The 126,751-nt window shown below is 33.6% G+C and overlaps 12 protein-coding genes across 13 annotated transcripts; 6 read left to right on the forward strand and 6 right to left on the reverse strand.

Annotated features, from left to right (window-relative positions):
• The first annotated feature begins 5,653 nt into the window (after nt 1-5,653).
• LOC106716107 lies at nt 5,654-9,687 on the forward strand. The gene is made up of 7 exons (XM_045680259.1): nt 5,654-5,843; nt 5,916-6,710; nt 7,686-7,803; nt 8,223-8,388; nt 8,683-8,742; nt 9,205-9,311; nt 9,620-9,687. Exons 1-7 carry the CDS (start codon nt 5,663-5,665, stop codon nt 9,678-9,680), a joined length of 1,488 nt encoding a protein of 495 aa, XP_045536215.1. The 5' UTR covers nt 5,654-5,662; the 3' UTR covers nt 9,681-9,687.
• A 3,386-nt stretch (nt 9,688-13,073) lies between these two features.
• LOC106716087 (1-phosphatidylinositol 3-phosphate 5-kinase) lies at nt 13,074-30,363 on the reverse strand. Its single transcript, XM_045680399.1, has 33 exons — nt 29,980-30,363; nt 29,696-29,864; nt 29,286-29,419; nt 28,957-29,114; nt 28,687-28,770; nt 28,056-28,207; nt 27,839-27,943; nt 27,715-27,771; nt 27,230-27,388; nt 26,496-26,616; nt 25,969-26,077; nt 25,156-25,408; nt 24,335-24,962; nt 23,866-24,031; nt 22,885-23,002; nt 22,216-22,408; nt 21,507-21,638; nt 20,991-21,081; nt 20,230-20,432; nt 19,771-19,889; nt 19,384-19,518; nt 18,297-18,419; nt 17,745-17,801; nt 17,625-17,663; nt 17,244-17,332; nt 16,171-16,295; nt 15,660-15,777; nt 15,255-15,408; nt 14,942-15,049; nt 14,744-14,863; nt 14,281-14,487; nt 13,858-14,013; nt 13,074-13,648 (listed from the first exon to the last, which is right to left on the reverse strand). The coding sequence occupies exons 1-33, from the start codon at nt 30,286-30,288 to the stop codon at nt 13,461-13,463; spliced, it is 5,079 nt and encodes a 1,692-aa protein (XP_045536355.1). The 5' UTR covers nt 30,289-30,363; the 3' UTR covers nt 13,074-13,460.
• Nucleotides 30,364-30,679: 316 nt separating this feature from the next.
• On the forward strand, nt 30,680-31,749 carry LOC106716109 (ER membrane protein complex subunit 8/9 homolog). Its single transcript, XM_014509547.2, has 4 exons — nt 30,680-31,004; nt 31,093-31,242; nt 31,323-31,428; nt 31,504-31,749. Exons 1-4 carry the CDS (start codon nt 30,792-30,794, stop codon nt 31,710-31,712), a joined length of 678 nt encoding a protein of 225 aa, XP_014365033.2. The 5' UTR covers nt 30,680-30,791; the 3' UTR covers nt 31,713-31,749.
• A 1,546-nt stretch (nt 31,750-33,295) lies between these two features.
• Nucleotides 33,296-37,332, reverse strand: LOC106716110 (alanyl-tRNA editing protein Aarsd1). The gene is made up of 8 exons (XM_045680240.1): nt 37,045-37,332; nt 36,717-36,845; nt 35,874-36,033; nt 35,083-35,297; nt 34,768-34,874; nt 34,255-34,395; nt 33,846-34,160; nt 33,296-33,453 (listed from the first exon to the last, which is right to left on the reverse strand). Exons 1-8 carry the CDS (start codon nt 37,081-37,083, stop codon nt 33,327-33,329), a joined length of 1,233 nt encoding a protein of 410 aa, XP_045536196.1. The 5' UTR covers nt 37,084-37,332; the 3' UTR covers nt 33,296-33,326.
• A 386-nt stretch (nt 37,333-37,718) lies between these two features.
• On the reverse strand, nt 37,719-41,960 carry LOC106716108 (alanine--glyoxylate aminotransferase 2, mitochondrial). The gene is made up of 10 exons (XM_014509545.2): nt 41,897-41,960; nt 41,664-41,749; nt 41,376-41,560; nt 40,644-40,767; nt 39,634-39,822; nt 39,057-39,185; nt 38,772-38,924; nt 38,463-38,684; nt 38,151-38,390; nt 37,719-38,069 (listed from the first exon to the last, which is right to left on the reverse strand). Exons 1-10 carry the CDS (start codon nt 41,907-41,909, stop codon nt 37,974-37,976), a joined length of 1,437 nt encoding a protein of 478 aa, XP_014365031.2. The 5' UTR covers nt 41,910-41,960; the 3' UTR covers nt 37,719-37,973.
• Nucleotides 41,961-43,177: 1,217 nt separating this feature from the next.
• On the reverse strand, nt 43,178-47,655 carry LOC106716088 (alanine--glyoxylate aminotransferase 2, mitochondrial). The gene is made up of 10 exons (XM_045680239.1): nt 47,599-47,655; nt 47,289-47,374; nt 46,848-47,032; nt 46,516-46,639; nt 46,239-46,427; nt 45,622-45,750; nt 44,900-45,052; nt 44,311-44,532; nt 43,696-43,941; nt 43,178-43,274 (listed from the first exon to the last, which is right to left on the reverse strand). The coding sequence occupies exons 1-10, from the start codon at nt 47,609-47,611 to the stop codon at nt 43,179-43,181; spliced, it is 1,443 nt and encodes a 480-aa protein (XP_045536195.1). The 5' UTR covers nt 47,612-47,655; the 3' UTR covers nt 43,178.
• A 2,640-nt stretch (nt 47,656-50,295) lies between these two features.
• Nucleotides 50,296-53,195, forward strand: LOC106716095 (translocon-associated protein subunit alpha). Its single transcript, XM_014509531.2, has 5 exons — nt 50,296-50,489; nt 51,190-51,381; nt 52,060-52,337; nt 52,467-52,707; nt 53,014-53,195. Exons 1-5 carry the CDS (start codon nt 50,429-50,431, stop codon nt 53,082-53,084), a joined length of 843 nt encoding a protein of 280 aa, XP_014365017.2. The 5' UTR covers nt 50,296-50,428; the 3' UTR covers nt 53,085-53,195.
• Nucleotides 53,196-54,003: 808 nt separating this feature from the next.
• On the forward strand, nt 54,004-54,713 carry LOC106716103 (40S ribosomal protein S28). Its single transcript, XM_014509539.2, has 2 exons — nt 54,004-54,300; nt 54,658-54,713. Exon 1 carries the CDS (start codon nt 54,100-54,102, stop codon nt 54,295-54,297), a length of 198 nt encoding a protein of 65 aa, XP_014365025.1. The 5' UTR covers nt 54,004-54,099; the 3' UTR covers nt 54,298-54,300; nt 54,658-54,713.
• A 1,471-nt stretch (nt 54,714-56,184) lies between these two features.
• On the reverse strand, nt 56,185-56,954 carry LOC106716104 (bladder cancer-associated protein). The gene has a single exon (XM_014509541.2). It carries the CDS (start codon nt 56,751-56,753, stop codon nt 56,514-56,516), a length of 240 nt encoding a protein of 79 aa, XP_014365027.1. The 5' UTR covers nt 56,754-56,954; the 3' UTR covers nt 56,185-56,513.
• A 2,889-nt stretch (nt 56,955-59,843) lies between these two features.
• On the forward strand, nt 59,844-70,326 carry LOC106716105 (sodium-dependent neutral amino acid transporter B(0)AT3). Its single transcript, XM_045680303.1, has 5 exons — nt 59,844-60,530; nt 67,999-68,670; nt 68,814-69,175; nt 69,577-69,840; nt 70,103-70,326. The coding sequence occupies exons 1-5, from the start codon at nt 59,844-59,846 to the stop codon at nt 70,287-70,289; spliced, it is 2,172 nt and encodes a 723-aa protein (XP_045536259.1). The 3' UTR covers nt 70,290-70,326.
• Nucleotides 70,327-76,080: 5,754 nt separating this feature from the next.
• On the reverse strand, nt 76,081-77,918 carry LOC106716097 (sperm-associated antigen 7 homolog). The gene is made up of 3 exons (XM_014509533.2): nt 77,681-77,918; nt 77,492-77,602; nt 76,081-77,200 (listed from the first exon to the last, which is right to left on the reverse strand). The coding sequence occupies exon 3, from the start codon at nt 76,863-76,865 to the stop codon at nt 76,155-76,157; it is 711 nt and encodes a 236-aa protein (XP_014365019.2). The 5' UTR covers nt 76,866-77,200; nt 77,492-77,602; nt 77,681-77,918; the 3' UTR covers nt 76,081-76,154.
• Nucleotides 77,919-78,234: 316 nt separating this feature from the next.
• On the forward strand, nt 78,235-107,249 carry LOC106716089 (lysophosphatidylcholine acyltransferase). Of its 2 annotated transcripts, none has more exons than XM_045680214.1 (11): nt 78,235-78,529; nt 85,350-85,495; nt 88,343-88,569; nt 101,331-101,443; nt 103,616-103,770; nt 104,053-104,190; nt 104,402-104,527; nt 105,365-105,497; nt 105,579-105,680; nt 106,253-106,394; nt 106,841-107,249. In XM_045680214.1, exons 1-11 carry the CDS (start codon nt 78,335-78,337, stop codon nt 106,924-106,926), a joined length of 1,563 nt encoding a protein of 520 aa, XP_045536170.1. In that variant the 5' UTR covers nt 78,235-78,334; the 3' UTR covers nt 106,927-107,249. The 2 variants fall into 2 exon arrangements, with proteins under 2 accessions (XP_045536170.1, XP_045536171.1); XM_045680215.1 differs by lacking the exon at nt 88,343-88,569 and adding an exon at nt 94,826-95,037.
• The last annotated feature ends 19,502 nt before the right edge of the window (nt 107,250-126,751 follow it).

Below are 126,751 nucleotides of genomic sequence, written 5' to 3' on the forward strand. Positions count from 1 at the left end.
CATTATTCTTGAGTTCATTTTCGCCGATAACACTATATAACAGTCGACTTTACAATATCAAAGTTTGGTATTTGACATAACTTTCACATGAAGGTGTCATTATATTTTACACGAGTACACAGTGAAATAAAAAAATTCTGTTTTCATTTTCTAGGTATTTCATAAAATGCTAAGGTAATCTTAGTTCTTACTAATATTATAAATGCGAATGTTTAGATGGATGGATGGATGAATGTTTGTTTGAAGGTATCTCCGAAACGGCTCAACAGATCTTGAAGATATTTAACATATGTGTAGAAAATAGTCTTGAAGAACACATAGGCTACTTATTACGTTTTTTTTTAGGCGACAACTAGTATAGAGTAATCCACAGATAACTTAGATATTGATAGTTACATTGCAACGTGAATATACATTTTAGGTAGGGGAAAAAATCCCCTTTCTGTGCGTCCCCTCCTCCGTCGATTAAATGTAGGCAACGGTCTGTAGGTAGGTGCGGTCGCTTGATTATTGTGACGAATTCCGCTTACCCATTTGCCAATTTATGATATAAAATAAAACATGTTTGTTATTCAAACTCGGGACTTTGATATATATTTAATCAGTGAGCTATCGTGCCTGTAACGAAAATAAACAACGTCGATGTTGACGCTTCGATGTTTATCCCGAAATATGTAAAAACATTTTATGAGCCGTACGCGAAATACCTTGGACACTATCCAAAGAGAATTTGAAATCAAAACACACAGGAAAAAAAAATATTCGGCCCGGGAATAAATGTGACGAATATCCGACACGCTTGTTGCCAAAGGAATTTTGTTGATCCAATGTTTACAATTACAAATTGTAAACATTTAAATATAAATTCAAGTAAAATAGTTTGCGATTTAAATTTATAACTTCAATTTGTTTTTAATATTAAAGACAAAAATGTCATGTGATGTCAGAAATTCTGCACAGATAATAAAGAAATTGCTTCTCTAAAAAAAGGTCTTAATTTCTAAAAATCTATAAATTCGAACTGACAAGGTGATGATGATGATGATCGACTTGATAAGTTCTTCATCCTTTAATCACCAATAATTTTAAATATTCAATTTCGTTTGTTTTATACATTGAATAGCTGTCGCCCTCGAATCCGTCCGCGCGCAGTTAAAAAAAAGAAAACTTAATTGGGGGGGGGGGGTTATGAAAAATAGATGTTGGCCGATTCTCAGACCTACTGAATATGTTCACAAAATTTCATGAGAATCGGTCAAGCCGTTTCGGAGGAGTTCAAGTTCGAACCCCGTGACACGAGAATTTTATATATAAGATTTATGCCCACATATAGGTAGAATAATAAACTTCGTATAACAAATTCTTTTGCAACAGTAAAATTACCCACGCGATATAAACACGACAATTTTCTACTTAACAATTCAATTGCGTTAGCGTCCATGTCACCGATAAATTGTGTACAACGCCCGTTTGTGATTTGTCTAGCAGAATCGTAACATGAACGAATTCATTCAAAGTGTTATGATATTTTTAAAGTTGAGATTACATTGGTAATTGTAATCTCATACAATGTATTTTCGATTACCCGTAAAATTACATCTAATGAAAAGACATCTTTATAATGTTAGTTAAGCTAATGTTAGCTTCCGGGATAAATTAGAAACTGGCGACATACAATTTTTGCGGTGACACACAATCTAAATAGAGATGGATCGTTGATAAGCTTTTTATATGAAAAACGTTTTGATACCAATTCGGCTGTTATTGTGTTATCGGCCTATAGAAGGTAAATTGCTAGATAATCTGTACTGCGATACATTAAGCTTGTACTCATCTTTACCTGTTAATATTTATGTTATATATATTAAGATCTTACGGTGGTATGTATTATAAATATATAATAGTATTTAATTTAGCCAAAGGATAATTATATTAATCTTTCAACAGACCAGATATTGTAATTTTCAGATATAAGATTTAATAATGTTTTATAATCTATGGTCATAGATAAAATGGCGCGATTTATTTTATTTTTTGATGTGTCACGTGTACGCTATAATCGATTTGTAAATGTTCCTATTTGGTTTATTATTTGGAATTTGAATAAAAAAAAGAAGGAAAAAGTTTTTCGTATAATTCTCTTTTGTCAATATGCTTTGTTTAATGTCAATATTTTGTGTAGTACTTAGTATTAAAAAAAAAGAAATTGGCATTTCATCATATGACGTGGAGACTAAATTACTGTTGCGATGTTGTATTTTATTTATGCGTAATTATTAACTTAATCGTAATGAAAATGTTTTTTTTTTCATTTGGCATAGTTAATTTTAAATCTTGTTTGGTGATTTTAATGATTATTAAAAGGTCAAATTGATTGACATTGTCAATAATAAGAGAAAAGTAAATTCTGTCTTGTTATAAAAACATAGACAAAGTTTTGCGGAAAAAATATCTCTCAGGAATTTAGTTAATTAAAAATTTTATTTTATTTATATGTATATTATACATTTTATTTTTCACTCACATTAAATTGTTACTTCGTTTCAATTGAAATAAAATCAATAAAATTTTAAATTTGCATTTTTGGATAAAAAATGACAAGTCAGTTTAGATTATTTCTGGCGCGTTTTTTCATTAAGTGATAACGAAATCAAGGTCGACTATTTCGGCGCTTATCGCTGAGTTTATGACGTATTAATTCTTGTATGTTCTTTATCTATGTTTTTATAATCTGTCACAATCATAGATTTTGACTGTAATGACATATACATACATATTGTTTTTTTTTTAAATTCATTAAGGCATTGGATCGGTGTCCTTTAGCCTGTCTTGACATTACTAATGTATACATATTGTTGTCTCTGTTTTGTCAAAGAGTATAAAAGGGGTGGCAATAAGCAAAAAATATGTATAGAAGCTTGGTGAAATATGAGTGTGATGCCGAAGGTCTAATTTTAGTCCTCTTCCCCTTCCCACCCTTTTCTTATAAGGGAAAGGATGGGAGTTGGATGGGGATTTGTTGGAGAAGGGTTCGCAAAGTAAGGGGAAATATTCTAGTTCTGTTCGTCTTGTCCTCCGTCAATTAAAGGTAGGTTAACGTATCTGTAATTGCGGATGTCTATGGGTAACGGTCGCTTGGCTATTTCAGCGAATTAGGTCGGTTGATTGTTTGCCACCTTAAGATATAAAAAAATCTATTGTTGTCCCCTATTTCTCTTTGAATTAAATAAAGATAAAAATATGTTTTTGAAGTGTTTTAGCAGATATTTATGGTTTTTATTATTATACATATGCAGTGGCTCTATAATTGACTATTATTAATTTGTAATTTTCTTTTTGTATTTTTGGTGCAATAATTTAACAAATTTATATTAGGATTACATGTATTAGAAAGTAAGATGTATGAATGAGTTAATTTGATAACTTTACTGTCTATTGTTGTCAAAAATTATAATTATTGCTAATGGTAGGTTATGGTTTTCAAAATTATTATAAAAAGTAATCCTAGTCCATAAAAATTCTATTTCATCTTGTAATTATTTTGTCTGCCTTGTTCTTCCTTTAACATCCAAAGACTGATTTTCTATTATTTTAATTTTTTTTTCATCTGTCAAATTTATAATTTTTAATCTTTATTTTGTGATTACTCAAAAAAAAATGGCCCAAATATAAATTTGTAAAGTAGACCTTTACCTATATATTCTAAATGAAATCGTAGCTATCTCTTACTATATTTAAATATTTTCGGATGCATATTGTAAATTGGTCCCCTCTTAGATTTAATAATAATTATTAATCGTTTTGACTCTGTGTACCGCTTAATGTAACCATAGAATTCCATTGCAGTGACATTTGTAATTAGTCGAACCTGGATAAACTAGAGTCCAAGGGATTGCGATATTTTCCTCGATTTCTGACGTTTCTCGTCAGGACCGAACAATGACTCGCTTATCCAAGTACGACTGTACTTATTGTCTTTGAATTGTCAAAGAGTATTAAAGATATGACGGTATGTATTGTATACAACGGCCGTGGAATTCTACTGTATAATATTATATTAGTAATTCATTGGATATAGCTCAATTTATTTATAGCAAAACTTGTATGTAGATATAATAAAAAAATATTTTTTGATTGATAGCTGTCATTATTGAAACAACGATCTGTGCCATATTCGTTGATATTTATTATCTGTTTTGTTTTGAAAAAAATCATTTTTTTTTCTATGATATCCAAAATAAAATCCGGGTTAATTTTACGAAAACTTCAACATGTACAGTTTACCCTTTTTGTTAAAACAATAAGCTATAAAGACAAAAAAAAAATAAAATCTGCAATGATTTTAAATGTAACTGTATTTTTTTATAAATTACAACCTTAAATCAGTGCCAAATTAAAAAAAAATACGGTGCATCGAATTTTGGTACTATTCTGAAAATTAACTATAACCACAGAAATAGAAATTGGATGATTAATGTTGCAAAATCTAAAATATACACATCACATCTAAAATAGTTAAAACAGTGTTGCTCTGTATCACTCTTACAGAATTTATGTTTTTTTAACATAATCTTATTTTAATTTTAATATAGACTTTATTAATAACATTCAATATTTAATCATCTAAATGTAAAGTTTTGCATTCTATTAATTTAATTCACATATTACTCAAAAGATAAAACTCAATAATGTAATTTAAGTGATTGATTTTTTTTTTCCATTTTAAAACAAATTGTGTGACGCTTAGTGCTCTTATGCGTATAATACTATTTTTGTATAAATCCTTAACTAGATTAAATTAAAATAATGCATTTATTGTTAACGAATTTATTTTGTGTTACTTATTAAAAAAAATCCTCTATTATTACTGTATTGGACAGTTATTATTCAAAAGATATGTACTATGTATAATACAGTAAAATATATTTAAAAAAAATTGTTATCTTTTATTTTACCAGCTTTCTTTTATTAATAGAATAAAGTGCAAAGCTTTTCTCATTGTTGAGCGATCATCTAAATTTGACTGATTGAAATAATTGCTTACAGTTGATGCCATTTCATGAATTGAGCCACCAATTTATTAAAAAATATTACAATTAGTAGGTGATCTACCAAGTCGATCCCTCTTCAAGTCTGCACGACTTCAAGTTAGCCAGACTCGTATACAATTCTAGCCTGCCTGGCATTAATAATAGTGTTACGAAGAGATTTATCGAACAGTTACTCTGAAACAAACCAAAAGTTAAGACGAAGTCGCGTTTTATTGTCATATCCATTAATCTCATGGCTCAGGGTCTAAATTATTACTTTTGTTAGCTTAGATGAGATACCGTAGACCTCAATCCTTAACTACACCCTGTTATTATATCTTAAAAAGGAGAACAAAACAACTTTAAGTTAGTTAATTTAAGAGAAAAGTAAATTAGCAACAATCTAAGAAAACGAATGAATTCTATTTTATTTTGATTTTGGTTTTCGTCACCAATATAGTTCTTGAATTTTTTTAATCTAAAGTAATAAAATAATTTAGCGACTTAATAATAAGCATAAAAATATATCACAACACTATTTTTTATTTTACTTTTACTTTACTAAATATTTTTAGTAAAGCTTAGTAGTTATTTCCGAACTTACTTTAGTATCAACTGTCATTCTCATTATCATGGCGGAGGACGAAGACGGTGTTTCAAATAAAAATTCACCACAAAATTCAAACGATGCAGACTCTAATCAGGAAAACGAACAAAATGCTGTAAAACCAGACTTAGGAATTGAAGAAGCAAAGTATAATAGTCAAGAAAATGGCCACGCGTCGCCCACAAAGCCCAAAAGTTCCTCAACTAGTAAGTACTATAGAGATTTGTTTTTTGCTTCGCCAAATGTATGACATATTTAAATATATGTTATTCTTTTAGAGTCTACCGGAGCTGTGCGTAAGGAAGAGAATCCCTTTTCGTTTCGGCACTTCCTCAAGAGAGATCTTTCGTTGCCGGGCAACTCGACTTATGAGAACACTGGTGCCAGGCCTAAGGCTTACTCGAGCACAGTGCAACACTCGCCTACTAAAGTAGATATTCACACAGAATCTAGACGTGAGAAAAATCGTCAGCATGATAATCAAACCAAAGATAAAGCAAGCGAGGGTGCAAGCCATCGCATCAATGATAATGTACCTTCGACTAGTTCTATGGACGTACCGTTTAGGGTAGTAGAGAGCTTGAATTGTGAGGATAACTTTTATTCGGAAAATGCTGATGTATCATTTTATCGCAAACCAAATTTAGCATCTGAGCCTATGGGGATGCCATCCCTACCTGATTTTGTGCAAGACCATATTTTAGTGGAACAAGCTTACTTACATTCAAACGGACCGATGTCATTGGACTTGGACAATCTACCAGATTTTACTTTTAATACTAACTTTAATGCTGGTTCATCTTCATCCTTGGGAAGGAGAAATGACAACAATTATGTTGGTAATAGAGGCTATGATTATGACCCATACATGGGTGCATCAACATCGTCTGATTCAGGACCATCAAACAGGAATATCCCACTGGACCTGCCGGCAGGGGCCGAAGCGGCCGGCCCTGTCCCACTCGACCACCCCATGCATCTCAGTCTAGATCTCACTGAATCTGTAAATCCTTCAGATAGAAGGAATATGTCACCTAGAAACCAATTTCCATTAGACCTGCCTCCAAATGCAGGTAAACAATTATTTTATCTTACTAATATTATAAATGTGGATATTTAGATGGATGTTTGTTTAAAGGTATCTCCGGAGTGATTGAATTTGACTCAGATGTGTAACATAATCTGGGAACCCATAGGCTACTTACAATGTTTTTTTTTTAATCTGCATGGACAGATTCACGGACGACAGCTAGTATTTTATTAAGTATTAGAAGCACATTCAACGGCCATAATCTTCATTGATTATTGTTACTATAAATTATCATACAATAGATGTGAAGTTTTGATTTCCTCATAGAATAGATTCAGCCTAATTGTAGATAGATATCCTAACAACTTACTATAAGTGCAGTATCACATACTGGAAATATATAATTGACATTTAACATATCTTAAAAACCAATTACTTTTTATATCTTTTAAAGTCTGAGAATAATTCATAGCATATAATATTAAGTTGTATACAAATACTAACTTATCTTGATGTTGTCTTTTCATGTTTCCTTTGTATTATTGTTGGTTTTTTTATTGCTGAAATACTCTGTTAAAAATTTATCAAATCATTTTTTATATTAAACTAGCTTTTACCCGCGACTCCGTCCGCGCGGAATGAAAAATAGAAAATGGGGTGAAAATTATCCTATGTCCGTTTTCTGGTTCTAAGCTACCTGCCCACCAATTTTCAGTCAAATCGATTCAGCCGTTCTTGAGTTATAAATAGTGTAACTAACAAAACTTTCTTTTATATATATAAGATAGATACAGATATTTATTTTAATTATAATTATATGGAAAATATTAAATGAAAAATTTTGGATGGATGTATTTTACCAGTAAGCTGAAAACAGCTGATTCATATCTAATCAAGTTTGGAACAGAGGTAGATTATGGTCTGGAATTGACACATAGGCTTTAATTCAGTTTTTTTTTATTTCTACACAGACTAGATGCAGATAACAGCTAGTATAAAAATTATGGTCATGTCATAGGTGCTGAATCTAAACGTCTGCCGGATTTCCTGCCTGTACACCCTGGCAGAACCTCCCCAGAACCGGAGCACCAGGACGAGCAGCTGCAGCAGATCATGAGCGAGCTGGAGAGAACCAGGTATTGTCTTAAACATATTCCTATTAGACATGTAACTTTAATGCCACATTCAAAAGCAATATGACATATAAAATTATTATTTTTTAATTTCACTTCCAAATTGAAACAGCTAATAATATTCATCAAGTTAATATAAATATTGCGAAAATGTTGAAACTGTGGGTTAAGATTATTTACATAGGGATCATTGCATATTATGTTTGTTTCTTTTGTCTGTTTGGTTTTATTATAGTCTCATATCTTAAGAGACTATGAGAGTAGGAAGAGATTGTTTGAGTGTTTAAGAAGTTGATATTAGTGTGGCGTGTTGAAGGTCAAGGTCTGACTTTAGTGATTCTAACGACTATTGGGGAAATGTGCTAGTGTTGAGGTTGAACAAAACCAAGCACCAACAAAACATCAACTAAGTATACATTTAGGTCGGAGTTATTCACGGAGCGCAGCCGGCGATGTCGTGCTGAGCAGGAGATGGCGAACGTACGCTACCGTTTGAACGAACGTGAGCGCGCATTTCGCGAACATGTGTGCAGGCCTGTTGTTACCCCACCGACTGAAACTAGTCCAGCCCCGGAGCCTCCCACTGAGGTCAGTAGTATACTATGAGGTTGTTGCTGTGACCCACGACTCTGTCCTCGCTGAATTAAGAAAAGATAATAAGTAGCCTATGTATTCTTTCAGATTATGTTCTACATCTGTGCCAAATTTCATCAAGATCTGTTGAGCCGTTCCGGAGATACGTTCAAACAAACATCCATCTAAACATTCGCATTTATATTAGCAAGATTAGGAATTGTTGGCAGATATTTAAATTTAATTTTATTCAATAATATCTTTACATGTTGTTTTATGAAATACAATACGTATGTGTTTTAATTTCAGGTTAGAAATGCAGATCCCGAAGTTGTGTCAAAATTGAAAAATGAAATAAAAAAATTAAAAGTAAGTATTTCAGGATTAATATATCCATTAAAATCGTATAGAAGAGCCTAAAGCTATAGGTTTAAGTGAATCTGCAAATACTTATTTTGAAGATTTTATGCTAAAATTGTGCAAATGCACAGGTAAATCTTTTGTCGGTGGTTCAGAGGTTAAGTACTTGACTTGTAATCTGCAGGTCCTGGGTTTGAATCCCGACATGTACCAATGTGTTTTTCGATTTACATATGTACATTTATCCGACGTCCTTACGGTGAAGGAAAACATTGTGATGTTGCACATATCTGAGAAGAAATTCAATGATATGTGTGAAGTCAACCCACACTCGGCTGTGGTTGACTATGACAAAGTCACCCCTAACTTAGGGTAGGCTCCGAGCTCCAAAATGGGGTTTTATAGTGAGCTGATGATGATGATGAAATCTTGTGTAAGAACAAAATATTGACATTAGTGTTTGTGTGTCAGGAGCAGCTGCGGGTGTCGCAGGAGGAGGTGAGGGTGCTCCGCGGGGCGCAGGCGGGAGCCGCCGCAGACCTGCGCCGCGCCTCCAGGCTCGCTGAGACATCTCTCAGGTACACATGCTTTTACTAAATAAGTTAATTCAAAATAGTCATACTAAAATAATATGCGGTTAAAAATCAGATTTATTGATAGACTAGGTGTCTAAATAAAAAAAACTTAACCCTATGTGTTCTTCCAGACTATGTTCTACATCTGTACCAAATTTCATCAAGATCCGTTGAACCATTCCGGAGATACCTTCAAACAAACATCCATCCATCTCTTAAACATTTGCATTTATAATATTAGTAAGATATAATAAAATTTAGAAATATTTAAATCCATTTAAATTGTATGTATGTATTGTGTATGTATGCAGAGAGCTGCTGGCGGGTCTGGAGCAGCTGAACACGCTGAGCTCGCGGCTGGACCCAACATGATGGGATACAAAGAGACAGCGATAAATAATCCCCAAACAATCGACTTCTCCCCGAACTATATCACACATAACACCGCACCCCGCAAACGTACGCCATTTCCCGCCTCAGATGACGTTTGCTGTCAAAGTGACGTTTTCTCTTAGCCTCGTCTGACGTTTGCTGTCAAAGTGACAGCGCGGTGACAGTTGACAGCTCTGGAACATTCCATTTGGTGAGTTTACGTTCCGTTTCATTATGGCTTTGTGTTTGACTTTGTTAGTGTATATTTAAAAAAAAATAACGTTTGTCAATAATGGCTTTACCCTTTCACACTCAAGGGAAATTATTTCTCCCTTCTACAAAAATCGTTATCGATTGTTCAATTATTATTTAATCGATTTTTTTTTATTGAATGTTGGAATAAAACGTATAATCCAAAGCAGCAAATGTGTTTCTGAACGAATAAAAAAAAGGAATGTACTAAGCTATTGTAGATAAAACACAAAAAAAAAATACAGTCGAATTGATAACCTCTTTTTGAATTCGGCTAATAACATATTGTGTTTTAGTCTTGGAAATCTTTTTTTCTTAATCTGGGCAATGTATTTATAATATTTTTTTATTTTATTCAAGCCATGACTTATACCACCTTGTATAGAAATTATAAAGCCAAAATTGTGAGTATTTTTTTATTTACACAAATATCAGAAGACTTTAAAAAAATATAGCTTTTTAAGGAATATTTCAGGGCTGTCAAAACTAACCTGAAAAACTGTAATATTGTAAAATATTGCAGTTTTTTTTTTGTAAATTACATTTTAATATGCTTGAGTATGTCGATGTATGATAATTATTTAATAACTTAAGTTAGCGGAATTACGTTTATTATAACTTAAGAGTTCCTGCAATTCTTTATAAAATTTTGTTGTCATCACAAGTTATTTATTACAATGTATTAAAAATTATTATGTGACTTTTTTTTAATTCTTTTTTTGTTCATTTTGTAATTTGAATGTAAAACTTGGTGTTTGTTTTAAATGTGGTGCTGATTTGGTTTATTACAATTTTGTCAGAGCAAAGTTTATTATAACGACAGGTCTGCAAAAAAAAAACTGCTTTAAGTAATTTTTGGATAAATGTGAATATTTTTTACTGCCGTGAATATATTTGTTTCTGTAGTTTTTTAGCACGGCTAGATGTCTTTTGGTGATTTTAAAAAAAAATCTTATTTTTCGTTTTTTTTTTTTTAGTTTTCCGAGTGTTATTTTTTATGTACATTATAAAATGTATATAAATTAAAGGAATAGTTACTTTTCGCAGTTTTGTATTCTCAAAAATGTTACGAGATAGCAAAATATTTTTTTTCTACCGAGTTTTTCTTTTTTTTTTTCGAGTACAAATTTTCTCATGTTCTTACACTTTAAGTGTATCTTCAAACAAATAAGACTGTTTTAATTAAACTATAATTATTAAAATCTACGCCTTTTTTTTTTTGGTTTCTAGTATATTTCTGTTTTAGGTACAATCTTAAATTATTAAGAATCTTAAAGAAGTGAATTTTTGCAGATCAATTTAATTATAAATACGTTCTCATGTTGTTTAAATACAATACAATAAAGATCTGTATTAGTTATGTGAAAAAAAAATTTTACATGAAAATATATAGTTTGGTGCGAACGCGTTTTTATCAAGTATAAAGTATTTTTTTTTTTGCGTGTATATTAATATAACAGTGGTATTTCATTGCCTAAAAATATTTAACAAATTATTTTCTTCAATCTTTGAATAAATTACATTATATAGGTTTGAAATAGTTTTTGGTAATGTAAAAAAGTTGACTAAGATTTTTTATGAAAAAAAAAATATATATTCACAAAGTTTTTTTAATTTATTATATAAACATAAATTCGTTATTTTTGTTTGCGCAAACCGAAATTGTGATTTTTTTTCCTGAAATGAAATGTAAAAAAAAATCGTTTTAAAAGTTATTTTTTAAGGAAAAATTGGTGTTTGTTGCTTTCAATATCAATTTCTGTGTGCTTTTGTATAATATAATTATTTATAACACGTACCAATAATAATGTAAGTTTTTTTTTTATATCGATGGCTCCTATAAATAAAGACCATTGTACAGATTGACTTAAAGTTTCAACCATATAGGAAAATAGACCACATAGGTCCTTTTATTTTAGCAAAAAATACACATTTACACATGTTAATGTGTATTTTGTGTTTAATGCATGTTATTAATTAAACTAAGAGTAGCTTTTAACGTAAAAAAAAGTAAAAACCATCAATTTGTTGCTTTGGCCCTTATATATAGGATACATCGATATTTTGCGTTCACAATAACATGAGACCACCGTCTGATGACGTCACATGTGGTTGTAAACCGTTGATTAGAATTAAATTATTATTAATTAAATTATTCAAATTGTTTTTTTTTTTCTTTTTAGTTCAGTGTATTATTTTAAGATAAAAATGTAATAAGAAAAAAAAGGCGTCAAAAAATTAATTTTAAATTATATTTTTAATACCTGTTTTAAATTAATTTTTTTTGGGAAAAAAAATAAAATTATTACTTTGCAAATGTTTCTTTGCGAAATATTTTTTTGTCTATTTTTCATATATTGAAAAAAAAAATCTTTTTAATCTGTAAAAAAGTGACGGATAGTAAAATGGTGTCCAAAGTGAAAAAATTTGATTGTATATTATTTAGTTATTGTCAAAATAAGATGTATTTGTAGTGTATAAATATTTAAATATACGTAAAAATAAATCTCGTATGTATTTTTGTTTTATTCCACTTCAATATATTATTTTTTTCCGCATTTTTTTTCGACGACAATTTTTTAACTTGGTTTCGTATAAAAAGTCTTTTTGGAAGGAATTAAATTGTAAAATAAAATATTTCAAATAAAACAACAATTTAATTAATTAATAATTATAATAATTTAGGAATTTACCTAATTCAGATCAAAATATAAACTAATTAAATATACAAATAAAGAAATGGTTCTTTCCATTATTTAAAATATTAACTTCAATATATAACTAGCTGTCGCCTGCGACTCCATTCACGCTGATTTGAAAAAAAAAACGTAATAAGTTGTCTATGTGTTATTCCAGACTATGTTCTACATCTGTGCCAAATATCATCAAGATCCGTTGATCCCATCCGAAGATACATTCAAACATACATCCATACATTCGTATTTATAATATTAGTAAGATTTATAACACTTTTTGCTTACCCATATTTTATTACGATTCAACCTCGTTTTTTAAAACATGGTATAAATGGTAACAATGGTAATGACACTCAATTTAGGGAAGTTATTTTTTACAAATTAGTCACAATTTATTAAAAAAAAAACTACCCTAAATGTTGCCCACAATCTGTTTGTGGTAGATTTATATATGGTCCTCTCTGTGTGTAGACTTATATCAGAAGTCAATACAGGTCGGCTTCAGTTACAAAAGACCTCTAGAGAACAAGTTCAGCGACCAGACTTTCCTAGTGACCAGGTTCCCCTAGCTACCAGGTTCCCCTAGCTACCAGGTTCCCCTAGCTACCAGGTTCCCCTAGCTACCAGGTTTCCCTAGCTACCAGGTTCCCATAGCTACCAGGTTCCCCTAGTTACCAGGTTCCCCTAGCTACCAGGTTCCCCTAGCTACCAGGTTCCCCTAGCTACCAGGTTCCCCTAGCTACCAGACTCCCCTAGCGATCAGTTTCCCCTAGCGACCAGGTACCCCTAGCGACCAGGCTCCCTTAGTGATGAATTAGGACTCTGACTGCAGTTAAGCGGAGTCCGTGTTGTCGTACAGATGGTCCCAGTGCTCGGGGCACTGCAGGAAGTACTTGCGACAAGCTGCACAGAACCTGCGCCGGTATTCCTCCGGAGAGACAACCGTCGGCTGACCAGAGCCCAGGTTCTTCTTCACCAGGTGCTCCAGTTTCTTGTCCCATGTGAAGGTGCGGATGTAATCTGATAAATTAAAATGAGAATCTATGAAACATGTATCTAAATGTACTCAGAGTTAAGAGATCTTCCCTTAGTATAGATTTTTCATATTAAACCTACAGGAAGAGAAAATATCTTCTTTTTATGTGTCTATAGGTATCTCGTTTGCCATCTTTTAATATAAGAGATTAGAACAGTGACCAGGAGGTAGTGGGGGAAGGGATATAACCTACCTATGACGCCGAGCACGAGGGTGTGATCTTGAAGTCCGAGCAGCAGAGAGTAGTCCATGACTCCGCTGGAGGCCAGGAAGGCTGTGTCTCGTCCCAGCGCCCCCCACAGCGCACCGCACAACTGCGCCGGTACATACAGCTGCCGCTCCCAACGTACTTCAAACACAAAAATCCGACTCGAAAGACCATTTCCGAAGGATACGTAAGAGAAATGGTCAGCGTGAGACGCGACCGCGAAGTCCTCAAAAACACTCGCCTTGAAGATGGACCTCAGACGGGTCCGAAACTAGTCGGTGCCGTCACCACATCACATATGAGTTAAGCAAGGAAGGAATTCATATTAAAAATGTATAAACATTCTAAAAATTAAAAAATAATGAGTTTTTAGTTTATTATCAGACTTAGTATAAACAAGGTACTCACAATGTAGCAGGTTGAGGTCAACGAGCACTGTTTGTGCATTGTGTGATGTGTGGGGTGTGGCAGTGGGGGTGGTGCTGGTGGGGGGGAGGCGGGGCCGCGCTGTACCCTTCAGGTCGAAGCGCAGACCACTCGCACCATACCATACGTTCTCCATCACCAGCACACCGCTGCCACTCCCCCCCACACTGAACACGCCCAGGATACGCGCTACACACAAGACATGACACCTTGAGAGTGGTATCAGAACATAATTCCTATCTTTTATCTTTTCCACACTTTTCTTATAAAGGATGGAGAATAGAAGAGAATTAGGTGCAGAATGAAACAAACAACACAAAGAGTATTTTATTAAAAGTACTTAAAGCATAGACAACTCCTAACTCCTTGTCTATGAGCTGTTCTCACTTCGCTATTTTAGCGACACCAAATGGCAGTTACCTCGATTGCCATTCTAAATCTTTACCTAACAGACTGGGCTGCTTATTTAAGCGACAGGAGTTGACGTAGGAGAAGTAGTGCGGCGCGAACTCCAGAAACTGCTGCCACTCCGGCTTCGTCATCTCCTTCAGCACATAGCGGTCGTCTGCAACATGGATACATTCCTCAAGATCAGATGATCTTTGTAGTGACCTTCAGCATACCAGGGGTTGCAATTACTGACCCTCAGTCTTGCAGAAGGTGGAGCCGGACTTGCCGCCGCGCGCCGCCCAGGGCACACACTGCGCCAGCGACCTGATGAAGCCCTCCTCCACCTCGCACACGGTCTTACCTGAACAGAGTTACATGTATCACAAATTTTGTCATCTCTTATACTGTCTTCGAGAAAACAGAGACGACAAAAGTGTTCTAGAGCAATGGTTCCCAAACTTAATTGGGCTGAGCTACCTCTTCATCTACTTATCTAATACTTCAAGGCCCACTCTATATCAGCTCGATCCTGAGAAAACTCCTACTCTAGGGTTAGAAATAGTTACCATCCTTCTCCTTGGTGTGACAGGAGCATGTGTGCGGGGGCGCGGGTGCTCCGGGTGCGGGTGCTCCAGGCGCGGGTGCTCCGGGCGCGGCCAGCACCGCGTGTCTCAGCCCGTGGAACTGCAGCGCGAAGTACACGCGGCACGCCAGACCGTCCTAATACAATAAACTACCTTCACTACATCTGTATCGGACTAAAAAACTACGAAACAGGTACTACTGTCTGTGAACTAAAAAATAAAGTAGTTGGAAAGTTAAAAAAAACTACAGAACGTATGCTATTTTTGATGAACTAAAATACTACTCGGACAGATTACTATTTGTCGTGTAGTTTCTTGAAGTAGTCTATTAGACTAAAAAACTACACGACAAAAAATTATCTAGGTTAAATAACAGACGTAACAAACCTTCAGGAGCACTTCTATATGTTCATTGGACTTTGCGGCGCTGGATTTAGTTTTGTCTCCGTCGTTCTTCTCCTTTCCAGATACATTACTTTCACCATCTTCTTGTTCATTTTGAGTACTAAAATAAGCATATTTACACATTGATTTAGGGCTATTTCTGATAATAAATGGCTAGATGGAAAAGTAGTTGGAAAGTTAAAAAAAACTAGAAGGTTTTCCAAAGGCTAGAAGTCTATAAGTCTTGGAAAACTAGGTATTCTGGTAGTCAAAGTTTTACTGCACTCGATTTTGGCTATAGAGTGTGTTTTAGTAAATCAAATCTGATATAACCTCGATTTTCTCCAAAAGGCTTTCTTAGAAGATCTTTCCCACCTTAAAAAAAAGATGAGTGTTTTGTTTCCTAAACAATAGGATATCTTTTTAAGATTCCTCAAAAGATAAGGTATTGATCATCCCCCCCTCAGATACTATGATATCACAAAAAAGGCGAGTATTCAGCTTCAGGTGTCACCTGTACCGCTGCGCGCGCAACGTCTTCTGGTATGTGAGGGAGGCGAGTGTGGCTGCGATCACAGAACCCACGTCTCCAGCTCTCACCACAACTGGCACCACACCACTTGACAATATTATACCATTCTGTACCACAAGGAAACAAATCTACTAGAGTACAAATAAACAGTCTTATAAAATACTAGCTTTTACCCGCGACTCCGTCCGCGCGGAATAAAAAATAGAAAACGGGATAAAAATTATCCTATGTCCTTTTCCTGGTTCTAAGCTACCTGCCCACCAATTTTCAGTCAAATCGATTCAGCCGTTCTTGAGTTATAAATGGTGTAACTAACACAACTTTCTTTTATATATATAGATAACTAGATGTTGTCCGCGACTTCATTCACACAGAATTAAAAAAACGTACGAAATTTAATATAGCTTATAGCACCAGGGGATAGTGTAACTTCTCAACAGTGAAAGAAGTTTCGTAGCCTATTCAATACAAACAAACAAACGATCAAATCTTTCCCAACTTTAAACTTTAGACGAGTCTCTGTGACCCTTAAGGAAAAAAACATTCGAAGAAATTGAAAGACACTTTACTCGTCAAAAACTCAGTAGTTAAATTAACAATAATCTTCTATCTATATATATAAAAGAAAGTCGTGTTAGTTACACTATTTATAATTCAAGAACGACTGAATCGATTTGACTGAAAATTGGTGGGCAGGTAGCTTAGAACCAGGAAACTGACATAGGATAATTTTTACCCCGTTTTCTATTTTTTATTCCGCGCGGACGGAGTCGCGGGTAAAAGCTAGTAATTAAATAAATAAAAATACATATAGACCGACAAAATTATCTGAACCGGTGACTATTAAATCAAATTAATTTATAACAGCTCAATAGCGCCCCTTTCGACTTCAAAATCACAAGATCTTTATACTGTAGTTATCACGTCTTTTTTGTCATTTATGTCTAAATAGGTTTTATATATTCTGAGAGAATAAATTACGATAGCAGCGCCTCTCACTAGTTCAGATTACGACTATACTTTATTGTGCTGAATAAAGTAAAATTATTTATTACCTGATTAGCTTGTTGATTACTTGATAAAAGTTGTGACAGTATTTGTTTCACAGTTTTCTTATCACCTTTTTCCTCATCCTCTTCAGTACCTAAATAAATATTAGAACAATACTCTAAAATGTCTAGACCAGTGATTGTCAAACTTATTTTCTTTCACCGCCCCCTTTGAAAATCAATTATATTTCATAGCCCCCTAATTTTTATTCAGCCTTAAAACTTAAAGACCACAATTTCATTACTTTAATTAATTTCAATGCCCCCCATTTTTTGGGCCCCTTATCGCCCCTTCCTAGGTTTCAAACGCCCCCAAGGGGGCGTTATCGCCCACTTTGGGAAACACTGGTCTACAGTGAATAGTAAAAAAAAACACAAATTAATTACCTATATTATATTCTTTGTCTATATCTTTTGAAATGATCTCTGAAAAAATTGAAAAAGCAACAAATTACAGTGAATGCGGAAATAAGAAAAATAAAAATTTCGGAGGAAAAATATTTTTACCTGAACTATCGTTGGCAGCAGTTTCAAAACTAGATTCATCAACTTCTTTGTCTTCTTCTATAAAAAAAATTTATAATAATAATATTTGTGGGTTCACTTTTATAAAAAGTGTCTTTTTTTCAATCAAAATTCAATTGAATTCGCTGAAATAGCGAAGTGACCGTTGCCCATAGACAACCGCAAATGTGTTGCCTACCTTTAATCAATGGAGGAGACGCACAGAAAAATAATATTTCCCCTTCCTAAATAGCGAAGTGACCGTTGCCCATAGACAACCGCAAATGTGTTGCCTACCTTTAATCAATGGAGGAGACGCACAGAAAAATAATATTTCCCCTTCCTATGCATCCCCTACTTCGTTAATACCACTTCCCTTTCCCATCCTTTCCTAATAAAAAAGGCCAATTCGTGCAACAATATATATATTTGTAAATATATGTACAAGAAAACATAGTGCATAAAAATTATAAATTATTGCAAAAAAAAAATTTTTTTCATAGAGATATGTATCATCGTAGAAATGTAATTTGAACCCTAACGCGAAATACTTACGGTTGAGTTCAGTTTGCAGTTTGTTCTTAGTAAGTGGACTGGACCATTTGTCTTGAGCATCACGCAGCATTCGCTCTCCAGTTACAATATTATCTGATACATTCCATAGATTACGAACTACGCCTAGAATTAAAAAAAAATCAAGACATTAAGAAAAATTATTCAAAGAACTAAAAATCTTACTTATAATATAAATGCGAATGTTTAGATGGATGGATGGATGGATGTTTGTTACAAGATATTACCGAAACGGCTCAATAGATCTTGATGAAATTTGGTACAGATGTAGAACATAGTCTGGAAGAAGACAGAAGCTACTACGTTTTTTTTTTTAATTCCACGCGGACGGAATTGCGGGCGACAGCTAGTAAACTAATAAAATTAAAAGTTGATTGTTTAAGACAGAGATTTTTAATAAATCTCCTAGAATTCCAACATTTTACCAGAGTGCTTCTCAAGTTATGACCCCTAAACTTTATTTCCAAGCATCGAACACCAGATCTTCTGTGGACTCTAGGGGGTTCTAGACTCACTAGTTTAGAGGTCTCTGTCTTCAGGAATGAGGAAATCAGCCACACAATTACTCAAAGTTAAAGAGACAAAGAGATATGTTTGCTGTCACTGGTGAAGAAGACAGAGATTTGCGTGAGCTCTTAACCTTTGTTTCAATCCACAGGCGAATTTAATTAAACAGTGGCTTCACATTTGACCTTTAAAGTTATACTAGCTTTTGCCCGCGACACTTAATAGCCTATATGTTCTATCAGAATATGTTCTACATCTGTGCCAAATTTCATCAATGTCCATTGAACAATTCCGGAGATACCTTCAAACATCCATCTAAACCAGGGTTCCCAAAGTGGTCGATATCGAACTTAAAGCATTGCTAATTCTCACTCTGTCTTCTATTGACTTAAGTCAGAATGAATAATAATAATAATTGATCCTAAAATTAGGTAATTTGGCCATGGGTTTTCTGTTCATTTTGTAAAAGGGGGTCACTTGTCCAAAATAGTTTGGGAATCCCTGACCAATTTTTAAAATATTTTTGAGTTAAAATGTGGTATTTGTGTAATGTTATACTAACTGGCGAGGGTGACGTGTTCATGCAGACTGGCGGAGGTGAGGGCGAGGTGTATGAGGTCCATGTGATGGCGGAATGCTGCGTACTCGCGCTCCTTCTCATCTCCCTCTCCCGCAGCCACACTGAACGTCTCGTGTCCTAACACAACACCTCATACTTACGTCCAACATAACATGAACACAAGACAAATTTCTCTAAACAAGTTTACAGTTAAAACTTATGGTCCTTCGAGTCGGATTACAAGGTTAAATCTCTGCATTTGTCACTTTATTAATCATTCACTCAAAGATTATTTTAAAGGACTAATATTTAAATAGAAATGGCTAATGTCAACTCAAAAAATATTGCTATTTAGAATGAATTTATTAATATGTAAGACTATTAAAAGACCTTTGAGGACGAGTTCATTGAGATGTGCAATGAGGTTGTCGCGCATGCGCTTGGTGTCGTAGTTGATGGAGATGACATCAGGCGGCAGCTGGATGTCATACATCGAAATCTTGTCGTACCTATATCAAACAACTGGCACTCATTTCAACTGGCTAAGATGTCATTTAACGACATTAGTAAGGAAAAGGGCGTGTTTGTGTTTCTGTAGGGTAGAGAGTTAAGAAATTGTTCACTTCTTATTCATGGTTCAGTTTTTTTTTTTAGAAGAAAGTTAATTGGGTTATACCTAATCTTTTTTTTGGTGTAAAATAAATATTCAAAGGATCCAATATTGTGTTATTTCAGATTATAAATGATAAAAACCTAAGTGCCACACATTAAGTCAATAACTGATCTTTCTTGGTATGACAGATCTAAATTAAGTGTCTCTTAGTTCTTACCAACTAAAGGTATACTAACCTGAAGCAGGCTGTGGTGAGTCGTGCGACGAATGCGTGCGCGTGCGCATGTAGCGGGTGTGGGCAGAGCGCGCGACGCACGTAGCGAGTCGCGCTCAGTCGCAGTCGCATGTACTGTGCTAGCGAGAGGGAGAGAGCCGCGCGAGACAGGCGACGTCCGCGAGATGTCGCCCCGCACTTCTCACACCGCGTCCATACACGCACCTCGATCATACAATGCCATACAACTTTTTGGCCAGACAAAGGAGTACGGGGTGTGAAAGGTGACATGATTAAGAAGGGGGTGATGACGGAGATAGATTGATTTGGAGGATGAAAACCTGGTGCCCATTCTACGTATGGGATAAGGTCAGGGAGATGATGACAAAAGGGATTCAGGAGGTATTGTTGTCACTTTTTATTGAATGTTACAAATGAAAATCGACTTTAAGCCATGGAAATAAGGCATAAAATATTTATAGCGTACACGTATGTAAGTTAAGATGTTAAGGATACACACCATTCTCTTGTTAATAAAGACATTACTGAAACGACGTCCGTTCACTTGCACAGTCAAATAACGACTGACAACAAAATAAGGCAATCAAACTATTACCTTCTTTTAGTGACTCCACTTTCACTAGTTCGAAATCTACCCTCTTTTTTGTAAATTAATATTTTTGTTAGTTTTTTTTTATTTCCGTTCATATAAAATATCAACTATGTCTATATTGATTTGTTTCTATTTGATTAAAAAAAAGCTTTATCTATCTTAATCTGTACCTCTCTGGAATGATCTTCTTTAGTCTTGTCAACGTTACTGTGACCTATTGTGTTGCAAGTTATTGTGATACAAGCCTCGCCGTGCACGAACCTACAGACATTTTGTTTATGTGAAATATAGAAATACGTATTTAACATCATCACTAAGGGCTCGGAGCGTACTCTAAGTTAGAGGTGACTAAGTCATTTTTGACTATGTTGGCCAAGTGTAGGTTGACTTCACACATATCTTTGAATCTCACGATGTTTTCCTTCATCTTAAGAGAGTCGGATAAATGTACATATACATAACTCACGCCTGTAACCCAGAAGGGTAGACTGAGATCACGGACCTCCATTTGGACCTCAGCAATCAACTTTTCGTCATTTCAAATGTACATATGTAAATCGAAAAAACACATTTTTACGTGATTCGAACCCAGTACGTATAGATTGGAAGTAAAGTGCCAAACACCTGATCCATCGAAGCTGTCAAGAAATACGTATTAAATGATATATGTAGAACAGAAAACGGACCTCCTGAGATGTCGGTTCATGGGGACCTGACAGTTTGCGGAGGGACAGCGATGGTCGCCGTCGAAGCAATGCCGCTCGAGGAACGCACCCAAAGAAATGTCGTGTCGTCCGTACATCTCCATTGTCACTATCCTAATAACATTTTTATTTATATCTTACTAATATTATAAACTATCTGAAATAAAAAAAAAATAATTAGTAGCCTATGTGTTCTTCCAGACTATGTTTTATATCTGAGCCAAATTTCATCAAGATCTATTGAGCCGTTCCGGAGATACCTCAAACAAATATCTATCCATCCATCTAAACAGTCGCATTTATAATATTAGTAAGATGTGAATGTTTGGATGTATGGGTGGATATAAGTTTGAAGGTATCTCCGAAACGGCTGAACAGATCTTGATGTAATTTGGCACACGTGTAGAACATAGTCAGGAAGTATACATAGACTGCTGTTTAAGTTTTTTTTTTAAATCACATGTAGACGGAGTCGCAGACGACTGCTAGTCTAATAATTTTTTATCTTACACTATCATTCACAATAAGTTACTAGAATGGTACACGACAGTTGTTTGGGATTCGAATCCAAGGACCACTAGATCGGTATTCCATTCCTTTAACAATTTTTATGTATTTGACATTTTTTTTACATTAATTGATAGGTCTTCTTTTTTTAATTTAAACAAATTGTTACAACTATTTCTCTTACCATGGATTGACACAGAAGTCTGGAACATTGGCAGACTTGTCGCTGCAGCTGTACAGCAGCAAACTGAGTCGCTGATGCTGCTCCGGTGCGAGGGGGTCTGTCGCCCCCGACCCACCCTTAGCTTCACCTTCACCCTCATCCACCTCAATCTCGGGGGGTTTGAGTATTGATGGTTTGTATTGGGGACATTCCGCTGGAGAGATAATAATTTTATCTCATTTATAAAATAACTAGCTGTCGCCCGCGACTCCGTCCGCGCGCAGTTAAAAAATGGGGGGGGGGGTTATGAAAAATAGATGTTGGCTGATTCTCAGACCTACTGAATATGCTCACAAAATTTCATGAGAATCGGTCAAGCCGTTTCGGAGGAGTACGGGAACGATAACTGTGACACGAGATTTTTATATATAAGATCTGCTGTTTTCAGATCTAGATGTTAACACAAAAGGGGATAATAGGGGGGTCTGTAAATAGATTTAGAGTTTTGAAATATTAATCTTAATAAATGCGAATGTTTGAATGGATGGATGTTTGTTTGAAGATATCTTCAGAACGGCTCAATGGATTCTGATGATATTTGGCACAGATGTAGAACATAGTCTGGAAGAACACACAGGTTACTTATTAAGACATAGTCGCGGGCGAGAGCTAGATAACAGTAAAACTGACGTTTATGTGTTGTATTGGCGAGTCGTGCGCCAGTCGCGCGGTAGTTAGCGAGTGCTGCGCGGAGACGAGGGTCCTCAGCAGGGCTGCTGATTGCCATCTTTATAAATGGATGAGGTTCCTACAATATTCAAATATATTCTCTAATATCATTAATATTAAGTGTTGTTTGATTGTTAGTGTATTTTAATAAAAAAAATTGTAGACATAACGAAATTTATACAATCCAGTAAATTTGTAAATTGATTTGCAGTTTTTTTTATTGGAAATAGATAAATGTAACGATATACATTAGTACTAAAACATAGTCCTAGACTTATTAAATACTAGCTTTAACCCGCGACTCCGTCCGCGCGGAATAAAAAATAGAAAACGGGGTAAAAATTATTCTATGTCCGTTTCCTGGTTCTAAGCTACCTGCCCACCAATTTTCAGCTAAATCAGTTCGACCGATCTTGAGTTATAAATAGTGTAACTAACACGACTTTCTTTTACATATATAGATAGATGCGAATGTTTAGATGGATGGATGGATATAGCTGTTTGTTTAAGTGTATACAAATTCATAACAAATGATCTGAAGATGTTGAATGCAAGACAATTTAAACGGGGATTGTATAATTTATTTCTTGGAAGTGATGTCTATTGTGTAGAGGAATTTTTGTTTAGTTGACATATGATATATCTATGTGTTTCTGAATTGTATATATTTATGTGAAAATTATATAATTTTTGTAAAAATATATCTAGTCTATCTATATATATAAAAGAAAGTCGTGTTAGTTACACTATTTATAACTCAAGTACGGTCGAACTGATTTAGCTGAAAATGGGGAGGTAGCTTAGAACTAGGAGACGGACATAGGAACTTTTTTATCTTGTGTGCATTTTTTTTTATTCCGCGCGGACGAAGTCGCGGGTAAAAGCTAGTTATAAATAAAATTGAATATGAAAATGGGGTAAGAAATAGAGATAAGAGTGTACCTTGAGTAGTACATGTGTGTGTTGTGGACGTGGTGGGGGGCGACGCTTGGGGCGCGGGGTGTGGGGGGTCTGGGGGGTGTTGGGGGTCGGCACAAGCAGTGGTAGTCGCGGCGCCGGGATCACGATGTTAGGCGACATCGAGAGTACAGCATCATCCGTACACCATCTGTACCGAAAACATTAGTTCTATGGGTTTCCATAACTTTCACAGAATAAGTAAAAAAGTCGAATCAATATGGCCGCCATGAATTTGACATGTTTCAGTATACTTTAGGCTTTTATACAGACCCCATATGTATGTATATACCAACGATCAATTACGACAGACTATCAGAAGTATATCTCATCTCCATACATACTGATATATAAAAAAAAGAAATATCAAATTTGGCGGCCATTAACATATTTTTTTATTATTATCAATTTTTTGTCTATGGATTGGAACAAGATATAATATAGTAAATTCTACCTTTCGCTATGGGAATCAGCTTTTAATTCAGCCTCTTCTTTGGGCAAGAACACCTCATCATCCATAGACAATGTCGCACGTAATGGATCACTGAAATCTCTTATCGGTACTCCGCAACTCAAGTTCTTATCACCACCAGTGGTTTTAGTCACTTCTTCGTTAGAATCCTGGTCTTCTTTAATATGTTTTACTTCTTTATCATGAAGTATCTCACTGGTAATAGATTTTGTATCATTTTTATTGCTAGTAAATAGTTCTATGTTTGAATCTTCCATATCATCGATAACGTTGGTCATATCTTCACTTTTTATATCTATTGGTTTCTCTTCTTCTTTTGGTTCATTAAAGAGACTCTCTTTCTCTTGTCTCTCGTATTCTCTTTTTGTATCCGTTTCACTCGCACACTCAGCTTCCTCATCACCGAAAGACATTCCAGGTTCAGGTAACACCGCTTCTATGTCGGCTAGAAATGCCTTCTCGAATTTCCAATTATAGAAAGCCAGCAACATAAACTTGACCACCCTCTTGACCCTCACCAGCTCGGCCAGGGAGCCACCTCGTAATAGAATGCAACAGCCGAGGTGTGGCTCCGCGCAGCCTTCTAGTACCATTAGAGTTTTTCCTGAGACTGAAATATGTTAAAAATTGCTGAATCACAACTGTAAAAAGAAATTTACTCTCCCTAATTATTTTTTTAAGCTATGTATATTTCATTGTTAGTACTGTAAATATGGCTTCTTGCGTTTTTTTTAAGTTACAATAGTACAGATCAACGAAGTAACTAAAAGATCGAGTATCAGTTTAAATATTAATTAACTAACAATTCTTAACATAAAACTCCTTAGCGGTACCCAGGCGAGGTGTGGCTATCCTCGCATCAACACTGGCGACTAGATCTGCGCGTGCGCAGCGTGCGGCGCGGCGCAGTGCGCGGTGGCGCACCCCGGCCGCGAGCGCCACGCCCGCCGCACGCAGCGCGTCCTGCACCCCGCGCGCCGCACCGCCCCGCACCAACACCACCCGCGGCCGCAGTGCGGTGATGCGCGCCGCACAACGCACTAGGTATTCCTGTTCCTATGTAACACCCAGATCTATATCCACCTAGGCTCTTATACTTACGAATGACAACTTTAACAATGGTAGACATCAGCAATAGTCAACATACAGAAGACAGGCCTCAAGTAGAAGCAATTCCGCCTACAGTCTGATGAGTGTGGTGCTGAAAGCCTAATTTGAGTCCTCTTCCACTTCCCACCTATTATTATAAAGTATAGGAAGGAAATAGAATTGGAGTTGGAGGATGGGACGCATATTAAGGAGAAATATTCTCTTCTCCGTCGAATTAAAAGGAGACAATGTATCTGCAATTGCGGATGTTTATGGGTAGGGTTATTTCAACAAATCATGTGTCTCTTGCCACCTTATGATATAAAAAATGACCCCATCGAAGAAATTCAATCTACCCTACATTAGGAAAAATAATTTCAAATATAACAAAACAAAGTAAGAGAAAGTTCATATTTGTTACTAGTAATTTTTGTATTTGTCTGTTAATATGTTTATTATTAATATTGTTTGATCAATACATTTTGTATAAAGTAAAGTGGATGTATGAATTTTGTGATTGTATGTACCTGCATGAGGAGTGGCTCCAGCGAGGTGAGCTTTCCCTCAACGCGCTGGTACGCGATGGAGCAATCCAGTAAAAGTACTGTCGGGTTGGAGATCTGCTGCGGCATACCTCTGTATATAAAACTACTTAGCACAGTGGTCCTTCGAGCTGGATACTTCAAAGTTAACATATTTACGCAAGATAACTAATAAGTCTATCATTTTAAATGAAGATTAATCTCTAATTAATACTGGATTAATACTGAATAACTAAGACTGGAGTGTTAAAGTTAAAATTACACAATTATCGTTAATTTTTTTGGTCCAAAACCTCTATTTAAAACATACTCTGTTTTGTCAAAGGTAGTGAGAGAGATAGCGTTATATTTTATAACGAGATTTTGGTCTCGGAAACTGACGATTAGTGTTTCAGAAACAAATCGTTAGATATGAGAAATGAAAGAAGATAACCTCACATCTATCAGATAAGAACAGTGATAATAGCTAACATGATAGAGAGAAAGAGAGTAGGGGAAGGCAGGGTAGAGACCTGTGTGCGACGTTCTTGGTGAGCACGACACCCTGCAGGAGGCAGCTGTCCTGTGCGCTGCCGCCGGGTACTTTTTTCACTTGCACGTAGTTACGTACGTCGATGTCATTTCCGTACATATCTAAACAACATTCAACTGAATTTTTAATTTCCACTTGCCGAAAAAAATACAAAAATATATTTACTCTATTTTTTTTAATTCAGCAAAATTTTGTGAAATATATTAATGTTCAGTAATTTTGTTAAAAGGAATTTTGTAGCAAGCTGTGGTTAATGTAGGTACGGCTGGAGTATACTCCATATAGTTTAGTTGCTGCCTCCAAGTGTCGAGGGTCACCAGTGAGTAAAATATTCCTAAATTCCTCTGAAAGTCACCCATGTTGTAATTCTAAACAATTGATTTACAACGAACGACCTGAATTCTCGTAGTATTTCCTTACTATTGAAATTGAAATATCCAAACACATTAGCAAATTAACCTACATGTCAAAACTTGCGCGATATTTTTATTAAATTTCGAAATTACGAAAATGGCAACATTAAACATCTGCGATTCCTCTGGTATTGCAGATGTCCAGGGGCGTCGTTGAACACCTTTGTGTTTCCGCTGCTCGTTAAAATATTATGCTGTCAAGTTGACATTGTTAGTTCACATATTTTCCGACTGCCACAAGCTTGTAAAAATATATTTTGGACTTTCTCTCCTCCCCTGATTTGTGAATATTGAGGAGTACCCGGCAGTATGATGTCCGCAGCCTGCTGACAGAGCGGGTAGAGGACGTGCAGCCAGGAGGGCGCTAGGGAGGCCCGCGCCAGGCACTGCCGCAGCAGCAGCGCCAGGTGCTCCGCCCCCGACTGCTCCACCGACCGGCACAGCGTCGCAGCCTCACCACCTACATTCAAATTTCACAGATTTCACTAGTTTCCGTAACCCTACTGGTACATTTGTTCTTCAACTTGTGAAGCTTTAATTTTCACCTATTTATACCCCCAATTTGTCTTATATACACTTCATGGACCTCCTGGACTGACCTTGTGCAATCACGAAGCCCACCCAACAAACAAGAGACCAAACCACACCTAAAGACATCTGGGCAAAATCAAAAAGGACCGCCATTATAAAAGAAGAAGAAGCTCCTGGACTAGTTTGAAAATCACTGACCTACAAAACTCACATAGTTCAAGTAAATAATTAAATGAATGTAACAAATAAACAAACCTTCACTTTGATCCAATATCGGATGATCTTCTTCACTTGAAGGAGACGATTTGCTCTCTGAAAGAAAAAAACAATCAAGTAAGTAAGAAGACAACAAAGTTGGTTACAAAGTAAAGAGTCAAACCTGTCGTCTTGGTCGCTTTGGTGAGTCTGGCGGAGCTGTCTCCGAGGTTCAGGTCCAAGCAGTACGAGGATACACTCTCCACCAATCGTCCACACTCCTCACCGTCTACAGAATTATTTACAATATTAAAAATGACATGACAGTTACAGTACAAACAGTTGATAGGGTCGCTAGTGAGCCCACAAGTTCAAATAGCCTTGTTAATCTGTACACTAACTGTCATTGTTGTTGTCAGCTTGTTGTGTGTCACGTTGTGTGACGTGTTGTGCGGGACGGTACAGAGCGTAGTCCGCGAATTGCGGGGGCTCCGTCACGCTCTCCAAGTGTCCCGCAGACAGCAGCGCCTGACACACCGCGCCCGCCTGAGCCCTACACATATTGCTAGCCCTCACTTTCTCATTGAAAAACCAGAGACAACTGTATGTTTTGTAATGTTTATGGAAATTCACGGTTAGAGATATCAATAATAGAATTGTATAATACTTTACAAGGCATAATTAAACGTGAATCGAATATAAAATTTCATACGTCACATTAACGACAATTTCGTTACATGACAGAGAAAAAAGATAAATACTTATGAGACAAAATAATTCTATTTCTTTCTGATGATAGCCTTTTTTAATAAGTTTGATAGCATATAATTACGCTATAGTACTTATTTTATCTATACAAATATAAAAAGAAAAAATTTGATCATTTGTCTGTTTGTTTGCATTGAATAAGCTCCGAAACCACAGAACCAATTTGAAAAATTCTTTCAGTGTTGTGAAGCTACACTATCTCCGTGTGACATAGACTATATTTGATAATTATTTATTATTCGCATATAAATGAAGTAAATAAACCTTGTTTTATTGCTGGTGTTATCCACGACCCACTGCATGACGTCACAACCGCGCCACACGCTGTTGTATCTCACCAGGCGAAATCTAAAAGGCAACGTAATACGTTTTTAATAACTTAACTCCGCAGTCGGAGTCGCGGGCGACAGCTAGTTCATAAGACCTACGGGTGTAAATTAAGGTGAAGTAAAAAATAGCAGAATTATCATCAAAACAAGTAAAATCTTGAAACTAGAAATTTAGGTCTATGTCAAAAAAGTTTAGGAATCTAACCTGTGCTGCTGCATTGGTAAGGAGAACGCAAGCTGTCGTATCAGATCGTGCAGGGACTCTGTGGTGTCTGCGCGGGGCTCCGGGCGCTCCTCTTGCTGCCTCGCAAACATGAAGTTGTCACCACCCTTGTCTGCAGCCTTGTTGTCTGGGAACTTCACCTGGAGAAGTATTTAATTGGATGCAGTGGGCCAATGTGGTTTAGTAAGCCTGGTCACCCCTGACTTAGTAGGCACATGGCTATAGTTATACGAGCAGAAGGCGATGTTTACTTCCTAATCTTCATATCAGATAACAGCTTTTATAGCAGTTATCGAGGATGTATAATATACCTGTAAGTTCTCCTGTAATGTGCGTAAGTCAGGAGAGATGTCACCAGCTGCATCATTCTCACGTAAGTAACTGAGTACAACATTACAACAGTATGTACATACTCTAAGACCACCAGCACAACCAAATATTTGACCTGTAAAAATGTTTTTAATTCATAAGTAGTTTGTTATGAGAGATTACTAACAAAAAAGGTTTGATTTTATTATAAAATTGCTGGCACATATATAAAATAATAGAATATTAAAGATTCATTTTCTTTGTAAAAAAAACCTATTTAGTTATAGAGGAATTTTTACAGAACTAGTGCTTTTAAACTAGATCTACGTATGAAGCTAAATCACATTGGTATAGACTAGAAGTTGTTGTAGAATAAATAAGACTGGAAATCTCAGCTTTATACATAAAGTACCTGGCACTCGTTGACTACAGCATCGTGAGCAGAATATCTGACCACAGACACGGCAATGATGTCGGCGGCGTAAGGCTCCAAAGCGTGCCGCGCACTCGTAGCACTCACGTGAGATGTCATCCGGCATCCAGTAGCGAGCCAGCTCCGTATCCGCGTATCTTGTACCACCCTGACATTCATATTAAACCTTAAATTAGTATGTGTAACTATAATCCTATAAACATATCTTTTAGGAGATAAAAAGCCGCTTTCGAGTTTATTAAGTTAAACCATCTTGCACTCACCCCAGAACCCAAGGCTATCAGACTGCTTATTCTCTGTAAAACATTGGGCAGACTTCGCCCTTCAAATTCAACTGCATAACTACCAGATTCTGTCTTCGTATCATCAAAGCTCTGTTTGTTAGAATTATCGGCTTGAGAATCCGATTGTTTCCTCTCAACCGATGCTTTTTCCGTTTCCTCAGCTGTTTCATTGGGTGAAAAAAGGGGCAATTTCCAAAGTTTATTAAAAAATGTAGTCACACCGCTCTGATTTGGTTCTGTCTCGAATCGTGGGAACTCTGTTAGTTGAGATATATCGTATTTTTCCATTGTAAAATTTTAAACGAAATAAATTACACCATCAGTATTCCTCCTTCAGATTTGTTTAGTTCTATTTTTTTTTTCTTGTTCCTGTCAATACAAAATCTGTAATTGTCAAAATCATCTGTGTTGGGTGTGACCAGAAGAAGACTTCCTTATTTTACCGAAGATAATAAACGTTTGATGAATACGAGGAATCTATTACAAATTACTAGTATCGATTGTTTTATTTGTTTACAGTTGAGAATACATTATTCTTATTTAGTTGGTTAAAATTTCAACGTATGATTGTTTTGAAAATACTTCAAAGTGGTGCTCCTTATATTTTATACTTTTTTAATGTGTTTATATAATCTACATTTGTCAAAATCAATTGGCATTTGTCATTGTCAAGTTATGATTGTAAAATTATCATTAATTACCATACTAGAATTCGATTTCATCAAATATTTAACAATTTTATATATTTCCAATACATTCCACTTAACATAAAAAAATTGACTTAAATTACAATGGGTGAGGTAACACTAGAAACAATTGCATACGCAAAATTAATGTTACATGCAGCCAAATATCCATCCTGCGCTGTGACTGGAATTCTTTTAGCTGATGGGACGAACATTAGAGATGGTGCTAAAAACCAGGACTTAAATATTGTTGATGCCATACCTTTATTCCATCATAGCCATTATTTGTCACCTATGGCAGAAATAGCACTGACGCAGGTTTTGTATTTTGAGAGTATATGAAAAAAGTCGTATTTTCATGTATTTCTCTGAGGTGTAACATTAATTAAATGCGTTTATTTAACAGATAGATACAATGGCTCAAGCAGATAACCGCATCATAGCGGGATATTATGCGGCTTGTGAAAACTTCAGGGACAATACAGTTGAAAAGTGTCCTGGCCAGAAGATAGCCGAGAAGATTGCAGAGCTTTTTCCATCTGCTGTGTTTATTGTGGTGAGACAGTTATACCAATTGTTGACTTATAGCACATTTATATTGATTTAAAACATAGTAATTTCTTATTAAACTTGTAGATTGATAATAAAAAAGTGATGAAACATCTGGATTCCCCAGCAATTAAAGTACACAGTTATAATGAAGGAAAATGGAAACCCAAAGAAACAAGTACCATTCTATACCGTAAGTGCAAGAATATTTTTATTTTGATGTCAATCGACTTGACAATTAATTAAAGTACATTTTCATATTTTCCAGAACAATCATATGTATTAGAGACTGTTTCATATTTGTTGCAAGCTCTTGTGTACAAAGATTTGGTTGATTTTGACAATTATTTGGATGATCTAACACTGGACTGGACGAACCTTGGTATTGAAAAGGTAATCGCAAGTATCAATGCTTCAAATAGCATTGAAAGAGAATATATTGAAGAAAGAGTCAGTGACAAGGAAAATGATTATTAACTAAACTATTTATTGTTATTAAAATAAAGTCAAACTTGGATAATATATGATATTTAATATTGGATAATATTTTCTTGCTTATATCACCTCTTTATAAGAACAACATGATATTTTTAACACCACAACTTAACAGGAGAGGACTTTTAAACATTGATAAATTCGATAATATTAATAATTCAGTAAAATACAGTTAAAAGCAATTTAAATGTTGGGGTAATTAATCAATTTATCAATGCTTCACATGTTTAAAATTGCTCTCCAAAATGTTTAAAAAACTCCAATTCATTGCACAGTAAATACTTTTATTCCACTTTCAACATTTCTAATGGTCAACCAGCATAGTTTCCACTAGACAACTTATCACCTCAACGGTTATCCAACGACTAGCCGAGCTCCTGACTCAATAATCAAAACGCTGATTCAACCCCACCACTCTCAATCCTTTGCCAGAAGTTGTCACAAAAGAGTGACGGGGTCGAGTAGTGCTGCCATTTAATAAAAATACAAACTTGAGAGGTGTCAAGGGACACCCGGATGGAACGAAGTTCCTTTAGATTAATTAGTGAAGGAACCAATGTTTATTCTATGAATAAAAAACTTAAGTCCTCACAAGAAGTACATTTTATTTCTATGAATTTTCGTTATATATTGTCACGTCGTTGCCATGGTGATATAGCAAAAAGTGTCGTGACAACTTTTCGTAAGAATTTTTTCCGTCTAGCCCCCTTTCACAACGCGCGATAAGGAACTTCGTTCCAAAACTACTTTTTATAAAATTATTACAGAGGTTTCCCACTTATCCAGGTTTGACTGTATATAGGAATGTGTATGAAAATAAGTGTTTTTTAGAAGATGGACAGTGTAACATTTGTAAAAGTGTAGTGTTATAATTCAGTTTTCAATAACTACTGTTTTTATCTACTATTTTCAAATATCAAAGGTAATATATTAAGAGCATTTATTAAATATTTTAATTATATAAGTTATGGGTTTGGTAGTTTGTATACAAAGTTATTTTAAAGTATTGTAAAGTTATTGATAATAACAATTTGTATAGTAGTTATTCAATGACGTGTATGGATAAATTCTGGTGGGAAATGTTAATAGTGTGAACATATTCAAACAATGAAAATAATAAATTATACTTGCATAAAATAATGTGTTATTATTAACAAAAAGAGTAAGAAACTTACCTATATTAATGTGAAAGTTTAGATTGATGGATGTTTTTTATTACGTAACTCCTGAACATCTGGAAGAACACATGACTACTAATTTAGTTTTTTTTTTAATATCGTGCGAACAAAGTCTCGGGTGAAAGCTAGTTGTACATAAAATAGATATTATATATTTAACTCAAATGATGCAGACATCAATCTTCTGTCGTTTTCTGTAATCTATATTTATAAAAGAAAGTCGTGTTAGTTACACTATTTATAACTCAAGAACGGCTGAATCGATTTGACTGAAAATTGGTGGGCAGGTAGCTTAGAACCAGGAAACGGATATAGGATAATTTTTACCTCGTTTTCTATTTTTTATTCCGCGCGGACGGAGTAGCGGGTAGAAGCTAGTTTGAAATAAAACTAGGAATGATGTTTTATTCAAATTTATTTATTTTAAATTAGCAAAATATTCCTCGACTAGTTTCTTGCATTTATTCAAACCAGACAAATCACCAGCTTTGCCTTGGAATTTGCCGTGTTTGAAAGCACCTTTTGCTTTTAAAAGTTCAGTTATTCTGAAAAAATAAATCTTTATTATGAGGGATAGAATTTCAGTGAAATTAGACTAGATATTTTAAATAAATGAATACGGGAAATGTAGTATTCCAACGGAGAAATTTTTTTCGAAATTAATTCAGTAGTTTTTTAGTCTATTTGTTACAAACATACAAAACTTTCCTCTTCATTATATTATAGTAGTTTTCAACTGTGCAGAAATTTGTATTAATGCATACTGTCTCTGTTTTGTTATAGATATTGAAAGGGATGGCGATTTATATTAAGTTCACTATGGGATTAACATGTAACATACAATTAACATACAAACAGTACATATATATATAAAGTTATTGTCACGGCTTTGGTTAGTGTCCATTTTAATTTTAGTATATAAAGAAATTATACATACTGTTGTCCGAGCTTATTGCAATGTTCTTCAGGACCTTGTATTAAAATTTGACCTTCCTTCGGCTTGTCCGGTTCAGAAGATGCAAGGAATAAAAACATACCGTCTCCTTCCAACGCCTTGCATATTACACGGTTGAAGTCGGGTGTGGCTTCCTTTTTGCACATGAAAATATACCTCGGCTTGGGTTGACTATTTTTTATTCTATCCACCTCGAATTGTGCTAACTCTGTTAGTACATTTTGCAAACTTTTGTTGGTTGTTTTAAGATTTTTTTGTATTTTTAATACTAATTCTTCATGTTTGTTTGGTTCATTTCTGAAAGAAAAATATTTCATATAATTTTTTTTTGGGTTTGCTTGCGATTTTTTCGTTATTTATTTTTTTTTTTTTATTGTGATAATGGTCTTACTTCAGTAAAGCTGTAAGTGCTTTCTCTCTGTCTAACATATGTTGAAATGTCTTCGTCACTCTATTACCCACAAGGAATTTTAAATGTATTTTCCCTTTCTTCCCTGGCTCAGTACCGAGCAATTTAATCACTTGTAATTGACTGAAACAATAACATCTTACTAATATTATAAATGCGAATATTTCAATGGATGTTTGTTTGAAGATATCTCCGGAACAGCTCAATGGATCTTGATGAAGTGTGGCACAGACATAGAGCATAGGTTACTTATTAAGTTTTTTTTAATACCGCGCGGACGGAATCACGGGCGACAGCTAGTTTACATAAAGAAATATCTCTAAATAAGTGTTTAAAAATAAAAATTGTAACAGACCTTCAACAATTAAAAAGTAAACAAAATAAATATAGTTTATTTTTTAGTAAAAACTAAAATTAGCATAGTAATATTTGTTTCATTTTTGTTGGTATTGCATTTAATTTTCATAAATGACATTTAGTTCATTCAAATGTTACCTCAGATTAGTGACATGAGTGCCGCAGCACATGTTCTCATCAATATCTCCAATGCAGATAATCCTGATTGTGTCCATACAGTCTTTGGGAAGACCTCTTGTGTGTGCCTACAGGAAGTAAAAGTTAACTACGTCATTTAAGATCAGTCTAGATTTTTTTTTATTTTCCACGCACATCTAGACCTACCTTGCCATCTTGTAGAAAGTCAATCTATTGCCCATACCCAAAAAATTCTCTAAATATTTACAGAACTCCACATTGGTCTCTCAGAATCGAATCAATAATTGTTAATTTATATAAAAAAAATTATTATACCTCATTTAGATCTGGATCGTTAGCTTTACAAAACTTTACATTAACGGGAACAGCATCACGGATCAGATCATTGCATCTGTTCTCCACATTTCTAATAACATCCTCTGACACACTGCTGGCATCAAGTTCCACATAACTCTCCTCAGCTCCGAGCCACCAGCTAGTGGTTGGTAAAGTATACTCCTTCTCCAATATTGCGGATAGAAGATGTTGTCCTATAAACATTTCGATTATGTCTAACATTATTACAACATACAATACAGTCAAACCTGGAAAACTATAAAACCTTTACAAGCGAGAGTCAGAATCTCGGGTAAGAGCTCTTCATCTCCAGCTTTCATAGGTTCATTAGTCCCGGAAAATGCCTGGGTCACAAAACGCATAACTTTCGGCCGAGTGTTCCCAGCACGGAAGTTTAGTAGTTTGGCTATTAAAGTCCGCGAGGTGTTAATGCGACGTTCAATTCTGGCTTGCCAGGCTGGTTTGCTATAGGTGTGTGGTACGGTTTGGGTATTTTTATTATTATTACATTATTATTAGCTAAGGTTACGGAGAGAGACTGTTTTGAGACGGGATGTTTAGATGTCAGTAGGACCAAAACAAGAAGGAGGTGGCTATTTTAAAGTTTGATAACCAAGACAATGACTAAACACACTTGTTAGATTAAAATTCAGTGGCAACAGTTCACTTGGTGATTTCACTTTAGTACTGGTAAAGACATTACAAAAGAAACATGCATGCTGTTAAAAAAAAACTATAAACACAACATCTACACTTACAACAAGCCATACCAGAATGCTGCTGCATATGATCGAATCTTCTTTCCCATTGGATCTTCTGTGTAACCGTTGTACCAATAGCTAAAGGCTCCTTCGTGAAATGTAGTGCTTCATCTCCTTTACGAAGGACTTGCAGAACTTCAATGTTATCCAACCATCCAATATCATGGGGCTAAAGAAAAATTTACTATGAATATCATAAATATGTGACAAAACGGCAACGCATCTGCAATTCTCCTAATGTTGCGGATGTCCATGGGCGTCGATGATCACTTCGGTGTTCGCGCCGATCGTTTGCCCCCTTCTCATATAAAAAAAAAAACAATTAATAGTGACAATATTTAGTCTTAACAAAATATTTAGAACTGGTATTGTTTTCAAGACAGTTTTATGGAGTTTGTCAAGGTTTACTTAGTTTTGTTGCCGTAATTTGAATAGTAAATCGATTGTTATCAAAATTGCAGATGCATTGACTACATTGACAAAGAAAGGATGCACATACACAGAATAATGTCACTTCTTATACATCTCCTCTGTCAAATCCACTACCCTTTTCCATCCTTTCATTATAAGGAAAAGGGAGGGAAGGAAAGAGGACTAAAATAAAACCTATGGCACTAACACTTATCAGACATAATGTATAATTACTTCCACTTGACCCTTGTGTTATGTGTGGTTGTGGCCCATTAATACAACTGATCTTGATTTTGCTGGTGTCTACCACTGGTAAACTAGTACTGCTCAAATGTTTACCAACATTGTAATAAGCAGTTTCTACTACTACTAGAACTCTAGGATACTTTATTTATATTTTTGTAGAGTTACTTATAAAATAAAAAAATAAAAATACTTTACCTGTCCACCTCCTGCAGGAAACAGTATAGTGTTTTCTAAAACTATTTGATACCCTTCAAAGTCTGTTATCTTCCCATAATCAACTATAGATTCCTTGGTCTCTTCGCATTTCAGCACTTTAGATGTGAACTGGTAATAAAAAATTAAGATTTTAGAACAAATATAAATAACACAAAATCTGTCGAACTTATCGAGCTACATTAAGGCAGAACAAAAGAGTTTTTCATCAATATTTTATTAATCGTTGTTAATTGTTTATCGTTCACGGATTATATTTTTATTTTCGGGCTTTTAATGTAAGGTTATTAGAAGTAAATAATGCAGATACCTCTTTTAGGAAACTGTCTTCTTGGCATTTAAACACCATTTTTTCTAGAATAGGTTCGAAAGAATAATTTAAGGAATAATTGTGGTATCAATTTAATTTATATTACTTTTAAAATTTTTGTTTTTGTGATACGCTAACAGGATCTTACTCCATAGCAGCTGGCAGTTTCTTGACATTGACAGCGGGTATATAATTTTAAAAGTTACCAGTGAGCAAAAGTTATCTTCTTCCGAAAGTCTTCTATGTTACAACTCCAAGCAATTGATTTGCAACCTATAACCACAGTGGTGGTCTCCAGCAACAGCAACAACATCTGTTGCACGAATTGGCCGGCTCGCCCGGTGAAATACCACGACCACGAATGTCAAGTTTCGCGTTTCGTCTGATGAGCGTGGTACCGGAGGTCCAATTTTATTCCTCATTCCCTTCCCACCCATTCCTTATAAGGAAAGGATGGGAAGCGGCTATGGATTTGATGGACACATAAAAAGGAGAAATATTCTCTGTCTGTACGTCTGTATTCCCCTCCTCCGTCTATTAAAGGTCGGCATCCGCATCTGCGATTGTGGATGACTATGTGCAGCGGTAGCTTCGCACTTTCGGTGAATTGTTATATTGTCAAGAACACGTTTGTATTTTTAAGCCAAATTGTTTTTATTTTTTTGTTTTGGGTGTGAATATATTTTGTTCAACATTTTATTTTATAACACAACTGTTACTAACAAATACTTTTACTGTAAAGAACACTTCGATTTGAAAAGGTTTTGCTGTAACACACTTTATTAATTACGCAACTTAAATAAATTATACTAATATCATATATGCCAATGTTTGGATGAATTTTTGTTAGAAGGTATATTCAGAAAGGCTGAAGATCTCGCTGAATTGTCATGGATGTAGAACATAGTTAATAATTCCATTGTCGATTTCTATGGTGAATGTCGCTTAAATGCTTCATCGAGAACAGCAATAGCGAAGTCAACATCTTCTTTATTGATGCACATGGGAGGTGTCATTCTTAAATTCTGAAACAACAATATTATATTTCAATATTGCTTTGGAAATTGACAAAAACCCTGAAAATATTTTCTAGATTATAAACTCACATGGTTCCAACGTCCACCCCATCCTATCAACACTCCGAGATCTCTTATAGTTTCGAAAATTTCTGCCCCATTGTCTATGGGTTCTTTTGTCCCAGGCTTCACCATATCTAGACCAATCATCAAACCCTTTCCTCGTACATCACCGATAATTGGATACTGCTTTTGTAGCTGCATCATCTGTTCTAGAAAATATTTACCAACTGTCTTGCTATTTTCTTGAATTTTTTCTTCCTCGATTACCTAAAAATTAAGCTTGATATAAAATGTTTTGTACGTATTTCTACAGTTTTGATATCGGTCTCTTATACTTACTTCTAAAACAGCCTTGCCAACTGTAGAAGCTAGAGCATTACCACCAAAAGTGTTAAAATATGATGTTCGTGTATGGGCGTCAGCGATCTCTCTAGTAGTGACGACTGCAGCTAGTGGAAAGCCATTTCCTATACCCTTAGCCATAGTAACTATATCTGGAACGATACCTTCGCTTTCAAAACACCAAAAAGTATCACCAGTCCGACCAAAACCAGTTTGCACCTAAAATAGTTTTAAATAATAACTATAAGAAGTTTCTAGTCTATATCTGTCTATTATCTGTGTAACTGTGTATTCTACTAATCTTACCTCGTCAGCTACGAAGAGTCCGCCGTTTTTCTTAACAATTTCTCTAGCTTTACGTAGATAGCCTTTAGGGTATTGCAGATTACCGTGCACGCCCTGTATGGGCTCAGCAAACATGGCAGCCAAGCGGCCCGATGGCACCGAATGGTTTAGTAACTAAATTAATGGTGTAATTTAGTGTTGAAAAAGATAAAATACAAAATACAAGAATCAAGAATCGTTTAATTACCCTTTCACTGTTCTCTAAAAAATAAATAAAATTAAGTTATGTAACAAAGTAATAACTACCTCGCTCAGTTGATGTGCATATTTATCAGAGGTGACACAATCCCCACGACAGCTGCACGCGCCGGGGACTTGCGACAGGGAGTCCCTGCAGCCGCCCCAAATACCACGATAAGGGTCTGGCACCATTGCCTTGACAAGAGATAAAATTTGCAGCTAAATTTTGTCTTTGTAATTTTGTTATAGAAAAATGCATGTAAATTATTATGTTGAGTAATCCAAGAGTAATCCAAGTAATGAAATTATAAACTTTGAATGTGTCTTCTAAAGTGTCTCTCGTTAAATCCCTTTGTCCACTCTCACCTCTTACGAAACGATACATCTACATATCTTACTTCGAACTAATATTATAAATGCGAATGTTTAGATAGATGGATGGATGTTTTTTGAATGTATCTTCAGAACGACTCAACGGATCTTGATGAAATTTGGCACAGATGTAGAACATAGTCTGGAAGAACACACAGACTAATTAATTTTTTTTAAATTCCTTGCGGACGGAGTTGCGGGCGATAGCTAGTCTAGTCATAATTGATAGAGTTGTCTAAATCTTCCTTGATTTGGTAGTTTATCCACTCACATGATAGTATCCCGCTAACGATATATTAGGATGTCGGAAAGATTGTGTCGATGTCAGCCCCATGAGACCACTGGAGCAGCCATGGTAGCTGCCCTGTAGTGACACAATATCTACGTTGCCAGTATACATACGAGAGAGCACCACCGCCAAGTCGTTGGCTTCTGTACCGCTGTTCACGAAGTATACCACCTAATGCCAAAAATAAATTGTTAGTGTCATACAGTCTTTATAAAAATTTGGTTGTTGTTTTGAACGAAAAGGAAACTACCTGTAGTGACTTGGAAAATAGAAGTACCGAAGTGGAAACAGTACGTAAGCCCGATCGTACGCAGCTAGCGTTGCCAGGCGTCCGGATAAAGCCGGACATAGGTAGGCTTTTTGATTGCGTGTCCGGCCAAAATAAACGGTTGTCCGGCTTTTGTTAGGCTTTTTACATTTCCCAAACGAGAAAGTACCTATTAATACTGAGACAAAATTCTAAATAATATAGGGTGTCCGACCTTTCTACCCAAATGTCCGGCCAAACTGGCTGGTCTGTCCGTCTAGTAGGTTTGTTGACCTGGCAACCCGATACGCAGCACTGATTGCGTAGGCAATGGTTATGTTTTAACATAATCATGTCTTGCTCCAAGTCACGTCTTACTAAAAGTACATATATTATATTACTCTGAATAAAGAACGTTATTATTCTTTTCAAATATCTTGGCGACCCAAGGTCATCAACGCGTTGCGCAGTGCCCTCCCCCGCAACCCGCTACGCACAGGTAAAATTGTGTTCTGCGCAGGGATTGAATTTAGAGCCGCCGATGTTAATTCGAAAAGTTATATAATCTATAAATGCAGATGTGTCAATAAAAATTCAATACTCTTGGCCTTAGTTTTTACGTTATTAAAGTGAACATTTAGTCGATATTGCTATTTATATGCTTAATATTTGTTTTGGTTTAAATATTTAAAACGCGAAAAAAAGTGAATAATTAAATTTATAGAATAAATAATTAGATTAATACCTCTAATTTTTTCGGGAACTTGGCTATCAATTTTTCTGCGTATTCGTAAATTTTGGGATGTCGGTAGATATTGGTTGTGTGCCAAAGTTTGCCTATTTGCTCCTGCAATGCCGCTGCTACCTTTCTGTGAAGGTCAAACTTATTAAATAAACAATTGTCATTAATTATGTGACGAAATAATAACTGTGACCATCCTGTGTGTATTTTTCTTAATCCATTCAGAGATAATCCTTTTTAAACATGTCACTTTAACAATAGCCAAAAACAATGTTTTTTCAAATACAGTCCGCTATAAAATGTCGTAAATATCTTTAGTAAATAAAACACAATGGTATTTTTAAAGCAAACATTTTATTAATAGATCAGTGTCTACAATGACCTCACTAAAAAAATAAGGCTAAGCCTTCAAATATTTTATGGTCGACATACACTATGGACCAAATGATGGACGTCGTCTGATCATATAGATAAAATATCTTTAAATTATATTGCTTTGGTTATTGGCAAATTGACATGTTTAATAAAAAACATTTCTGAATGGACTAAGATTTGGAATTGGCGCAATAGTACTCTTATTCAGCACCAAAATACCTACCACACGTAGATATTGGAGGGTTATATCAGGATTTTGCATCTTCCTTTCTAGAGACTATCTAAAATTCTAGACAGTCTGTAGAGTTAGTCCAGTATTTTAAGAGACATAAAATATTTCATAAAAAAAAGGTATCTTACGGATGACTGTGTCCCACAGAAATAGTAGCTATTCCTCCTAAGAGGTCCAAATATCTGCGACCTTCATGGTCGTACAGCCACTGCATGTGCCCCTGGTGGATGACGAGCGGTTTCTTGTAAATGTTATAAACAGCTGGCGGTATGTTGGTTGATTTTATTTGTTCAGTCTTCGCTACCGATGGACCCTTAAAATGTTTATTTTTTTAATTTCGCATGGACAATAACACAGTTTAGACCAATGGGCAACCACTAGTAAAAAAAAACATAAAATATCAACGGAATACTTACTGTGTACTTTTTAGGTTTGAAATCACATTTAGGCATATTCATTGTACTGCACCATCTTACGAATTTATTGTCCAACCGTTTTAATACTGCGAATTAAATTATAAAGAAAAAAAAACATATAAAACTAGATTAAAAATTAATAATTTTAAAGAGTATATTGGGACTTAAATCGATTATGGGAATATGTAGTTATTTTTTTTTTTATAAAAGTGTTCAATATAAATTGATATAACCTTTGTAAGCCATAACGTTATCACAGTTTGAATGACAAGTTTTGACTAATTAATAATGTATTGATTGAAATTAAACAAAAGTCTGTTAGCAGAGACGGCGGAAGGCGCGGGCAGAGCCCGAGCCCTTCCGTAATAACGAAATATTGAAAAATTTAACTGTCAATTTTATTATACACTGCTGCAGATATTCTGGAAGTAAATGTTTAGTGATGCTTAAGCCATTTCTGAGATTATTAGCGCTCACAAACACATAGACAAATCGACAAAATGATTACAATAATTTACGAAAAAAAATGAGATTAAAGTTAAAAAAAGGTGTTCGCCAATTGATATCCTCGCAGAAGATAACTCGCCCACATTAAATTCAGCTCTTGATCCGCCACTGTCTGTAAGTAAAGTTAGAACTTCGCTGCACTGTACTACTGCCATCCTTTACAATCTCGTTGACAAAACAAAGACAACAATATGTATTGATACAATTATCACGTCAATAGAAACCGACTGTTAAAATGATAAAATAATAATTAACATGTTATGGTACTTGTATAATTAATTTCTTTTTAAATAAGCGGTTGTTTTTTAAGTAAAGAAGAAACCTGTTTTGGATATTGTAATTAGAGAAAAAAATACACTTGTCGCGTAATTTGCATATTTTTTTTATTAAGTGCTCGTACATTATCTTATTAAAAAGGGGGAATTCTTTAATGCATGTACAACCTTTCAACTGGGTAACGGTAACTTCTCTTACACCCAACCAGGTGGCCGCTTTCTCGTTTGCCTTTACTACCTCTAATAGAAAGATTTGATTGTTCGTTTGTTTGATTTAATAGGTTCCGAAACTACAAACCGATTTGAAAAATTATTTCACTGTTAAGAAGCTACGCTATCTCCGGATAACATGGGCAATGTTTATGGTTTTTTTATTCTGCCTGAATGAAGTCGCGGAAAACTGCTAGTATAAAATAAATAAGATTTAAGTTCTCATTAATGAAATGATAAATAATTTTTTTTTGTATTAAAACATTACTTGAAATTTGTTTCACTATATTTTTATCCTTCCAACTAATCTCTAGGTTTTTGCTAGGATGTGGGTCCGTGGCAATAGTGAAATGCTGGGATTGGAATCTACAACCACGTGATCGAATGTCCGGACCCTTAACCATTAGGTTATTGGCGCTTCATGAATTCGGAAAATTTTGAAATTCAAACATATAAAGTAAAATATTATTTATTTCTTTAAAACATAGTACATATGTATAATATACAATTAAATACGTCAATGTTAATATTTATGTCGTTTAAAAGCCTCATCTAATACAGATATAGAGAAATCGACGTCTTGTTTGTTGATACACATTGGCGGCTTAATTCTGAGAACCTGAAAAAAAATTACATTTATTTATCTTTATTTATAAAAATTTAATTATTATATTATTAAATGCTAAACTAACGCCCTTAGTGACAATTTAATGAATCTGAGTATAGCAAACTTTTTACCAACGGTAACAATAATTTTTAACGAAGCAAGACCAAGAGAACAGTTTTTAAACGCTACAAACAACTCTCTTTTTCGAAATACAACATTGATTTCTTCTCTTAGCCGTATATTTATTTAAAACATTTCACGCAAAACCTAAAAGAACTTTACTAATATTATAAATGCGAATGTTTAGATGGATGGCTGCATGAATTTCACTGAAATTTGACACAAATGTAGAACATAATCTGAAAGAACTTATAGGCTACTAAATAAGATTTTTTAACACTACGGGGGCGACAGCTATATGCTATAAACTTACATTATTCCACCTTCCACCACGTCCTATCAATACACCGAGATCTTTTATCGTTTCAAAGATGTTTTTGAACTGGTCAACAGACATGGGTTCCTTGGTGCCCGGCTTGATGAGGTCTAAACCCAGCATGAGGCCTTTGCCTCTCACGTCTCCGATCACCGGGTGGATCTTCTGTAGTTCCATCAGCTGCTCGATGAAGTACCTTCCCATTACCTTGTTGTTTTCTTGAAGGTTCTCTTTTTCTATAACCTGGTTATCAATCAGTGCGATTTTATGACTTATTAACTATTATCTGTCTATTAATTTATATTCAGTAAAGAATTCAATTAAAAGAATTAAAAAGAAATTTAATCTTAATAGAGATAAAATCTGAACCATGAGATTTTCGTTAATTGTCAATATTATATAGCAAAATTAGCAATAAATAAAATACTTAAATAATAAAATTAAATAAATAACTTAGCTTTAAATGCATTAGAAAGTTTGATTAGATATTTATTTAAAACTATAAGATATCTGTCCTCTATATTTTGGGTGCGCGCGTCATTTTATTTATCAGAAATATAACTTCGTTTAATGCCCAAATGTATTTTATCTAATGGCCAGTTGTATCCTTACTTCTAAAACAGCCTTTCCCGCCGCAGCTGCGAGTGGGTTACCGCCAAATGTATTAAAGTACGCAGCCTGCGCGTGCGCTGCTGCGATCTCCTTTGTCGTGACCACTGCAGCCAATGGGAAGCCGTTCCCGATGCCCTTAGCCATAGTAACTATGTCTGGAGTAAAGCCTTGATTCTCGAAACCCCAGAATGTATCCCCAGTCCGACCAAAACCGGTTTGTACCTGGATTTTTTTTACAGATATGATATTCACATTAGATGACTGGTTGTGGGTTTTTGATACCAAAATTTCGAATTAAAACATATCGTCATCCCTGACAATATGAGTAAAACGGAGATTTCAGTCTCAGAAACGTACGATAAAGCTTTCATTTTGCGACGTTTCACTTTGAAAGAATCAATGATTATACTCTCAAAAGTTACACAGCTTATTCAAATAAGTGAAATTACACCCCTTATAAAGGCTTGTAAAAGGCTGATTGATTCTATTCAGACCAGCTCACGTAGTCAGCCAAATTTCCTTATTGGTAGGTCTAATATTATGGAACTAACTTTAGAAACGTCACAGTCATATTTATCTACCAACTCACTTCATCAGCGACATACAGTCCTCCATAACTTTTTATCAATTGGTACGCTTTTCTTAAATAACCCTTAGGGAACTGCAAAGCGCCGTTAACACCCTGTATACTCTCCGCGAACAGTGCTGCCACACGACCAGCAGGCACTGAGTTCTCTAGAAGCTGTGACAATAGTAACATTTATACTATTAGTTAACACCTTAATATTATTTTATTAATGAACACACACACAACTCACGCCTATAACCCAGAGGGGTAGGCAGAGATCACGGACCTCTATTTTTGTGGCCAAATGAACCTCCACAATCCACTTTTCATCATTTCAAGAGACGGAACGTGACGGGTGGCGAGACGCGTCGCCGTCTTTTTCTCCCGGGAATTTACACATATGTGCGGGCGATGTTTTCTTTCACCGTACGAACGTCGGATAAATGTACATATGTAAATCGAAAAACACATTGGTTCATGTCGGGATTCGAACCCAGGACATGTAGATTACAAGTCAAGTGTTTAACTTAGCCACCGACGCTCAACATTTAACGCTGAACATTTAATTAAGCAATTAATACAGATTTTGAATTCTTATTTTGAAACTATCACGATAGTATTATGGCTTAATTGAAAACAGCCAGAATTTTACTGTTTGAAGTCGAATTGAGGTCGATATTAAATCTAGGAACTAGGTTTAGGTATTCTCCTAGCAAAGAAGTTACTATAAAATATATACTTACCTCGCTCAGTTGATGTGCATATTTATCAGAGGTGACACAATCCCCAGGGCAGCTGCACGCGTCGGGGACTTGCGACAGGGAGTCCCTGCAGCCGCCCCAAATACCACGGTAAGGGTCCGGTAACAACGCCTGATCACACATTATAGCTCATTGAAATCTTAATGACAGCTTTCTATTGATGATTTATTTTAAATAGCGTTAGTTCAAGTGATGTGATAAAACTAACTAACTAGGGTGACGCAGTGACCCAAAGTGGGCCTTGGCCTCCGACAACAAAAGTCTCCACTTTTTCCGATCCCGCGCCGTCCCGACCCAATCTCGGACCTGTAGGTCCCGAAGATCTCTATTTACTTCATCTATCCAGCGATATTTGGGACGGCCAACTGGACGCCGACCACTCGGTCGTCCCATATATGCGCGTTTGACACCACGAACATCATCCATTCTTTCTAAGTGGCCGAGCCAGCGGAGTCGTTGCGCTTTTATGGTGTTGGGCTCGGCCACCAGTTTCTCAATCTCAGTGTTTTTTTTTCTGATGTGCCACGTTCCATTCTCTTTTTGCACTGGCCCTAAAATGATGTGATGATAAGTTAATTAAGAACTTAAGTTAGACTTACGTTATAGAATCCAGCGTGCGATATATTAGGTTGTCGGTACGCCTGCGTTGAGGTGAGACCCATCACCCCGTAGGAGCAGCCGTGGTAGCCACTCTGTAGGGAGATGACGTCATTGTTGCCTGTGAAAGCCTTCGCGAGGACTACAGCGAGATCGTTTGCCTCTGTACCGCTGTTCACTAAATATACAACCTATAATTATATCAAAATAAACTTAGTAGTACACCTGTATGATATTATCACAGCATGTAGGTGAAAAGTGTCTATGGTTGGTACTTGCCTTTAGATCTCCAGGGAATTTTGCAATTAGTTTCTCTACGTACTCATAGAGTTTGGGATGACGGTAAATGTTGGTCGTGTGCCATAGAGTATCAATCTGCTCGTGTAGAGCTGATGAAACTTTCCTGGGAACATTACAATCAAAGTTACCTTGAATAGACCTGCAATTACTTTATAAACTTGTGAAGGAATGCCTATCCATCTGTATATTTTCTGTCTTTATTTTCCTCACACACTTTACCATTCCTTACCGTGTTACATTTAAATATGTACAATAATTACGCCCCTAAAAATAGCGTGAGACTGGTGCAACGTTAAATAATGAAAACTTACGGATGACAATGTCCGACGGAGACGGTGACTATCCCTCCAAAAAGATCCAAATACCTCCTTCCTTCATGATCGTAAAGCCATTGCATGCTGCCTTGATGTATTATGAGGGGTTTCTTATATAAATCGTAAACAACGGGCGAAATATGATTCAATTTGAGACTGTCCGTTTTTGCGATAGAAGGACCCTAGAAAATTAGATTCAAATTATTTTAATTTTTGATCATTCTTTAAATTTCGAATAAGGATTTTTTTATTTTTGTTACAATTTTAATAATATTGAATACGCTCTTTATCGATAATTTTTTTAAAACGTAAAAAAATAATTTTGAAGAGTTTAAAAGTTTAAAACTTATAGTATAGTATAAAAGTTTAATACTTTTTTAATAATTCAAATATTTCATAGTTGAAATATATTTATTAATATTGATTTTTAATACTAACCGTGTAAGCTTTAGGTATCAAATTGTATGCTGGTATCGCTGGAGTACTGAACCGTCGAAAAAAATGATTGAAGCAACATTTTGTCGCTGCGAAAAAAAAATTGTCTATGTCCATAAATAAATCTAACTATTCTTTAACGTTTAATAGTAGAATAATAATCTTTTAAGATAATTATGGACAAATTTAAAATTAGTTAATAAAAAAAGACCCAAAAGACAGACATTTCCAACGTAAAATATTTTTAAACATTACAATATTTTTTTTTGGATTAATAATTGAATTTTTTGATTAAGAATTTTGTATTATTAACCTTTATTAGCCATTGCGTTATATCACTTAAACGACAAAAACTAAACTAACGAAATAATAACGTACCTTGGATACAACAACGGACGGACAAAACATGACCGTTATCACCTTACGACTGATTTACATCAAACATTTACATAAACAATTCTTTTTATTTATTATTATTAAAGAATTCTTTAACTATACCAATATTATCGTATCTTTATTTGCTCATTTACAATACATTTTACTTATGGGAAAACAATCAAAAAAGTTGTATAACAATTACTAGCAAATTTTTTTCAAAGTTTTGTTATACATATAAAATATCAGGGTAATGACAGGGGTAGACGCCAGCAACCACAACATCAGTTGAACGAATTGTTCGGCTCGCCCGGTGAAATATCACGACCACACAGAAGACAGACGTGAAGTGGAAGTAATTCCGCGTCTCGTCTGATGAGTAAGGTGCCGGAGGCTTAATTTTAGTCCTCTTTCTCTTCCCAGCCTTTTATTTATTAGGAAAGGATGGGAAGGGGATGTGGATTTGATGGAGGAGGAGATGCATGGGAAGGTTAAATATTCTCTTTTTGTGCGTCTCCTCCTTCGTCGATTGGGGGTAGGCAACGCATCTGCAATTGCGAATGTCTATGGGCAGCGTTCGCATTTCGGCGAATTCATGTGGCCGCTTGCTCGTTTGCCACCTTGTTATATAAAAAAAAAAATCACAGTTCAGGTAAGAGGCAATAGTGTTGTTTTCTACTAAAAAAAAATAAGAAGTCTTATTTGTTTTTAAGTTGTCTATCGTTCTATATCAAATATTCCTGCCCTGTCTCCCGCGCTTTCTTCCGCCATTGTCGAATATCTACACAAGGTCAAAGTTCTTTGCGAGTGGCAACGCAATACCAGGCTAGTTATACCAAAATAGACAAATGGAAGATAATAATATTCAGGATGTAAAAGTAAACATCACAAATTGTGATGATAACCTTTTGTATATGCGTAATACGAAACTTGTTGCTTAGCAACAAAGACCACGAAACACGTTATCTGCCACACTCGAGAGATTTCTCAAACTAAATATGCACTAAGGAAATCCCTAAGTGGCGGCAGAAAATCTACACTAAGGTAGACTACTTCCTAAGTGACAACTTACGCCCTGAGTTTAGCGAGGGTATTGAAATACCGAGCTGTTTTCATCATCATCATCGTTAGCTTATATTAATCCATCGCTGAATATTGGCTTGAAACGCCTATGAAAAAGTAAAGTCCGTAATGGTCCGGGAGCCAGGTGCATTTTTGTGTCAATTATTTCCTCTCGAGCGAAACTTCGTAAAATGCATAAGGGACTTATACTATGAATACTCGCGACCGTCAGCTGCGACTAGGTGGGTGGGGTGGGCAGTGGCAGCCTCCCAAACATGGAGAAAGAAAAAAATTTTTCAGTCATTTCCTCTCATTTGAAAATTTATCAGAGTATAGTTTATGTTGTATTTTGAAAGAAAAACATAGTCAGCTGACCATAACACGGTGGATTATACGTCAGCTGGCTGTGCTAGTGTAATGTAAAGTGTGTCGTCACAATATCCGCGCTAGTATATACAATATACTTAAGAAACGTTATTTCCTCCCGGATGAAAATTTATCAGAGAATTGTTAAAATACTCTAGTAAATAATAAAAAAATCAGCTAGCTGTAAGTAAAGGGAAAAGTCGTCAGCTGATAAGTTTCAGTGGGTCATAGATGCTGTAGCGTTAAACCTTTCAAGGTGCCAGCTGACAAACTTTCCACCGAGATACAGCAAGCTGACATTAATTTTCATTAATAGTAGCATATAAACGATCACCAGGTAAATTTTTAGTTGAGAGGAAATCACTGAAAAATAAAAATAAAAATTCATGTTAAGGAGCCAGCTGACGTATAATCCACCGTGTTATGGTCAGCTGACTATGTTTTTTTTTCAAAATACTACATAAACTATACTCTGATAAATTTTCAAATGAGAGGAAATGACTGAAAAAAATTTTTTTTTCTGCATGTTTGGGAGGCTGCCACTGCCCACCCCACCCACGGAGTCGCAAGTATTCATAATATAAGTCCCTTATGCAATTTACGAATTTTCGATTGGGAGGGACTTGGTCATGAAAATCTGTGGCTGGCTTCCGGACCATTTCAAGGTGCCAGCTGACAAACTTTCCACCGAGATACAGCAAGCTGACATTAATTTTCATTCATAGTAGCATATAAACGATCACCAGGTAAATTTTTATTTGAGAGGAAATGACTGAAAAATTTTTTTTTTCTTCATGTTTGGGCGGTTGCCACTGCCCACCCCACCCACGGAGTCGCAGCTGACGGTCGCGAGTATTCATAGTATAAGTCCTTTATGCATTTTACGAATTTTCGATTGGGAGGGGATTGGTCATGAAAATCTGTCGCTGGCTCCCGGACCATAAGATAAGCAATCGAATTACCAAATGGCAACACCATTATGTGCTAATAACTAACTTTTAAACAGCAATTTCTAAGGTGGTTAATTTTATTGTTAATACAAGATGAAAATATTACGAATAGCGAATAGACGAACATTAAATTAAATTATTATAAAATTACTGCTTAAAAAATTTAACATAAAATAAAACCGGTTTTTCTACAATTTTTATCGGTTCGGTACCGTTTACGAGTCATCACTATTGACAGAGAATACCTTCCACGTCAATCGAGTTGGAAAGAAAATTGGCATTGGTTTGGAAGTCCAGCGACGGTGGTTGTTACATATTGCCAAGTGAATGGCCTATAGCTGATCATTAGTTACAATTTTTCATCATACAAGAATAGAACACTAGTTAAAAATGAAGTTTTTATATTTAACTTTCTTAATTTTACCCGCTACATTACTGTGCTTCCAAAGTGGTAAGTAATTCATGAAATATTAAAATAAATTTAACAAGAAAGTTGCAAGCGTATGTACGTGGCAAATAAATTTATGTTTTTTGAGAGAAAGTGCAAACAAAATACGATTTAAATTAAACATATTGTTAAGCTATGTCTATACTTTGCTTCAAAGTTCCTAATACTGTATAATTTTTAAGGGTAACCTATATTATTTCGGTTTATCCCGGTTTATTTTATATTACTGCATCTTGTATATAAAGAAGAAAGAAAGAAGAAAGAAAGTTTATTTATTAACACAAAAAAGATTAAACCAAAAAACAATAACCTCATACTAACATAAAATTACACATAATTAATCTGGATATTAAGTTACCATTTATGGTATTTAGGGTAATCTTGTGATGCCCACACTAGGCATAGCCTGTATCGTGGGCACCGATATTCATAAAGATCAACCGATATCAATATCTTTATGTAATGTTGTATGACTTCGTAGGTGTTTTACTTACTTTGAATTAAAAATAACATATTAAAAACAGCCTATCTCAGATTTGCACAGCTGTTTCTTTTACTATTAGCTAGTACTTGCTTTAGTTTATTATAGGATTCTTTTGAATGTTTATTACAATCTATGCTTCAATTATGTATTTTTATGCTAAACCAACCTAAATTATTTCTTTACAAAATGTCTTATATATTAAACTCTAACTTTTTCCAGCAAACACAATCCTAGCTCATGCAGAAGAAGATGAACTGGATGATGTGGTCGACATTGAAGGTGAAGACAGCCAGGTAGTGGGTGAGGATGCTCTTGGAGACGATGATGACTCTGTTGTTAAGTCCTCGCAGGATATCGATACCACCATATTGTTCACTAAACCTATACCTAATTATGGAGACAATGCATTTGGTAAGCATAATACTTATATTATAATTTACAATTAGCAATATTACAGTTAAAGAATAAAATATTTTCGAAATTCAAGCGGTGACCCAATTATCAAGAATGTAACACCTCTCTCTACCATTTTTCATATATGTATCATAACTTTCCATTGTTTAAACCTTACTCTAGAACTCTAAAGCAGTGTCACTTGTCTGACACACTATTTGACAAAACAAAGACTAAAGTGTGTATTATTACAAACTAGCTTTTACCCGCGACTCCGTCCGCGCGGAATAAAAATATATAGAAAACGGGGTAAAAATTATCCTATGTCCGTTTCCTGGTTCTAAGCTACCTGCCCACCAATTTTCAGTCAAATCGATTCAGTCGTTCTTGAGTTATAAATAGTGTAACTAACACGACTTTCTTTTATATATATAGATAGATGTCACAGTATTCAAAATCCTATGTATTGGTAAAATTAGACTATGACCACTATACACGGAACACTCAATGTACATATCAAAGTGACTAAAACACGGGTGACTCTTGAATTGTCCGTGTAATTGTATATAGTACAGACATTAACCTCACAATTTCTGTCATAGTCTAATTGAACCTTTATATTTTTTCTAACTTTAACAAACAAATGAGATCCGTCATTTGTACAATATTTTATTGTATATATTACGTCTTTTACAGACCTACAAGCTGGCTACCCAGTTGAGTTCCTTGTCGGTTTCATCAACAAGGGCAGCGAGGACTATGTGGTTGAGACAATGGAAGCTTCCTTCAGATATCCGCTGGACTACACATACTATATCCAGAACTTCACCGCACTGCCATACCACCGAGAGGTGAAGCCCAAGGAAGAGGCTACTTTTGCATACTCATTTATACCTAATGAGGCATTCGCGGGCAGGCCATGTGGATTGAACATTCAGCTTAATTACAGAGATGCTAGTGGCAATTATTACCAGGTTTGTTGATTTTTTAATAAATATTCAACTAAAATCCGTGCCTGACTCTTATCATGTAATATTAATGTATAATAGAACTGTCTAATAATGCTGTCAAAAATACATCAACTATTATTTCTTCCAAAACAGGAGGCTGTATACAATCAGACAGTAAACATAGTGGAAATATCAGAAGGTTTGGACGGAGAGACATTCTTCTTGTATGTGTTCCTCGGAGCAGCCTGTGTGCTTATCTTGGTTTTGGGTCAGCAAGCGCTGTCATCACTTGCCCGCCGCCGTTCTCCTCGCTCTGCGCCCAAACCTCTGGAGACTGGTACAGCTAATGATGTGGACTATGATTGGCTACCTAAAGAAGTTGTTAACCAGCTCAGTAAGTATAAACAAAAATATCTAAGATGTGTAACAGCTGCACTCAACAGCTGTTAAGTTTCTCCCTTAGTGTAGGTTTAATATGAGAAATATAGACTGAGGGATTGCTTTAGTGACCAATTAACAATACTGTGTGCCATAGACTCGTAACTTTAGTTATAAAAGCAACTAAAGCAAATTTTTCTACATACGAATTAAATATGCTTAAGCACAAATGTAATGTTAATTTTCTTTGATAATACTCTTATAGAAAGCTGTGATAATTATTTTTATAATTATCTCTATTATTTTTTTTGTTTTGTTACAGAAAAATCTCCGAAGACACCGAAACAATCTCCTCGCATGAGGAAAGCAAAGAGATCTGCCGGAGATGATTAAAAATTAAAATTAAATATTAATTAGAGAACACCAAATGTTGCCTTGCACAGGCTTTATAACCTGTTGAGTGTGACTGCAATAATTAAAATAAGACTAGGCTATGACGTTTAACAATAACACCACAAAATGTTCAACATTTATAATAAAAGTTAATTCCAGTATTGCTATTTGATACCTTTCAGACCTAATCTTATTTTAGTTATGTTCCAAGTGTACAGACTGTGTGGTTTTTAGTTGCTAAGTGTTGTGAGAGTAAATTATGGAACAAAGTGTGGACAGCTTTTTAATAACGTTCGAGATAATGAGAAGACATTATTTAATTAAAAATGTTACATTTTTAAAAGTTCTTTTATTTCTACCCTAATAAAATATTCTAATTTACCAGTTTGCCTGAATTTTAAATTCGTAATTCTATTATACCATACATATATACTTAGCCTATTAGATGATGGCTTGTTGCAGTTAATAGTCAAAGTACTAACAGAGGTATCTGTTTGACTATATGTGTGAGCTATTTACAAAATAGCGGAATTTTCTAAACTCAAATTGCTGCCTGCTTTGGAAATTGATTACGTGTGGACCTACTGAGTCTACTCTTCTCTTTAACATGATGAAACTAATTTTTTAGCGTAACTAAAAACGTTATAAGAAAAGCGTGGCTGTCTGTCGCAAATATGTTTGAAAAATACTATAGATTATTGTGTGAACTCAAATCGCTTGCGAAATAATATTTGAAAATCTGAATAGAAGATAGGCTTTGTATTGTAGTCTATAATATAGTATTAAACAGAAAATTTGATTTAAAAAATTGATTTAAAGTGTAAGAAAGACTTCGTAATTTTTTAAAAATCGATAAATTAACTAAGCACAGATAAAACAGTAAAACGCCACATTATTATAACTGTCAAAATTCGGAGTACTTTCGGTATCTGTGGCAAAATTTTCATTCCTTTTTCTCGTACACGCTATTTGCGCTGCACGTGTATTTGCTTTAGCATTTTAAAACTAATACAAAATGGATAAACCCAACGTTCTCGCTCGCGTAGTCAAGGTTTTGGGCCGTACCGGCTCCCAAGGGCAGTGTACCCAAGTGAAGGTCGAGTTCATTGGAGAGACCAGCCGCCAAATCATCAGGAACGTGAAGGGACCAGTTCGTGATGGTGACATCCTTACGCTTCTGGAATCTGAGCGTGAAGCCAGAAGATTGAGATAAATGGTAACTTTTTTTATCGAGGATATTACTGAGAAATATAAAATTCCAGTTTGTAGGTTATGTTTAGCTTTTGTATGGAAATGAGTAGACGAACGAAGAATCCACTATGAGAATGACATTGCAGACCCTTTATATGTTAAAGCTTAGGAAGATGATAATGACGAGTTTCATATAATAAGGAAATCTTTTATTTTGATGAAATGATTATCTCAGCAATTAATACTGTAAATAATTTATCTCTTTTGATATTTGCTTTAATGAATAAAATGAATGAACGAACTCAGTACCTGTGAGGTAGTGGGAAATGATGATGAAAAAACTTTCAGGATCTTAATAATACTTTTATTTCTTTTGTTTCAGGTTGGATATAATTCATAGGTTAAGGCTCTTAATATCTTTGTAACAATGTAATATTATCTTAAAAACAAAACCGTCAAAGATGATCATATTTGTGAACATGATTCAACAATAAATACTTATCCTCAAAGAGTCTTTTATTTTTCAAAACTTATCTTTGAAGTAACAGTTGTAAAAACTTAACTGATCTTATACCAAAATAGCATTGACTGATTGATGCACCATTAATATTTGAAAAAAAAAAACAAAATTAAAAAATAAACTATTTTCAATCTTGTTAGCTAGCATATACACTTTTTTAATTACCAGAAAACAATATCAAGTGATGTAAAATATACATTTCTTAAATATGTAGATAATAAGTTTTATAAAATCAAGGAAACAATACTTCTTACAAACAAAATACTACAAGTCATTTTACTAATATTATAAATGCTGTTTGGGTGTATGGATGGATGTTTGTTAGGAGGTATCTGTGGAACGACTCAATTTATTTCAATGAAATTTGATGTAGATGTAGAACATAGTTTGGAAGAACACATTAAGGTTTTTTTTTAATTCTTTTCGGGTGATAGCTAGTTTATATTAATAAAAATTGCTACGCCAACATAAGATGCAGTGAGGGGATTATTATTATTTAATTGTATCTTTTTTTTTAATAGATATTGGGTGGAAACATTATTGCAAGCATGCACACTGATATATTTCTTACAATCTATCAATAATTAGGTTTTTTGTTGGATAATTTATTGTTTTTTAATATAATCAGTATTGGAAAAAGATACTGACTGAGATACTGAGAATACTAAATAATTTTCTAGTAAAAAAAAAAAAATTATAGTGTTCTCTGTAGAATAGAATCTGTTCTAGCTGAGGTGCTCAGAGCAGACTCTACCTTAAGCAAAGAACGACTAGGCCTTAGTTAACCACAGTCTCAGTACCCATTGGTTGACTTTACATGTCTGAATGTTTTTTTTTGCAGATATGTGCAGTTTGCATATTGCAGATAGATGTTGAAAACATATTTTGAATACACATTGGTATTTGGCAGGGCTCGAACCTAGACAAGAAGATTAGAAGTCCAGAGCTTGACCACTGGGCTAAATGTTTAAATTGAAACTTGATATTAGTTAAATAATAGCTAAATTTAAGAAAAATATATTTTTTCATATGGAATATAGAATTAAATACAAAGACAATTTTGACTCAAATTTATGCATAAATTTAATCAAATAGCTACGAGCTGATACGCTACGATCTTTGACAATTAAATAAATCAGTAGTTTCTAGATATATTATTAATGTTTCAATGATCTTTGCGTAAAAAATCATTCACAATATATGTTGCCATGCTTAATCAATATCAGTATATACAATTATAACTAATATGATTATTACAAAACATGGTATTACATAAATAATTAACTTAATGTTTCATCAACATGTTTAAGGAAAATAGTAAAATAAACACAACATTTACAGTGATTTAGTTATTTAATAAAAGATCAATGATATCTGGAAGTTATATTTCATAATATATTATGCTACTAATAATAACTGTACACTCCATTGCTTCATATTATTTCAATTATCAACAAAATTAAGACACATAAGTACCTATGACATGTCACCGTCAACATCAAACTATATTATCTATACACAACAGTAATGTAAACAAAACAAACACTTTATTTACAAAAATATACACAAAAAACGATTGCAATGGATTGCATGAAAAAAACTAGCGCCATCGAATTTTCCCATCCGTTCGCACTTGATTTTGCTGCCATTTTTAATGACAGCAACACTTGATTGCATTTGAGCATCTTGGAAGGTAACTCTGGAAGATTCGTTGCATATTAAGTGTCGTATTTTTCACCTTCACATTGACTAGCCCAAAATAAACAATTGCCTATGCCGCTGTAACATATAAGTATAACAGCAGCTAGAAACACAAAGCTGCATACTGTACACGGTTTCCTTTCGAGGAAAAATCCAATCAGATATAGCACCATGAACATAACATGAGTGTTCACAAGTGCCGGGTTCACAGGCTTCGGTATAAGTAGCACAGGAATCAGCCATTGCAAACAATACATGGTGCTGACGAGTCTCGTACTCCGATCGATTATCGTATGACTTTAGCAGGAACTAATAACCGGATCTTTGTCGACATGTTTCGTTTTTATAGTTTCTTATCTTAGGGAAACGTATAAGAAACAATAAGTCTTAATATCGAAGACGCAAAATCTTTTGACAATGACAGTTGGCTTCGATTGCGCAACGTGCGCAACACAGATTATCTGTCTAAAGTATGAATGTAGGGTGTGTTCCGATATGCACTGCGACCACTGTAGAGTGTGACGTCAATTCAGTATACTGTGAAGCCGTTCCTTTATAGCCAGTTATACTGGTTACGATTTAAAACGGAACGCAATCTCGTATACTGTCAGCCGCATTTTTTGACGCAACATTCAAATGAGTGTATTCAAGTTTTCTAGTACATTAAAAAACTGTTTTGGAGTACTGTCAAATTAAAAATATTAATAGGGAGCGTCGGTGGCTCAGGGGTTAAGCACTTGACTTGCAATCTGCAGGTCCTGGGTTCGAATCCCGCCATGTACCAATGTGTTTTTCGAGTTTCGATTTACATATGTACATTTATCCGACGTTCTTACGGTGAAGGAAAACATCGTGATGCAACCTGCACATATCTGAGAAGAAATTCAAAGATATGTGTGAAGTCAACCAACCCGCACTGGGCCAGCGTGGTTGACTATGGCCTAATCACCCCTAAAATTAGGGTAGGCTCCGAGCCCCTCGGTGGGGACATACAGTGAGCTGATGATGATGATGATAAATTGAATTTATAATGTAATAAAAATAAGTACTTTTTCATAAAAAAGAATATGTTTTTCATTATCAACACAGTCTAATAAGGTTAATTTTTGCAATTCTTCCATTGTTTTATTTATTAATCCAAACTAATTACAGAACTTTAACATTTTCTGATTAAACTGTAGCTTTGTTTATAAGATGTCAGGCACTCGGGTGGTTTTGACTGATCACGTGATCAAAGTACTGCGAGTACCTTACCTCGAAAACGCCAGTGCTCACAGTAGAATATGGCGGCGATTTATGACGTCATATATTTCCCTAGGGTACTGCGGCAGTATACTGGCAGTCCATAACGGAACGAATTTTTCTACAGTGATAGCACTGTGCACTGCTCGCAGTGTATATCGGAACATACCCGTAACGTATAGGGTAGGGTGCCCATAAAAATAGAACGCCTCGCCACATTGCGGATAACCTACGGCACTAATTTCTTGTAATGAGGGCAACAATTTCATAAAAAAAATCGTTCCCGTGGCATTGAAATTCTTAATTATTGTCGAGATTTCAAAGTATTTTTTTGTTATCGTTGTAAATTATGAGTTCGTGTTAATACGTTAAAAAAAATATTTTTTAAAAATATAAGTGGAAAAAATATAAGATAAAAATACATAGCCTAGAATAATTCAAAAATACTGGATTTAATTTCTAAATGATATTTCATTGGATGCATTGACGTAGGTGTGTGTTGCAATATCAAAGGACATTGTGGCGCCCTCATGACAGAGTTGTTATATTTTTGGTCATTTTTGGTTATCATTTTTTACAACATCTGTGTAGTCTTAAAAACTAAAATTACGGCTGTGCCATAAAATTTTCTATTTTTGTACGTATAGATTGTTGCTAACCCACAATGAATACTTTTGTAGAATTCATATGGATACGAGATATACGAAATGTACTCGGTTATACATAAATGTTCAACCCAGCTTTACTCCTAGCACCTTCGTTTAAGATCGAGCTCTCCTCAAAGGTTGCAGGATTTATTAAAACGAATCAACTATCGCATTTTCCGTTTTATTTTCTGGATAAATCTAAGTAAATTGACTAAGTATCTACCTGTAAATAATAATATAGTATGTTGACCTTATTCTCAGTCATTGTGCACATAAACTTTATACGATCTATTTAATAAGCACTTACACAAATGAGTTTTTTGATTTATAAGACAGTGGTCGTCAATCAAAGAAGGCAGAGTATTTTAGTACCGCAAAGTTAGAGCTTTACATTTATAGGCCCACAATAAATCAATGTCTTGGTCTAGTTTTATATTCAGGACTCGTAAAATGTTGATGAAGTGGCAATGAACCTATTTTAACTCTGACCCCATTGAAATGATCTGATCAAATAGGATGTTTATATATATTTTAGATTTCTACACTCGTCGAGTTGGATATAAATAATTGAAGAGAAAAATAATTGTATTTGAAGCAATTTCATTTTTCCAATTTTTTTCGGGTTTTTTAACTTCTTTTCATTTTGATACGGAAAATCGAATCCATTTAAAAACAAAGATTTCAAGAATAAGAATAACATTTTGTTAAGGACAGCAAAAATCTTTCTATATTATCATTAATTTATGAATGCGAAATTATGAATGGATGTTTGTTATTACGTGTCTCTAAAACGGTTTAACGGATCTCAATGAAATTTGGCATAGGCATATAGAACATAGTCAGAGAGAACATATAGGCTACTTAGTTTTTTTTCCCGCATGGACGAAGTCGCGGGCAAAAGTTAGTACAACGTAAATGCTGAGACGAAAAGCAATTGATCGAGACCAAAATAAAATCCATTAACCGAAACAGCTCGAAATGTATTAATAACTACTCCACATAGTACTTTCTTTCTATTGATCATAACTTTAGATGCTAAAGCCGTATCCTTTAATGAAAAACCTTTCATTCTTCGCACAATAGCTTCGGGAATACGCATGCGTCGATTAAACGGTTTCTCCGCCTCCCGATATTCGGTCATTTCCCGCCAGTGTTGTCCGCGCCCGCCTCGCGCCTCGCACGCTCCTGTCATCACGCGCGCACACACTGACAGCACCGACATCGTTCTTTAGTGATGCGAATAAAAATCGATAACTGAAAAAAATAATGTTCGGTTTTAATTTACGGTTAGATAATACAGTTTCAATTCTAGTTCATGAATTAATTGTTTTATTAACGATTATTTTGTGTCACGATAATGAAAACGATTCGGCTTAAAATTATTTCTTAAAGGCGATAGTACTTTGACAATAAATAAAGTAAAATTGAAAATAATTAGTTTTATAGAAATAAATAGAAATGGCGAATCCAGCTCATTTGATGAGGCGACAAAGCTCCCGGGATCTTTACGCCCAGCGGTCTTTGGATAGAATGGAGATGAAAGAACTACGGGGCCGATTGGTGACAATGGAAAACGGTCATCCTTCGCACCGCACGCACGTCATGTACGGCGCAACTAATGAAGCGTTCGAGGATACCAGCCCCAACCGAAGGTCTTCGGAGACTCCGACTAGTAAGGGGAGTTCTGGAGAGGAGAGAGTGTTTAAGCCAGAAGGCGGGGAATGCGAGAGGGAATCTTGGGACAGTAAGCTGACATTCCTCTTAGCTACTGTCGGATATGCCGTCGGTTTGGGCAACGTGTGGAGATTCCCGTACCTGGCACAAAAGAATGGTGGCGGAGCTTTTTTGATTCCTTATTTTGTGATGTTAGCGATTGAAGGGATTCCTATATTCTACTTGGAGTTAGCTATTGGGCAACGTTTGAGGAAAGGTGCTATCGGTGTGTGGCATCAAGTCTCCCCTTACCTCGGGGGTATTGGCATCAGTTCAGCGGTGGTCTCTTTCAACGTAGCTCTATACTATAACTCTATAATAGCTTGGTGTCTATTCTACTTTGCTCAGAGCTTCCAAGCAGAACTCCCGTGGTCAGAATGCCCTAATAAATATTTCGATAACGGATCGTACATCACTGAGCCGGAGTGTGCAGTAAGTATAGTCTACAGTAGTTAGATTATTAAAAAAGGATAAAAAAAATCTCCATGTGATGTTCTTGCATAAGCAAAGTAAAATAATTTACTTTTTTTTTCTATTAAGTTTAGGCAATGGCGTTGACATTAGCTATTGTCTGTTATTATTTACATTAATATAAAATGAAAATAAAAGTTGAACCTAGTTAACACTTACATAAAATATTATACTAATACAAGCTGTCGCCCGCGACTCCGTCCGCGCGCAGTTAAAAAAAAAATGAAAAATAGATGTTGGCCGATTCTCAGACCTACTGAATATGCTCACAAAATTTCATGAGAATCGGTCAAGCCGTTTCGGAGGAGTACGGGAACGAAAACTGTGACACGAGAATTTCATATATTAGACTGGTATTTACAATACTATACTAGTATTTAGTAATATTAGTTTATGACATCCCTCCCTCTTTTCCCTCCCCACATTGATCCCTTATACAGGGTATGGATAGGGATAGGATAAAGGATATGGATAGGGTGTGGATAGGGTGTGATACCGAACAACACGCGAGTTAAGCCATGATTTTTAAGTAGTCAATAAATTAATGTTTGACATGTAGTAACAGAAGGTTGAGCTTTAAAATGCTCTTTTGTAGTGAATTTTTTAATATCCAAAAGAAATAGAATAGTCCACTTATTAGAAAAGGTCTTTAAGATTTCGTTTCGAAAATGTACAGCACTTTTGCAGAGACAGTTTATTTAATAAAGTTCAGACTCAACTCGTTTAAAAAAATCCTCTTTTTTCCAGCGCAGTGCGATAAAGTAACCTTTTATTTTGTTATAAACTGCAAAAGATTTCTTTTAATCAGAAAAGATATGCATTTTAATTAAAAAAGACAAACTATGGAAAATATGAAATAGATTTTAAAATTACAACGTAAATATTTTAATATTCCAACCATTTAAGAAAATAGGGCCTTTAAAAGACTAGCACATTGTTTAATTATACTTCAAGCGTCGAAATCAATATACGAAAGCACTTGATGTTTGCAGAGTAATTTTTCCCTCAATATATGGCTCTTCAGTATCAATGGCTCTCAATCTCAACCTGCTAGGGTATCGTGAAGTGATTCTAAACTAGTTTCACTTCACTGAAATGAATCTTCTATTTGATCGGTATGACATTTTTTATAGTTCTTTAGGTCAAGTACTAAAAGTATGGTAGTGTTTTCTGTATTAAAGTTTTTATTACTCCTTAATATTGATCTTTTTGAATCAATACTCATATATATAGCTGCTAATGTGCTAATTCAAAATGTTTTTTTTTTAATTAATATTTTCTGGCCTGTAATTTTTATTTAGAAAGTTCATGGTTGCCAGATCGCATATATCTGGATGTCATTTTTAAATTACACAAACCTCTTTGTTCAAATAATATTTCAAGTTAATCAAAATTGTTACGTAAAAATATTTAATAAGTCTATTTAAATTTTAAAAGGCTTATGTACATATCATTTTAAATATATTGTGCGTATAAATGTTAATCCAATCCTGGATTTTATTACTCTGTGACGTCCGAAATCCGCTGAGAGCACGTTCCATGTTTGCTACTTGGACAAATATTGACAAAGGCAAATGGAAACATACAATAGTTGAAGAAATGTTTGTTTGGTGAATGGGAACTTGACTTACGATCGCATAATCTGTCTTAAAGCTACTTTATTTATTATATCAATAATAGAGAAATGAGATTAAATGTAGATGGCTTAACAGTTGAGGATAGGGTTGCCAGGTCGCCAAACCTACTAGCCGGACAGACCAGCCAGTTTGGCCGGACATTTGGGTAGAAAGGTCGGACACCCTATATTATTTAGGATTTTGTCTCAGTATTAATAGGTACACGTTTGGGAAATGTAAAAAGCCTAACAAAAGCCGGAAAACCGTTTATTTTGGCCGGACACGCTATCAAAAAGTCTACCTATGTCCGGCTTTATCGGACGCCTGGCTACGCTATTTGAGGAAGACTGAAATGAAATATAACAGCTGATAGATAAGGTAAGGAGTTCTTTCGTAAGGTTCTTCTTCCGTAAGGAGAAAGGTAGGTTGATGTGATGGGATTTTTATCACAATTCCGTCAAATAAATCTACGCTATTTTCTTATTTTCTCGCCAATAGCCTGGTTAAGTGTACGGACATCTGATTGCAAGCAATACTTTTCTATTGTTAGAAAAGATATTGCATTGTTGTTCTGAGATAACAATAAAATGTTGCCCTATTTACGCTTCGTATAACTTTATGCTTATTTATCTACTATATAACATCTTATTTATTTTATAAATTAAAATTTAAATGATGGATAAATAGTGCTAATTAATAATTTTAATTATTTAAATACAATGTATATCCTTTTTACAGTACTTATTAGTACTACTCGTAGTACAGATATACCAAGACTGAATTTCAAGCGTTTTAATATTTATTATCTTTTTCCCATTTCACAACTTAACTGTAACGAGTGTTGTCACGTGATTGCGACAAATGCAAGCTAAGAAGATTTTGCTCTCGCTTTTTCGAATTGTGATTTTCCTTTTTTCCACTTACCCTCGTTATATATGTGACAGACATTTATCTGTAGTGACAATGAAAGTTATTGTTACATTGTTTTTTTTTTTAGTTTTCTTTGGACAATAAGATTTAATTAAAATATTACATTTTAATATAGTTGCTGTCGGTTTCTCTGTATGAAACTTATGGACATCTCTCATTGTCTTTAAAAAAACTGAGATAACAATGTATATATTTTAAATGGGGAAGAGAAACGTAAAACATTTTATTTTTTATATTTTAGGAGTTTTATCAAAATCTGTTCACCAATTTCGAAACGTATACGACCAAACTAAATATAGTATTAAATAAAGCGTCAAAAATTATAGCAATACAAAATTATTAATATATATGTTAAAATTATTATGTGCTTTTCAATTTCTAGTAATATTGTATTTATATGCATATAAATAAAGTTTTCAATATACAATACCGCCCGGGACGCAATTCAATTTGAGCGTAGGCGGTGCTACAACATGCTACGAACTGGGCTACGAAACTAAAGTATGATGACGCTATTTATATTTTCTAGTTTTCTATTTTATTTATAGTTATTTTTAAGAAATATTATGTAAAATGACTTTCATCAACATTTTGCACTAGCTGTTTCCCGCGACTCTGTCCGTAAGGAATTAAAAAAACATAATAAGTATCCTATGTGTTCTTCCAGATTATGTTCTAACTCTATGCCAAATTTCATCGAGATTCGTGCAGCCGTTCTGGAGATACCTTCAAATAAACATCCATCCATTCATCTAAACATTCGCATTTATAATATTAGTAAGAAATAAGATTTGTTTCATTGAACACAATTAAATTTATAAGATATTCAAAAATATTTATTGCTTTTCTCCTTCCGTCCATTATACTCATTTAATTATTCATCATGAAAAATGATACTCGTGAGTTAAAAATGAATTATTTATACTCAGTTTTATTCTCAGAGGAAATAGTATCCAGGCATGGAAAGATTTTCATTTCTTATTTTTATTCATTTAATGTTTTAACACGAAAATTAAATAATACAGTCTTTTTTTCCGTTTATTCACTTTTTTGCATTCGAATAAATTTGCAAAGTTGAATTGCCAGCAAAAGACATTTTAGGTAACACACAACATTTTTTTGGTAACACACTTCGTTGGTGTATGAAGGATTCCAAACACAAAATTGTCTTAGTGGAAAATCTTTACTATACTTCCTATATAATAATCTTAGTTTGAAGATATCTCCGGAACGGCTGAACGGTTTTTAATGAAATTTGCCGTAGAGGTAGAACATAATCTGGAAGAATACATAGGCTACTTTATCAATTTTTTTTTTAAATTCCGGGTGGACAGAGTCGCGGGTTACAGCTAGTTACATAATAAATGAAATTTAATAATTCATTAGTTCGGTATTGTACCACAATTCAATTTCTCTCTATAGACAGACATCTGTTGCGGTTGGTAAGGGAACAGAACGTCGATCAATACATGACCTATTTCCACCAACATTGTACGTATATATACACACATATTTAACTCCCATTCCGCGAATTTCTTACCCTTATCGTAATGTCTTAATATAGGATAGTAGACGCTGAAATTGTCCGTCCCCCACTTAGCAAATTGTCTATTCTATTACTTTTGATATCAGTTTTTACGATAGACATTTATTTCAAAAATATTGCACTCGTGAACCTCTTAAATAGATAGACAGAGCCGGAGTTAGTGTAGGGCGCGGCTGGATACAGCCCACGGCGCTGGACAGAATGAGGCGTCACAATTCTACGAATTACAGTCACATTACCTTCCAAAAGCATACCAGCTAGTATACCTAAAAACTTGTCGTGTAGATAGGAACTGCATGTTATTAATAAATGAATAGATGTTCTCAACATACATATCCTTTATTACTGTTCTTACTTTATCGATGTCAATCGTTCGATGTTGCAGTTCCATGTGAATTTATTGAAGTCTCAATCATACAAGTTTAATTAAATTTGTATGATATAATTACATATGTTCGCGGACAGATGAATCCAGTCATAAATCTCACAGTTTTCGATAAATCGAATAACATTTCGAATAGTATGATCCCATTTTTTATATCATAAGGTGGCAAACGTGCGAGCGGCCAACAGAATTCGCTGATATAGCGAAGCGACTGCTGCACATAGACATCCGCAACTGTAGATGCGTTGCCTAACTTTAATTGACGGAGGAATGGCTCTAAAAAAGAGAATATTTCCCATTCCTATGCTTCTCCTAATCTGACAAATCCACTTCCCCTTCCCACTCTTTTCTTATAAGGAGGAAAGAGAACTAAATTTAGTCCATTAGCACCATGTTTTACAAGTATAGTCTTTGTCTTTAATCTTAAGACCATTATTATTTTTAAAGCAATTTCAGTTCTGTCTACAATGTACCGATTAAATTGTTACGTAACGAACAATGAGAAAACACCTATACTAGTGCTACGTTGTTTCAGTTGGTATAAGAGTCAATATATAAAGAGAATCTTCAATTAAAAACGTATATGCGTTGCTGATAACAAACAGACTTTATTTAGTATTTTTACATATACATTTTAAAATTAAGGAAAAATATATACGTACCGGATAACAAAAAAACAGCATAAAACGTTTTTACTTTAACTAAAAATCTAATCTGTCATTGACTTGAAGAAAAGAGGTGGTCTTTTCTTTGCATATAAATTATAGAAAAAATGTTTAAAAACTCTTTCTGTTACTAAATAGTTGTTAATAAACTTGTTATTAAATTAAAGTATTACACTTTTCAAATTTCAATTTCTCTGAAATTATTAAAACTAAAATAATGCAGACCGAATAATATCGTATTGGTTCAACGGAACTATAATTCAATTTCCGATCAAGCCTCTGAATATTGACTCAATCAATATTCTAATTTAGAAACAGCTGACTGTGCGATACGGGCCGGGTTGTCGGCCACATAACTGAGGTTGCTACATAAATTATAGGGTAAAATTAAACGGAAATTCACTATTAAAGATTTTATATGGATACAAGTAAGATATTTTTTTACGCTTTTAACTCTCAACAAGTTCTTATTGCATATTGAAAAAGAGTTCTTCAGAGAACAATATATCACAGCTTTATCCAGTTTTTTTTTTGTTTAAACAAAAAGTTTTTTACGATAAAAGTTTTCTTTTAAATTCCGCGCGGGATTAGTCGCGGGCGACAGCTAGTTTTGAATAAATATCATGTCCAATTTAAATTAGTCAATTTAAACCATCATACTGACTTACCTACATCGTTTCAACGCATCAAAATCGAAGTTATGAAAGTAGGAAGTTATTTGCGCTTTGAGATTTTAGATTGCGTCACGTCTTGCGGAAAACTTTGCTATTAGAAATTTTGTAAAGACTTTTCCAGAAGAAAAATTTTCCCTTTTCATCTTCATCGATTAAAAGAAATTGATTTTATTTGACGAATTTATTGCCTTGTTTACGAGTACTTTTACTTAGAGTCAAAAATGAAAATTATGCCTTCTTTTGAAGCTTTTGCTTTCAGAGAACTTAAGTGGTCTCTAAGAGAGTCCCTTAGTATACAAGAAATTTACACTAAGAGAGGTTTGAGTAATGAGATAATAATGTATTACTTATAAAATAAACTATAATAGAATTTTAGTAAAATTTGGTATTAGTAATTATTTTAAGATGGTAATTTAATTAAAATTGCCAAGATGCGGTGACACCACTACAATTAAGCTGGCAAGTTTAAGTGACTTTGATGAATTAAGTTAAAATTTTACTAAAGGAGTAATCTATCACTCGTCTTGTTATTAGAGGTCAATGAACTCTTACATCAGCATTTAAGTTTTCAATTTTTTTTTTATATATTATAAGGTGGCAAACTAGAAAGGGGCCACCAAATGTATTTTTAATCGTTTTTCGATAACGTAAGACTTTTTAATACGCAACCTTTATTGCGTAATTTGTATACCAGACAGATTTTGAGGCGTTTCTTTATCAAGAAAGCATTTGATTTTCAAGTAACAAATTATAATATTTATTACATGAAATAATTACTGAGATTACGATTACAGCTTTTTCAAATATCATATTTTATTCTATTAAAATTTATAGCGACCTATGTGTTCACTATAAAATAAAAACTATTTAAGAAAAAAAGTTAACAATTTTTAGATAGGTACATAAAATAAGTTTTAAACGCTTTAGTCAAAGTTGTATTAAAATAGTCACGGTTAAACTGAATACCTTTTGTAACTTAACATCAAAGCGGACAATCTAGATCTTAACAGAAATTACAGGCATGAGCTCTAAGCCGGAGTCGACGAGGCGTAATTTAGTATGCTTTCATATTAGACTAGACTTCAGGTAAAGAGGATTTTAGGAAGAAAATTCGTATATTAAGTCCTTTGTTTAAATATCACCGTGATATAAGACAACCAAGTTTATTTGCAGTATTTTAAGTTTATGGTTTTTCTAAAAAGACTTAAGATTTCAAGTCAGTCAGACATTTAAACGTTGAGCTACATCTCATAATAAATTAATTCGGGAAAGGCGAGAAACGTTTTGAGTGGAAATGAACGCTGTTAAATTCCAAGTTACGTGATAAATTTATTGTCTGTAATTTCGGATGTTTCTTTGTAATTGAATAATTTTTTTACTGCGGACCTTTTAAATATTTAAAACGACAAAAAAAATGGTAACATTAACCGAGATTTCAAGGTCAAAGTTAATATTGATTTCTGAGGTTTAAAATAAATGGTGATTGAAATCTGTCACCTGTTAGATCTAGTTACTAAATACAGATAAAGAATGAAGTTTTTATAACTCAATCTTTTATCATAAGATGATATCTCAAGACTTTAAAATTAACAAAGTTATTCCATTTGTTTCAGGCAAGCAGTCCAACACAATACTTCTGGTATCGAACAACTCTACAGATCTCCGAAGACATCAACCATCCTGTATCGTTTAACTACAAAATCGCACTCGCTCTAGTCATCGCCTGGATCCTAGTCTATTTATGCATGATTAAAGGCATAGCTTCCTCCGGTAAAGTCGTGTATATAACAGCCACTTTCCCTTACATCGTTCTGGTTATCTTCTTCTTCAGAGGTATAACATTGAAGGGTATGGGCGATGGATTGATACATCTCTTTACGCCGAAATGGCACACGATTTTAGACCCTGTTGTCTGGTTGGAAGCTGGCACTCAGATATTCTTTTCCCTTGGCTTAGCTTTTGGAGGTCTTATAGCCTTCTCGTCCTACAATCCGGTTGATAATAACTGTTATAGGGATGCAATTATGGTCTCTATGACTAACTGTTTAACGTCCATGTTCGCTGGGATCGTTGTTTTCTCCATAATTGGATTTAAAGCAACGATGGTGTACGAGAAATGCTTGAGTTTAAGGAATGAAACTCTTCTGGAGACATTTGGATCTTCTTACCAGTCAATGGTGTTTCCGGAAGAAGGGCAGCCGGTAACGATTGATATGAATGGTAATCTCACGACTGTAATGATGCCACATTTACCAGAATGTGATCTGCAAAAGGAGTTGGATAATGTGAGTAATTTTTTATAATCTATTTTTTTTTTTGACTATAAAACAGTATCTATAACTTTGGATGAATATCTTATTGAGAGAGAGAGAGAGTAAGAGAACTTAGTTATTCAACTTTTAAGTAATCTTGATAATTCTTTTTTCAGACGGCGTCGGGTACCGGTCTTGCTTTTATAATCTTCACGGAGGCTATCAATCAGTTCCCAGGCGCTCAGTTCTGGTCTGTGCTGTTCTTCCTGATGCTCTTCACCCTCGGAATCGATTCCCAGTTCGGGACACTGGAGGGCGTGGTAACTTCTATAGTGGATATGAAGCTCTTCCCCAACCTTCGAAAGGAGTACCTCACCGGTGGTCTATGCCTCATCTGCTGTCTGTTGTCTATGGCCTTTGCACACGGCTCTGGAAGCTATATCTTCTTGCTGTTTGATATGTACAGCGGCAACTTCCCTTTGCTCATCATCGCTTTCTTTGAGTGCATTGGCATCTCTTACGTGTATGGTGTTAAAAGGTAAAATTTTCATTCTTTCACATGACTATTTAAATATAAAAAGCTGAAGATATTTATTTAAAACAAATATCGTAACGTAATAACAACGGCTTTTAACCTAATCTATATTGTTGCTTCACAGGCACGATCTGTAGTGAAAGTACTTATATAGTTTCGTGTAAATTTTAAACTTATTTCATCCAAGATTTATATAGATTAACTAGCTGTCGCTCGCAACACTGTCCCCTAGGAATTAAAGAAAAACTTAATTAGTAGCCTATGTGTTCTTCCAGACTGTGTTCTTCATCTGTACCATATTTCAACGAGATCCAGCTGTTCTGAAGATACATTACAACATTCGATTATCAAAAATTCAAATATTAAGTAAGAGTAACAAGGATGCAAATTGTTTTTATTGTCAGATTTGCGGACGACATAGAACTGATGACGGGTCGTCGACCGGGTATCTACTGGTTGATCTGCTGGAAGTATTTATCTCCATTGGCGATGCTTTGTATCCTGATCTCATCGTTTGCCGAGCTGGCGGTGGGAGGGGCGGGGTATGATGCATGGATAGCCTCGGAAGGAGACACAGAGAGGAAATCGTGGCCCGTGTGGGCGGTGCTGTTGGTCGTAGTATTGGTGTTGGCTTCTGTGCTATGGATCCCTGGCTTAGCTATATGCAGGTGAGTGGATAGTAATGGCAACATAGTAGCTATTTACTATTATCTAATAGATTATCCATCAGATCACTGTGTGTTTATTTTGATTAATACAAAGGTAAAAGAGGAACGCATTACTTGTTTCTTTCTAATATATTTTGTTGTCTTGTTTTTATTAAGCCCAAATCTGAACACATATAATTTTATTAAAATCTAATAATACAATAAAATAAATGCCAAAATCCCAAAAATAAACGCAACATCTGTTTATATTTTTTGTTTTCAGATACTTCGGCATTCCGATCATAGATGATGAAGAAAGGGCGTGGTTTCCGGCGGACGATTTGCGCGACTTCCATGGCATTGAGCCCCGGCCTGTCTCTAATTTGGAGACGCTGCTCTTCTGCACACGACCTGATGGTACAGAGGGCTGCTGCTGGCCCGGCTGCTGTGAAACTGATGACGAAGAGTAAAGAATATCTTAGTGTTACCATGTTAAGCTGCACACTAGCGCCACTATCATTTTAAAGTTTTTGTTTTATACAATTGTTTTTGACCTATTTATAAAATGGAAACAAAATGACAATAATATTCATATGAATTAAAGGTTTCTAGTTACTTATATATCAAAATATTCATATGAATTTTTAACTCAAAACTGAAAGACTTATTAACACATCATTTTACTTTACATATTAAAAAGCATATCAGTAAATTGACGCATATCCTTTTATGACAATTTTATAGATTTGTTTTGTCCATATGAGTATAATTTTAACTGAAGTAATCTTAATATTAAGTTTTATTTAAATTTTAAAACTAAAATATCTATATAAATTGTGGGCAGTAAAATTCTTCCTTAGACATTATATTATAAATTTTAAGTAGTTTTTGATAGTAAAATGAACAGTATCAAAAAGTTGCCTGTCCCTAAAATATATTATATTTTAACATAACCTTAGAAAAAAAATGTTTTTAATCTTTTTCTTATACAATTATTATACCATTCCATTTTTAATATTTTACTGTTAACTGTTATCAATTGTTATAAAATACTGAACTTATTTTTATCAAGTTTGAAGTAATATAAACTAACTAATAATAATTTTTAGTATTAAGAGTGAAATTTAATCAAAAACAAAAAATAACGACGCATAAGTTCTAAAATTGCTTTAATTTTTTTAAGGCAAATATTTTTATTTATTCAGCCACATGAAAAAAACAATAGAACTTTTTGCATATTTGAATAAATATTTTTAATTTTTTGCTATATTAGATAGTAATTAACAATTACAGACAGACATTCATGTGTTTCTATTAATGTTTAATCTAATATATAATACAGAGTTAATATTAAGGACATGATATTGCAAATTATCTTATGTAACCACAGACAATAATTAAAAGTCCTTATATTGCGAAACTTTCTACTCAGTTTAAAAAAAAGTAGCATAAATGTCTATGTTATATTAAACAAGAAAATAGAGTTTATGATGATGAGACATGAGATTAAATGTTGGCAACAAAAGTAGAAGGATATGCAAAAAGGGAGTGAATTGAAATATGGCGGATGATAGAGACGTATGGAAGAGTAGTACATACTGTGCCGACCCTTCTTAGTGAAAGGCAGTTCGATAATGTTATGCCTATTTTGCACAAAGACAATAAATATTTAAGCGTAACTATGACAATAAATGTCTAGATGTTTTATTTTAAATGTCGCTTTATAAAAGACAGTTTTTAGTGTTTTTGAGATATATATGTATACAAATAAGTTATATATTTCAACTGTAGGTATCTGTGACTGTAAACGTAGTGTAATTTGTAATTTATTGACGTGATATCGTTGTTATAGAGGTTTAATAAAACTTTATATTAAAACTTAATTTACTTCAAGGCTGTTGCACATAGTTACCATATAAAAAAATATAAAATGACATTTCAATCAATCCGTTTGTTCGAATTGCCATTTTATAATTAAGAAAAAATATTATCACTTTATAACATTGATTAAAAAGAACTTGATACTCTTTATAGCCTTGGTAGCAGTCCCAAAGTGGTACACTTGATCTAACAGGGGAGTATCATGGCGGGAAATGAAATGAAGGGCTCTTTATTTTTTATAAGGGTCTAGGAGAAAAAAAGGGAACCTTTCCTTTTCAGTGACAATAAATTTATATGTGTGCTTCGGCCCTTATACATTAAATGTTGTTATTATTCTACAATAAGCTATAACTAAATTAAGTATTTATCCCGCTAACCTCTATAGTCCACTGGACAGGCTATAAGCCGTGATGTTTTGTGCCTATTTTATTTTCACCGTTTTGGTGCTTTGATGACGTTGGTGTGGTTTCTAAATATTAACAGAGATAGAATTTACCGCCAGTAACGTCACAACGAAGTAAAAGCTGTCATTTTCAAGCAGCTATCTGTCCATATTATAGAGGTCAGGGATTTACTCATTTTTGTAGAAATATGTTTGAGATTGCTGTTACCTCTGCTGTAGTATTACTATCTAACTAGTATGATATTTACCACTGCTATTGCTGTAACTATATATATGACATACATACATTAAATTTTTAACAATTTATGCCACATTCACCATGGGTTTATGAAACGAAAATCTCTGTATGAAAAATATCGTCATCTTTGACAAAGCATAGACAAAAATATATTTTAAACTGAGATTTTGGTCTCAGAAACCCACGGTCAGACATTTAATGGTAACTTAAATAGCCCCATAGTGTAATTTTTTATATTAAATATACACTAAGGGTATGTTATAATTAGTAACCACTTAAGGACTCTGAGTGCGGCAATAAATGTGGTGTGTAGTCTTAAAATTGTATATCTATCTTATTATTTAACATACAAATACGTTTTATGTTTCGAGATATATATTACGGTTGTTATTTTCTTTTTTGTAGTGATTCTAGTGGCATTATTCCAGTTTTTAAACGACAGTTATTTTCAAATTGTGCCTATCTATATGCCGTAGGAGTAAGTATAAAAGAATTGTTAGTTGAAAATATTGTGAAATAAACCAATTTGTATCGACCTTGCTAATTAATTTGAAGCTTTGTATGGCAGGTTATAAATATGGTCATATATTATGTATTTTAATGACTCTTTAAGTTATACGCACAGTAAGTTTGAAGAATGTTACGTAGTTACATCAATCAATGTTCTCGCTATTAAGATAATAAGAAAATGTTTGTTGTTGTTGTAAAGTTTTAAATCTCAGCTGTCTGTTAAAGCAAAAGTCCGTATAAAAGTTATCGTGCCATCTTTAAATTAAAAATGCTAATTATATAGTATATTAATTTTTGTTTCTAAAACTGTTTAAATGAAGAGTCAATTATCATTACATACATTGCTAAATACATTTTTTACTCATGTTAATTTTATTTTTTAGATAAAAAAAATGTTAAATTTGTCCGTACTAAAGATAATGTTGCGTCCACACGATAATCATTAAGTCAATCAAGTATATACAAGAATTGTGCTTCACTGATATAATTTTGTCTAAGTTGTTCAAAAACTGCACATATGACAGTTCCGCATTAAAAATAATGCCTGGTTTATATTATGCCAATAAAATAGGACAGTAGGGTTGGCCTGGCATAGACTGTATGGGCTCACTAGCGCAAGTTTGTATCTACATTATTCCAGTTGTTTGCCAGCACTACTGTACTGGTATTGTGTAAAATAGGCATTAAACCTACGATTCCGAAACTTTATAAATTAAACTACTCTTTCACTAAGCGCGTAATTTTGCGGGACTGTTTATGTATGTGTTATGGATGCATCAGTGGAAATGGTACTCATAGAAAATAGCGGTCGCATGGCTTACCGCGTCTGTGGAAATTGGTTCGTAGGAGTAACAATGTTACCTACAATTTTTTTTTATAATTATTATTCTAGTGCTTCACTTACTTCACTATTAACTTTACATTAATTATAAATGTGTAGTTTCATTCCATATTCTATCAAGACAATATTAAAAATTTAGCACAAAAATATTATATTAAAATAGTCTTAAAATGTATTTTTAAGATTTGTTGTTCGTGTTATCTTGTATATTAATCAATTATTAAACGTGTTGATGGTAAATAAATGTTCCAAAATATATTGTTGTTTATTTCCCGACTGTACCTGATTTTGACGAGTGAGGTGACAAACAAGAGTTAATAGCTAAAATTCATGGTAAAATAGACAAAGCTTTAATTTCAAATAAACAATAAAACAAACAATATGGGTTACAGTATTTATTAAATAAAAAAAAAAGACATTTGTAGTGTCATAAACTTGTCTGGCCCGGTATGTAGCTCTGTGAAGTCTGTTTCATCCGAGGACAAAACACTGAATACAGTAGGACAGTTCAGTAAAGCTATTGTTTGTGTTGTTCTAATAACAGTACTCCACTGTCCTGTACTATCTCACTACCTCCATGTGAAACTAGCATAAAAACAAGTTAATTTGCTACATTACATCAGGCCAGATATATTTTTAGTACTAATCATTAAATTAGGTGGGCAGTTTTTTGGACAGTTCATCTGTCAATTATCACTAGAAAACTTATATACTTTGTCGAGTTTAAGATTATTTCTTAACTCATTGTATGGAAGTTGATAATTATATTCATTAATTATATTTGATTTAGTGTATAATTTAGTCAAAGTAGAATTAAACACACATAATAGGCCTTTAGGTATGTTTAGACAAACAAGAATATCTGAACTGGTGAGAGTCACTGCATAGACATAAAAAATTGGTACAGAAGAACAAAAAATACATGACAGCTACAGAAAAAAGGGGGTTTTTGTGAATTTTTTTGACGTTGACAGGGGGGCGCTAGTTAGCTAATATAGTTTGACTTATACATCGGTTCAGATGTGTCAAAGCCTTGTCGGTTTATACAAATTCAATGGAAATGACAAATTATATTGACACATGTCACTAAAGTCCAATCGCGGAGGACGAAGAATTTCGTACATTGAACTGTCATTACGTGTCTCTGTCACTTCCGCGTAAATACACTGAGTCTCGCTCGCACAGATACAATGGCCGCCGTCCTCAGGGATTGTAAACTTTTTACTGGAGACTTTAAGGTTTGTTCTTGTTTGCATAATGTGGTTTTGGTTGGCCTTGAGTCACGACAAAAAGTCCTTGGTTTGCTTGACATTGACTTTACTTGTAATATAAAATCTAAATAAATAATTTATAAAATAATAATAACTATATTTCATAAGTTGGTAAATTTTCTTTCTCCTTCAAATAATTCATGTAAACCGCACTAAATACAAAAATGTATGTGACCAATGTCAGTAGGTAAAGAGGTCATTGTACGAAATTCTTCGTGCTCCGCGGCTGGACTTTAGCTGACAATGTTTATTATCTATGGATTTATTTTGAAATGCTTTATTGTTACAATTAATAATTCAAATTTGTTTTTCATAAGTCTGTGATTGCATTCGTAAGAAGATCAAATTATTATTGTTTATTTTTCATTGAATTCAACTATAGAAGTATTCGATTTTTAGCCGACTTCATTGTTAAGTACACTGTCACAAATTGTATTTTTTTGTTTATTCACTAATAAAAGTATGATAATGCATCTATATTAGATTGTAGATTGGTTGTATACAGGCTCAAATATGTCACAATTTGAATATACAAAATATCCAATAATATACAAAAAATATATTTTAATGTAAAATAACACTGTATTTAATAGAAAGAAAATTTTTCTCTTACCTTAATATAAAAGTCCTAAGAAATCATTGTAAGAAGCAATTCTGTTATGTAATCTTAAAAGCGAATGTTTGTATGTTTGTTACATATGTCCAGAATGGCTCAACTGATCGTTGTTAAATACAGCATAGATGTAGAACACAGGAAGAACACATAGGATACTAATTTTATTTTAATTCCGACGGAGTCGCGGACAAAAGCTAGCATATCAGTTTAAACTTGGCTAGTATTATGTTCAAATGAACTTTGTAATTACTTAATTTACATTTAATAAAAGCTACACTGTTTTGAATAAATGTAATTCTATATGCTAAAATCTATATATATAAAAGAAAGTCGTGTTAGTTACACCATTTATAACTCAAGAACGGCTGAATCGATTTGACTGAAAATTGGTGGGCAGGTAGCTTAGAACCAGGAAACGGACATAGGATAATTTTTACCCCGTTTTCTATTTTTTTTTATTCCGCGCGGACGGAGTCGCGGGAAAAAGCTAGTTGTCAATATTCATTGAATTTGATTTTAATTATTTGACATTTTACATTAATGTAATTTTTTTAATTCACTAGAAGCAGCAAATATCAATCAATTTGATGATTATTTTCTGTAGCCTCTTTATTTTCAGCTTTCTTCAGTTTCTTTGCTCGTATATCAGCCATAGTTTGTTCAATAGAACGTGAGTCTTTTTTATTCTCACTTGGTACCTCTCCGTAACTCTTATTCATGTTAGTTTTATGAGCAGCATCTAATGCTGCATCTTCACCTATCAGATGTGCGTACTTCTGCTTGTAAAATGTTCCACTCAATTGCTCCTTGCCATGCTTACGCTTTCTATTCTTCTCCTCTTCATTATTTAGAGCTGCTTGCTTCTTCATTTCAATATGTTGTAAAGCCATTTCTGCAGCTTTATCTTCACTCCAAACTCCTCCAGCACGTCTCACGCTTAACTCATCTTCCGATGGTCCTCGTTCTTTAGTGTAAACTACAGAATACCGGTCTATGCCATCTTGTCCAAACGAAAATATCTGAAGACCAGCAGTCTCTGCCACATCTCGTATTATTGACCGATATGTTTGTTCCATAGGCTCAAATTGTAATGAAGGTTTTCTACCATCTTTTACAAATTCTCCTATTTTTTCTTCCACTTGTTGCCTAAATTTCTTAAGTCTGTTTTTTTCATCTTTTTGCTTGCGTTCTAATGCTTCTTTCTGTTTCTTGAGAGCAGTCTTTTGAGCCTCGCTGGCTGTTGGTGGTTTTTGCATTGAATTTAATATTGAATCTAGTAGATCCATGGTGCTATATTTTGTTTTCCGGACAAAATGATGTATATGAAATTATTTCTGTAACTCGTCTCTGCCAAAATATGGGAATTTTAAAGTTATCAACCTGTGATTCCGTATCAAGACCTTTCAATGCAAATGTTTTTAAAGATGATTCTATAAACGAATGGAATTGACTTCCGTATGTAATAGTATCCTCAATGAACTCGAGGAGTTGCTTTAATGGTGGCTGAAGTGATGTCCCGTCTACAAGTAAACTGGGTACTGAAAAATTAATTTCCTTGGAATTTTCTTTCACAGTGTTTGCTTTGGTACAAAGTTTTTCAAATGCCTCATCAATTATTGTCCTGTAACATATTATAAAAGCCACCATAAAGACTACATGAATTACATACTTTTACAGTTACAGTTACATATTTTTTTTGGGTGAAATTATTAAATGAAATGGTTTTCAAGTGATGACATAAAGGGGTAAATTGAGCTATAACTTAATTTCAAAGTACATATGAAACATGAAAATGATTGGCCAACATCCTAATCTTTTATGTTTTACATTTGACATACAAATCAAGATTTTATTGTGAATGACTTTCTAGGATCTATGTCTTGTTTGTTTAGTAATTTTTTCAGGAACTTACCCTTGTTTTCGTATTTCATTAATTTCAATTGTGATAAGGTTAAGTAGACGATTTAACAGCTTTGAGGGAACATCAGCAAAGTCTTCCAGCGGCGTACGAATCAATTCCACTCTAGAATAGACATTTATATATTAATAGTAACTAGAAAAAGAAATGAAATAAAAAAAATTCTCACGATAGTGCACTTACTTTTTAATATTATTACAACGCTGTGTTAGTTTATTAATAGTAAATGCGCACTTTTGGCAAGTTTTCAAACACCCTTTAGACGTATTATGAAATTCTGCAAAAGTTAAAAAGTAATCGACGACTTGCTTCTGCACTTTAGATTCCATTATACATAGAAATAAGCATTTTCTTATCTTCTCTGAATTAAAATGAAAATCAAACGAAAATGATCTTGGTTTGCTGTCAGCCGGTGCGCTTTGTTATGTAGTCACAGATAATTTATTTATTTTTTATCTGTTTTTATCTCACCAATCGGTATCGATTTACAGCAAGTGAGATACAAACTAAAGGACAATCAAATTAAAATAAAGATAATTATTTGTCGAGCTTACCTGTTTAGGCTTTAAAATTATTAAAGTTAAGCTAGCATTCATTTAGAGTTTCGTATAAAAATCTGAACAAGTTTGACGTAAGGCGTAGAATCGATTTAAAGATAGCAACACTGGTAGCTGGTAGGAATGAAAAAAAAAGCACAAGGCTTGGCAAAACCAAGTTAGTAAAAAAATAGTCTCGATCCGAACTTGATGAGAACAGTATGTGTACTTTCTTGTTATAATTTTGATAAAATATAATACGTAACACGTTCGTAATTTTGGAGTAGTTACTATACAGTAAATGTTATGTGAAAATGAACTTAATAACGAAATTTTAAATAATTTTTATGATTGGTGCGATAATTGTGTTGTAGTGAAAATGAATGGTAAAATGCATAGCGAAACCGGCGCTTTCTCATCTGATGGCATGCGCGCCGAAATATTGAACCCTTTCGTTCATAAATTGGAATTAGATAACACATACGACAAAATAAAGGTAAGCTTGATCAACTTATTACCTTGTTATTGAATTAATTATAATACAAGGTAATCGCTGTGTATGTAAATAGATTAGGATACAAAAGTGCTTTCTGCGCAGACTCCGCTTTCAAGTTTTAGAATATATTTTTTCATGATAAAGTAAATAAAAAATTAATGATATGATAAGCATGTTTTTATAACATATTCGTTTATTACCTTTAACACTTAAAATGTTCGTGGCTTAAATAACATAAATTGGATTCCGAAATCAATTTCGAATGAAACATGCTTAATGTTTTTTTTACGTTCTAAAACAAATGGGTATATGTTTAATTTTGACATCAAATTAATTAAAATAAAATATGTAGTTTTTTGTATTTAATTCCCTCTATTGTTTGGAAAAATAAAACTCCTTTAGAAGATTTTATTAAGATCTTATTTGTTTTATAGTCATTGTACTTGCTACGTTTGTGTAAATCCAAATTGCAGTCAGTTTGTTGATAACACACGATCAATAATGCGTCTTTCCAACGCAATAGTAATAAATGAATCAATAATAGTAGAGAGTAGATTTGCATAAAGTCCACAAGTGATTCTTTTTTAAATCGAAATTATAGATTTAAAAAAAATCTCTGTCAGTTGTGTTAAAGGCCAGCTACTATGTTAGGTGAATCCAAGGTCAAATGTCGAAAAACTAGAACTAATAAAGTTCTTGTCTTTTTTATCATATGACAATATAACTCACACCCGCAACTGTAAGGAGTAGTTAGAGATTACGGAATTTTCATTTGGCGTGGTCTTGGTACACCTGGTTGTCTTTGGATAGTCGCTCTCGGCCTTCTTTAACCGATTTTTCCTAAAACGCTTAGTTCTACTGTAATCCAATAGTTACGGTTATTAATAGGTAGAGTAGAATTGTCTCTGGCCTTATTTCCTTCACTTGAGGTCTGTATATAAGGTTTTTTTTATAAACCTTAATGTTGGCTTAATATTTTACGGCCGGTCGCTGGTCTGAATCCACTTTTGAAACCAGTAAAGTTTTTTTAAAAGAGTCTACGAGAAAAAAGTGTGAAAATATGTAAGTTAAACGACTCTAAGCGAGAAAAATATCGCGGTCCCGTGGATTCTCACTTATTCAAGTACGATTGTATATTTTAAGGCCAGTAATCCACATTAAATTCGTTATTGCTACAATAATATGCGTTTGTACGATGAACTTTGTCAACATAATGTAACTCAACTAGAAAGTTGTAAGCAACGGTCAGTTCTTGTAAGATATTAAGGTCGAAAGTGATGCGCTTACGTTATGTTAGTTATACTTGTTTTTGCACTATTTGATATAATATAACTAGCTGTCGCATGCGACTCTGCGCGGCATTAAAAAAAACTTAATAAGCAGCCTAGTTGTTTGCCAAATTTCATCAAGATACCTTCAAACAGACATCCATCCATCAAAATATTCGCATTTATAATGTTAGTAAGATAATTATGTATTATTTTGTTATATTTGAAATAATTTTGGTGTCGTTTTGACGATTTTCTGTATAAGGTCGCCAAAGATAGCATATAACAAGATTGTTTCGTACATTAATATGAGTACATGGAAAAAGAAAGTACATCAAATTGTGTGCAGTACAGCAATAGAAGTGGGCATTGAGGGAAAGTTGTTTTATCTATACTTCATTGCGATGCCCATGACACACGCGCAGAAATGGGTGACCATATCCTAGGAGATTACAAGGACTGTCCATAGTTATAAGTTGAACCCATTGGAATGGTTGCTACTGTTAATTTTGTCTCAGTTTAAATTTAAGTTGTAATTTTATTTAATACTTATAAAAAACAACGCTTTTTCAATTTCAATAACTTGTCTTTTAAGATGTTTAGTGTGACATTATTAATAGAACTTTAATACCGTTTAATTTGTTAGAGTTTATTTAACTTTATTATTTTATATAGTAACTAGCTGTCGGCTGCGACTCCGTCCGCGCGGAATTAAAAAAAAAATAGTAGTCTATGTGTTCTTCCAGACTATGTTCTACGTCTGTGCCAAATTTTATCAAGGTCCGTTAAGCCGTTCTTGAGATACCTTCAAAAAACATCCATCAATTCATCCATCCGTCCGCCTTATATAATACTAGCTGTGCCCGCGACTTCGTCCGCGTGAAATACTGTTTTCGTTAAGCATTTTTTTTAAGGATTATTATTTTACTTGACCGACGTGCTATGCGTTGATCTATGGATGTAGACATAGAGATAGGTGTGCCGCGACCGCACCAAATGTAGGTGTTTGGTCTCTACCTATCCCTCTGGGTTACGGGCGTGAATTTAGTAGTTGTTGTTGAGGTATTTTATTTAAACTTATAAAAAATTACAACAAAACAAATGGAACTTACAAAATATTCATTTACTCTTATGCAAATTTTCATCCCCTATTCCCTTATTATATTGCAACATTAAGGGTAAAACTTTTACAAACTTTAAATGACCTATTTATTAATATCAAATTAGCAGCCTAAAAAAGTTAGAAGTTAGAAGCTTATTCTAACTGTAAAAATGACGATACGTCCATACAAATTTTCACCCCTACTTTTACCCCCTTACAAACCCTCTTTCACGTTAAAAATTAATCTTTGTCCTTTCTCAGGCTCTACGCTAAATATCAGTAAGTATAATAGTAAAACATATTAAACAAAACATTCATTAAAACCTCACATATTGCGAAACAAATTTTCATCCCCTATTGTTATTTATCACCCTTACGGGTAAAATTTTTACAAAAATCGAATTTCTTATTTATTTATACCAAATTAGCAGCATTAGAAAGAAGTTTCAAGCTTCTTACTGTAAAAATTACGTTACTTCCATACAAATTACCACCCCCACATTCAACCCCTTACAACCCTTTTTTCGCGTTAAAAAGTATTTTTTGTTCTTTCTCGGGCTCTAAACTAAATATCGGTAAGGGTAACAGCAAAACATATTAAATAAAACATTCACCTAAACCTCACATATTCCCAAACAAATTTTCATCCCCTACTGTTATTTAGCACCCTTCAGGGTAAATTTTTTACAGAAATTGAATTTTATATTTATTTATATCAAATTAGCAGCCGTAGACAGAAGTTTCATGCTTCTCACTGTAAAAATGACGATACTTCCATACAAATTACCACCCCTACTTTCAACCCCTTACAACCCTTTTTTCGCGTTAAAAAATAGACTATGTTCTTTCTGAGGCCCTAGACTAAATATTCGTAAGGGTAACAGCAAAACATACTAAACAAAACATTCACCTAAGTCTAAAATATTCCCAAACAAAATTTCATCCCCTATAGTTATTTAGCACCCTTGAGGGTAACATTTTTACAAAAATTTAATTTCATATTTATTTCTATCAAATTAGCAGCCTTAGAAAGAAATTTCAAGCTTCTAACTGTTAAAATGACAATACTTCCATACAAATTACCACCCCCACTTTTAACCCCTTACAATCCTGTTTTCGCGTTAAAAAGTAGCCTATGTTATTTCTGAGGCTCTAGAATATCTGTGTACCAAATTTCATTTAAATCGGTTCAGTAAACAATAGTAGGCGACACTTCCATACAAACTTTCACCCCCACTTTCAACCCCTTACAACCCCTTTTTCGCGTTAAAATATAGCCTATGTCCATCCTCAGGCTCTAGACTATCTGTGTACCAAATTTCATTTAAATCGGTTCAGTAGTTTTGGCGTGAAAGCGAGACAGACAGACAGACAGACAGACAGACAGACAGACAGACAGACAGACAGACAGAGTTACTTTCACATTTATAATATTAGTAAGGATTAGTGAGATTATAGATGTCCGTAAATTAATTTGGTGACACTACATGTTTGTCAACATACGCGCACTACAATAATGACGTAACTGATCGGAGATGAAAGTTGATACGATAATTGTTAAATTCCTATTTACGTAAGATAACGGAATCATAGCTACCTGTTGGGCATAGCCAGACGATGATCTAGGCTAGGTCTAGGGAGGGCATCTACTATTAAAATCTTAGTCTTGGTCTTTGGTCTTATTTGAAGTAGTTTTACATCTATTTTACATTTTTCAATCCTCCAGGGGAAAGGGGGGCAGATACCATCTATCGCCCTTATTTTCAGATTGTTTCGATTTGAAATTAACTTCTAGTTCATAGGGAGCCTAATTTTATTCCAAGTTACCTTTAAGAAAGGATGGGAAGGGGAAGTTTGATGGTGGAGACGCATAGAGAGGATATATTCTCTTTCTGTGCGTTCCCTCCTCTGTCGATTAAAGGTAGGCAACGCATCTGTAATTGCTTATGTCTATGGACAGAGGTCGCTTCGCTATTTAGGCGTATTCAGGTGACCGCTTGCTTGTTTGCCACCATATGATATTTAAAAAAAAAATGTTAATTTGTTGACACTAAGCACGATCCTTCTAAATTTAATAACCTTTAATACACAATTGTTTATTTAATAAAATAGTAACGACATAGGAATAAAGCTGCGATATGTCTTAGAATTAGATTTAAAAAAAACACATTGTATGACACAAGAGAAAGTTCATACATGTTTAAAATTTTTGAGCACAACTAGAGTTTACGGTCGTGTGACGTATTGCATTGAGGTTGTTGACCTCTTGCATGTCAATTCGCTTCTCAGTATTATTTCTGCTGTCAGTCTTACACCATTTAACATTGGTTAACCAAAATCCTTGTATAAAATGTATTGTTTTTTCTGATTTGTCAAAAATTATGGGAGAGACGACTATATGTTTTTACAGGGATTTTGGTTCACACACGATATGAATGTCTTGTGATTTATTAATGTCGGATTATAATCAAGTAGATTTGAGGTTAGGATTTATTTTATCATACAGGATGAGGGGAAGAATATTAACATCTTTTCATTTAACTGTTGGTTTCCACTGTTGAAATATCTGTACAGAAAATATCGTTATATCTGTATCTTTACCCGTCTGAAATAAGGGTAATGTTTTTCACGCGTAAGTCAACTTTTTTATTAATCAGGAAATCAGTAACAATCAGTTACAGTTGAAAATAAGGAAAAAATTTCTGTCGAATGTACATTAACTTTTGAACTTTCAATTAAAGGTAATTATTGTTTTTGTCAAGAGTAAACTTGTATTAATATAGTTGTCTCTATTTTATCAAAGTTAATGAAAGGGATGGCGATGTGTAATACATGTGTCACGTTAGTGGAGTTCTATGGTTAAACTGCTTCGATCCGGATTACCTTTACTTCGCATGCCGCAGCTTTTTGCAATAATGAATATGATTAAGGTGATTTTGTTCCGTCTGTGGACTTCTTTTACGCCAACTTGTGTGGTTACTTTCTAAAATGTTTTGTGCACAAGCATGCTCTGATTTTTGTTTCTGATTATTTCTTTGGAATTTACTGTGGATATAAACTGAGCGTCGGTGGACTTGACTTGACTTGCAATCTGCATGTCTGTATCAAAATCTGTATAAAACATATCGTCATCTCTGTCATTATCTTTGACAAAACAGAGATAAAAATATGTTTGAAACGGAGATTTTTTCTCAGAAAACCTACAGTAGGTAATGTTACAAGATAAGAATATGTTAGTATGTAAATTAAGCAAATATACTTCGTACTAAAATAATAATAGGCCTGAAAAATTATAGATAAATTGCGTGTGTGGTAACACGGTTAAAACAATGAACGATCAAATTTAACATCATTTATAACTTCAAATTTTCGTGGTTATTACTAATATATTGTTCGTAGGAAACGGGATTCATACCACGATTGGACACTTTAGAAGAGTTACACTTGAAAATGACAGATAGATGTGGGAGATAAAAACCTAATATGTCGATACCACATAACGCGGAAAATGACCCTATAAAATATCGAGTATACGTCATATAGAAACCTTTTATGGAAGTTGTTTTAGAAATAGAATAGAGTCTAGGATAGCCTACATTTAAGTAGATTAAGCCGCTAATTCTTAAGAAGTTACAAGTGGTGTTTTGCTTCTAAAAGCTGCTAAATACTTGGCCAATTATTTCTTATTGTAAACCTTTAGTGAATTACTAGCTTTTACCCGCGACTCCATCCGCGCGGAATAGAAAATAGAAAACGGGCTAAAAATTATCCTATGTCCGTTTCCTGGTTCTAAGCTACCTGCCCACCAATTTTCAGTCAAATCGATTCAGCCGTTCTTGAGTTATAAATAGTGTAACTAACACGACTTTCTTTTATATATATAGATGTATGAAGTAATAAAAGGGTGTGAGATTTTAAAGTTCATTATTCTTTTTCGGGTCGGGTCAGGTGTGTCATAAATTTTAATGAGATGTTAATTTATAACAGTTCTGCATAAACCTCCGTGAAACTTCCACTTGTTGCTTCATTCATTTAAAGATTTAAAATTCGTTAATAATTTGCATTACTGTTTGGTATAACAGTTTAAAATATTGTATGAAAGTGTTAAAAGGCATTTAAATCAAGTGTATTAAAAGCGTATAAAAATAAAAGCTCTAATTTTATGAGAGAGACAGAACAAAAATGTTCTGTATCTCTTAACGTAAGGATTGCTGCGTCCATGTGGAATAATTTTGTGGCAGTTCGACTTTTGTGGCGATTTCTTGTTGTATGTAATTGCATTAAAAGATCTAATCAACCATTTGTAACGCTTGCTGGGTTATACAATTGAAAACCATGGACTACCTAAGCATATCATCTCTCTCGTACACCTTGAAAAAAACTTAAATAGCTATATATTCTTGTATACTATGTGGTTTTTATTTAAAACAAGCTAAAATTCTTATTTCAGACGGCGATCTTCACAGTGATATTGCTGCCGTTCAGGGTAATTGTGATTTTATACCTGATCGTGACCGCTTGGTTCCTCGCCTGCATCGGACTGTACGGTCTCAGCGAGGAAGACCTGAGGAAGAAACCTATGACAGGATGGAGAAGGTGAGGAAACAATCTTCTTTCGATTATTTTGGATAAGAAATTATTTAATGTTTAAGTTATATTCGGACCACTAATGGTTAGATTAATTTGTAATAACAACAATGTAAAAAAACCTCAAGACAAAACTTAGTTATTACACGTAAATAGTGTAGTTTAATTTTAATTAAATAATTTAAACTTCACTAACGAAGTATAAAAATCATGTCAACTATTTATTCATTAATGTAACGAAGATTCCTACATATCTTTGCAGTTTTCAATTTAGCTCATAATTCTTTACGATGCAAAACCATTATTAAAGATTTTATTATCCTTAACATTTCAGTTATCAGAGCCAATTGTCATTTTGAATATATGTTTTATGTTAACGTCTCTATGGTTTGGTATTTGCATTAGCGGTGTTGCAAGGTTATTTTAAAATTAGTAAATGCATTTTTAATATCAGTTTTCACCTTGACTGATGCCAATTTCTATATCCAATTTACAGAACATTACATTGAGAAATCATAGACATATAATGTAAAATGTTGATATATGTAAGACAATTCCCCTTTGAGCAGAATCTTCAAAATGTGTTGGAATTAAGATATGACAAGTTCGTGACATAAATAACAAGTTGTCACTTCAATACATTTATGACTTTTCTGCAGTGAATGCTTTCCTATTGTCTTTCTTTAAGATTCAGGTCTCTATAAATTTTAAACCTTAAAATTGTGGCCTCATATTTAGCGGACCGGAACATTGTCCTAAATATAGTCACTCGGATGTGTTAAGAAATTGGTTCAAGGTAACTGACAATATTCAAAATCAGCGTGAAGGTCTCAGTACTGTTTACAGAAACGTGTCTAATATTGTTTTTTGTTATGATCTGAACGAGCCGGATATCGTTTTGCTGTCGGTATATTTTGGGATATGTTTTTTTTTTTCTAAATTGTAATTGTAGTTCTGATTCTTGGTAGGTTTATTTTAGCAATTAAAAATTATAGTGAATTAAGTTAGTTTAGTTTTTGTCTTCAGTTAAATTTATCATAAAGGTTTCTTCACGTACATTGTGTGAGGACATTACCTTAATGATGTTACCTGTCACATTTGACCTTGATGCTGTTAGATAAAGGTCATGTTCCCATCCATAACATATTAGATACTTTAATGCTTGGGAATAAGGTCGTCGTTCTTTTGTCCGCATAAATCAGGGTCTTTGCTTGTACAATTTCGAAATTCTAGTGCTCGGTGCATTTTAATTTTGCAAGTTTGTTTACTTTTGTATGGAAGTTGGTATGACCATAGCTGCTGCTAAAAATGCTGTTGGCAGCTAATCAACAGCTTGAAACTTTACTGCGAACTGTTTGTTTTCTTTCTGTATATGGCAGCTCTTAGAAGACAATGGGAAGTTTGTCTAAATGTGAAATTTATAAGGGCTTCAACAGTCAACACCCGTAACTGTAATTGATGTATACGAAATGAGTTTAGAAGATACGATAGTGGCACAAATAACTCAACTCCCGTTACAGCAAAACTTTCATTAACTTTGCTCTGTTGAAATGATTAATCACACTTTGATTTTTTTTTTTACTACGTCTAAGTACCGTTTTTAAACACACACTTATTGAATACGTGAAATTGTAATTTAAAGTGATAGACTGCGTGCTTTACGTTTTGTGAAATTTGATACAAGTTTTGTTTTTCTCGAAGTTATTGTAACAGTAATTAGAATTAATTATTTTTATTTAAAAAGATCGAATTCGCTTGTTTCTTGTTCACATTTAGCTAAAGATTATAATGTGACCTTGAAATATATAAAACTAGTTCTCAGCTTTTTTGTTTACATTTATACGTGATCTGTAGATTTGTATCCGTATTTACGATTTTATATGCATACTAATAGCATTCAGTGGATGCATGAATGAGGTTTCGGTTTCGTAACATTATGTCCATACTTTGATGCGTCCTATGTAAAAGTTCCAACGTAGCAAATTGATGATTTTTACGTTAAATGCTTCGTCTTTGTCTAGTTAACAACATGCACTAAATAAAAATACACATTTACAGGCGTTGTTTTTTTGCTAAAGTAAAAGGGCCTATGTGGCACCTTTTCCTATATGGTTGAAACTTTGAGAGCCTCTCCTGTAAAGGCCTTTATTCGTAGGAGCCATCGAGTTACAAGGCTCTTATATCACTTCGACGTGCGATTTTCCTTCGGCCTATTTATTTTGTGAATCCTATTTTTAGAAAAAATAGACACATACGATACAATTATATTAACTGTTGCATAATATTAATGTCTCCTCGTCCTATCGTAGCTAGTAGAAAGCAAATTATTGTGAAAGTGCTCGGTGACCATTCTTCCGCATTTGTCGCACTGTCTCCGTGATTAGAATTGTTAGTTTTTTTTTATAACAATTACTTAAATGTTTCAAGGTGTAGAACTTTTTTTGTTTGTATATTTATTTTTTATTATATTGATGTGTTTTGGTATAGGATTTAATGTAATTGCTATTTTACTAAATTACTTCACTGACTCCGTAGAAAACTTTCCCTGTTGTTTATCGCGGTAGTCTATTAAATGTCACGTCCAATAGTAAAATCATAGCGAAACAAAAACAAAAAAATTAAACAAATGCTTCGTGACGATGTTTTCTTTTTATATTGGTTCTAATATTAAGTTAAAGGACGTAAAGAGTTCTGGGAATGGAATGATGATAACACTAAATTTTAGTTTTCAGGAAGATCTTGACTTTCTCCTTTCTCCTGGTTCTTAAGAAAGCCAGTCGCGTCTTCTATCATGGTTTTTATTCATAAAACGCATCTCACATTTGGTAACGTAAACTAACAGGCAATATATTCTAGCAAGCTGCGGTTCTATATATTGTCGCTGATGCGGCTGGTGGTGGTCGCGGCGGGCTTCCACCGGGTGCGCGTGGTGGGTCGCGACCTTGCGGCGGACAGCTCGCGGGACGCGCCCGTCATCGTCATCGCCCCACACTCCTCCTTCTTCGACGCCATTGCGATCGTCTGTCTGGGGGCGCCGAGCGTCGTCGCCAAGGCTGATACTGCGAGACTGCCTTTTATCGGACGTAGGTTCTTAAGACGTTTACATGGTGCGTGATTCCAGGCTTGGGCCACCATAGGTCACTCGAAGTGTCTATTATAGTTTTCGTTGTGTATCGTCTTTGTTCGTTTTTAATCTGCGGAATTACGCACCGTGGAAACACACCTTTACGTAAGCATTTGTCTAGGGTTGCCGAGCCTTGATAATATAGACTTAATAGCTTTTTTACTGAAAATTCTCCTCTTAAAAATAATCGACGCAATTGTGCGATACGTCCTACTACTACTTTAGACTTAGTTTCTAATTCCTTTTTCTGCATTTTTCTTGCAAATATATGTAGATACTCTTATGTTTGTACGTTAATGTACACTTATCTGAGTTGAACGCACTGTTAGCATACGATTTGATCTCTGACAAGCTTTGACAAGGCGTAGCTTTTAGTGGTCGGGTTAAGAGGTCTTTTGTCGTATATTTGTCGTGTGTTGAATGTCGCACTCGAATGTGTTTGATACCGTTGCCTCGTAGTGCCAAAGTGACGTCTCAACATTTGTGACCCCCTTCGATATAGTGAAATGTACACTGATGTAAAACGTTGGTTTCTAAGCCGTAAAAAATTATAAAACACGTGTACAAGCATCTGTGACAGATGTATTCGAATATGAAAAAATAAGGAAGTTGTGTAGAAATTAGCGTTTTTTTTTAATTCTACTAAACTATGCCTAATTGTCTACTTGAGTTAACTATTCAATAGAAAAAAACATTGTTATCAAGGCTTTGTTAATTCAATTTTTAAGTGAACAAATGCTTACGTTTATCAGATTGTTTGTTAGTGGTTTGCAGTAGTGTTATTGATGTACACTCGTCTACATAAGTAAGTAGCAGAGCTTTATAAAGTTATGCCTTTTGTAAGCGACTGTACAGACAGCGATACTTCAACCGTTACATCGTAAAATATTTACACTAGAAATATTGCTAAATGATTGATTTTGAATAGATAAAACAATTTTATTTATCTTTTTATTTAAAAATTGTGGTTATTAACAAAAATAAATAAATAAATAAAAAAGTGGTAATTTTAATAAATTGAATTTAATTTACAAATTTAAAATGAATTTAAATTACATTTCTTTTTGTAAATTAAAAAATCATTTTTAAATTATTGTTACAATTTATTTTAAAGTCGTCAGAATGAAATGAGGAATCAATTTTGTAACAATTCATACTTGAAATTGATCTTTTAGCAGTTAGAGCTAGATTTATAGTGTGTTTCCACTCGCGTAACAGCTATGAAACATACTTGTATCTTTGTCTTATTCATACAGTATGATAGAGATGACACCATGTTTTTATTCAAGTAGTGGAAACTCATCCTTAGAAGTACCGCTGTCTCTTTCATGCTATTGCATATTGTTCTGGCACGTTTTATTCACACATTTTGTTCTTTTGTTCCCAGTTGTTTTGTCCATTTTCGTGTTTTGTAAGCTTGTTTTGCGTTTACTTGTTTTTGTTTTACGGTTTTGTTTTGTTACTTTGATGTTTTGATTTTCAGACAATGTTGTGTCGAATTTCGATGTAACGCTTGTTTGCATGTGTTTAAAATGCACAAATTGAAATTCTTACTGCAAACGGACTCGCATATATGTTAGTACATTTACAGTTGGTTTCTGAGACCATAAATTTTGTATAACATATATCGGAGATAACAAAATGTTTTAAACGGAGATTTTGGTCTCAGAAATCCACGGTTAGTAGTTTATTTATACAATAGATCGAAATTAGAATGTAGAAGTACAGGAACAGATGGAATGAAGTCATTGCCGTGTATATAGGAGAGGTTGCCGCACCTGCTCTTAATATGTCTTATTACCCATAATATTAATGTAATTTCACACTACATATTATATTTATGATCATATTAGCTGTCGCCCGTGACTCCGTCTGCGAGATTAAAAAAAAACCTAATAAGTAGCCTATGCGTTAATCCAGATTACTTTCTACGTCTGTGCCAAATTTCGTCACGATGCGTTGAGCCGTTCCGAATATAACTTCAAACAAACACTTCGACAAACAATTCGCTTGTATACTATTAGTAAGATAATTATGTAAAAACTTATTGCTCTAGTTTGTGCACTTATCCTATCATCGAGGAAATCCTTATAAGGTTATAAATTTTGATATTTTTATCATATTTTTGCTCACTGTCGAAAACAAATCATTTTACGTTCGTAGTGTAACTCTTGAAGGCGAAGTAAACTCTGTTTAATTGTGGTTGGATGTTGTGTGGCGAAGGCATTGCTTGCCGCATAGTAGAAGAACCGTTAAATCTTGGAAGGAGGAAACCTTTAAAAAAAACGGTGACCTGAAAAATATAAGACAACCTTAATCTATGTAAAAAAAAACAATGTTTTTGTCTTGGTATGTAGAGACTTTTTCTTAAAACACACGAAAATCTTTTTATATGTGTAATAAAGTACGTAAAATTGTGCAAAATTTACGTAATTGTGCAATTTGTGTTAACCCAAAATCATGAGCAATCATGAATATCGTCATCAGCTCACTATACGTCCCCACCGAGGGGCTCGGAACCTACCCCAAGCTAGGGGTGACTAGGACATAGTCAACCATGCTAGCCCAGTACGTTGGTATTCAATTCATTCATGAACAATGAAGATTGATCACAAACGATCAGAATTAAATTATTTAAAATATCGTGAGACATTCTCATTAACTTGTATAAAAACGGTTAAAAAACTTCGGTGAAGACAACGGACAAATATACGTGAGTGTTATAGCCGTTTTTATATTAGGTCCTTACATATGAAATTGGCGTTTTGTATGGGAGGAACAAAAAGTCGAATATTTTTTAATATAATATATTTAATTAATCAAAGTATGAACCATTATTTTCTATGCACTTTTGCCATCTCATAGGTAGTTCATTGATCCCTTTACTAAAAAACCAGTCGGACGGGAATCAATAAAATCTTTGAAGGCGATTTGGACTGCCCCATCGGAGTTGAATTTTTTCCCTTGCAAGAAGTTATCCAAATTTCGAAAAAAATGGTAATCTGTTGGAGCAAGGTCCGGGGAGTACGGAGGATGTCTTAGACTTTCCAATTGAAGCTCTTCTAATTTAGTAGCCGTCTGTTGCGCAGTGTGTGGTCTAGCGTTGTCGTGAAGCAGCAGTGGCGTGGAGCGATTGACCAGCCTAGGTTGTTTAGCCGCTAGCTTTTCCATCATGGTTTGCAATTGCTGACAATAGACATCAGCCGTAATAGTCTGGCCAGATTTGAGAAAACTGTAATGAACAATACCGGCACTAGTCCACCAAACGCTTACAAGTAACTTTTTTGGGGTTAATTTTCGCTTGGGGCAGGATTTGGCTGGCTGGCCAGGATCCAACCATTGCGCTGAGCGCTTCCGATTATCGTAAAGAACCCATTTTTCATCACAGGTAATGATTCGGTTTAAAATACCTTCATTATTGTGCCGGTTTAGTAATGTAACGCAACAGTCGACGCGCGTTTGCCGGTTTGCTTCAGTCAATTCGTGAGGTACCCACCTTTCAAGCTTTTTAATCTTCCCAATTTGCTTCAAGTGAATTAAAACAGTTTTATCACTAACATCGCAGCCTGCAGCTAACTCGGACGTGGTTTGCGATGGATCCGCTTCCACAATAGCCTTCAACTCTTCATTATCAACTTGAGTCTCAGGCCGTCCACGGGGCTTGTTCTGCAGATCGAAATTTCCAGAACGAAAACGTTGGAACCAAAAACGAACTGTGTTTTCTTTTGCAACACGACCGCCATACACATCATTCACCCTTCGAGTCGTTTCCGCAGCACTAGTGCCACGGCGGAACTCGTACTCGTAAATAATGCGATATTTTAAGTTTTCCATTTTGTAAAATGAGTGACGCAAACAGAAAAAAACAGAAGAAAAAAAACAAATGAATGACGGTCATCGAACCACAAATACATGAGTCTATAGCTGTACAAATTTGAATTTGGAATTCCTTACCAAAGAGGAGCAATTCGTGATTAAAGTGGCCAGTACGAAAAACGCCAATTTCATATGTAAGGACCTAATATTAGTTAATAATTAATCACAATTGAAATAAAATAAGAAATAGTACATTAAACTTAAATACAACACTTAAATTAATAATTTCTATGCTGCCAGTTGTATAAAAATGGTACCTACATTGATTTCCTTTATTCATTTTTATTAGTTGGTAATTAAATTGAATCTAGACCAAATGGAATGACAGCGTGAAGCAAGTTTGATTTGCGGACCCGTTATACGGAAATAGACTACGTTTTTAATTTACATTTATTTTATTTAATATAATTAGATTTATTATTATTTTTTATTTGTAAATACGTTTTTAATTTATAATTAATTTTTATTTAACGTAATAACATTTATGAAGATTATACGATTTGCTAATTGTTTAAGTTTTTAATTATTTTACAGATATCTAATTTTTGTAGTTATTCAAGTAGATTGTAAAATTGTTCATATTTAAAAAAAAATTACATATTAAAAAAAAATAACACATCAACACAACAAATTATACTTCGAAAACATTTATAAAATTTCCAAATTGACAACTTCATTATCGAAACATATTGTTATTACTGCTTTCAAGTAAATAAGAGAGAATGAAAGCATTTTGTTTGTACACAAGTTTTTCAACATTTAAAAATCTTCAAAATGCATAAAATGTTCAAATATGTTATTTAAAAAGTTATTAATGTCTTCTGAATTACGTGAATTCTGTGAATCTTGAATACCAATACAACGTCGAATGCTGATAAATGCTGAAAATGAAAAATTATAGGAAAAAGTTTAATGGCTCCAAGAGATATTAAATTTCATAGAACTTCGAAGTTTTTTGCTGTTTATATCTGTGACTGGTCTATTTTATTTTCGTAGTTTTCACACAATCAAAAAATTCGATAATAACAAACTTTACAGATATTATTTAAAAGAATAGATATTAAGTACAAGTATGTAAAGTCTTTATATGACCATTGAAAAATGAATGCTCTTTAAATTCAAAATATCAAAGAGATCGGGCGGTTCACCTTCAAATTACTCGAGCTGTCTGACTTCTGACTTCTTTGGAAGTTACTACTCAATATTATCAGTGAATCTGACAGAATAATCTTAGTAATTACCTGTCAAGTTGCTTTTAAAACTTCTGTTGAAAATGATTTTAGAATATCTGATGACGAGAACTGAGATATTCAAAACGCCTTTTACAATTTTGCGATTGAACTTTTAGATGTCTTAGGAAATTGTCACATTTCTTAGGAAGTTAGGAAGGAGGCCTAATTTTAGTCTCCTTTCCCTTCCCATCCTTTATTTATAGGAAAGGATGGGAAGGGGAAGTGGATTCGGCGGAAGAGGGGACGCATAGGAAGAAGAAATATCCTCTTTCTGTGCGTCCCTTTCTCTGTTGACTAAAGGTAGGCAACGCATCTGCACTTGCGGATGTCTATGGGCAACGGTCGCCTCGCTATTGTGGCGAATATAGGTGGCCGTTTGCTCGTTTGCCACCTATTAATATAAAAAAAAAATCTTAGGAAGTTTTGTGTCATCGATCAGTTTGATTCTGTCGTTTTCTTAGATAATTTTGTGTCAATTAATTTTACATTGGTAAAAATTACACGCGTACGTAACAAAACTTGAATTATCTGTATATAGCTTTCCAATGTTCAATGCCTCGAATATCTCAACAATAGTTTAGCTGCGTCATTTATTATGCGTTTCAAAAAAATTTTATATACGTAAGTTTCTAACTATTCAATATGACTAAGTTTATTGAATGACTAGTTGTCGCCCGAGACTCCGTTCTTGCGAAATTAAAAAAAAACATAAGAAGTAGCCTATGTGTTCTTTCAGACTATGTTCTACATCTATACCAAATTCTATCAAGATGCATTGAGCCGTTCTGGAGATACCTTCAAACAAATATCCATCCATCCATCTATCTATCCATTCGAAGATTCGCATTTATATAATATTAGTAAGATTTAGGAGAAGCTAGGTAGGATAACCTAGATATTTTAGAATGTTATGGAACATTTTTGACGTCACGAAAATAAGTCTTTGAGAATCTGGTTTATTTATCAGTCTTTTTATTACTATTTTTCTTGTAATTGTTTTCAATCTAGAAATAAATATACATTCTATCCATTTAATTTTCTTTCCCTTTATCTATGTCTTTGTGATTGTTGGATTTATTTTTATCCGATATATCTCCACTTTTCTAGGTCACTGAAGCCGTTGATATGCTTCATCGGGAAGATGTCATACTTGGCCGGTGGTATGGCGATTTCGATCAGGGGGCGTCAGGCGAGTCGACGCGAGGCCCCAATCCTGGTCGTCGCCCCCCATTCCTCTTTCCTAGACAGCTGTATCGTCTACGCCACCAGGATGTCATCAGTCATCGTTAGGAAAGAGAGCATGGACAATTATGTTGGAAGTAGGTGGTTTTGGTTGTTTGATTTGGTGATGGGTTTATGTTGGTCGTTTTTGTTGTGGTGGAGGATATTTCGGGCTAATTCGGTGATGGTTTATTGATACTGAAAGTTGTTTAATTCTTACTATAAAAGTATTTTAGTGTCCATTTCACGTAATAAATCTATACCTAGAGACTTTTAGTGATCCGTTAACGTCTCTGAGTAGGGCAGAAAGTCGTATTCGTATTTGAATATAAATATGACAGTTTTTTTAACTTTCTAGTATTTGTTGTACAATTTCCAACTAAGCTTGAGTATAAATAGAATAAATAGAGAATAAATAGTGTTACTAACACGTCTTTCTTTTATATATATACTAGCTTTTACCCGCGACTCCGTCCGCGCGGAATGAAAAATAGTATGTCCGTTTCCTGGTTCTAAGCTACCTGCCCACTAATTTACAGTCAAATCGATTCAGCCGGTCTTGAATTATAAATAGTGTAACTAACACGACTTTCTTTTATATATATAGATAGATAGATAGATTATATTACCTTTTTCAAAATTTATGCTGTTGTAGTCCTCAATTAAGTTCTAACATTACTGTGACTGTCAATTATTTAAATACGTGCTCCAGTAGCGAAAGTTGAGAGACGTAAATCACTGGAACGTTGTAATAACAAAGAGTAACTGGAGACTATAGAATTGGAACTCGGTATTTTATTGGGACAAGATATATTTATTTAGATTTACCATCAAAATCTAATAAATCAGAATAACATATTTTGGCATACAACATATATATGTATTTTGTATTAAAAAATCCGAATTAAAACGTTCACTGTAAGATAAAATTTCGATACCTAACCAGAACAACCAATGATAAAACACTTTGGTAACGTTCCAAGTTAGTTTGCTAAAGTTCTTCACATTTCATGTTTTAACAGATAAAAGTCGACGCCGGAAAGACTGCAGTTTTATCTGCATTTTTATATACCGTAATTTAAAACTTGAATTACGTTATTTTAACTAACGGCATACAAATATATATACTTGTATGAAAAGGTATGTTTGTAAATACAGTCAAACGACGACCAAAAATTAACTCTTACCTATAGAGGTTACTCTCTTATACAGTTCTTTCTAATCTAGGTTCATCTGTATTAATTCTAACCCTAGAAGGCTTTACTACTAGTAGTTTTCTAACTATTAATGTGTAATGCTAAAATTAATAATGAAAATAGCTTGTTGGTATTGACAGTTTAACAATGGCCATACACGGACCGCTTGCAGTCTCCCGCACCGACTTTTTGAAGTCCTTTTGTGGATCTTAATTTAAACCTTAAATGTTTTACTACCACTGTTACATTGTATATTAGATCTGAATTAAGCAACTGTTACTTAGATAAAGAAAGAAAATTTAGAAATTTCTTACTTAAAAATCTTAACGATATTAATATTTTTAAGGATCAGGTATTTCTAAATGGTTTATAGCACACGAGTTAGATGTTCATTTATTTATTGAAGTCAAGAAGATGCTTGTACTGAAGTATGGAAATTTCTCTTTCGTCGACTCGACAACGGACGGTTGAAATATAGGTCGATGACTTTACCGAGTAGTTAACGACTTAACTTATGACTGCCATTCATTTATATTTTAATTGGCAGTGTGTCAAGAATATTATGTTATGTCTCTAAAGAAACATCCGTCACATCTAATCCTACTGAGCTGTAATAATTGTTTGTCAGTACTAACTATTTGAAATACATTACGACATACGAAGAATATTTTCAAGCTAGGCGTAAAGTTAATTTTCCCCAGTAACAGTTTACGTAAGTTCAAGGCATTTAAGCTTAGGTTCAAATTAAATATAACGTGCGACATACGATCCTATGGCTTCCTATAAAGCCTAACTCTAATAATACCGCTGTCAAGGGCGTGGTGTACTGTATGTTTGCATGTTCACCGTTAATGGATATAGCATTTACGTCATATATTTAGTAAGTTCAATAAACTTTATACAATGTTTAGTAGATTTGATTGATAACACGCTCAAGCTAATGGTAGGTAATTTATTACCATGGTTCATAAACTCTATACCAAAGATAAACTTTTATCTCGTAGACATCTTAAAAAATCTGGTTCTGATGAAGCAGAGGTGCTACATTTCTTCTTTATTTTATAACCCTTAACATTAATTCCCGGCTTCACCATCGAGTCAAAAATATGAATTTGTATGGCCGTTAATATGATACGTTTTCAATGTTGACTCTACCAAGTAAAAATCTTTGATTATCTCTATTGTAGAATCTTATATATGAATACACGAGTACATTGTGCTTACATTTTATGTTTGTATTGTAAGATTCAATCTTTATGGCTTCTCACGATAAAGTGTGTCCGCATAACTGCGCTTATGGGTCTCAAGTCTACTGCGGAATCATCTCTTTATGTACCGCCAAGACCTAAAATTGTTTTCTTCGTAGCGACTCGTACGATATAAAGTTTGAACGGTACTATACTCGTATGGTTGTTTCTTGCCGTTTTACCACGCACACATATCGTGGATCAAAGCATTTCTCTGGCACGGCGACGTGTCTTTGACGTGGTTCAATGATCTTTGGCAAATGCAGCATGACTGTCAATGATACTGAAAGTTTATTTTATTTATGGAAGGTGTAATAGTGTAAATAGAATGAGACAGTACAACAATGATACTAAAATGTTGTTGCGAATGCCATTTGGATTGCGAAACGTAACTGTGGGATTTCACTGGACACTCGTACATTCAATGTTCTTTCTAATAATTGAGATAGAAATGTTTTAACAATGAAAATTGACTACGTATGTGAATTTTACGTACTAAAGTGTAGTTACAGAAACGCCTAATTATACGACTACCTTTTGCATATCTTTAACATTTGCCTATCGGCACATAATCTAAGCCTCTGTGTTCTTATACACACAAAAAATATAATTAGTCATTATAATATGAATTAATTTTATTTGATATTGAGACTATCATGTGCGGGGGTCATGCTGTGTGTAATTTAAATTCAATTGTTACTCGTAATAGAAAGCCTACATACTCGTATGATAGAATACAATGTCATTTTCGTACTGTCATGTTCTTTTTACATACGTATGATATTACGACAAATAATTGTTCTGTAGTTTTTGTATTTTTTTTGTAAGGAACAAAATCGACTCGTTCCTTAGTTGAACATGAAAATAGTTTCTGATGACGTCATTGAAACGGCCTGTTAAAGTTATCGTATCTCAAAACATTAAAGATATTTTTTAAAATAGAAAAGATTATGGTTTCAAATAAGCATCTTGCTGTTGGCAATTAGTATGATTGTATTCCTACTGTCTATTATTTAGATGACGTCGTTATATTGAATGAGTTGTCTCGTCGAGTCATCCACCGTACAGTCATTCACCATTCAATAGTTCATACCAGTCACTTGTTTGTGACCTTTTCAGTTAATGTCGACATAAAAGCGATTTTAAACGCTTTCTACGTTTTTGTTTTGTTTCTTTCAATCGATGATACGGTATTTATAATGTTGGATAAATACTTCTTTTGACTTCTTATGACTAGTAAAATTATAATTTTAATGGCAACGGTGAATATAATATTTGTATACTCAGTAGAAATATAACGGAAAAAAACATAAATGCTAAGTGAAAAATTAAAATACAAATTGCCTAAAATAATTGTTACTCTGAATTCTGTTCAAAACACACAAATACACACAGATGTTTCATTTTGCATTGATGGCTGTTCCTACCTGTAGACCGCGACTCCGTCATCGCGGATTAGAAAAAAAAACTTAATTAGTGTACTTCTTGAGTATGTTTTACATCTATGCCAAATTTCATAGAGTTCCGTTGAGCCCTTCTTCATATACCTTCAAACAAACATCTATTCATACAAACATTCTCATCTTTATATATATAAAAGAAAGTCGTGTTAGTTACACTATTTATAACTCAAGAACAGCTGAATCGATTTGACTGAAAATTGGTGGGCAGGTAGCTTAGAACCAGGAAACGGACATAGGATAATTTTTACCCCGTTTTCTATTTTTTATTCCGCGCGGACGGAGTCGCGGGTAAAAGCTAGTTTATAATATTAGTAAGATAATATTTTAGTTCTACTATTTTTTTATAGTTTAGTTCATGCGTGTCCAATGAATTCGTGTCGCAGACAATGTTTTTTTTTTTGTGTGGTAATGTTGGCAAGGTCTCAGCCATTGTCTCGCTGTGTATTAGCACTTAAATATATTTTATATACAATACTAGACCGTATAGGTTCTGTAGATTTATAGCAAAAGACCTAGTTGACCTACATAATGTTAGAATCTTTTTCAATATTCAACAAGGCCTTTTGAAACAGGATTTAAATGGGAACGTAATAAGTTTTAGAGTAAAATAAGTGTAAATTGCTTTTGATTAAAAGGTAATGAATTAGTAAAAATAAAATGTAAACTAAATATTGATATTTATAATCAGCTCTGAAACGGCCCGAAATTTTAGGTCACATAGTATTGAACCGATGAGCTACGGCTTATTAACTAAATTGGCTTACGGCTCATGGCGATTATAACTATCTAGGTTATAACTATGCAAGTCGAGGTGCCGCGAGCCAGCCGTCGAGTCACAGAGCTATCAATCATAACTCTATGCAAGTACAAACAGAGTCACTGATCTGCTTCCCATATGCGAACTGTGAGCTGATTTGCAGGTCACCAATTTTATTTAAGTTATCCATGACTAGTAGTGTCATTTACATGCACATTGTTATGTGTAACTTATTATTACATAAAAATAATTGAAGATTAATTAATATAAATTAATTAATTAAACACGCTATGTTTAGTTTAACTTGTGCGTCATTTCATTGTCATGACTTTAAATTTATGGGGTTTTGTACTTTATTAATTTTAAATACTAAGATAACAAAACTGCGTATTACATTAACACGTGTGGTTATATTTAGTTTCGATAAAGTTATATTTGGCGACTATTTCTTTAATGAAATGATTCAACAAATTATTTAAGAATGCTAGAGAGAGAGAGAGAGAGAGAGAGAGAGAGAGATCTTTTTTATTTTTATGAATAGAAGAAATCAGCTTTAAGCAATTATAAAAATAATATTACTATATTATTTTGTTGGATGATTTTTGTCAAGGACTATAAACTAAATATTTAATTAATAAACCAAGCTTAAGTTTATTTTCATTTTTATTATTTATAAAATGAAATATCTCTATATATACGAGTATATCAATATATATTTTAATAACTGCCTCATTCCATTTATAACTATACTAGCTGTGCCCACGACTTCTTCTGCGTGAAATACTGTCTTCGGGTAGCATTTTTAATGACTTAAGTTTATTACTTTACTTAAAATTATAAAATGTTACCTAGCCTATGTTCTTTCTCAGGCTCTAGACTATGTGTGTACCAAATTTCATTTAAATCAGACAGACAGACAGAGTGACTTTAGCATTTATAATATTAGTAAGGTTTATCATACTTAAAAGGTAAATATGTGTACTAGAGTGTAAAATTATGCATGTTTCGAAAACCACCTTGAATTTAAAAAAAAATGTAAATATGTAACAAGGCGATGTTACCGTGGGTTACCACTGCGGAAGTTATAAAAAAAATACAGTAATGTATTTTATTATATTTGTACGAATATACGCAGTGGTTAACTACGTTTAAACATGTCCGGTAAAATTAGAATTGGCTGCACATAGCTTTGTGGCTTTTTTTAAACATTTTGTAGCAAATGCATTATTTTTCAATACGTAATAAGTTTGGTAATTTGCCAAGATTAGTTGCTTGCTTAGAATTCCCAATACATTCATTCCGATGTTAATTTCATTTAACGTAATGTTTCATTCGTATTTATTATTTAAACTAAACATGAATACGTTGTACAAAAATAATATTAAACTTAATTTTTAATTAATAATAAACTATTTTAATTAATTATAAATTTTAATGAGAATTTTTAGTTTTTGTTTTAATCATGAAATGTGTTAATTAGAAGTTAATTAGCATGATTTTAATTTAAAAAAATAGTGAATTATTCGGAATCATTTCGAGTATTATATTCAAGAATGTACTTAATGTTTTTTTTTGCTTTAAAAGAACATATTTTATATTGTAATATTACAACGAATGATAAAGCTATGCTTTGTTTTGTATTCCGTTTATTTAAAATTCATTCATTCATGTACATTTATATCAAAAAGTGATTACAAATTAACCAACAGAATGATTTAAAATTTTCAGAATTGATCAATTATACTCAGCCGGTGTACGTGTGGCGTGATGATCCAAACTCCCGTCAGAACACAATTAAAGAGATTATCGAGAGAGCTACATCCAAGGAGGACTGGCCACAGGTAAGACACACTGCACTCCAGATAACCATCAGTTGCCACTGCCGTTAACTTTGTTAACATTTTAACAGTATTTACTCAAACACATTATTTGATGTCGTTAAGCATCCGGCTAATAGAAATTATGCAAGAAAATGACGTTTTGTGCATTATTTTTACTGTTTATTAAAAACAACAAATACATAATCAAAGAAAATCATTGTTTGTTAGTAAATTTGAGATATCTATATATATAAAAGAAAGTCGTGTTAGTTACACTATTTATAACTCAAGAACGGCTGAATCTATTTGACTGAAAATCGGTAGGCAGGTAGCTTAGAACCAGGAAACGGACATAGGTTAATTTTTACCCCGTTTTCTATTTTTTATTCCACGCGGACGGAGTCGCGGGTAAAAGCTAGTATTTTATAAAATCGATATGCACTCAACTAATTAATAATACAAAATACCAGTAATACGGATAGTATCTTTGTTTTTTTCACCAATGAGTGGGGTAACAATATATTTTGGTACGTGTCTTTTAACAGGAGAATTCTACTGTTACACTGTGGTTAAGACTGAGGTCAGAAGACAGAGTCTGGTCAGAATAGAGCCCCTTAGAGGCACCTATTTGCTGTGATCTTTTAAAATTAGACGACTATTAGTTCATTTGTTACAAAAATAATCCATTAACCGATCTTGTTTTTTGACTTACGAAATTATATTTACAACTAGCTGTCGCCCGCGACTCTGTCCGCGCGCAGTTAAAAAAAAAAAATGAAAAATAGATGTTGGCCGATTCTCAGACCTACTGAATATGCTCACAAAATTTCATGAGAATCGGTCAAGCCGTTTCGGAGGAGTACGGGAACGAAAACTGTGACACGAGAATTTTATATATTAGACTACAATTTAGAGAATTACAGTCAACCCCGGAAGACATTTTAAAACGTGAATCGCGGCAATGTAACAGTAAACTTACGTCCTCGAACGAAGGTTACTCTACCATAATCGATTGAAGTTAGTTATAACTTTTTTTTTTTTTTTTTTTGCTTTATTGTAACACTCATATACACAATTATGTGGAAGCCTTGGTTCCTGAACTAGGGCAAAGCCCTGTGTTTCAGGAGCCAGTCCCTTCCCCCATTATCATCATCATTAAATTAATTTTACATTTAGTGATAAAAGAAAAGAAAACAATCATTTATGAAATTTTCAAAAAAAAAACAAACATTAAAAAAAAAGATATAACTAACTTATTTTCGATTTTTTTTTTGCATACGTGTGTTTTAGATTGGTGCGTGTGTGTATGTGTGTGTGTGTGTGTTGTGTATGTTGAGTTAAATTATTAACTGGTTAAATTATTAACGAAACTGGTTTCTAATTTGTTCAATGCTGAAGCTAATAAGGGCACTATGATCTTGATTGACTTTTGATAACTAGATTGATTTTATGTCTAGATTAATATCAAATATGTTATGCATAACATATCTATGCAGATACAATTATCTATACTTTAAATTATAAAGAGAAAAGATTTGATTGTTTAAGAATAGGTTCTGAAATTACTGAACCGATTTAAAAAATATATCCCTCTTGGGAATTGGGAAGCTATACTGTCCCCGGGTGACATAGACTATATTATTTTAAATTCTAGAAAATAATATATTTCTTTCAAAATTAAGGTCACATTAACAAAGATAAAGAAGCAGAAACTTTCTTATTTTTATTTGTTAATACAAAAACAACAATATTATGTGTACACATCAACCAGTATATACAGCCTCTGGTACAAGCGGATTATCTTACCAAATAAAAGTTTATTTTATAAATGAGAGCCACTCGAAAAGATTTCAAAGTTTCGAACACACAGTCACATTCATTCTTATTTGTAACTAGCGTTGCCAGGCGTCCGGATAAAGCCGGACATAGGTAGGCTTTTTGATTGCGTGTCCGGCCAAAATAAACGGTTTTTCGGCTTTTGTTAGACATTTTACATTGCTCAAACGAGAGTGTACCTATTAATACTCAGACAAAATCCTAAATAAAATAGGGTGTCCGACCTTTCTACCCAAATGTCCGGCCAAACTGGCTGGTCTGTCCGGCTAGTAGGTTTGGCGACCTGGCAACCCTATTTGTAACGGATGAGAATGATGAACGATGAACTATGAACCATGAATGGCGTAACATTTTCAGGTGCTGATATTCCCGGAAGGCACGTGCACGAACCGGTCCTGTTTGATCACATTCAAGCCGGGCGGATTTTACCCTGGTGTGCCCGTGCAGCCTGTCACTATCCGCTACCCCAATGCCCGGGACACCGTCACTTGGACCTGGGAAGGTCCCGGCGCGTAAATATTACCACTATTATCTAACGCCCATAAATTACTGAATCTAATTATAAAGCACAAACATGAATATCTGTAACAACGTCAACTAATAACATACACAAAATTTTAGATGACAGAAAAAAGAGGTTTGACCTAAAAACCTACTCAATTTGCAAAAAAAAAAAAATTTGCAGTACCGCTTAGTTCTGTGATTAATAATCTATGTATTAGTAGACAGAATTTCCAGGTAGGATAGATCAAGATTGCATCAGGAAACTCTTCAAAGTGTTGACGTTATTCCAGATTGAAGTTACTATGGCTGACGCTAACTCAAGTGCATAGCTCGTGTGAGATAGAGTTCCTACCAGTCTACTACCCCAATGAAGCGGAGAAGAAAGACCCCAAGTTATATGCGAGGAACGTTCGAGATGTTATGGCGAGGTATGCTCCTTTCACCTTTTATCTCTTCGGTCTATTACGATCTAAGTAGACTTAGAAAATAACAAAAGACCAGTAACTTTGACATTAGAATATCAAAATAAACGTACGATAACTTTGTAAAAATACTAGAATTACTACACAATAGACTTCATCTTCTGTCTTCTTCTGTATTTTGTTGGTCTATTGACTGTTTATTTTGTATTGTGGTCAGAGCTTTAGGTGTGCCAGTGCTGGATTACACATATGATGACTGCCGGCTGATTGCTCGCGCCAAGCAGCTGCACATACCTGGCGGGGCCTCTGCCAGGGAGGTTGGTGAGGCAAGACACCAGCTGGGGTTAGTACAAACCATGCAAAATTCTCTTACAGGAGAAGGGGCAGTGCATACACTGCTTTAGGGGAGTTTTTAACTAGAGAGGAATCTTGAGGGATCTCATTTTTATGATGTAACGCAGACAGAAATGTGTCTACTTTAAATTTTGATGGCTTTAATGCTTTCTGCTGGAGTCTGGCCTTTCTTGAAATTGCACTAAAAAGAAAGTTTTGATGGATGGATGTTTGTATAAAGGTATCTCCGGAATAACTGAACGGATCTTAATGAAATTTTGCACAGATGTAGAACGTAGTCTGGAAGTACATATATGATATTTAATTAGTTACTAGCTTTTACCCGCGACTCCGTCCGCGCGGAATAAAAAATAGAAAACGGGGTAAAATTATCCTATGTCCGTTTCCTGGTTCTAAGCTACCTGCCCACCAATTTTCAGTCAAATCGATTCAGCCGTTCTTGAGTTATAAATAGTGTAACTAACACGACTTTCTTTTATATATATAGATAAAATGCCTGTAACTACTGATTGTCTATCTTAAATATAATATAAAAGCTAAAATATATCATTAAAAGAAGTCCCTTTAGGCAAGGTTCCGAAGATACTGGCAGCGTTCCCCCTTTGAATAGCTAAACTAATTCTTTGTCCGAGGTAGCTGCCAGCTCTTCGGTCTCCTGTGATGTCGACAAATATAAATATATATATAGATTATATCAATATATATAGATTAAGTTTAACAGTTGCGGATAACAGCTAGTAGTTTTATAAAGTAACAGTTCTTTCTGGTTAGTCTTGGTTAGTAAATTTTGAAGTGTAAGATGTTATTCGAAGTATTTTGGTGTCAGGTTGGACCGTAGTGGGGTGGAGATGGGGTGGTGCAGCACGAGCTCACGTTGGGTGACTCGTGAGCAGTTCGGTGAGCGGCTCGGCGTGCCCGACCACCCCGCGTTACACAAACTCTTTGATATATTTGTACAGGTAATATTTTATATCAAAAATGACTTATTTTATAGGATTTTATTGTACTTTCATAGTTTGTAATATAATGATCGTTTGTAGAGGTCCAACGGGATGGTCTACTTCCCAGACTATTTGTTGTGCGCGTGTTTCCTCGCATCGCAGCACTCGCCGCTCACAGAACTCATCTCCTACGCCTTTAAGGTACTACTTGTGTTTACTGCTCTTAATAAAGTGCTATCTTTCATAAGTTATTACTTTATCCTTCTCAAGCTTATTTGGAAGGTTTTGCTTTACTTGTTTTGTTTTTTTTTTTTTAAATTTGTCTAATGACCTTATAAAATATGGTCGTAATTTCCTTTTGGACATTCCATCATCATTTAAAATAGCTGTAAATTAATAATTAAAAAACTTCTCTAAGATACAATTGTGCGTGCTGAATTGAATAATGAATGGGAGCGTCGGTGACTTAGGGGTAGAGTATTTGACTTGCAATCTGCATGTCCTGGGTTCGAATCCCGCCATGTACTAATGTGTTTTTCGAGTTTCGATTTATATATGTACATTTATCCGACGTTATTACTGTGAAGGAAAACATTGTGATGCTGCACATATCTGAGAAGAAATTCAATGATATGTGTGAAGTAAACCCGCACTGGACCAGCATTGACTATGTCCTAGTCATACCTAACTTAGGGTAGGCTCCAAGCCCCTCAGTGAGGACGTATAGTGAGCTGATGATGAAGATACAATTTGTTTAATATAAAATATTACAGTTGTACGACAGTTCGGGCAGCGGTCGTGTGCAGAAGACAGACTTCGAAGAAATAGCCACTAAATGTCTGGGTCTGAGTCTCGAAGACGCACACGATGTCTTCCACCAGGCTGACGTCGAGGAGAAGGGATATTTGACTTATGGTAAGTTTTCACTTTTGGTAAATTTACACTTGTAAATTTACACTTGTAAATTTACACTTGTAAATTAACACTTATGGTAAATTTTCACATGTTGTAAATTTACACTTGTAGTAAATTTACACTTGTAGTAAATTTACACTTGTAGTAAATTTACACTTGTAGTAAATTTACACTTGTAGTAAATTTACACTTGTAGTAAATTTACACTTGTAGTAAATTTACACTTGTAGTAAATTTACACTTGTAGTAAATTTACACTTGTAGTAAATTTACACTTGTAGTAAATTTACACTTGTAGTAAATTTTCACTTGTGGTAAATGTTCACTTTTGGTAAAATTTCATTTGTTGATTAACTTTATGATCGAACAATGTTGAATTAATAATTTTTATCTACTATTACAAACACAAATTATTATTTTTTCACATAATAATTTACACATTACAGAGGAGTTCATATCTTTCGCTCAGAAGCGATCAGATTTCGCTTTCATTTTCTTGAGCGATACTTCGCACAAGCCAAAGTCGCAGTGAGTAACGACTCACATACCTACCGTCTGCAGACAAGTGCCCTGAACATGATAATGTACCATAAGTGTGCAAGTATAGCCCAAGTGTGTCCCATGCGTGCAAATATGGCACCAGTGTGTCGCAAGTGTGCAAATTTGGCACAAGTGTGTCCCAAGTGTGCAAATATGGTACAAGTGTGTCCCAAGTGTGCAAATGTTGCACCAGTGTGTCGCAAGTGTGCAAATATGCTACAAGTGTAGTACAAATGTATTATACGACGGTTTATGATTTTTAATTGTGCTTTATTTGTGACGTAAGTGTGTAACAAATACGTATATTACCAGGTATGAATGAAAAATAGATGAAGCAATAGAATTGTATTAGATGATTCTTTAATAGTATTATTTTTCAATATTTTGGTTGTTTTATTATTTTACTGTATACATTTGTTTGACTAGTTTTATTTGATAATTGTGAGATTTTTTTTGTATTTTAATTAAAATATTCTACATTTTTGTCTATTCATTTTAATAAAAATGTTTATTTTTCGTTTTGTTATTTGAGATTATTTTGTGATTAAAAAAAGATTTATATTTTAATTGAATACAAAACCGAGGCTTTATTTTTACTTAATTTTAAGTTTTTTAAGATGTAAAATAAATAAAATAAATAATTATTTTTAAATATTTCTCAAGAATATATCAATGAAATAACTATTGCTATTTTTGTCTAACCAAGTAAGTGTGAAAGAGATTGTATTTGAAGATAATAAGTGAAATTTCACTTTGATGCCAAGTTTACATTAATCCAGTACAGTAAGACAGTAGCTCTCAAAAGCACTGACATACAACTAGCATAATGGAAACACTAACTGGCATTGAGGCAAAAGAGTTTATGTGAATCCAGCACTACTGTCCTACTGTGCTGGCATAGTTTAACCAGGCATTATTCTTGCACTGTATAGAATTTAACTGCAAGTAATTCGAAACTGTAGAAGATTTTAAGGTTAGTTTACAGTAAAAAAGAAATATGGCGTCCTGCAGACAAAAAGGTATGTGAATTCATGAAATGAAAAAAAAAATATTTAGGTATACGATTTTAGTCGTACATGTAATGAAAATAAGATTCAAAGTTTGAATTTCATTGTGAATTCGCATTATTTTAAGTTAATAATGTACTTAAAAATGTGAAATTAACTTGAGATTGAAATCTTAAATATACTTTATTACTATGAGGCTATATTAACATTGAAATTAAATTATTAATAATTAATTAAATATTAAACCATTTGTATTCCGACGTATTTTAAGTGTTATTATTAATAATTCTATAAGAGTAACAATTATTATTATTATTTTATTAATATGAGTTTATAACCTTTTTTGTACACTGTACATGTACGAAATAAATTGAATTTATTTTCTCATCAGTAACCATTTAAAAACTGGCATATTTTTTACTCGTATTAATAATTTTAATGCTTGTATAAATAAAATGATAATTTTTCCCAGTATTTTTTGTTAAATGTAAACCAAACGAACGCTTAAAATGTATAGTTCAACTACTATTTTATGTATATATAGGTTTTGGTTTAAGCAGATATATACAATATTATGTAGTATTTTTTAGGTTATAACATAGTATAGAGGCCATTAAACTATGTGATAATGTAATTATTTTCCAACAAAAAAATAAACATTTTGAAAATCATCCGACAAACTTTCGTAAAGAAATAAATTTCAACTGATGTCATTATAAATAACTAAATTGTCTCTAGAAGTTAATTAACAAAGAAATGAATAGAAACAACTTTTAATCTTTTAATAATTATTTAATTATGAAAGATATTAAGATCAATATTAAGCAAAAAAAAAATCATCATTCTTCTATCATTATATTTGATATTAGAAAAATGTAGTCTTAACAATGTGTACACTTTCATATTAAAAGTGTAAACTTTCACATTAAAGTGTAAACTTGCACATAAAAGTGTAAACTTGCACATAAATGTGTAAACTTTCACATTAAAGTGTAAACTTGCACATAAAAGTGTAAACTTGCACATAAATGTGTAAACTTTCACATTAAAGTGTAAACTTGCACATAAATGTGTAAACTTGCACATTAAAGTGTATACTTTCACAATAAAGTGTAAACTTGCACATTGAAGTGTAAACTTTTGAGCCGGAGAGATATTTTTGAATAAGTATTTTGTCAGTTGAGACTCACGATGATTATGTACTGCTATTAAATTATTTATAATAAAAATTCTCACAATTGAGTTATCATATTTATCATAAATGTAGTGTATACTAATGTTGAAGTTATAAAAATTAAGACCACTCACTTATGTACTTGTAAAGTACATTTTGTAAATAAATTGAGTTTTTAGTTCAAAACGTATTAAATTAATTTTAAAAAGATTTAAATTCAATTATATAGAATATATTATTTTGTATAGTTAATCTTTGTATACGTTTAAAAACAACAAATTTCAGCAAGTATTGTATTATATTTTTTTTTATTTAAAGATCACAACATCACTTTATTTTAATTTTCACCTTAAACTTTTAAAACCAAATTAGGTTGAAATAGTTTTTAAAATACTTATTTTAAATATTAGAATAGTTTTATTTATGTAGTCATTGTATAATTTTAGATGTAAAATGTATTACTAAAATCTAGCCTTAAACCATTCCTTTGCTAGTGTAATTTAAACTTAGTCGTAATTATTTATTCAAATATAAAGTAGAATAATATAATGTCTATTATTTTATTCATCTATAACAAAAACTGATAAAATACATTATTTTAAACCTTCAATGTTACAAATTTTAAATAGTCATATCTTATCTATATATATAAAAGAAAGTTGTGTTAGTTACACTATTTATAACTCAAGATCGGTCGAACTGATTTAGCTGAAAAATGATGGGGAGTTAGCTTAGAACTAGGAGACGCACATAGGAACTTTTTATTTTGTGTACATTTTTTTATTCCGCGCGGACGAAGTCGCGGGTAAAAGCTAGTTATTGAATAAATATATTACAAAGTTACGTACAAGTGTAACAAAACATAAACTTCAATGTCATTTGACATTTATACTCTTTGACCATCTTTGACTTTTATTTGACAGCTTACTTAAAGGTAAGATATCTCTGTTGTGTCGCCACTGTCACAATAATGCATCTGTCAAAACACAGATGGCGTTTAACCTGAAATTACAAAAGTACTCCCGTTTTGATGCCACCTTGAAATTTCCGACTGTTAGGTCTTATGCTCTATAGAATAAACTAGTTCGGTTTTATACCTAGGTCTGAAGTGTTACTGAGCATTTAATTTATAGCTTAGCGTTGGTTTTTGAGAATAAAATCTTTATATAAAAGATATCGTCTTTGTATCATTATTTTTGACAAAGCAGATATGTTTTGAAAGGGGATTTCGGCCTCAGAAATCTACAATAATATCTTTAACTTTATGTATTCGAAAATGAACAGTCAATACTGTACGTATAGAGTACAAAATAGATTCTTATTTCATGTAACTTTGTCAAGGAAAAGTGTTTTAAATATTTTATTTATTTTTAATATGTTTGAGAAGTTGACATTTATGGATACAAGTTCTAGACATCTTGGAAAAAAGAAAGAAAGTTTTTTTTAATTAACACATAAAGATTAAACCATAAAACAATAACCTTATACTAACATAAAATTACACATAACTGAATAATTAAAATGGATATTAAGTTACCATTTATGGTTATTTAGGGTAATCTTGTGAAAGCTCTTATCTTTCTGGTTTTCTAGGATGTAGCACCACTTTTATTCTAAATAGAAATCATCGTTTTTTTTATAACATAAGGTGGCATACGAGTAAACAGCCTCCTGAATACGCCTAAAAAGCGAACCCATAGACATCCGAAATTGCAGATGCGTTGCCTACCTTAAATCTTTGTAAACTTACTAAGTTTTATTAGATAATTTTAACGTTTATTTGAAATAGGTAAAAAAGGTTATAGAACATATTATAAGGGTATTGATTTGTAAAGGAAATGCGGTCGCACGTCGTTGGTCTGTGCCTCGCATATTGCTCTGTGCAGGGCTGGCAGATAGATGACCTGGATTCCTAGTGTATAGAGACTAGAACCTACTAAGGGATAACGTACTTAGGGATGTCCAATATTAAACTATTAAATAAAATTATAGTTTAAAAAAGCAGCTCACAATGGGACTGCCTTTCTTGAAAATGTGAAATCTTTGATAGAATTTTACTTGATGATTATTGATGATGAAGATTGAGTCATAAGAAAATAAAAGATCTGGTTTTTGCTATGAAATAGTTTACAATAACAAAACATGAATAAAAAAAACAAAAATGAACAATGACAAGAAGTAAAAAGTAAAAAAATATATATACCAAAAAGCTTGCACTAGCAACACAACCCCGAGGCTGGTGTTGCCGCAACACTTGTATTTCGAATTACTGAAATTGTATAGAATTTGTGATGTGATGTAATTTTAAATATTTACATTACCGCAAAGTAAAGAAAATTTAATGTGTTTTTTGCAGTTCACACTAACATAATACGGCAAAAGTCAGTATCATTGTGATATTGTTTCAATAATAGGATACTTCAAAAACATCTAAACATAAATAAATTATATTGTCCGATTTCGGTGATCTTCGGTCCGATCTTCAGGTCATGGATTCGAATCCCGTCATGTAACAATGTGTTTTTGACTACACTAATGATGATTTAACTACACATACGTGAGATTTAAGAGTCATTAAAAGAAATCTACACTAAGGTGTTTTATGAATAACAATTAAACGATTGATTGAAGGGGTCAATACAAAAAGAAAAATGAATAAGAGTTAAGTTCCATACACACATTTGAATTTTACTCTAGATTCGAACCCGAACATCTCTTATAATGGTCGATAGAAGGTAATTGCTAAATAATTCGTCACTGGCTAAGGCTCACTCGCCTTAAGGCCCATGTTTTATTTGAACAGAAAGAAAAGTTGGTCAAACGCGGTACGTGCCCATCAATATGCCCCGTCTCCACTTTCAAAACATTCTCTACATTTTCCATCCCTTTCGAACGCAACCCCAAACGTATCAAAGAGTAATGTTTGTTAATATTTTAGTTTAATGCCTAGAATGTATTTAGCACGTTACCTTCAAAAGTAATAAGAGTAACATGAATATAGTTGTATAAAATTTATTTTATACTAGCTGTCGACTTCGTCAGTGCAATATTAAAAAAAAAAAACAGTTTCCTATAACATGCCCGCATGCATCAACTACCTTCCCGTTCAAGTCCCGTCAAAATCGATCCAGCCGTTTTGTAGATTACCGGGAACAAACACGACCTTACGTACTACAAATAGACAGACAAAAATTAAAAAAAAATTGCATTTTAGTTATCATTTACGAAAATACATCATGTCTACGAAATATACATTTTTTTTACATTCAGACAACTCAATTTTAACAAATAGTATTATGCACTCTTTGAAACAGTCCAGACGTTCAAATAAAACAACTTTTGGACGTATCTTCAAGCACCTCTGCGCGACTAATCTTTGCCTTATAGTAACGGAGTACAGGGGTTTCCTACCCCTCGGCGGCAGCGACGGCAGTCGGCAGTGTACCAGGGTTGCTTGCCGACCACGTCGCGCCCCGCGCCTCCACACAATAACAAACACGACATAATGTAGTGACGAAAACGAAATTAACATGCGACAATTATCGAACTATAGAAATTCTAATCTAATCTAGTCTAATCTCATCTAATATAACAGTGAAAAGTAATTTAAATTTCAGTGCTGTGGCCAGTGTTGACCCCTCGGCACATTTTCACCTGAAAGTGTAATTAAAGGTAAGCTAGCTTATAGCCTCCCAAATGCAAGCATACTTTTACCTTATTTCTTAGCTTATGTAAAATTTATGATTATATAAACTAATTTTCTAATTATTCAATTTATTTTAAACTATTTAAACCAATATTTGACTACAGTATTTTTAAAAATCATATAAATAACGTGTGCTGCCAGTAACAGTAATAAAGATCAAATTTGATTGAAGTTATTCAATTATTAAGTTTATTTATTTCTAAGGATTTTTTGGCATATATTCGTATGATTTATTTTGTTTAAATTAAACCTTTGAGCGTTTAAAAAATATCATCAAGACTTTCGCATAATCTAAATGTAGCTGAAATATACTTAAAAATTAGTTTTATTTTAATGTAAACTAGTGACATTTTTAATAATTGCTTTCTTACAAATATCTGTAGCCTATAATAAGACATAAAACAGTCGCAGACAAACAACAAACCTTTGACCTTTCTCCGAATTGCTGGAGTGGTTCGAAACCGCCGTGGCTGATGTCGACCGACTTTTATGACCACTTTAACTTTTTATCGGTAGTTTTATTTGCAAATAAATTAATCAAGTAATCAACTATTGTAATTAGAATAAAGATTGGAACATTGACCTCTTATAAGAAAAATAAATCTAATTCTGAAATTCGATCTCAGCAGTGGGCCTAGCACTAATATTTGTGACAATAGCCTTCGTATCAAGATCGTCAATTATTTCAAAATTTTATGAGACTTTTGGATGTACTTTACACCCGAGAAATTGCTGCGTAAATTTTAATACAAATTTTGTAGATGGCGATACGATGGCGATTCTCACAAATATTCGTGCTAGCACACAGCACTTAACTATATTTTTTTTGTTACGTTTAGGAAAGAGTAGTTTTTTTATTGATTTTTCCTATTACAATGATAGGGTTTGATGGTGTTATTCATTGCGTAAATTTTGTCTTTCTATTCGTACATTTAGAAAAGCCTCCTCGTATATTAATCAAGATGGGGTCTTAGTTGAGGTAAGCCGTTCAAGTTGTCTATAAAATTCAGTTTGGTTTACATCTACTGATTTAGATTCCTTTGTAATAAGTATCAAAACACTAATAAAAGAGTGACACTTCAATCTGTTTTTAGAAAAAAAAATTACTTCACGTAAAATGTAATGAGAAGTATTTTTTTGTAGTAGTCCTCTTTACGAAACAAATCTAATTTAGTTAGAAATGGCGAAATTTTTTATAGCTTGAACACAGATAGAAATCAAATATCTTTTTTTTTGTTTATTTGATTTTTTATTTACACATTGACTTCGGTGATTTTGCTTACGAATGAGTTATTTTAAAAAGAATTTTTGTAGCCTATTTTTATTGCAATTGCAAACAGATGCGTCTGTCATTTGCATATTAAAAAAAAACTTTGATTTAGATAATTTTTAATCTTGATTCAAATGATTTTGTAAACATACAAAACGAAACAATGTTACAGAGATGACCTGGAACAAAGTTTTTTGTAGTATTTTATCGACCGTTTGTTAATGCCGTTAGTTCGTAATTTGTAGACTCGGATATGACAGTGTTGCAATATAAAAAGTGACTTTACCAATTGTTGATATATGTATATCATAGAAGACCAGCAAGTACTTTAAGTTATTCCATTAAGTTAGAAGTTAAGTACAAACTTGTGTTGAAGTCACATCTCATATTTATGAATTTTCATTATTTCTGTACTTGATCAAAGACCTAGCTTATATAAGTGCGGTAAATAAATTAAAAGCCATGAGCGAAGTGTCAGCACAGTCTGTAAAGTTAAATATTATTTATGTCAAGTATATTTATTATCTACTAAAAATCTTACTAATATCATAAACTAGCTTTTCTCCGCGACTCCGTCCGCGCGGAATAAAAAAAAATGCACACAAGATAAAAAAGTTCCTATATCCGTCTCCTAGTTCTAAGCTACCTCCCCATCAATTTTCAGCTAAATCAGTTCGACCGATCTTGAGTTATAAATAGTGTAACTAACATGACTTTCTTATATATTTTTATTTCTTAGGAGGTATGTCCAGAACGGCTTAGCGGATCTTGATGAAATTTGGAACAGATTTAGAACATAGTCTGGATGAACACATACTCAACTTATTAAGTTTTTTTATTCCGCGCAGACGGAGCTGGGGGCGACAGTTAGTTATGAATAATTAAAAAATATATAAATCATGTTACTATACGTTTGACTATTACGAAAAACATCAAATTTAATGTTTGCAAACTTTTCGTCGTAGATTTTCTTTACCTCTAACCATTACTGTCGATCACAAAAAGGTATGTAATTTCGCCAGTCCGTAATCGCATCCAAAAAGATCGCAGATAAATCGGGAGCCAGTTTTTTTTATACTATCTTATATGTATAAATGTGCTTTCATTTTATTGAGCATTACTCTTTTTTTAACGTTTAATATGACCGCTATTTTAGAACAATGAGAAATAGCGTTGATTCTGCCTCAGTGAATGGAGGATGAACTAGATAGTGCCGGATGTGACGCGAGTTAGAAAAATGCATATATGTGAAACTATATGGCTTACTATGTTGCTTACGTCACGAATTATATATGTCAAAATGACCCAAATCAAACCATTAATTCAAAATTTACTGATGGAATAACATATAGACGGAAATATTGTGAAATATATATTTTTTAATTTACCAATTTCCAATGTGCTGTTCTATTTTATTTATATACTAGCTGTCGCCCGCGACTCCGTCCGCGCGCAATTAAAAAAAAAATGAAAAATAGATGTTGGCCGATTCTCAGACCTACTGAATATGCTCACAAAATTTCATGAGAATCGGTCAAGCCGTTTCGGAGGAGTACGGGAACGAAAACTGTGACACGAGAATTTTATATATTAGATGTGTTGTTTGAATAAGACTTTTCGTTTGTTTTTGAGACCAAATTCTCTGTATATTATTATCTCTATTTTGTTAAATACGAGTATATAGGTAATGAGAGGTATAACGATATGTTTTATACAGGGATTTTAATCTCAGAAATCAACGATTAGACTTACAGGCATTTAAAGACTTTTCACTACACAAAAAGAAGGAGGTTATCAATTCGACCGTTTTTTTATGTGTGTTACCGCGAAACTCTGCCCCTGGTAGTTTGATTTTGATAAAAATTTTAATCGAAAGGAAGTGCTTGCAGATGGATCCCATGGTGGATGGTGGATGGTTTTTTTTATGTATAGTAAAAATTTAAAATAAGTCAATCTGTGCAAACGGCAAAGTGATTCGTTAGTTGTTTATAATATATTTATGTTAATTTTATCAGTGCATGAATATTAAGAGGGGTGAGTAATTAAAATTCCAACTTAGTTCGTAGTACAGTCGAGTTCAGCGCGCAGCTTCTGACGTTGTAATAAGGTTCGAAATTTAAACAGTTTCGCTTTCGCACGCAACTGTACTGTAGAGGGAGATTTAATTTTAGGTTTTTGTGTCGATGTAACGACCCTCGTGCTGAGGTCATTTTGTGTGGAAGTGCTCCGACTCGAATACTGCAAGGTTTTTTTATACTGTCGTTTTATTTTTTTCTTTATTATATTTCATTCGTATGTGATAAATGTCTAGGTATTATATCTATAAATTTACTACTTAATGTCATTATGACCTATGCGCCTAGCACGAATATTTGCGACAAGCGCCTTCGTTTCGTCATCGTCAAGTGTGTCAAATTAGTATGAGATTTTAGGTGTACTTTACGTTCGATAGGGGGCGCTGTACAGATTCTAATACAAATGTTGGCGTTTGTTACAGATATTCTTGTTAGGATCAATAAAAAGGCTTGACATATTCTCCAGAGCGACATACCATTTAATATAAGTTTATTTTCGAATCCCTGAAATATTATTGGGGTATAGTCCATTGCATTTTAATTATTTACTAGTTATTCAAAATTCGTATAACATAAAAATGTCAATGTACAAAATTTCAGTACCAAAACGCTCGTTCAAAAAACAGTGATATATCTAACATCTCTATCTTTAAAAGAAAAAAAAAGAGAAAAAGACGACATCTTTGCAGTGTTTTGGCTGTAGAAATAAGCATAATACATTTACTGCGATGTGCAGGAACGTTGACTGCATACAACGGAATATGACGCTAGCGCAGCAATGGACAGTCGGGATGTTGTACCGCATACTGATTACACTGCGATATAAAGGTGCTTACACACTGAACAATGACACTTATTTTTATTGACTACGAATTGACATTATTTATGATCGAATTAAAAAAAAAATCAGACTAAGATATAAAGTTGCTTACACATATCCGACACAAAATTAGTATTTGTTTTGTTTTATTTATTGTTGAAATTGTTTTTCTTTTGAAATTTGAAATATTTAATTATTACAATGTAAAGATGATTTTGTTAGTTTGTTCCATCTAGGCCATCATCAATTGTTACGTTGATGATTCCTTTTTCATCACATATTATTATTATAAACTAGCTTTTACCCGCGACTCCGTCCGCGCGAAATAAAAAAATGCACACAAGATAAAAAAGTTCCTATGTCCGTCTCCTAGTTCTAAGCTACCTCCCCATCAATTTTCAGCTAAATCAGTTCGACCCATCTTGAGTTATAAATAGTGTAACTAACACGACTTTCTTTTATATATATAAAAAAGAGCAATGCATACATGCTTAGTTTGTAGAGTAGCGGTGAATAATTGAGTTGTCCGATTTTGTGCATTCTGAATAATTTGCATTCGAAACTTTTCTAGGATTGTTTACAGTATCTTGTAACGAGAGATAATAGTACTCGTATTTTTATTTAATATCTTATCTTAAAAAGGTATTTCAAGTCATATTACATTTAAAGAAGAAGTTGTATTTTTAAAAAAACATGAATTAATATGTATATTCATATGAAATAGAATAAGATTTCAGTCTACCTAGGCTTTCAGAGTGTGGATATAAAATAAAAAGAAAAAATGAACCGAAACGAACCTAAGTAATTATCCTTCCTTTTATATATGTGCATATAAAAAGCTATTAAATTTAAAGTACATTTTAAATGAATTTAAAATTGTAATTTTTATTATTTTCACAACTGAAAATTCAGTTTAGATTTTTGTAAAACATAAAAAAAATAATAATTAAAGTAAGCGAAAGCAATTCGAAACCTTTAATTCATTTTGAGTGTAAAATTTTCTCAAGTATACGCCGATGAAGTTTCAAACCAGGTATATATGTATATCCGAACAGCAATCATTCCCTTGAGATATCGTAAACTTTTAATAGAATTTGATACAAGTTACGAAGTTGGTTAGTGATTTCAGTAAACATCAAATTGTTGCTCATATTATAAGTTCCATTAAAATTTATTAATTAACTAGCTGTCGCCCGCGACTCAGTCCGCGCGCAGTTAAGAAAAAAAAATGAAAAATAGATGTTGGCCGATTCTCAAACCTACTGAATATGTTCAGAAAATTTCAATGAAAATGAGAATCGGTCAAGCCGTTTCGGAGGAGTACGGGAACGAAAACTGTGACACGAGAATTTTATATATTAGATTAAAGATGCACGATGACTGCATCGATAACATAAGAAAAAAGAAAGGTTCTGGTTTTTTTTTTAAAATGAAAAGACGAAAAAAAAAGTTAAAAAAATAGAGGAAAAAAGGTTGTGCTGTGCGCGCTAGCTACTCAACCCCAGGGGACGGAGTTGCCGGAACAATAATCTAGTTACTGATTGTATGAAATAGGATACATAAATGCGGTAAAAAGGGAGTTACTTCAAATATGGCGGCTGATATGTATGTACAATACCTATCTATGTACGTGCCGAACCTACTTAGAGAAAAAGGCTGGATAATGATAAGTTGATGATGCTTTAAATTATGTTCGTATTATATTTGTAATAAAAATGATTGCCTTTGACCTCAATCAGTTATGACTGAATATTTCATCTGTCAATAAGCTCTTGATTAACATATTGAGTTTCGAGTTTGTGATTCAATGTTGTTTGGTGAACATCAATTATTTATTTATCGAGTTTAATTTGGTTACCAGATTTCAAATTATAAGCTATATTAAGTTCTATATTAGCATACTATTAAGGACATTTACTAAATAACTGTAATACACTTACCTTTGGTTTCTGATTCCTAAATCTCGTTATTCCTGTGGATTTTGGTTTCAAAAACCCATGATAAATGCTCTTAATACTGTTATGCTGATAAAGTCTAGGTGTGAGTTTTCATTGCGAAACACTTGTATCAAACATGTTACCAACCTTTTTATTACTCTTTAAAACACGGACAACAACGAGTATTAAATACAAGTAAAACGACAGCCAGATTTCACTGTAGGAATGTATTGTAATCTTACTAATATTATAAACTAGCTTTTACCCGCGACTCCGTCCGCGCGGAATAAAAAATAGAAAACGGGGTAAATATTACCCTAAGTCCCTTTCCTGGTTCTAAGCTACCTGCCCACCAATTTTCAGTCAAATCGATTCAGCCGTTCTTGAGTTATAAATAGTGTAACTAACACGACTTTCTTTTATATATATACCTATAGATGCAAATGTTTAGATGGATGGATGTTTGTTTGAAGGTATCTCGGGAAAGGCTCAACAGATCTTGATGAAATTTGGCACAGATGTAGAACATAGTCTGGAAGAACACATAGACTACTTATTAAGTGTTTTTTTACTTCCACGCGGACGGAGTCGCGGGAGACAGTTAGTATAAAATAAAACTTAAATTAAAGGTAACAGCATAAGTCAAACCGTATCTTAAATAAGCAAGTTATGTAAGATTTTGTATAAAGCAAACACAATTGCTCTTTTTGAATAAAAAAGGTAGCTCTGCCCACAAGCACTCTGGTGTATTTCTACTTTTTGCTAACTCTAGTTCCAGCTGTAGTGTGTCTAAATGACGTTTTAAATCCTAAAATAGGCATTTGATTCACGCAGTGGCCTCGCTTACGTTGTACCGCCGGCTAATGACGTATTTTAAAAGCTTTGCAACTTTATCTAAAGCTATGGCGTCGAGCTTTTCACTAGTTACCATCTTAAAAAGTTAATATGATCATTAAGAAGCAGGAATTGGAATTACAATCAAATGTAGTTTGTATCCACCTAATGTAAGGAAGACAGAAGAAGTAAGAAGACATTTATATAATACAATGTTTAATAACTTAAACAATTAATTTACAATACTCTAATAATAATACATAGTACAATTATTAATTAAAACATGATTAAACATTAAAAGAATACTTCAACCATTTTATACCGAGACTCTAGCGCCCGGCGAGTATTTTTGACAAATCATGGTTATTGAAAAATATACCTAGGCTTGTGAAATGCGATTTTTACCAATAAATAATGTATCTGTACCGAATGAATTGTGGTGATACATATTTATTGTGAAACATATAACCAAGTTGACGTTAATAATATCAATCAACGGCGGTCAAAGGGTTTAAACACGTGTTTAACTAAACACTGTCTTATTTTATTTTTAGAAGAAATACAGTAAAGGGGTAAAATAGCTGTTAATTTTCATGTTATATTTAATTCCAACACTTATAGTTCCAAACAATTTCTGTAGTGCCAACTATTTTCGAGTGCGTCTAATAAAATTAAACGAAAACAGCTCCTCACTACGTCAAAGCTTTTTGTCGGTTGCCTCGGCGTAAAGTTCTAATAGAATTTGCTGGTAATTTCAGAGTTTGACAGTGTTTTCATTAATTAACTAGTTTTTGTTTTTGTTGATGACTGACGAAATCTGGAATCGGGTGAAAAGTTTTGCTGTGATACGAGAAGGGTCAGATTTTACGGATTTATTAACATTCATAATACGAGTATAGTTGAAATAAATTGTTTCACATTTTATTTGAACGCATTCAATTATTTATTTGTTTTATTAATAGTCGGGTAGATTTTCCTTACTGACGGGCTTTCTTAGTGGGCACTTAATTACTCTGAGTAGGGCAATTTAAAAGTTAAGGGTATTGCTTTTGCAGTTTAAATAATTTATCCAATCTTTATTTAATTAAAAGACCGTTGAATAATTTATACAACTAAAAAAGGTAGGCTTGAATTAAAAAAGGTTTCAATCTCCTTTACCCTGTAAAAAAAAAGTTACAAAAATCATCCAATCAAACAATATGAATGGAAACGAAATATATCTGGAGTACATATAACAAAGGCGATCATTTTCACTGACGTATACCATGTATTTTTTAATCTCAACAACAATTGTTTGTTAATTTATACAAAAATGTCTATTGAATGCTGCTGTGACGATCAATTAAATCTATCTATATATATAAAAGAAAGTCGTGTTAGTTACACTATTTATAACTCAAGAACGGCTGAATCGATTTGACTGAAAATTGGTGGACAGGTAGCTTAGAACCAGGAAACGGACATAGGATAATTTTTACCCCGTTTTCTATTTTTTATTCCGTGCGGACGGAGTCGCGGGTAAAAGCTAGTTTATAATAAAGTAAATAAAAAAATTATAGTGGCAGATGCTAGCAACAACAATATCTGTTGAACGAATGAACCGACTTGACCGGTGCAATACCTCGACCACACAGAAGACATGTGTCAAGTGAAAGCAATTCCGTGTACAGTCTGAAGAGTGAGTGCCTGTATCATTATTTTAGTCGTTTCCTCCCCTACCATGTCCTTCTACAGAAGAAAGAGAAAATAATTTATTGGAGGAGAGGATGGATAGGAAGCGAAAATATTCTTTTTCTGTGCGTCTCCTCCGTCGATTAAATGTAGGCAATGCATCTGTTATTGTGGGCAGTAGAGTATGGGTAGGTGTCGCTTTGCTATTATTTCTGCAAATTCAGGTGATTGCTTGCCCGGTTACCACTTTATAACAATAAAATATAAGAATATAATTAAACCAGAGAGAGATGAATATATTTGATGTATATATAGGATTTGTTTTGAATAGGGTAGGGGGGGGGGCAAATTTGTAGACATTTTGAAACGTAAATAAGCTTATTGTTATAAGTTTATTGTTAAAATTATTATCTTAGTAATATTTGTTAGAACGTATCTCCAGAATGGCTCAACGGATCCTGATGAAATTTGGCATAGATGTAGAACATATTCTGGAAGAACACATAGGGTACTAATTAAGATTTGTTTTAACTCCGCGCGGACGGAGTCGCGGGCGATAATTAGTAGCTTATAAATCTATATTTCAGTATTTCCTTTTAGTGACTTAAAATGTTCTCATATAATTTGAAGTGCTACTCTATTTATGTTTGTAGAGTTTTGTAAACGTGTGGTCTATACCGTATCCTAAGTAAATATTACTTAAGTTTACTTAAGTTTGCCTTACTTGTTTATTGTTTGAATATGCTATTTATAAGGGAGCGTGCTTTATAAATTACTGTACAATCTTAAAATGAGTTTCGATTGACGTAATATAAAAACATATATTCATTTCTCTTAATCTCTTTGGTAAAGAATCGTCATCATCTACCTGTCTTTATTGCACTTACACAGTCGACGTCTCCAAATTACCTTCAATACCTCAGTCGTCACACCTTCTTACTAAAGTCATCTTTCCTGAAAAACAAATATATTTATATTATATAGATATTTTTGTAACTGTGTTTAAAGGAAATCCTACATATATACAGAATGGATATTTTCTTTCATTATTTTCCCTTAAAATAAAAAATAAAAATATTAATACTCCTTCATATCGTTTTTAATTATGGTTTCATATTACTCTTTTGAGTCACGTCTGTGTTTAAAATTTACCTGTCGTTTAATATTGTTTTTTACAACTTTTTCATAATAACTGTAAAGAGCCGGTTTCAGCGTTGTCGTATATTGACGTTGCTTTTATAATTTAATGGATCGCTTTCAAAGGTAAAATAGATACATACAAGTCGTTTGTTTAATTTAAGTTTTTCAATAATTTTTCCTTCAATTTTACTAGAAAGAATTTAAAGCTAGTAAGAATTCATAAGCAAGCGAGAGTTACATGTGATTTATCTTTCAATATTTTTCTTTTTTCTAAATTTAAGTCGTTGTTCAAAACTGTTACGTGGCCATTATAGATACTTTACAAAATTATATTTATATACTTCTCTATTGTTGTGAAAAATTAAAAAAAAACATTTTAATAAAAACACCATTAAATCTTACTAATTTATAATGACTGCGAATATTTGGATGTATTCGTATGGTTGGATGTTTGTTAGAAGGTATCTCTAGAACGGCTGCATGGATCTAGCTGAAATTGGGCATAGATATAGAACGTAATCTGGAAGAACACATAGCTTACTTATTACGTTATTTAATTCCATGCGAACGGAGTCACGGGCGACAGCTAGTAATCATATATTTGAAGAAAACTAAATTAACGTGACTCAACCGAATTATGAAAGAAATTTAAAACACCTCAATAAAGAAACGTGTTCGTGATTTTATTTTCCAAAACAACCACGATAATGCTAGCATTTGATACTGCGTAGCTCGATAATGATTTGATTTCCTTATCGTTTATTATATACACCGTACACTAAGACCCCTTTTCCACTAAGCAATTAGCCGCTCACGACTGCCATTTCCATAAGCAGTCGCGACTGAAAATGGTACTTACATTTTTAAAGATATAGCAAACGAAACGTCTAGTAGCTTAGTGTAAAAGGGTTGTAAATATTTTTACAAGTTCATTCACGACCTTTTCTAACCTAATTATTTATCAAAGTAAAAAGCAGTAGTTGAAAATTTATGTAATAAATTTAACGTTTATTTTAACGTTAAACGAAACGTAATTTTAATGGAACATTTAACTCGTTTGCGTGTTTAACTCTACTTCTTAATAATTCGTTGCAACGGCGCTTTATATAAATGTACTTGCAACTGACATTTAGTGTGGCTGTGTTAACCTATTATCATCTCAAGTCTCTTTTATAAAAACTGATTTTTTACAGAAAAAAATCAAGGATATATCATCTAGTATTCTATCTTTAAAATACAAACATAACATACAATCTGCTGTTCATTTAATAAAAAATGTGCACAAGGATTCAGTCAGGCAGTAACTCTGTACTCAGATTCATTTAAAGTTAGTTAACACTTTCCGAAAGTTACATATCTCATGCTAATACAACTTAAGGCTATAGCGACTAATTAATATCTTGTGGCAGTGCAGTGCTAGCAAGGCGTCTATTGATTTTTTAACTTTCAACTCAATGAGAGAAGTACCCGTCGCATTTTATTTGCAGTCCGAACTTCGCAACTTCTAGTTTTGCTTATTATAGCGTTGGTATTCGAGAAAATCTAAATAAAAAAGTAATATAAATAAAAGTAGAATTCAATGACTTCATTACTATATTTAACTTTTTTATATCATAAGGTGGCAAATGAGCAAACGGTTAACCAAAATTCGGTGAAATAGCGCAGCGACCTTTGACCATAGACATTCGCAATTGCACATGCATTGCTTACCTTTAGTTAACGTAGAAGGAGATACACAGTAAGTGGATATTTGCGGCCACTCTTCCACCAAATCCACTTCCCCTTCCAGTCCTTTCCATATATTAAAAGAATTGGTAGGGAAAGAGGATTAAAATTAGGGCTTTGGAACGTTCATTATCAATCGAAATTTGGAATTGCTTTCACTTTACGCGTGTTTTTGTGTGGTGAGTATTTTACCAGTCGACCCGGCCTTTATATGCACCCAACAAATATTGTTGTTGCGATAGCTACATTGTATTTATTTTAAATTAAAATATATGTTAACTCGATTAAATAAATGACACCTCAGGCGTCAAAATCGGTTCAGCTGTAAACAGAAATACAGGATCTTGTCAGTCGGATAATAAAGTTTGCATCTTTTTCTTGTATGTTATAATGTTTGAAGCTTATTATACTTGCCTTTAAAATGAAATACATATTATCGACTGGTAGCCAGATTAGTCGATGATAACCTAAATACGATCCATTTTAAAAGCTGACCTTAATTTTATCGTATCAGAAATTCTAATGGAGTTCATATAAAAGACTCTATTTGGAGTAGGATGTAAATAGGATGCAGTGATTTCGTGAAATATTATAGTAGCTCTATTCCATTACTGTTAAGGTATATAACTTAAAATTTATTGCATATAAAAAAAATAACCTAACAGACTGAAACACCTTAGAAGTATGAATATAAATCGAATGAATTCTAAAAATCGGTACAGATGTAAAGTAATATATTGTTCGTAATTTCTTTCGGTATTCTTACCACGATTAAGCTGTTTGAGCTCCTGATATTTTGGCACTGTTGCATGCGCCATGATCATGAGTTGACAGTCAACCAGTCAGTTAGTAAAAATCGCGAATGTTTGAAGTTATGAATTCAACAAATACAAACACAAACACAAAATACAAACTCTCATACATAAGAAAACATACAAACGCACAAAACTAACACACTACTGAGTCAGTTTAATATACCTCTTCAATATTTTTTCTACTTTTTGCGTATGTATATAAAGAGAATCTTCAATTAAAAACGTATATGCGTTGCTGATAAAGAAAAGAAACAACATAATTTTTACTTTAACTAAAAATCAAAAATTAAAAATTAAAATATTTACACAATGTCTTAAATTTATAAATTAAATCTGTCATTCTGACAAGGAAAATCAAATCATAAAAAAAAAATTAATATGGACTTAAAGAAAAGAGGTTCTCTTTTCTTTACATGTATAATAGAGCTTTCTAGATCTCTAGAATACCAGAATTTAGCTTTCAATATACTGAGTAATAAACGATTATTTTAATAAATAACATATAAAATAAATGTTATTGTTCCACATTTGGACGCGGGCCAGGGTCGATAGAATATCTCAACTTCGGACAAAATAACACTATTTAGTTAATAGAATGATTAAATGTTAGAATCTTAAGTTATCAATATATGTTAATAAAATAAAACTGTATATATGTGATCTCGAAAAAAAAAACATATAATGTACCTTAACTTGATAACGAAACCAACTTTTAAAATTTTTATCTGTCCACAATTATGCGTTTGTTCTGGATAATGATAGGATGGTAGATGTTGCATTTGTAGGCTACTAGCTGTCACCCGAGACATCGTCTGCGTGGAATAAAAAAAAACATAATACGTAGCCTATATAATTAATTAATTAAGAAACGGCTTAACTCACGTTTGATCGTCCGGTGACGGCACCGACTAGTTTCGGACCCATCGGGGGTCCATCTTCAGGGCGAGTGTTTAATCCGAGGACTTCGCGGTCGCGTCGCGTCTCGCACTCTCACTTTCTTAATTAATTAATTATGATGTCTCACGAAAGTTTAAACAATTTAATGTAGCCTATATGTTCTTCCAGACTATGTTTTATATCTATACCAAATTTCATTAAGATCCATTAAGCCTTTCTGGAGATACCTTCAAACAAGCATCATTATCCATCCATCCATCTAATTTTTTATTTTTTTTCGGTCATAAGAACCTTTTGACAATAACACATAAGAAAATTGAAATCGTTAGAGACGTTCACGCGTGATGGCGTGACCAAGGGATATAGGGATTCATTTTTATATATATATATATAGGTTATCCGCGCCGACGAAGTCGCCGGCGACCGCTAAATCTTACCTACTTATATATAAATTATCAAAAAAGTAGTTATTAATTTAAACGTATATACAAACTTTTACGTATGCAATCAATTGTGCAAATACTATTGCTATATTTATAAAAAAAATAAACTTACTATAATTATTTGACCCGCAAATTGAACCCTCGCTAATAATTACTGCAATTTCTCTAATGAGTTCACTTTGAGATAATCATTACTGGCAATTAAATATTAATGTAGTTAGAGATATTCTCTTATCAAATTTATAGAGTGGATAATACATTAGTAAAGAGCACTTTCAGATGACATATTGATGGAGATGCTAT

This window comes from Papilio machaon, chromosome 12 (assembly GCF_912999745.1).
Source record: "Papilio machaon chromosome 12, ilPapMach1.1, whole genome shotgun sequence".
Classification (NCBI taxonomy): Eukaryota; Metazoa; Arthropoda; class Insecta; order Lepidoptera; family Papilionidae; genus Papilio; species Papilio machaon.

Excerpts from the sequence above, each read along its gene's own strand:
- LOC106716107 (XM_045680259.1), top strand. The coding sequence starts at position 5,663 with ATGGCGGAGGACGAAGACGGTGTTTCAAATAAAAATTCACCACAAAAT. Across the intron at positions 6,711-7,685 it reads AGACCTGCCTCCAAATGCAG|GTGCTGAATCTAAACGTCTG; the intron begins GTAAACAATTAT and ends GTCATGTCATAG. Across the intron at positions 8,389-8,682 it reads CCCCGGAGCCTCCCACTGAG|GTTAGAAATGCAGATCCCGA; the intron begins GTCAGTAGTATA and ends TTTTAATTTCAG.
- LOC106716109 (XM_014509547.2), top strand. The coding sequence starts at position 30,792 with ATGGGTGAGGTAACACTAGAAACAATTGCATACGCAAAATTAATGTTA. Across the intron at positions 31,005-31,092 it reads CAGAAATAGCACTGACGCAG|ATAGATACAATGGCTCAAGC; the intron begins GTTTTGTATTTT and ends TTTATTTAACAG. Across the intron at positions 31,243-31,322 it reads CATCTGCTGTGTTTATTGTG|ATTGATAATAAAAAAGTGAT; the intron begins GTGAGACAGTTA and ends TTAAACTTGTAG.
- LOC106716104 (XM_014509541.2), bottom strand. The coding sequence starts at position 56,753 with ATGTATTGTTTGCAATGGCTGATTCCTGTGCTACTTATACCGAAGCCT.
- LOC106716097 (XM_014509533.2), bottom strand. The coding sequence starts at position 76,865 with ATGGATCTACTAGATTCAATATTAAATTCAATGCAAAAACCACCAACA.
- LOC106716103 (XM_014509539.2), top strand. The coding sequence starts at position 54,100 with ATGGATAAACCCAACGTTCTCGCTCGCGTAGTCAAGGTTTTGGGCCGT.
- LOC106716087 (XM_045680399.1), bottom strand. The coding sequence starts at position 30,288 with ATGGAAAAATACGATATATCTCAACTAACAGAGTTCCCACGATTCGAG. Across the intron at positions 28,771-28,956 it reads TTACCAATGCAGCAGCACAG|ATTTCGCCTGGTGAGATACA; the intron begins GTTAGATTCCTA and ends GTTGCCTTTTAG. Across the intron at positions 22,409-22,884 it reads CGCCAATACAACACATAAAC|CGGAATGTCCCCAATACAAA; the intron begins GTCAGTTTTACT and ends TTATCTCTCCAG.
- LOC106716110 (XM_045680240.1), bottom strand. The coding sequence starts at position 37,083 with ATGGTGTTTAAATGCCAAGAAGACAGTTTCCTAAAAGAG. Across the intron at positions 34,396-34,767 it reads ACTCATGTCACTAATCTGAG|TCAATTACAAGTGATTAAAT; the intron begins GTAACATTTGAA and ends TTATTGTTTCAG. Across the intron at positions 33,454-33,845 it reads TGCAATAAGCTCGGACAACA|AATAACTGAACTTTTAAAAG; the intron begins GTATGTATAATT and ends TTATTTTTTCAG.
- LOC106716108 (XM_014509545.2), bottom strand. Across the intron at positions 39,186-39,633 it reads CGTTAGCGGGATACTATCAT|GCAATGGTGCCAGACCCTTA; the intron begins GTGAGTGGATAA and ends TCTCTTGTCAAG. Across the intron at positions 38,925-39,056 it reads ATGCACATCAACTGAGCGAG|TTACTAAACCATTCGGTGCC; the intron begins GTAGTTATTACT and ends CCATTAATTTAG.
- LOC106716095 (XM_014509531.2), top strand. The coding sequence starts at position 50,429 with ATGAAGTTTTTATATTTAACTTTCTTAATTTTACCCGCTACATTACTG. Across the intron at positions 50,490-51,189 it reads ATTACTGTGCTTCCAAAGTG|CAAACACAATCCTAGCTCAT; the intron begins GTAAGTAATTCA and ends AACTTTTTCCAG. Across the intron at positions 51,382-52,059 it reads TTATGGAGACAATGCATTTG|ACCTACAAGCTGGCTACCCA; the intron begins GTAAGCATAATA and ends CGTCTTTTACAG.
- LOC106716088 (XM_045680239.1), bottom strand. Across the intron at positions 46,640-46,847 it reads TCCGTCGGACATTGTCATCC|GAAAGTTTCATCAGCTCTAC; the intron begins GTAAGTTTTCAT and ends TAATGTTCCCAG. Across the intron at positions 43,275-43,695 it reads GTGGTGGAAGGTGGAATAAT|GTTCTCAGAATTAAGCCGCC; the intron begins GTAAGTTTATAG and ends ATTTTTTTTCAG.
- LOC106716105 (XM_045680303.1), top strand. The coding sequence starts at position 59,844 with ATGGCGAATCCAGCTCATTTGATGAGGCGACAAAGCTCCCGGGATCTT. Across the intron at positions 60,531-67,998 it reads TCACTGAGCCGGAGTGTGCA|GCAAGCAGTCCAACACAATA; the intron begins GTAAGTATAGTC and ends CATTTGTTTCAG. Across the intron at positions 68,671-68,813 it reads TGCAAAAGGAGTTGGATAAT|ACGGCGTCGGGTACCGGTCT; the intron begins GTGAGTAATTTT and ends TTCTTTTTTCAG.
- LOC106716089 (XM_045680214.1), top strand. The coding sequence starts at position 78,335 with ATGTTATGTGAAAATGAACTTAATAACGAAATTTTAAATAATTTTTAT. Across the intron at positions 101,444-103,615 it reads CCAAGGAGGACTGGCCACAG|GTGCTGATATTCCCGGAAGG; the intron begins GTAAGACACACT and ends TAACATTTTCAG. Across the intron at positions 105,498-105,578 it reads TCTTTGATATATTTGTACAG|AGGTCCAACGGGATGGTCTA; the intron begins GTAATATTTTAT and ends GATCGTTTGTAG.